At 40.9% G+C, this 106,338-nt stretch overlaps 1 protein-coding gene and 31 non-coding genes across 34 annotated transcripts; 20 read left to right on the top strand and 12 right to left on the bottom strand.

The window, feature by feature from the left end:
* Positions 1–241: 241 nt before the first annotated feature.
* On the top strand, positions 242–314 carry trnak-cuu. The gene has a single exon. It is a non-coding gene; the product is annotated as a tRNA-Lys (tRNA).
* A 326-nt stretch (positions 315–640) lies between these two features.
* Positions 641–713, top strand: trnav-cac. The gene has a single exon. It is a non-coding gene; the product is annotated as a tRNA-Val (tRNA).
* A 2,014-nt stretch (positions 714–2,727) lies between these two features.
* trnan-guu lies at positions 2,728–2,801 on the top strand. The gene has a single exon. It is a non-coding gene; the product is annotated as a tRNA-Asn (tRNA).
* Positions 2,802–4,316: 1,515 nt separating this feature from the next.
* On the top strand, positions 4,317–4,388 carry trnae-cuc. Its single transcript has one exon. It is a non-coding gene; the product is annotated as a tRNA-Glu (tRNA).
* Positions 4,389–6,094: 1,706 nt separating this feature from the next.
* On the bottom strand, positions 6,095–6,166 carry trnam-cau. The gene has a single exon. It is a non-coding gene; the product is annotated as a tRNA-Met (tRNA).
* Positions 6,167–8,798: 2,632 nt separating this feature from the next.
* On the top strand, positions 8,799–8,870 carry trnae-cuc. Its single transcript has one exon. It is a non-coding gene; the product is annotated as a tRNA-Glu (tRNA).
* A 572-nt stretch (positions 8,871–9,442) lies between these two features.
* Positions 9,443–9,514, top strand: trnae-cuc. Its single transcript has one exon. It is a non-coding gene; the product is annotated as a tRNA-Glu (tRNA).
* A 1,590-nt stretch (positions 9,515–11,104) lies between these two features.
* On the bottom strand, positions 11,105–11,177 carry trnav-cac. The gene has a single exon. It is a non-coding gene; the product is annotated as a tRNA-Val (tRNA).
* A 1,303-nt stretch (positions 11,178–12,480) lies between these two features.
* LOC108710640 (hepatic lectin) lies at positions 12,481–89,671 on the top strand. Of its 3 annotated transcripts, none has more exons than XM_041587217.1 (9): positions 12,481–12,773; positions 75,156–75,263; positions 76,170–76,211; positions 78,419–78,460; positions 80,682–80,723; positions 82,219–82,260; positions 84,325–84,467; positions 85,354–85,475; positions 89,186–89,669. In XM_041587217.1, coding segments are annotated over exons 1-9 (684 nt in total). In that variant the 5' UTR covers positions 12,481–12,772; the 3' UTR covers positions 89,328–89,669. The 3 variants fall into 3 exon arrangements, with proteins under 3 accessions (XP_041443151.1, XP_041443149.1, XP_041443150.1); XM_041587215.1 differs by lacking the exon at positions 12,481–12,773 and adding an exon at positions 74,151–74,213 and having other exon boundaries at positions 89,186–89,670; XM_041587216.1 differs by lacking the exons at positions 12,481–12,773; positions 82,219–82,260 and adding an exon at positions 74,151–74,213 and having other exon boundaries at positions 89,186–89,671.
* On the top strand, positions 17,347–17,420 carry trnan-guu. Its single transcript has one exon. It is a non-coding gene; the product is annotated as a tRNA-Asn (tRNA).
* trnam-cau lies at positions 20,059–20,130 on the bottom strand. Its single transcript has one exon. It is a non-coding gene; the product is annotated as a tRNA-Met (tRNA).
* On the top strand, positions 22,591–22,662 carry trnae-cuc. Its single transcript has one exon. It is a non-coding gene; the product is annotated as a tRNA-Glu (tRNA).
* Positions 28,555–28,628, top strand: trnan-guu. Its single transcript has one exon. It is a non-coding gene; the product is annotated as a tRNA-Asn (tRNA).
* Positions 30,747–30,818, bottom strand: trnam-cau. Its single transcript has one exon. It is a non-coding gene; the product is annotated as a tRNA-Met (tRNA).
* On the top strand, positions 35,963–36,035 carry trnav-cac. The gene has a single exon. It is a non-coding gene; the product is annotated as a tRNA-Val (tRNA).
* trnav-cac lies at positions 37,104–37,176 on the bottom strand. Its single transcript has one exon. It is a non-coding gene; the product is annotated as a tRNA-Val (tRNA).
* On the bottom strand, positions 46,559–46,632 carry trnan-guu. The gene has a single exon. It is a non-coding gene; the product is annotated as a tRNA-Asn (tRNA).
* On the top strand, positions 47,046–47,118 carry trnak-uuu. Its single transcript has one exon. It is a non-coding gene; the product is annotated as a tRNA-Lys (tRNA).
* On the bottom strand, positions 47,524–47,596 carry trnam-cau. The gene has a single exon. It is a non-coding gene; the product is annotated as a tRNA-Met (tRNA).
* Positions 49,298–49,370, bottom strand: trnav-cac. Its single transcript has one exon. It is a non-coding gene; the product is annotated as a tRNA-Val (tRNA).
* trnan-guu lies at positions 50,825–50,898 on the bottom strand. Its single transcript has one exon. It is a non-coding gene; the product is annotated as a tRNA-Asn (tRNA).
* trnan-guu lies at positions 58,617–58,690 on the top strand. The gene has a single exon. It is a non-coding gene; the product is annotated as a tRNA-Asn (tRNA).
* trnak-uuu lies at positions 59,679–59,751 on the top strand. The gene has a single exon. It is a non-coding gene; the product is annotated as a tRNA-Lys (tRNA).
* trnam-cau lies at positions 62,803–62,875 on the bottom strand. The gene has a single exon. It is a non-coding gene; the product is annotated as a tRNA-Met (tRNA).
* On the top strand, positions 64,967–65,040 carry trnan-guu. Its single transcript has one exon. It is a non-coding gene; the product is annotated as a tRNA-Asn (tRNA).
* trnav-cac lies at positions 66,379–66,451 on the top strand. Its single transcript has one exon. It is a non-coding gene; the product is annotated as a tRNA-Val (tRNA).
* On the top strand, positions 69,009–69,081 carry trnak-uuu. The gene has a single exon. It is a non-coding gene; the product is annotated as a tRNA-Lys (tRNA).
* trnam-cau lies at positions 70,261–70,333 on the top strand. Its single transcript has one exon. It is a non-coding gene; the product is annotated as a tRNA-Met (tRNA).
* trnak-uuu lies at positions 70,930–71,002 on the bottom strand. The gene has a single exon. It is a non-coding gene; the product is annotated as a tRNA-Lys (tRNA).
* Positions 89,672–96,664: 6,993 nt separating the features above from the next.
* On the bottom strand, positions 96,665–96,736 carry trnae-uuc. The gene has a single exon. It is a non-coding gene; the product is annotated as a tRNA-Glu (tRNA).
* A 3,129-nt stretch (positions 96,737–99,865) lies between these two features.
* trnav-cac lies at positions 99,866–99,938 on the top strand. Its single transcript has one exon. It is a non-coding gene; the product is annotated as a tRNA-Val (tRNA).
* Positions 99,939–100,138: 200 nt separating this feature from the next.
* trnak-cuu lies at positions 100,139–100,211 on the top strand. The gene has a single exon. It is a non-coding gene; the product is annotated as a tRNA-Lys (tRNA).
* The last annotated feature ends 6,127 nt before the right edge of the window (positions 100,212–106,338 follow it).

Here is a 106,338-nt window from a genome sequence, read left to right as displayed (position 1 = left end):
TGATTAATCAGTCACTTATATTCTATATATATACAGTTTATTGTAATTCAATGCAAATGTGAATCTGCAGAGATGTAGTTATTTATTAACTTTAAGGGATAATAAATCATACGTTTCTGCTTATCTCTTACCTCTAAGCACATGCAAAGAGTTGTGGGACTGTTCTAAAGGGACTGTAACAAAAAAATAAAAAAAAGTTGCTCTTTCACTTTAAGTGTAATAACAATAGATGTTATATGTGGCCCGGCTAGCTCAGTCGGTAGAGCATGAGACTCTTAATCTCAGGGTCGTGGGTTCGAGCCCCACGTTGGGCGCAATGTTTTTGCTACAGTTTATATTCAATAGCCACAACTCATTTATCTTATTATATATGGAACTCCTTAGTGATACTTTCATTTTTTTTAAAAAAACTTTTTCAAGATGAAAGTTTTGTATATTTGGCAGTGGCTTTGGCTAACTGTGTGCTGAGTCCTGTAATCCCATGTCACCATGTAGCAGCCCAGGGAACAGTGGCTTATTTTCAAGCAAACAACAAGAGGGTTATCCAGACTGTGTGTCTGGACATGTGATTACTACACCTATAAAATCAATGCAAGAGATAAGTCTCATTTCCAATGAAATGTACCATGTGACCGGCACAGTTTCTGTAGTGTAGTGGTTATCACGTTCGCCTCACACGCGAAAGGTCCCCGGTTCGAAACCGGGCAGAAACAGCTGAACATTTTTGTACTTACAATTTTTTTGTTAATTGATAAAAAACTTTAATTGCACTGAATCATGCAATTTTCCATTTTGAAAAAAATATTTCCAGATAAAGCGTGATAATTTCTGCAGAATACAGATCCTCCGACACAACAGGGTTAATCAGTGACTTGTGGGCTACACAGATTGGCTATAGAAAGCCCATGTGTCTTTAACATGCTGTGTAGCCCCCTCCTACAGTGACGGAGCCTTGGGTCATGTGACCATGATTGCCTGTCTCAATTTAAGGAGAAGTGTGAGCTGCATTGTAAGTGAAGCCCTTCCGGGCAGGGAGAGTTGCAGGCAGAAATTTTCGCCTATAGGCTGAGACACAGGCTTATACCTATTCCTATTCAATAGAGCATCACAATGCCGCTCTAAATAGGCTGGTAGTATATGAGCATCCATCTTTTAAGGTGGCCATACACGTGCAGATAAAGCTGCCGATATCGGTCGTTTGAACCAATTTGACAGCTAATCTGCCTGTGTATGGGGGCTTCCAACGGGTCTTCCCGATCAATATCTGGCCACGATATCGATCGGGAAGGTTTGATTTTTAACTGACTGACCCGTCGGAGCCCCTTGGCGTAACGTAATTTGATTGTTCGGCCATACGGCCGCCAAACGAGCGGATCTTTGAGTCTATGGTCAGCTTTACTCTCACCACTGCTACAAAGTAGTATATACATACCTTCCAACTGTCCTGTTTTCTGTGGGACAGTCCCGATTTTGACAGCTCAGTCTGCAGTCCTGGGTTTCTTACTGAAATGTCCCGACTTTCTCTTTGATCCCCTGCACTGACGCCAAAAGAAAATACAAAATTTCTAAAACGTAATTAAAATAAGAGGCTTTTTTTTTTGGCAGAGAGCCCAGAACAGTCAGCAGCTGCATTTGTAAGAATTTAATATAAGCAAAGAAACAATTGTAACTATTTAAGATACGCAAAGATACAATTGTAACAATTTATAACAAGCAAAGATACAATTGTAACTATTTAAGATCAGCAGCTCTCTTGGGAGAACTGAGACCTGCAGCTTAAAGGGCAATTGCAAAACTGTTATACCACATAAAACATTGCACTACACCTTCCAGAAATGTGTTCAAACTCCCATAACCTGCCAGATTTTGTAAAATGGATGTGGTTATTAGAGGGGGGTGTCCATAAAATGGGCGTGTCCTAAAATCACTGTGCTTCAAGTGGCACAAGTTTTTATCCCTCTGTTTGTTTTTCAAATGTCCAGAGGTATGGAATTGTGCCAGCAGTTCATTCATAGTGAGTGCTTCATATACCAGTATGGGACCTGTTATCCAGAATGCTCGGGACCTGGGGTTTTCCGGATAACGGATCTTTCTGTAATTTGGATCTTCATACCTTAAGTCTACTAGAAATTAATTTAAACACTAAATAAACACAATAGGCTGGTTTTGCTTCCAATAAGGATTAATTATATCTTAGTTGAGATCAAGTACAATCTACTGTTTTATTATTATAAAGAAAAATGAAATCAATTTTCAAAATTTGGATTATATGGATAAAATGGAATCTGTTTCATAATTGGTAGCTTTCTGGATATTGGGTTTCCAGATAAGGGATCCTATACCTGTACTATATTCATAGTATTATACAGCTCCAAGCATCTTCCTCTATTGTGTCTAACAGAACGGCTATTTTGTGTGTCTCTGGATATTTGGAAGCACCAGTTGCAGTCAGATACAGCTGCAATTTCTGTTCCCACCTCCTCCAGCTTTTCACTGTAGTTGCCAGAAAATATTAAAGGATTTGGAGCTTTAAACTGCTCCATTCTTAGGCAGGCACACAATCTTCTATCTCTATTAATGTCCCTAATAGCACACAGTGTATTCTTCTTGAACTACTCAGAGGAAGAAAGTAGATCAACACATAGCCTTATGCATTTCAGCGGGTACTCAATCATAGTCTGCATTCGGTGCTTTCAGAAGAGATAACATCAAAGCCAGAAAACAGCTGTCTCTGTGGCGCAATCGGTTAGCGTGTTCGGCTGTTAACCGAAAGGTTGGTGGTTCAAGCCCACCCAGGGACGTTTTGGTTTTATTATCATAAAGATGGAATGGTTTTACATTGTCTGTTTGGCTTGGTCTCCACTGAGCTACATCTGTGTTTGGGTTTAGTAAGGTTCCACAGGGGCTACAGCCATCACGGTTGACCAGGTATGTCTTAAGGCAGGGATCCCCAACCTATTGAACCCGTGATAAATATTCAGAAGAAAAAGGAGTTGGGGAGCAACACTAGCGTGAAAAATGTTCTTGGGGTGCCAAATAAGTGGTGTGATTGGCCATTTGGTAGCCCCTATGTGGATTGTCAGCCTACATTGAGACTCTGTTTGGCAGTGCACCTGGTTTTTATACAACTAAAACTTGCCTCCAAGTCTGGAATTCAAAAATAAGCACCTGCTTTGAGGCCACTGGGAGTAACATCCAAGGGGTTAGAGAGTAACATGTTGCTCACGAGCTACTGGTTGGGTCATGTGTTAGATGGTGGCTATAGGAAACAACAACATCTGTGATTGCAAATATCTTATCAGCATGTTCATGTACATCACCACATGTATGAAGAGCCACGGTGCACCTCCCTGGGCCTTCAACTTGAGAGTGGAAAACACTGTAAGGACGTAGAGCAGGCACTCAGTGATCAGTCCTCCGGTCAGACTTGTATAATTTCAAATGGATTTATTGAAGCACAAAAAAGATGATCAGCCTTAGGTGTTTCGTGTTCTCTGTGAGTATCATATTCTGTGATTAGAGTACACCTTTAATTAGTTAATTCAACAATTGTTGCTATCCTTATTTTTGGACCATTTTAACTCATTTCCGTGTAAATAAATATAGATGTTAATTATTGAACAGTGAGCAGTTGATTTAGAGGGCACAAAAGGATAACCCCTTTTAAGTGTATTAACCATTAATAATAAATTCAGTGACGAGTTAAATACATTTACAATTATTCTAACTGCCATTGTGATGTGCATCACGGTCAATGTGTGAGACCCTATTGAACCCCCACCCTAGAACATTTTTTTTTCAAAACCTACTTTTTCCGACTAGTGGATAACTAGTTTTAGCCACAAGGCTTCCACTTGGCATGAATAACAAGAATGATATATTATATTATTTCTAACTTTGGTTTGAATAGATACTATTAATGGGTATCTGGTTTTGTCCAATATCATTAGCTGTTTCTATAAATTACTGACCCAATTCTTGTTCTGTGATATTAACTGGATGTTATTTTTTTTTTAAAGTGTCAATAAAGTTTTGTTTGAATTGTATTGGCTTCAACACTGAGAGTACCCACATGGCTGACGTGGGTGTGGCCCTAGTGAGGAACTTTTCACATGAACGTTACCTGACTGTACCATTTGTGAATGTGATTAGTGAGAAGAGTAAATCTTTTGCCTATGATTGTGTTGTGAGAACACGAAATGCATAAGGCTGTTCATGTTTCTTGTACTTTAATAAATCCACATAAAATTGTGAGTGTTCCTGGAGGACTGCTTATTGAGTGCCAGCTCTACATGCACGTGGAAGCGCTTCAGCAATCCCTGGTGGTCTAGTGGTTAGGATTCGGCGCTCTCACCGCCGCGGCCCGGGTTCGATTCCCGGTCAGGGAACTTGCATTTTTTATTTGAAATCATTTTAAAAAAACAGAATATTAGGAAATTATGTGTCTGTTAACATATACATTGCCCTCTATTCAGATTTACTAATCAACAATATGATAAACTAGATCATTATCCATTATTTGTTCCCTAGTTACAAACTGCTATATGAATAAACCAACCCTAATCCCCCCAAAGGTTTACTCCCAGTTTTGAATTTTTATGCAGGTGGACACGACTTATTCTGCTGCCCCTGGTATCATTCAGGTTTGTGTGCTTATCATCTACTCTGGGTTTTGCTGGGGTCTGACTAATTTAATTGAACAGCTATGTCCTACAAATTAAGCAATTTTTAGGCATTTTGCATTCATTAAAGTTGCTTAGGTTTTTTTGAAAAAGAGACCTACATGAAATAATATTTTACGGGACAAACTGGGTTTGAACATAGAAGCAATTTTTTATACTGGAGTTATAACAAAATGATTTTCCCTTGTTTTCTTAAGATGTGCAAAGCTGCCCTTATACATAACTCATAAGTGCAGCCCCCAATGCACCTACTGTATTGCTCCAGTTTAAGGGTGTTTGGTGGCTGCATCTTTAAGGGCACCTATACAAGTGGTGTATCATTTAGTTTTACTGATAGGCGAATAAATTCGCCAGGCACGAATTTGCAGCGAGTTTCCACGTTTCTGAGTTGGCGAATAAATTTGTGAAACTGCGGAGAAAATTAGCCAGCGAAAAATTCGCTGCGTCAAAAACATTTGGGCACGTGTCAGAATAGGCGAGCGCATAAAAATTGTCAACATTATTCGGACGCACATTGCCTTTAATACATTTGGACAAAATAGGCACGCATATACGCATATAAAAATTGTCGTTGGTGCAGACCGCCTGTTGACTTAAATGCGTTTCACAAATTCGACCAATCAGTATTACGTTTGGTAAAAATGTCTGTTTTTTAAAGCTGTAATTGCGATTATAGGTAGACATCTAACTTTGGATCTTTTTTTCTTCATTTCCAGCCAAACCCCAAATTTTACAGAGAACTCTATTGACAGACAATTCTGCATGTAGGAAAGCAAGTTGCAGTTGAATAGCAGCACGTGTGTACTTTCCAGAAATATTTAGTTTGTGATAGGGATCCACCGAATCCAGGATTTGGTTCTGGATTCGGCCAGGATCCGGCCTTTTTCAGCAGGATTTGGATTCGGCCGAATCCTTCTGTCCAGCTGAACCGAATCCGAATTTGCATATGCAAATTAGGGGTGGGGAGGGAGATTGCGTGACTTTTTGTCACAAAACAAGGAAGTAAAAAATGTTTGAATATGCAAATTAGGATTCAGATTCGGTTCAGTATTCGGCTGAATCTTTCGCGAAGGATTCGGGGGATTCGGTGGATTCAGTGCATCCCTAGTTTGTGAGGGGTATTTTACAGGAAAGGAGGTGTTTAGACTGGAAAACCACAAGGTGTACACTTCGATGCATGTAGTGGGCTCCAACCAAGGACAAATCCCATCAGCCCCATTTCCACGAAAGGTCTGTAAGTCAACTATTATATCAGGCCAGTAAGACAGAGGAGGGAACTGTGAGCAGCAGTGGTGGCTAGCAGGTGTGTCCCCTAAGGCCCCCACTACAAAATAACACAAAAAGGCATCAACTTGTAATTGCATTATAAAGAGTATTAAATATTTATTAAAATATATTTTAAAAAAAAAATATAGCAGAGGATGGTTTCGATCCATCGACCTCTGGGTTATGGGCCCAGCACGCTTCCGCTGCGCCACTCTGCTGTGCACTACACCAGTGCTATTTTAGCATAGATGGTTAATACAGAAGCTACTAACTGTTTTAGTATCATTGACTGTTATCTGCCACTAACACTGAGCCACTAGTAATATCACTGTGCAGCATGTGCTCTAACTCTGAGACTCCAGCCCAGATAACTGCACATGTGCAAAAAAACATTTTTTAAGTTTTTGTCCCTCTTTTGTTTTTGAAATATTGGGAGGTATGGAATTGTGCCAGCAGTTCATTCATAGTGAGTGCTTCAGGAGTCTCATATACCATATTCATAGTATTATACAGCTAGAAGCATCTTCCCCTATTGTGTCTAACAGAACGGCTATTTTGTGTGTCTCCGGATATTTGGAGCACCAGTTGCACTCAGATACAGCTGCAATTTCTGTTCCCATCTCCTCCAGTTTGCCGGAAAATATTAAAGGATTTGGAGCTAGAAACCACTCTATTCTTAGCCAGGCCCACAATCTTCTATCTCTATTAATATCCCTAATAGAAACAATGTATTCTTCTTAGGGATGCACCGAATCCAATATTTTAGATTCCGGCCGAACCCCTGAATACTTCGTAAAAGATTCGGCTGAATACATAACCAAATCTGAATCCCAATTTGCATATGCAATTTAGGGATGAGAAGGGGAAAGATGTTTTACTTCATTGTTTTGTGACAAAAAGTCACGCGATTTCCCTCCCCAACACTAATTTGTATATGCACATTAGGATTCGGTTTGGCCGGGTGGAAGGATTCGGCCCAATCTGAATCCTGCTGAAAAAGGCCGAATCCTGGATTTGGTGCATCCCTAATACTTCTTGAACTACTCACAGTTATCTGAGGGTTTGGCTGCAGATTTCTGCAGAGTGAGAGGAAATTAAAGGGGTTGTTCACCTTTGAGATAACTTTTAGTGTGATGTAGAGAGTTGTAAGAAATGTCCATTTTGGGTATGCCATTTTGTTATGTTACATATGAATTTGTGAATTTATGCAGTGTCTGCAAAGTTAATCTTCCAGAAAGCTCACATTCCACGTCACACCCTTACACAAATTCCAATATCAAAGGGTTGTCTTGGAATTGTAGCTGGTTTCTACAGGAGCTAGAAAATGATTTTGCTTCAACCCGTTGGCATTTTTCATGTTTTGTTGCCTCACAACCTGGAATTAAAATGGATTGTTTGAGAGTTTGCACCATTTCATTTACAGAACATGCCTATAACTTTTTTTTATTATTGTGAAGCAAACAACAAATAGGACCAAATAACAGAATTCTCCAGCGTGCATAACTGTTCACCCCTCCTAAAGTCAGTACTTTGTAGACCAACCTTTTATAGCAATTACAGCGGCAAGTCACTTTGGATGAGTCTCTATGAGTTTGCTACATCTTTCCTCTGGGATTTTTGACCATTCCTCAAGGCAAAACTGCTCCAGCTCCTTCATGTTGGATGATTTTCGCTTGTGAACAGCAATCTTCAAGTCTGACCACAGATTCTCAATTGGATTGAGGTTGGACTTTGACTAGGCCATTTCAGCACATTTAAATATTTCCCCTTTAACCACTCGAGTGTTGCAGTTTAGCAGTATGCTTCGGGGGCATTGTCCTGCTGGAAGGTGAATGTCATGATCGGCACACTAAATCCAGAACCAATGCTTCCTGGTCTCGGCTCTTGCTTCTGTCTTTAATAGCCACCTTTCACCTCGGGAGAAGCCCTAAGCTAATTGGATGCCACCAGGTCTTACTAAGAGAGGAGAAAAGCTAAAGGTTCTGGATGAGCAATGGGGCACAATCATTTCACCAAGGATACTGGATGGAAGAGATACAGCTTGGAAGACCAACCACACAATGTAGCGTGGACGGGCAGGCCAGCACAAGCAGAGTTAAGAATAGTCAAACAGGCCGGAATCAGGATGGGGAGTGTAGAATAATCAGACAGGCAACGATCAGCTTGGAGAGGTCAGAATAAACAGGCAGGCCCAAATTTATATAGAGGGTGCCCCTAGACTCGTGGTCGTTCGTCACGCCTGTCCACTCCCTTTATTCACTCAAATTTTCATCATCGGGACTGGAACAATGGGGATTGGTCCACAGGAGGTTTAAAAAAACTATTGTATCTCCTGCTCATCCCCAGCCACAAGGCTTCCACTTGGCATGAATTACGTGTATGATATATCATGCTATTTCTAACCTTGGTTTGAATACATACTAATAATGGATCATTTATATTGTCCAATATCATTAGATGTTTATATGAATTACTGAATGACTAATTTTTCTTCTGTGATATTCATTGGTTGTTGTTTTTTTAAATGTGTCAATAAAGTTGTCTTTGAATTGTATTGGCTTCAACACTGAGAGTACCCACATGGCTGACGTGGGTGTGGCCCACCTGATGGGTGGAATATACATGAGATGAGATTGGCTGTATCATTTGTGAATGAGATTGATGGACAGTCATTTAAATATTCTGTGAAAATAGTAAATCTATAGCCTATGATTGTGCGAACACGAAATATATAAGGTTGTTTATTTTGCTTGCACGTCAATAAATCGTAAAAAAAAAAAATTGTAAAACTTCCTGGAGGAATGCTCATTGAGTTCCGGTTCTACATGCATGCAGGAGATTTTTCAGCAGTCCCTGGTGGTCTAGTGGTTAGGATTCGGCGCTCTCACCGCCGCGGCCCGGGTTCGATTCCCGGTCAGGGAACAAGTATTTTTTTTTCTTTTTAATCATTCAAAAAAAAAAAAAACCAAGAGTGGTGGACACTCCATATATTCGATATTATATTAAATATTCTGTGAGAAGACATCAACTTTAGCCTATGATTGTGAGAACATGAAACGAGTTAAGGCCCCCATACATTCGCCAATAAAAGCTGCCTACAGATCGAGTTGGCAGCTTATTGACTAGTGTGGTGATATCAGGCCGAAAGTTGGCCAGATCTTGATCGGACAGGTTAAAAAATCCTGTCAAATAGCGGCCGCATCTGTGCATGTATATGGTCCCGCGATCCAACTGCCCATATCAGATGCATTTTGAGCCGATCGTTGGGCCCTAGGACCCAAGATCGGATCAGCCCGATATCGCCCACTTCAATGTGGGCATATAGGGAAGAGATACGCTTTTTTGGCTACATCGCCAAATGCGTGCATCTCCGTGTCTATGGCCATCTTAAGGCTATTCATGTTTCTTGTCAATAAATCCACATAAAATTGTGTCTTCCTGGAGGAATGCTCATTGAGTGCAGGTTCGACATGCATGGCGACGTATTTCAGCTGTCCCTGGTGGTCTAGTGGTTAGGATTCGGCGCTCTCACCGCCGCGGCCCGGGTTCGATTCCCGGTCAGGGAACATGCTTTTTTTTTTTTCTTTTAAATCATTTTGAAAAAACATAATATTAGGAAATTATGTGTCTGCTTACATAAACATTGCCCTCTATTAAGATACCCTCTATTAATCAGCAATATGACAAACCAGATGATTTTTATCCATTATTTGTTCCCTAGTTACAAACTGCTGTATGAATACACCAACCTTAATCCCCCAATAAATGTTTACTCCCAGTTTTGAATTGTTATGCAGGTGGGCAGAACAGAGAAGCAAGGGTGATGCCGTTGAATAGCAGCAGTTGTTTACTTTCAAGAAAGATAACTGAAAATCCTATCATACTTACAGAGATTTTCATTTCCTGGACTGAAACATGGCAGTGGGCAACCAATGGGGCCCATCCCCCCATCACGTGACAGTAATTAGCAAGCAATCAGTAAATTTGGCTCCCTGCCCTACTAGCAAAGAATAAATGTTGGTGCAGGGCCCACTGATAACTCACGTATAGATCAGACCAAAGCTAGCCTATAATTAAGTGTCCTAGTGACACGAAACACGTCAGGCAAGAGATGATTGTATAAATAAAGTATCCACATGCCTTTGGTCTGATCTATACGTGAGTTACCAGTGTGCCCTGCACCAACATTTATTCTTTGTATATGGATTGTCCGCTCCCTTGATGAGCTGAGGGCCTGTGGTTGGAGCACCTGGACCACGTTTCCACTTTGGTGAGTGATACTACAAGATCAAATTAGCTTTAGGCTTAAAATGTTTTTGGTCCCTGCCCCACTAGCCCATTCTCATTGACTGAAAGCCGAGAGCTCTCCCCACTAGGGTCAGGAAGTAGGGTTGCCACCTGGCTGGTATTTTACCGACCTGGCGGGTAAAAGTTATGGTTGATGCCAATGTTATTAATAGGGAAAAAAGATAAATATATAGGAAGGCCGGTATTTTTTTCCATAAAAGGTGGCAAGCCTATCGGGAAGCCCGGTGCCGACTTCCATGTTTCAGTCCAGGAAACAAAAGTCTCGGTAAGTATGATAGGATTTTCAGTTTTCCTGTTCCTTCACATGGCAGTGGGCAACCAATGGGATTTAACAAGCTATAACATTAGGAAGGGATAATTATGAACACTACACCACTATGCAGTCCACTGCCCCCCCCATCAAGTCAATGAGAGTGACTGACCGAAACCTCCCTTATTTTAGCATCGGGGCCCATAGAAAATTGAGCAATGTGCATTTTTGAATGACATGGGTAGACTATTGTGAAAACCATCACAGTGTTGACATGGCAGCACTAATGTCCAAAATAGTGGAACCCCAAGAAACAATAGTTTGATAAGTTACTCAACCATCTGACAGTAATATAATCATCAATATGTAGTAAGGCTTAGAATTAATAAACTCAAATACTTATAGTTTGAGAGGTGAACCCATCAACTTTAATCTGTTGTAAAGTTTTCCAGGTATCCCAGTGGGCCAGTCCAACCCTGAAGGAAGGGGAAGTTAAAGAGGAGATGAGGAGGTAAAGGGGAGGGGAAGGAGACAAGGAAGTGAAAGGGACAGTGTAGGGGAGTATGGACAGTAAATCTGGGCCTGCTCAACAAAAAGATGTTTCTGCCCGGTTTCGAACCGGGGACCTTTCGCGTGTGAGGCGAACGTGATAACCACTACACTACAGAAACTACCATTGCTCCCCCTGTTGCAACAAAGCAATTTACCATCTGAAGTACTGAACAATCTATTCAAAACTCACCTTTCAATCAACTGGCTAGCAAACAGTGTTTCTGGAGTCCAGGATTATAGACAACGTAAATGGACAGATACTGTTTTCATGCAAATAAAATCATTTGATTATATTTCAAAAATATTGAAAATGTTTAATCAATGTATATTTCTTTCATTTTACAAAAAATGTTTTCAGGTGGGGATCCCTTTTATTATTACAGATATCCTTAAACTATTAATTACTTAAAGTGATACTGACACTAAATATTTTCTTTTGAAAATATTTCTCTACATTAAAAGTTACCTATAGGTCATGTTGATCATTTTTCACTGATAGTTCTGCTTTTAGTAATTGCTATTTGAAGTTCCTACACCTGACTGTTTTGCCAACCCGACTGTCCCTTCTTAACCCGTCGGTTAGAGTTTCTAATGCCAACGGACTCCTGCTGCACAAATATGGCAGCCCCCTCATACAGGAACAGGGTAGTAAGAAAGTTAATGTAAAAGCATCAGGCAAATACTTTTATGGCAAAATTATAAATAGCATTCAAAGATAATGTTATGATAGATAATAAAAAGGTTATTTTCTAATGTCAGTATCTCTTTAACTTCAGTCCAGCAGTAAAGCAGGTTATATTTAGGCCTAAAGGCTCAACTCGATGGATGTGTGTCTTTTTTTTTAACCCAAATTACTATCAGACCCAGATTTATGAGAAGGCCGCAAAAGTCCGGGCCTAGGGCAGCACAAATGAAGTGGCGGCATGCTGACTAGTCGTTTCTACATTTTTTCTGAAGCTTTTACACTTGGATGTGCAGGAGATTTCACTGCTTAAATCATCTGCACACTAAGACCCTTGTAGAGGAACACACATATAAACAATACATTGTCCATGGGGGACTTGGCCTTGGGGTGCTGGTTGACAAATCCAAACTATGTTATTATGTGAAAATGCTGTAACAGCCAGTTGTGATGAATCAGCCGAGCTCACACTAAAGTTGCCACTATTCCGGAAAAAAATATGGGCCTTCCTATATATTTATCTTTTTTCCCTATTAATAACATTGGGATCAACCATCATTTTTACTGGCCAGACTGGTAAAATACCGGCCAGGTGGCAACCCTACTCACACACATATACATACTGTAAAAGAAAAGAAGCAACTAATATGAACAGACTAAGGGATATTCAGTGCGCATTTTAAAGAACAATCATGGGCGGATTTTCATTAAGGCTTGGGGAGGCTAAGCCTCCCCAAACCTGCCTGACACCTCAAAGAAAAGAGAAATAAAAATCTCCCCTACTGAATGCCGCTGTTTAAACATGGGGAAAACTCCTGCCCTGCGTGTCTGCAAACTCTGATGCTGTAGAAAATCAGCTACACTCCGATTGGGGCTTTCCCCTTGAAGCTTTTCCAATCAGAGCACACCTCTCATAACAGACCAAGCTATAGACCAATCAGCACACAGAAGAGGGCGGGCCTGTGGACACTTTAGGAACTGAAGGAACGGCAGAAGAGAAGGCAGATGCAGTGATAAAGACAAAGATTCGCAAGTAAGGAAATGTTTTGGTTTGGTAGTTTGAGGTTAAGGAACTTACAGTCCAGGGGTAACTATAAACTAATCTGCATTTTCCCTGACTGTGACACCCATGCTTTGGTTTGATGCAAAGAAAGTAGATAAGCAGCCCTAAAATGAGTGTCATTATAAATCCACTTGTGTTGTTACTGATCTTTCTTAACCCTGAACTGGCTTCTATGGTGTTTAATGGAGGGAATAGAAATAATTTTAAACCATGATGACTTCTGTTAAAACAGCACATCTGCCAGGAGTTCTAGTTTGAGAACCAGGGCCTGAACTAGGGGTGGGCAGAGTAGGCACGTGCCTAGGGCGCAAAGGTGGAGGGGCGACAGGCACGTACTTACTCCTACCCCTAGTCCGGTCCCTTCTCTGCCGCAGAAGCGCGCAACTAGCCGGCGCAGCAGCCAGGCAGGCTGCCTAGGGCGCCTGCCCGGCTTGGCCCGGCTTTGTTGAGAACCTACAGTATGTTCCCACATCTCTGATAAAATGTTTCTCCTAATGTAATACCCAAAGATAAAGGCACTGATTACTATATCAAAGTGAAGGAAGGGATATACAGAGGCCTATATGTTAATTTTTGCGGTTCCTTGCACAGCTTTATCCCATTGTGTAATACAGTGCTACGTCTCAATGACAGGCTTCCTGTGTTTCATTAGCTGTTTTTATCTTTATCAACATTTGCAATTTTGACTAAATATATGACTGCTGTCCTGATCCTATGTCTGCTCTGGACTATTTTAGGACAGAGACACACGCTCAGATTTGGGGAGATTAGTTGCCCAGCAACAAATATCCTCTTCTTTGCGCAACTAATCTCCCCAAACTGCCTTCCCCTGCCTTCGTTTCCGAAGTTGCCTCACAAGGAAACTTTGGGCGACTTCGTAAGATAAAGCGCTCCGAATACCATCCCGCCGGTGATGTACATTCTAGCCGGCGGGAAGGCAGGGGAGGCAGTTTGGGGAGATTAGTTGCCCAAAGAAGAGGATATTTGTTGCTGGGCAACTTAAATCAAACTGCTTCATTAGCTGAAATACTTCTAGTAATCTCAGACACCCATGTCCCAATCCTAAATTAACCCTTTCACTGATTTTTGCTTGAGGGGCTGTATGCACATGTAGTTTTTATTTATTTTCTTTGTTCTTTTCATTTTGTGTTTGTTCAGGGGAAGCACTTATGACACTATGGCTGGGAAACATATATAGCTAAAATGGTTAAGATTGGGCTGAAGGGAAAAAACAGTGCATAACAGAAACAAGTGGAGTGAGAGGAAAAGGCAAGCTATAAGGAAACAACATGAAGAAAAATATATGAAAGAAGTGAATGTGATGAGAGTGGAGTGACAGAAATGGAGGAATAACAGAATTCTAAAGAGGCTTATAAGGAAAGGGAAGTGAAGGGAGTAGGGTCAAAAGACAACAAAAAGGAAAGAGGAATATATGTGAACATTTTTGTTGGAAAAAATACCTAAGTTGTAGATTAGTGACCATTTATGTGCATTGGGACTTGTACATGAAACTGGTGTGTGAGGCGACTGTATGTAAAATTAGCATTTAATTATTCTGCTATATTATGTGTTTTACTTTTACCCTGTCTTTTTGTTTTTACACCCTTAATATTTTGATGTCACTGACCCCGGCATCTAAAAATTATTGTTCTGTGAGGTTCAGATTCAGGGTCGGAATGGGCTGGCAGGACACCTGGAAAAACTCTGTAAGCCCCAGCTCTTTTGGGCCCCATCAGCCCAGACCCGCTCCCTACACAACCACTTACCTCCATGACCACACGGTGTGTAGAAAACGGTACACTCGCATGGCGGTAAACGGCAGTGCAGGGAGCGGGTCTGGGCCGATGGGGCCCAAAAGAGCAGGGGCTTACCCTGGTTTGCGGCTGGGATGGGGGTAAAGAGGGTGTATTGTGGCTGGGGGGGGCACAGGGGATGGTTTGGGGGGCACTGAAGCTGCAGACCGGTGGGCCCTGGTGCGATTGTTACTTTTTATTTCTATTTAGACCCTCTTTTACTCATATTTCCATCTCTTGTTTAAGCCATTGCCTGGTTGCTGCAAATAAGACTTTAGCAACCCGATTGCCGCTGAAATACCAAATTCAGGAGCTGTTGAGCAAAACTCTAAATAATTTTAAAAAAACACACAAAATAAAAAATGAAGACTAATTGCAAATGATCTTAGAATATTAATGTCTGCATGATACTAAATGTTAATTTAAAAGTGAACAACTATTTGAAGGCCTCCCATGTATGGGCAACTTTAGCCTTCCCAACAAGAAAAATCACCCTCCGCCTATGAGAACAATCTTTATAAAGAACACATTTTTGGGGTCTAAAACTTACGGTGGAGGAAAAACCAAAACAAGATAACCACTAAGAGCTCTTCCAAAAACACCCATTCTTCTTTGGCTTTTTTGCCATACTCTCCCCCCCACACTGGTTCCTTGCCCTTCGGAATGCAGCGTAATTGATCGTTTTGCACTGCTCCGGCTGTGAAGCTTTCAGTGATTTCATTGTGCAACTTTGAGAGGCAGCGGATAAGAACAGGCCCAGATTTGTGGCAAGACCACAAAGACCCGTTGGCCGGGCTTAGGGTGGCAGAAATTCAGGGATGGCATGCCACCTAGCCACATTCAAGTAAGCTGCACATGTGCATATTCACATATACGCATATTCAAGATGTGTGCATATACTTGCATGCACAAGCGGACGGGACAGAAAGGGGAGGGTGACGTGGACGAGGAAAGTAAGGGGAGGGGGTCATGGACAGAGAAGGAGAGGCATGCCGGGGGGCGATGAGCAGAGATGGCCTTGGGGCAACCTATTTTTAAATCCGGGCCTGGGTATAACCATATAGCTTATCTGCTTCAAGCTTGTTGTGCCTCATACAGCACGGTGGTTTAATTACACATACTGCAGGTGAATCATTAACGGCCAAAAACCCACCAGGCTACAGACAATTAGAACCTCTATCCTCCTTAGGAGATATTCTATTAAATGAATAGCCATATACAAAGCTTGTGCATTGATTACAGCACAGGATGCAAACTGCAAACAAACTCTCATAAGACCATAACAGGAATTAGTCAGGCTGTACATTTATTTTGTTATTCGAAGCCTTTCTTAAAGGAAAACATAGTTATTCGACTTATCTACTTACAGGCTGTATGTGAACTGAAGGCAGGCCTGGACTGGCAATCTGTGGGTTCTGGCAAATGCCAGAGGGGCTGCTATAAGGTGTAATAGAAAGTCATTATATATTGGGCTGGTTGGGGGATGATTGGGCCTCTGTGTACCTGAAATGCCAGGGCCGATTTTAATTCTCAGTCCGGACCTGACTGCAGGTGAAACATCCTTTTCTTGTTAAGAGATTTCCATTTAGGGAAATATCAAGTTCCTTTAGGTCACCGTTGCTTTTAAACACACAGCCTACCTGAAAGCTGTTAACTGCAGCCAAATTTGCATGGCTAATGAGCAGCCTGTTTTTGTAACACATTGTTACATCGAGCAGCTTGTCAAGGAAAAAAAGAACAGAACTTTATCCTGAGGATTCCGTGGGGTTTGTCCAAAACCCGGCCTCTGAGGCTCCTTTACTCACCCACTTCTCCTGCCCGTATTCATCATTTAACACCAGGAGGGGAGATAAATGATATAAAAACACTCTGGGGCATTTAGAATTGCCCAGCAAACCAATAGCTTGTAGTTTCAGCTTACCTGCTCTGAAGTTCTATCATGCAGAGTGCACAGTGAGGAGAGCCCTCATTCACATGGAGGAAAACATCGTCTTATTGCAAACTTGCCCAAAGGCTTTGCGGCTGACTGCAATGGATGGCCATGGTCGGATTAGGCCCTCGCAGAACTCACACAGGTAGAAATACCCATTGCTTGCTAATTACTGTCACCTGATGGGGATGGGCCCCATTGGTTGCCCACTGCCATGTGAAGGAACAGAAAATGTTTTGTGGGGGTATTTCATAGGAAAGGAGGTGTTTAGACTGCAAAACCACAAGGTGTACACTTCAATGCATTTAGTGGACTCCAACCAAGGACAAATCCCATCAGCCCCATTTCCACCAAAGATCTGTAAGTCAACTATTATATTAGGTTAGTAAGACACCCTGTAAGAAGAACTGTGAGCAACAGTGGTGGATGGCAGGTGTCCCCCCGCTACAAAATGACAAAAAAAAAAGGAATCAACTTGTAATTGCATTATTTTGTTTTCTGTATTTAGAAATTAAAAGTAGTAGAGGATGGTTTCGATCCATCGACCTCTGGGTTATGGGCCCAGCACGCTTCCGCTGCACCACTCTGCTGTGATCTGTAGTGTCATTATTTTAACATAGATGGTTAATACATAAGCTACTAACTGTTTTTGAGAATAGTATTGGTTGTTATCTGCCACTAACACTGAGCCACTAGTAATATCACTGTGCAGCATGTGCTCTGACTCTGAGACTCCAGCCCAGATAACTGCACATGCGCAAAAACTATCTGTATTTTATGCCCCAACTGCTGGAGCTAATGCTGATGTTTCATTAAGTCTGTCTCTGTGGCGCAATCGGTTAGCACGTTCGGCTGTTAACCGAAAGGTTGGTGCTTCAAGCCCACCCAGGGACGTTTTTCTCTTTGGTTTCAGCTGCCTCTGTGTACCTACCTGGGCCACAGCCATCATGGCCAAACTCTGTTATGTCTCAATCACCCTATAATTAAGGTTCACATATACAAGTGTTTAACCATTTCATAGTCTTCTTCAGAATTAACAGAGCTGATGCCAGTGCCAGTGCTGGGCTAAGATAACTGAGCACCCTAGGCCAGCTGGCATCTTCGCCCCCTCCTGCATTCACCTTCTATGGGTGTTAATTATGAGGGATGGCACTAAGAGTTGCTGGGATCAGTGTGTCATAGAGTGATAGGGTATAATAAAACGGTGGATATACAGTATATTGCTAGAGCCTGTGTGATGCATATTGCTGGGGTTACTATGCCATCAACTGATCAAAATACTGTGTCATATATTGCTGGGTCCAGTGGAAGGAATAGAAGTTTGTAGAGGTCCTTTATTTACTCTGTGGTACAAGTGCAACCATGCTCTTGTGTAAAGGTGGCCATAGATGTAGAGATCCGCTCATTTGGAGATATTGCAAAACGAGTGGATCTCTCCCCGATATGCCCACATTGAAGTGGGCGATATTGGGCTGATCCGATTTCGGGCCCTAGGGCCCAACGATTGGATCAGAATGGATGCGATATGGGTGGTCAGATCGCAGGACCACATAGATGCACAGATGCAGCTGCGATCCAACAGGATTTTTTAAACTGCCTAATCGAGATCTGGTTGACTTTTGGTCACACGGGCCAATAAGCTGCCGACTCGGTCTGTTGACAGCTTTTATCAGCCTGTGCATGGGGGCCTTTAGGGTAAGGAGACACTGGACGATTTGTCGCCAACGTTTTTAAAAAGCAAATCGTGGCGACATATCGCTCGTTTTGTCTCTGAACAAAACCAAATAAAAGACGCCAGCTCCTGTGCCCACAGTAGCTCCAAAACGCACTGAGACCCTTTTCCGAGCGATTTATCAGAAATACCATGTACTTAGAAAAGCACTGAAATCTCCTAGACACGCACACACATACAGATAAGTAGCAGCAATTGTATTCAAATTACAATGCGAACGCAATGACGCAAGAACGCAAGCACGTAAAGACGTCAGGTTACAGCGGGAAGCACAAACCGTTTCCGGTTTGGGTGGAGCACGTACTGCACAGAGTAATGGGATACAAATCGCTCTGTGCCAATAGTCGCTGTGAATCGTCTGTTCAAAAAAGACGATCGTCTTGTCGCCGCAATTTACTTTTTTAAAACGTTGGCCACAAATCGTCCAGTGTGTCCTTACCCTTAGAGGCAAGCCGTTATCTTGTGTTAGGGAGCTGATATCTGGTTACCTTCCCATTGTTCTGTTGTTAGGCTGCTGGGGGGGGGGGAAGGGAGGTAGGAATATCACTCACATTTGCAGTGCAGCAGTAAAGAGTGACTGAAGTTTATCAGAGCACAATTCACATGACTGGGGCTCCTGGGAAACTGTCAATATGTCTAGCCCCATGTCAGATTTCAAAATTAAATATTAAAAAAATCAGTTTGCTCTTTTGAAAAATGGATTTCAGTGCAGAATTCTGGAACAGCACTATTAACTGATGCATTATGATAAAAACATCCCATGACAGTATCAAGGATGCCTTTGACATAGTTGGCCATAGTTTTTAGTTGCTTAAGACACAAAATGTCTCAATGTTTTAAATATATTTATAATGGGTTGAGTGCAAAGGATTCTTGTATTTGTCTATATGTATTTTGTGGTCACAGCCTCATTGCACCCCCGCCTAATGGTTTTAAAAATTAGTGGTGAGCAAAACTTTCCCTTGTTTGTTATAGTTTATACAGGAGCAGTGACCAGCTCCATGTTGTAGCTCCCACCCTTCCCAGCTATAGTCAGGTGATCCCACTGGTGTCTAATAAAAGGGCAGCCATGTTTGGGAGTTTTAACTTTGAAAGCAGCAAGTAAGTTGCAGGTAAAACTTAGTCCCTGTGTAAAATGTATAATGAATGTCTCTGTAGTCATGCTATATTTATTGTAACATCTAAAATACAACATTACCCCACACGCAGCCTAACGCGTTTCATGCTTACCCAGCACTTAATCATATGGCCTATGACTACAGAGAAATAGTTTGGACTTTAAATGTGAAATGTTGCCCAGAAATACAGATAGCCTCAGTAAATGCATTAAAAGAGAAGTTTATGAGGCACTCACCTGATGGGATTCCCTTATCTGTTCAATAGATATCTGTCCAATATGTATCCAGACATAGGAGGGCATGCCCCATACATAGGCCAGTTGATTGCTGTCTCAGTATTGAGGAACCACATTGGTTAAATGGGCCTGGTGCAAGCTACCTAGTATTAGACCTCATATTGAAGGAGCCCCCTCTCTTACCCCAAAGGATCTCTTGGTGGAACTCAGCACTAGTTGGTTCCAGCCAGGGACAAATCTCATCAGCCCCATTTCTGTAAGACAACTATTACAGTAGGTAGGTAAGACCCTGTAAGAACAGGGAGCTATGAGTAGCCAAGGAGGCTAGCTGGTGTGCCCCCCAAGGCCCCCCACTACAAAATGGCAAAAATGAAATCATTTGTAATTGCATTATACAGAGTATAAAATAATTGTCATAAATATATTTTTTTTTAAATAAAAAAATGTAGCAGAGGATGGTTTCGATCCATCGACCTCTGGGTTATGGGCCCAGCACGCTTCCGCTGCGCCACTCTGCTGCTTGGAGAGTAAGCTCTTATTTAAATATATATGTTTAAACCAGAAACTGCTGACTGTTTACACATAGATATACACATATTTACAGTATGAAACAAACTCTATATTACCCCAACTCCTATCTGTATAGCCTCTTATCAAATAACATTGACTGTTATCTGCCACTAACACGGAGCCACAAGTAATATCATTGTGTAGCAATTGCTCTGACTCTGAGACTCCAGTCCCATATCGGAGGTGACTGCACATGTGCAAAAATCTGTGTTTTAGGAGCCAACTGCTGGCTCTGTGTATCTACCTGGGCCACATCCATCATGATGGTCATGCTCTGTTATCCCACAATCGCCCCATATGTCTAAAGGTTCAAGTATACACAGTGCATTGAACGTCTTCAGAATTAACAGAGCCAATTTCAGAGTCAGTGCTGGCCTAAAACAGCTGAGCAACCTTGGCAATTTCTCCTATGGGTAGTAGTTACAAGGACAGGCATGGAGAGAACTGAGAGTTGCTGTCACTGTGTCATAGCATGAGAGGGCCACTGTGGCTTAAGGTTATAGACGTGTATGGCGGGAGCAGGGCCGGACTGGGAGTAAAAAGCAGCCGGGGCAAAAAAATCAAAGCAGTCCTATTGTAAACATGCGCTGGTCTTGTACTCATCCACTCATATATTGGGGTAAAACTGCAAAAAATTCATGCAGGTCATTAGTTGGTCAGCAGGCAGGCAAATGCAGTGATTATGCATGGAAATGAATTAACTCACAGAGCTCTTCTGCATGCTCACCCTTGCAGGCTAAAGTAGGGGAGGAGAGGGACTTTTGTTTAGGGAGGCCAACAATATAAAAATTTCCACTGGAGAAATTAGAATGATATAAATGATATATGAATGTTATAGAATACTAAAAAAGATGCAGTTTACAGCACATAAACGAAAACGACAGGAGCAAGAAGTGAGGGATATGTACTTCAAACAACACAAATCACCTAAGTGTGACATTAGCCTTAGGGTCAAGTATGGGGGGGGGTGGCTCAGAAGTGACTTGTCTGCCCGGCTTCCAGTCTAGGCAGAGATGTGTTTGCCCAAGTACCCAGGACTAACGTCCCTCTTTGTAGTCCTGTGGGGGTGGAATTCAGGGCAGCCCCACAAGTATAACTCACAGCTTCCCCATGTATTTGCGCAGCAGACAAATGGTAGGGCCACCAAGAAGACTAGTTGCACCAATGGCACCAGTGTTGGAATGGGGCCCATCAGAAAACCTGAGCTTGAGGGCCTTCCTTTACTCACAAAAGCCCACAAGGCAAAGTGCCAAACCAAAATGTTAACAAAAAACTATTTTAAGAAAATAGAATAGGCACATTAAATACTTTTAAAATACTAATCAGGTCCATATTTTGCCATGGTTCTTCCTTTAAATAATCAATTCCAATTAGTCTGCCCCTTATACAGTCCTGCACCAATCACTTGTTGCTTTAGGTTGTGTATGTGACAGAGAGTCATGCCCCCCATAGTGTAACATTAACACTGCAAAGTTTAACCCTTGTTATTAACACACTAAATATTGTATCTCAATGTAAAACGGCTCCTGTGATTATATCCTTTCAGTACTTGAAGAAAAAATTACTTTAACACATTTCCCTGATTTTACATTTGTTTTTCTGGTCCCCTGAAAAACGTAAAATTGGTGTTCTACTTTATACACAGACACACACATTTTATAAACACCAGTACTCCATTTAATTTATTTAATCAATTCATTGATATTAATACATACTAATATTTCATTTGTTTTATGAATCAATTGATAATACAATAGTCTGCATTTGATTTATTTAATGTAATCACTATATGCACCCCAGCCTGAGTACAACAAAGAAATGAGTGTACAGACGGGATGAGAGCAGAGGAGGGGGGAGTACAGGCAGTAAGGTCACAAGAGCGAAAGTGAAAGGATCGTACACTGCCGGGAGGAGGGGAGGAGGGGGAGATGGCTAACCACATACAATGTCCAGCTAACTATTCCAACTGCTTGTCCCACTGTCTCAGGCTTCCAGAAACAGCCGGAGTCAGTAGGGGAGAGAGAGAGACGATGCGGCTGCAGCACAGTTTCTGATTAGGATCAGAAGCGGCCCATCGGGCAATTGCCCGAATGGACAGATTGCCAGTCCGGGCCTGGGCGGGAGACAAGCCGACTGATATCAGCAGAAGATTTGGTTATCGGTCGGCTCGTTGATCAGGGCAGCCGGAAAATTCTGATTCAAAGGAAGCCCAAACATCAAGTCCTATTCCGTTTGCCTTTGAGTAAGGACAGTGTATGTGCCCCTCTTGAAAGAGAGATGCTTAATGCAGTCAGTACCTGTGGCAAGGTGCATTCAGCAAGTCTCAGCCCTCCACAGAGGTAAATTGTATAGCAGTAAAACGATATGGTGTGACTTTTAAACATGAACTTAATGGTCTGGGGCATCTCTCCCTGGTGGTCTAGTGGTTAGGATTCGGCGCTCTCACCGCCGCGGCCCGGGTTCGATTCCCGGTCAGGGAAAGTCATTTTAACCTAATATCTCCTTATTTAAGTGTATTTAATGAATAATATGTAGAAGTTTGCAGTTTGGCTTCAAATAAAGAAAAATGATCCAAATTTAGATTTCTACCCATACTTGCCATGATAACTGAAAATAACCTGCTAATTATCACTCTGCCATTTTTACTGACTAAACAATACCCCAAATGTATTGGTGCACCTAAAGACTACCTATACAGCAGACCCTACTGCCATGGGGGGGGCAGACCATGGAGTCTGCTGTATCATAGTTCCCCTTTCCCGACCCGTCGTTTACCTTTAAAATACTGATGAAGTACCGACCTTGGAGGTGCGGAGTGAGTGGGTCGGGAGGGGGGCCAGGGGAAGAGGACTGTTTGCGTCTGCCCCCTCAGTAAATATTTTGGCTGGGTGGCTTGACGCTACCAAGTTACACCCCTGGGCTGCGCTCTAAGTGCATACCCTGCTGATTATCATTCTAAACATCCCCACTTTATCCACAAACGATATACTGTAAGTACTGAACATGCAGTTTGGAAGCGATGTTCTTGCTTTCTTATACACAAAATTCTGAAGGCAGTTCTTCCTAGAATTCCACAGGTTTTGAACATTTCTTACAAAAACAAGGGAACATTGGTTCAAAATTAGATTTTTGACCAAAATCCTGAAGGCAAGTAACAAACACCTACTGAATATCTGTAGCACAAATACCACAATTAAAGGGTAAGGCGCAACAGTTTGCTAAATGCTTCTCTATTATCCAAAATAGTGCAACAATCTACTTATCTTTATCTGTTTACCATCTTTGGACCCTTTATTTAAATATAAATATGTTTGGTACTCTCTGCCAGTGCTGTTTTTTTTTGTTTCTGTGTTTTACTTTTATGACACCAAACAAAGCTTTAGAATTCAATCAAGTGCCCTGTTTCTCTCCAACCATCCTGTTGGTGATTAATCTCCTAGTGTGCCATTTGCCATATTTCTTTTAAATATATATATATATATATATATATATATATATATATATATATATATATATATATATATAGATATATATATATATATATATATATATATAGATATATATAGATATATATAGATATATATATACACATATGCACCGGCATCTACTTACCTATATATATATATATATATATATATATATATATATATATATATATATATATAATAATGATCAAATTTAATGGTCATATATTATTATATTTTCTCACTACCCATGTGATTCTCCACCAGGGATATAAGATTCTCGCCAACAATGAGTAAGTGTCTTTTGGATTTTAATAAATACCTGCTTAAATGGAGCCTGACCCCAAAATTCCCTGTGGGCCTGACTTAAAGCATTCGAATTTGCTCTGATATTAACCAGACAGCTTTACCTGAGGTATACATTAATACAGAGTATTAAATGATAGTTCATACATTCTGAAAGCTTGTGAGGACATAGAAGGAACAATTAGCAATACAGCATGTTACAATTTAACCATTTCTTCTTCCATGGGGCTGATCCAGAGGCATCCAATCATCATTCTTGTTTTAGCATAACTGCCACTATTTCCATTTTAGGGACAGACTCACAGTCTCAGTACAATAGCCAAATAAGGTGCATTTACTGTGTCAGCACAGTGTCCATAATATCTGGTATCTGTGCAGTAAGTTTTTGAAACTGTTGTGACTTTCTTGGCCTTGCACTAGGAATACTTGTGACATGAGACAACAAATGTGTTCCTTGTTCTGTGTAAACATTCTACAACCCTAATAACAGAATCGCTTTAACCTTGAGCTTCTTCTATAATATAGTAGTATAGATGTGCGCTGGGTTTCATTTGGAGGGGTTGACCTTGATCGATTTTGGTCTCTTTTCAACCCAACTTAACTATGTAACTACTGTATGTAACTAATCACTTACACAGCACTTGCACCCCAAGGGTTTCTGGTCTCTGCACCGAACCCCAGATTAAAAATCCAGCCTTCAGTGCAGAGAGCAGTGGCAGGAGGTACAACTAGTCCTATTCTGTTTGCCTTTAAATAAGGACAGTGTATGTGCCCCTCTAGAAAGATTGATGCTTAATATAGTCGGCACCTGCATCAAGGTCCATTCAGCAAGTCTCTGACTCAACAAAGGGAAATGATACAACCGTAAAAACAATATGGTGTTTCTTTCAAATGTGAATTTATCATTCTGTGACATCGCCCCCTGGTGGTCTAGTTGTTAGGCTTCAGGCGCTCTCCAGCCAATTCAATTCCCAGTCAGGGAAAGAAAATTATCTACCCCCTCCTTATATAACTGTAATAAATTAAATCCCTGTAGAAGTTGTAATTTGGCGTGAAATGAAGGAAAAAAAGATCAAATGAAAGATGTATCCCCATAGTTGCCATGACAACTTAAAAAAAACCCTAAATATCACTCTGCAATATGTACTGACTAAACTATACCCCAAATGTATGGGCGCACCTAAAGACACTGCAACCAAACACCATAAAACCAGAGCAATAGGTACATTTTGGGCTGCGCTCTAAGAGCACACCTTGGTCACACTAGCAGCCGGAAAGCAGCAGACCATTCAGCATGGAGGGTCCTTATGACAGATTACCCTATCCACCTTTCTAATAATTGAATTCCCTATAATTAAAACCTGCCTTTCCTTCCTTGCACCCCCCACCACCCGTATTAGAGCCACTGCCTCCCAGGTGCCCTGAGTCTGCCTACTCCATACACATCAGCAGTGTCGGACTGGGACACCAGGGGCCCACCCAAAAACATTTCACCACGGGCCCACCAAGTAACCTTAGACCAGGGGCCCACTCTCAGTACTATTATTATTCCTCTCCTCACTCAATCTCTATTCTCCTAGTCTCTTTTCTTTACATACTATAATACTATAATCTATTATTCCATCTATTAAGCCACTTAGTTCTCATTGAAATAGGGAATAGCCATGAAATAGGCCAAATGTTAGCAGCACAAGGGCCCCCTGACACCTGGGCCCACCGGGACTTTTCTTGGTATAACTGTGGGCCAGTCCAACACTGCACATCAGTTCAGAGCTTTCCTCCCCAGCATCTTCAGCCAAAATGGAGAATCTGTTGTTTTGGATCAGTTGTAGACCACCCCCCTACCCTTTTGTCCCCTACTTCCCCTCCTGAATCTTGAAGACTAGTAACAAAATCCTACTGAATGCATATCTATCTGTAGCATCTCCTAGATGTTAATAAGATATATATATATGAGACACAGTCGCCAAAGACACCAATTAAAGGGTAAGACAAAACTGTTTCCTACATTTGCAAGAGGTTTCTCTTGTCTAAGGTACTATAGTATATCTCAGATTAGCACTAAAATGGACCCTTTATTTGCATGTATGTATGTATGTATATTTTTATTTGTATAGCTCTCCTTGAGGACAAAGCACTGTACAGCAAAACAATAAATTAGAAGTAACAAACAAGGGGTCATTGAAATAAAAAGTAACAATAAGTGCATCATTTAATACAATACAGATGAAATGCTCAGTGTCAAGGAGACAAAAGGCTGGAGGACCCTAACCCATAGGGTTTACAGTCTAAATGTTATTTTCATCTGTACAGTTTTGTATCTTCTGCCAGTGTTGTTTTTTATATTTTTTATTTACTTTTATAACACCAAACAGAGCTTTTGTATTGTCTATTCAATCAAGTGCCTTCTTTCTTTCCAACCATCTTAGTTAGCACAATATTAAGTACTATCTATAATAAAGTGAAAGATTATAATTAGTCTAAACGTTTCGAACACAAACCTCCAGCATTGTTTTTTTTTCTCGCAAAAACGCGCTCTAAAAAAGTTCTCTATACAAAATAGTAGCTCATACCAACCAACATTCCAGAGAGACCAGATATACTCGTCAAATGTGAAATGTTGCCCAGAAATACAGATGACCTTAGTAAATGCATTAAAAGAGGAGTTTATGAGGTACTCATCCGATGGGATTGCCTAATCTGTTCAATACATATCTGACCAATATTTGGCCAGATGTAGGAGGGCATGCCCCATACATAGGCCAGTTGATTGCTGTCTCAGTATGGACTACCCATATTGGTTAAAGGGGCCCCCTCCCTTCCCTCTGTTTACCAAAGGATCTCTTGGTAGTACTCAGCGCTAGTTGGCTCCAGCAAAGGACAAATCCTACCAGGCACATTTCCACCAAATAAAATACCCATTACAGCATGCTAAAAGAGCAGGGAGCAGGGAGCTAATGTGGCTCGTGAATATGCCCCCCAAGGCCTCCCATTACAAAAGGACAAAAATGAAACAACTTGTAATTGCATTTAGAAAGAAAAAAAAAAATATAGCAGAGGATGGTTTCGATCCATCGAGCTCTGGGTTATGGGCCCAGCACGCTTCCGCTGCGCCACTCTGCTGCTTGAAGAGTGAGCTCTTATTTCAATATATATGGTTATGCCAGAATCTACTGACTATTTTACATGTCTTTAATTCGACAAGTTTTTAACAGTTCTTAAGAAAACAAGGGAACGTTGGTTCAGAATTAGATTTCTCACAAAAATCCTGAAGACAAGTAACAAAAAACCTACTGAATATCTATCTGTAGCATCTCCTAGATGTTAGTATGATGTATATATAAGACACAGTCACCAAATACACCAATTAAAGGGTAAGGCAGATCTGTTCGCTAAATGCTTCTCTTTGCTAAGGCACTATTATCCCCAAATTAGTGCAAACATACATATATATATATACCCTTATATTTTAATCTGTACTGTTTTGTATTCCCTGCTAGTACTGTTTTTAGTTTTTGTGTTTTATAACACCAAACAAAGCATTTGAGTTGTCAATTCAATAAAGTGCCTGTTTCTCTCCGAACATCTTGCTGGTTATTAAACTCCTGGTATTCCATTTGTAATATTTCTTTTAATCATATATGTCATATATGTATCATATATATATATAATCCTATATAAAATAATGATCAAATATAATGATCATATATTCTCGCTCGTCTACCATATGATTCTCCACTAGGGATATATGATTCTCGCCCATGAAGTCTCTCTTGGATTTAAATAAATACTTACTCAAATAGAGCCTGGCCCCAAAGTTCCCCCTGGTTCTGACTAGTGATGGGCAAATAAATTCACCTGGCACGAATTTGCGGCGAATTCCCGCATTTAGCAGACGAATAAATTCACGAACCTCCAGCGAAAATTCGCCGGTGAAAATTCGCTGCTGTCAATGTACGATTTTGAAGATTTTTCCGTGAAAAGGTTCGATTGCTTGATTTTTTTGTGAAAAGGTTCGAATTGCTAGATTTTTCAGTGAAAATGTTCGAATTGCTCTATTTTTTCGTGAAAACGTTCGAATTTCACAAGTTTTTCTTGAAAACAGTAGAATCACTAGTCCTGACTTGAACCATTCACATTCACTCTGATATTAACCAGACAGCTTTTTTGAGGCATACATTAATACAGAGTATTACAATACAGAGTATTTAATAATAGCTTATATGTCATGAAAGCTTGTGAGGATGTGGAGGAACCATTAGCAATACAGCATGTAACAATTTAAGCATTTCTTCTTCCATAGGGCTGATCCAGTGGCATCCAATCATCATCAGGTCCGGACTGAGAATTAAAATAGGCCCTGGCATTTCAGGTACACAGAGGCCCAAACAGCCCCCAGCAGCCCACTAAATACTGACTTTCTATGGCATCTTATAGCAGCCCCTCTGGCATTTTCCAGAACCCACAGATTGCCAGTCCGGGCCTGATCATCATTCTTGTTTTATGATGTTGATTCCTTTTTTAGGAACCAACTGCTGGAGCTAAAATATCTGTATTTTATAACCAAACTGCTGTAGCTAATGCTGGTGTTTCATTATGTCTGTCTCTGTGGCGCAATCGGTTAGCGCGTTCGGCTGTTAACCGAAAGGTTGGTGGTTCAAGCCCACCCAGGGACGATTTCTCTTTGGTTTCAGCTGCCTCTGTGTATCTACCATGGCCACACTCTGTTATCTTACAATCACCCCATAATTAAGATTCATGTATACAAGTTTGTTTAACCACGTCATCGTCTTCTTCAGAATTAACAGATCCAGTGCTGAGCTAACACAGCTGGCCAACTAGCCATCCCAGCTGTATAATGAAATGGTGGCCATATGGTGCTGGAGCCTGTGAGATACATATTTCTATTGTTACTGTGTCATACCGTATATTGCTGGGGCCAATGGAAGATAAATGTTTAATACACCACTTGTGTATTATAATTAATAAAGTGCCTCCTGTTGCATAATATAAGTATCATCATCATCATTTATTTATATAGAGCCAACAAGAAACACAGTGCTAGTAAGGATGAAGAAGTCTCCTTGGAGTTCCATGACCTGTATAAAAACACTTGGACTTTGGCCTTGTGTGTGTGTCGGTATGTGAGTTGGGTTTCATTTGGAGGTGTTGAACATGATTGACTTTGGTCTTTTTTCAACCCAACTTAACTATGCAACTATGTAACTAATCACTTACACAGTGCTTGCACCCCAGGGGTTTCTGGTCTCTGCACTGAACCCCAGATTAAAAATCCAGCCTTCAGTGCAGAGAGCAGTGGCAGGAGGTACAACTAGTCCTATTCTGTTTGCCTCTGAGTAAGGACAGTGTATGTGCCCCTCTAGAAAGATTGATGCTTAATATAGTCAGTACCTGTGTCAAGGTCCATTTAGCAAGTCTCTGCCCTCCACAAAGGGAAATGATATAACAGTAAAAACAATATGGTGTGGCTTTCAAATGTGAATTTATCCCCCCCTGGTGGTCTATTGGTTAGGATTTGGCAATATCACCGATTCCAGATTCTCATGGAAAGAAATGATCTACCCCTCCTTATTTAATTGTAATAAATGCAGTTTGTCATTTGGCTTGAAATGAAGAAACACAAGATCCAACACCATAAAACCAGAGTAATAGGTACATTTGGAGCATTCCTTACTCACACTAGCAGCCCGCAAGCAGCAGACCATTTGACATGAAGGGTCCTTACGACAGATTACCCTATTAATATGATATATATGCAACACAGCCACCAAAGACACCAATTAAAGGGTAAGGCAGAACTATTTCCTACATTTGCAAAATGCTTCTCTTGGCTAAGGCAACACAGTATATCTCAGATTAGCACCATAATGTATTCTACTTACCATTATCTGTTTTGTGGAGCATCATTGGACCCTTTATTTTCATCTGTACTGTCTTGTATCTTCTGCCGGTGCTTTTTTTTTAAAATATTTTTTATTGTTTTACTTTTATTTCACCAAACAGAGCTTTTTTGTTGTCCATTCAATCAAGTGTCCAACCATCTTAGTCGGCTATGCCACCAGCACAATAATAACTACTATCTATTATAATAAAGAGAAAGATTATAATTAGTCTAAACTTTTCAAACCTCCAGCATTTCATTTTTTTTGCAAAGCTGAACAAAAACCCTGAATGTGCAAAATTCTCTATACAAAATAGAAGCTCATACCAACCAACATTCCAGAAAGACCAGATATACTAGTCAAATGTGAAATGTTGCCCAAAAATACCGATGGCCTCAGTAATCACATTACAAAAATTAGTTTATGAGGTACTCACCCAATGGGATTCACTAATCTGCTCAATACATATCTGACCAATATTTGGCCAGATATAGGAGGGCATGCCCCATACATAGGCCAGTTGATTGCTGTCTCAGTATGGAGGAGCCATATTGGTTAAATGGCCCTGGAGCAAGTTACCTAGTGTTGGACCTCATATTGGAGGAACCCCCTCCCTTCCCTCTGATTACCATAGGATATTTCAGCGGAATTTAGCACTAGTTGGTTCCAGCCATCAGGCCATCCAGCCATTAGGCCCATTTCCACCAAAGGTCTTGTAAGATACCTATGATAGTAGGTCAGTAAGATACCCTGAAAGAGCAGGGAGCTGTGACTAGCCAATGTGGCTAGCACAAGGCCCCCTATTACAAGATGACAAAAAGGAATCAATTTGTAATTGCATTATAAAGAGTATTAAATATTTACTATAAATATTTAAAAAAAAAAAAAAATTAGCAGAGGATGGTTTTGATCCATCGACCTCTGGGTTATGGGCCCAGCACGCTTCCGCTGCGCCACTCTGCTGCTTGATGGCAATGCTTCTATTTCAATACATATGGTTATGCTAAAATCTGCTGACCATTTTACAAATAGGTGTAAATGTATTAACAGTATGAAAAACTCACTATATTACCCCAACCCCCATCTGTATAGCCTCTTAAAAGAATAATATTGGCTGTTATCTGCCACTAACACTGAGCCACAAGTAATATCAATGTGCAGCATGTGCTCTGACTCTGAGACTCCCATATCGGAGGTGACTGCACATGCGCAAAAAACTATCTGTGCTTCAGGAACCAACTGCTGGAGCTAATGCTCAAACACCATCATGTTTGCCTGTGTTGTGCAATTGGTTAGCGTGTTTGGCTGTTAACTGAAAAGTTGATGGTTCAAGCCCACCCAGGGATGTTTACGATAGAAGCGATTTCTGGTTGGTTTCGGCTGCCTCTGTGTATCTACCTGGGCCACATCTATCATGATGTTCACACTCTGCTATCCCACAATCCCCATATGTCTAAAGGTTCAAGTATACACAGTGCGTTGATCCACGTCATGGTCTTCTTCAAAATTAACAGAGCTATTTTCATCCATAACCCCATTAGGCAAGAAACACATTAAGCTTGTTTGTTTTATGTACTACTAAATACATTTTTTTTACTTTTTCTACATTACTGGTGATGAGTATTTTACGAGGCTTTCAAATATAGTATAAATCAGGGGTGTCCAATAGTGATGTGTGGGTCAAGAATTTCTCGACCCGCACCTGACCCTAACCCGCCCGCTCCCTACCCGCATCCGACCCGGGCCCGATGCTCCCCTTTATTTATAGACCCACCCCGGGACACAGTGACGTCACAAAAGGGGCGGGGCGGGGCAGGCGGAAGTCTATAAATTCCGGCGCCAGAAGCCAGCAGAACTAGGTCGCGGGCAGGGAGAGCAGGAGGAGAGCTCGACCCGCACGCGCCCGCGACCAGTGCATTTTGTCCAGGGGTCAGCCCGAACCCCCCCGACCCATGGGTAAACCCGCGGGTCCCGCGGGCCTTGGGTCGGCCCGCACATCACTAGTGTCCAACCTTTTGGCTTCCCTGGGCCACATTGGAAGAAGAAAAATGTTCTGTGGCCACACTCGGAATACACACAAACACTAAAGCCAACTTTTTATTTATTTTATTGTAAACGTAAAAGAAAAGAGGGCATCATAAACCTAATGGGATTTTTGACATTGTGTTTGAGAAACTAATGTATCAATATCAGGTTGAATGGAAGTAGTTGCAATTCTCAGGGAATTCTCCAGGTGCTCATCAGATAATTTGGTTCTAATTTTACTCTTAGTGTGTTCATTTTTGAAAAAAGTTGCTCACAAATGTAGGCGCTGCATATATCCCTAGCATATCGGGCGATACCGCTGAAGAATGCTTACCTGCCTTAGTAAGTAACAGAGCGCTCTAGGAAGCCACACACCGCACACCCCATGTAAAATTTAAAGCACACATGCACACAATTAGTGCCCTGGAATTTCAGTTATACAGAGGCCCAATCAGCCCACACAGAGGCCCAAACAGTCCCCAGCAGCCCACTAAATACTGACTTTCTATGGCACCTTATAACAGCCCCGCTGGCATTTGCCAGAACCCACAGATTGCCAGTCCGGGCCTGGTGACCCGATACATACGCTGTCTGTGTGTGACATTGCAACATGACGTTTCCTGGATAGGCGGAAATTCACACATGGCCGCATTCAAATCCATCCTGGGCCGCATGCGGCCCTCGGGCCGCAGGTTGGACACCCCTGGTATAAATACAATATACAACAAATGTTAAAATGTGTTGAAGTAATATCTATTGTGATGGTCTATACATAGTGAATACCATATACAGTATGAACTCTGAGCCCCAGATGAATAATCCAGTACAGAATGTTGTCCTATTTTAACTGCTTGTTTTTGAGTAACATCAACGTCCTTTAAAACCAGTCACGTCTCTCCCTGGTGGTCTAGTGGTTAGGATTCGGCCACTCTAATTCTTTAAGTGGCTACTTCTGAATAACAAATATAGGACCGGTGTGTGTCACATAGTTTTAAAAGATCACATGACTGGGGGCACCTTGGAAACTGACAATATGTCTAGCCCCATGTCAGATTTCAAAATTAAATATAAAAAAAAATCTGTTTCCTCTTTTGAAAAATGAATTTCAGTGCCAGACCCTCTGGGCGTTTCTTCTACAAACATGTAGACTTCCTGCTGTGTTCTGCTCAGAGAGAAACAATCCTTACATTTTCATAACAATTAAATACCTTTCTACAGGATATCCTTCCTGCAGGAAGTGAGCTCTAATATGTGAGCTGGGTCATTGGAATGGATTGACTGCCTGTTCCTTCCAGAATACTATAGTATCCTGGGCCAGACAGTAATATTCTCTGAAGATTAAATTTAAAGGGAAAACTAACTCTCTCATAATTTCTCATATATCTCACTCTTAAAGGGGTTGTTCACCTTTGATATAACTTTTAGTATGATGTAGAGAGTGATATTCTGAGACAATTTGCAATTGGTTTTATTTTTTTATTATTAAAGGTTCTTAAGTTATTTAGCTTTTTTTTTCAGCGCTCTTCAATTTGCATTTTAAGCAATCTGGAAGCTAGGGTCCAAATTACCCTAGCAACCATGCATTGATTTGAATAAGAGATAGGCATATGAATAGGAGAGGCCTGAATAGAAAGAGTAATAAAAAATAGCAATAACAATACGGGGTAGATTTATCAAGGGTCGAAGTAAATTTGAGGGAATTTTCAAAGTAAAAAAATTCAAAATTCAAAGTTTTTTGGATACTTCGACCATCTAATAGGATACCACAACTTCGACTTCAAATTTGATTAGAAATAAAATCGTTCGAATATTGACCATTCATCTGTCTCTTTAAAAAAACGTCGATTTCAATACTTCGCCAAATTAAACCTGCCGAAATGCTATGTTAGCCTATGGGGACCTTCTAGAGCAATTTCTGGAAGTCGAAGTAAAATCATTCGATCGATCGCTGACATCCTTCGAACGATTTTACTTCGACGGCAGGATACCCAAAGTCGATGAAAAAAAAAATTCGACTTCGATATTCGAAGTGGAAGTATTTCAATTCGATGGTCGAATTCCGAATTATTTTTAACTTCGAAATTCGACCCTTGATAAATCTACCCCTACATGTGTATGTTTTTTAGAAGGGGTCATCGACGCCCATTTGAAAGCTGCAAAAAGTCTGAAGAAAAAGACAAATAACTATAAAACTATAAAAAACAAATAATGAAAACTAATTGAAAAGTTGCTTAGAATTGGACATTTTATAACATACTAAAAGTTACCTTAAAGGTGAACCACCCCTTTAAACAATATAAAAATAGTCAAGTAGAGCTGTAATGAAGCACATTGTCCTTAGCCCATGTTAGAGGACAAAGTTCTTTATACCATATTTACCCCTCATACCCCAATAGGCAAGAAACATATTAGGCTTGTTTTATGTACCACTAAATACATTTTTTTACTTTTTCTACATTGCTGGTGATGACTATTGTAAGAGGCTTTCAAATAGAATATTAATATAATATACAGGTATAGGATCCCTTAAACGGCGCAAATTCGCCCATCACTATATATAATCTAATATCTCTTTCTTAAAAGTTTAGGGGGCTTTAAAATGATAGCTGTTGGGCCACTTGAAACTTCTTGTTACCCAACTGATGTCCCACTGTCACTTGGGAATCTTGCCTCGGGTGACAGTTTGTGGCACATTACCAAGAGTAACAAAAGGCACCAACCAGTAATATTAAAGGGATGCTGTCATGGGAAAGCATGTTTTTTTTTTAACATTTATTAGTGCTCCTCCAGCAGAATCCTGCATTCAAATCCATTTTTTTGAACATCAAACAGACTTCTTATATTTAATTTTGAAATCTTACATGGAACTAGACCAGTGACTGAACTAGGTGGGGACGGGCCCTGGTGTGGGCAGTGCAGCCGGGCCCCGCCCCCACCCTTGTCCGTGCAGCTGCAGCCAACTCCAGTGGGCACATGACTGCCGTGGGGCCCTGCGGGGGTGCGGGCCCTGGCCTAATTGCATCCCCTGCTCCCCCCGGTAGTTACACCACTGAACTAGACATTTTCTTAGTTGCCCAGGTGCCCTCAGCCATGTGACTTGTGGTATAATCTCTAATTAGTCACTTTTATACTGCTGCACTGCAAGTTGTAGCAATATCTACCCCCTCCCTTTCCCCTCAGAAGCCTATCTACAGCTCCCTGACACCTGCATTGCTAAAAAAAAAGCTCCCATTGTAGATATGATAATAGCAGTCAATAGAAAAAATCCAAGTCAGGCTCACCCAAACCACATTGAGTAGTTACATTAGATTATCTTAAAACAGTTCCATTGCAACATGCTGGCTCTCGCTGCACAGAAACAGGCACAATGAGATAGCTGCTTACACACCAGTACTACAGCTAAAATTGTTGGTTCAAGAATGACACTTTAAATGGTAGAGTGAACGACTTGCTGGGTGGCCAGCTGAGGTGGATTTAAAAATCAGCACAATGCCTGAAAAATACAAAGAAATTAAAGGGGTTGTTCACCTTCAAGAAAACTTTTAGTATGTTATAAAATTGCCAAATCTAAGTAACTTTTCAATTGGTCTTCATCATTTTCCTTAAAGTGTTTTAATTAGTTTCCGTCTTATTCTGATTCTTTCCAGCATTCAAACGGGGGTCACTGACCCCATCTAAAAAACAAATGCTTTGTTAGACTACACACTTATTACTATTGCTACTTTTTCTTACTCATCTTTCTATTCAGGCCTCCATATCCATATTCCAGTCCCTAATTTAAATCAATGCATGGTTGCTAAGGTAATTTTTGCCCGAGCAACCAGATCACTGAAACTGTAAACCAGAGAGCTACTGAATAAAAAGCTAAATAACTTCAAAAACACAAATGATAAAGAATGAAAATGAATTTGTATTTGTCTCAGAATATCACTCTCTACATCATACTTAGGGTAACGGCACATGGGCAGATTCAGGGAGATTAGTCGCCCAGTGACAAATCTCCTCTTTTACGGGAAACTAATCTCTTAAAAATATGGGCAGTTTAACTTAAAACTATAATCAAAGAAGCAGCTAGGATGTAAGTTTCTGTAGTGTAGTGGTTATCACGTTCGCCTCACACGCGAAAGGTCCCCGGTTCGAAACCGGGCAGAAACAAGTCTACTTTTCATTATGAATTATTTCTAAATGTGCACTCCAAATATAAATGCTGTTGACACCCATAATACTCATTGGATCCTTTAAACCATGTCTGACCAGCATTTTAACTTTTGTGGCATTTAATTTGTTATTTTAAAAAAAGAATAATGATAACAAAGAAAGCATCTAAGAATATCTGGCATAACGTTTTCTATAGAAATAAGGAAGCATGCCAAAACAGTGCCCAGTGTGAGGATTGAACAGCCTTCAGATTATAATGCCTCTACTTTGGTAATGAAGCAGGTAAAGATATTAATTCAAGCCTAGTATGTACATGGTATGCTATGGCATGTACCATCAATGATAACCCTCTGCTTTAAGTGTAGAGAACTATATGTAAGCAGCCACCAGCAGAAGAACAGTGTGACATGGTTTGTATAATAAAACCCTCAGCTAGAGATGGCAGAGTTGGTATCACCATTATCACCTCCACCACCATAGAGACATGAGTATATGATTCCTCAGGGTGAGATTGACTAGGTCTACTCACTAAATCATTAAAAAAAATACATTTTATTTTATGATCTGGTGTTTGGTTGCTAGCCAGACCACATTAATAAAACTGGCACTGCCATTGCTATCTTGATCCTTCTTCAGAACAAACACTCAAAATATTATTACTTTCCATTATATGTAATGGTGTAAGTGGATTAATAGCTGCCATAACTTGTCTAACAGATCATTATTTCTACTGTGTTGTTATTTGTGGTGTAGTGAAACAAGTCCCAGATCATGTATGGCTTTTTTGTGTTTTAGAATTTGACTGGCAACTTGAATATATATATGATTTTAAGTGTCAAGTGACAGAATTATTTATAGATTATTATTATTTTTCCTAAATGAATTTATAATGTGCTAACTTATTAAGCCAATCATTTTATATTAATGAGCGTTAATGGGTGTTAACAGCATTTATATTTGGAATGCACATTTAAAAATAATACTTTAAGTAGAAATAAACTCCCCTCCCTGCACAGCACATTTTAGCTAAAGTGGGTTTAGTTGTCCTTTAATAAAAGGTAAGGATGTTTCTGCCCGGTTTCGAACCGAGGACCTTTCGCGTGTGAGGCGAACGTGATAACCACTACACTACAGAAACTTCCATGTGAAACACCTCTTTGACTATAATATACTTTCCACTTAAGCTTCCCATATTTATATTAACAGCTTTGTTAATTTCTTTGTATTTTCAGGTGTCTGATTTTAAAAATCCACCTCAGCTGTAGGGATGTAGCGAACGTCGGAAAAAAAGTTCGCGAACATATTCGCGAACTTGCGCAAAAACGCGAGCGGTTCGCGAACGGTTCGCGAACCCCATAGACTTCAATGGGAAGGCGAACTTTAACATCTAGAAAAGACATTTCTGGCCAGAAAAATGATTTTAAAGTTGTTTAAAGGGTGCAACGACCTGGACAGTGGCATGCCAGAGGGGGATCAAGGGCAAAAATGTATCTGAAAAATCTGCCTGTGTGTGCTTGGAAGAGATAGTGTAGGGGGAGAGCTGTTAGTGATTTCAGGGACAGATGATAGTAAGTTTGCTGGCTAGTAATCTGCTTGATACTGCTCTGTATTGGAGGGACAGAAGTCTGCAGGGATTTGAGGGACATTTTAGCTTAGGTAGCTTTGCTGGCTAGTAATCTACTGTTCTCTTTAAACAACTGCCATACGTTGACCTTGTAGGCATTGTTTGCCCAGTTTTTTTGGACGCAGCCACTGAAGCACAGTTGCCAGAAAAAATATGCCATATAAATGCTGAAAATAGTAATTTTTCGCCATACGTTGACCTTGTAGACATTGTTTGCCCAGTTTTTTTGGTTGCAGCCACTGAAGTACAGTTGCCAGAAAAAATATGCCATATAAATGCTGAAAATAGTCATTTTTTGCCATACGTTGACCTTGTAGGCATTGTTTGCCCAGTTTTTTTGGTCGCAGCCACTGAAGCACAGTTGCCAGAAAAAATATGCCATATAAATGCTGAAAATAGTCATTTTTTGCCATATACGTTGAGTCAACGTATGGCAAAAAATGACTATTTTCAGCATTTATATGGCATATTTTTTCTGGCCTCTGTGCTTCAGTGGCTGCGGCCAAAAAAACTGGGCAAACAATGCCTACAAGGTCAACGTCGTTGACCTTGTAGGCATTGTTTGCCCAGTTTTTTTGGCCGCAGCCACTGAAGCACAGAGGCCAGAAAAAATATGCCATATAAATGCTGAAAATAGTCATTTTTTGGTCGCAGCCACTGAAGCACAGTTGCCAGAAAAATTATGCCATATAAATGCTGAAAATATAAATTTTTTTGGTTGCAGCCACTGAAGCACAGAGGCCAGAAAAATTATGCCATATAAATGCTGAAAATATAAATTTTTTTGGTTGCAGCCACTGAAGCACAGAGGCCAGAAAAATTATGCCATATAAATGCTGAAAATATGCATTTTTTTGGTCGCAGCCACTGAAGCACAGTTGCCAGAAAAATTATGCCATATAAATGCTGAAAATATAAATTTTTTTGGTTGCAGCCACTGAAGCACAGAGGCCAGAAAAATTATGCCATATAAATGCTGAAAATATAAATTTTTTTGGTTGCAGCCACTGAAGCACAGAGGCCAGAAAAATTATGCCATATAAATGCTGAAAATATGCATTTTTTTGGTCGCAGCCACTGAAGCATAGTTGCCAGAAAAATTATGCCATATAAATGCTGAAAATATAAATTTTTTTGGTTGCAGCCACTGAAGCACAGAGGCCAGAAAAATTATGCCATATAAATGCTGAAAATATGCATTTTTTTGGTTGCAGCCACTGAAGCACAGAGGCCAGAAAAATTATGCCATATAAATGCTGAAAATATGCATTTTTTTGGACGCAGCCACTGAAGCACAGTTGCCAGAAAAAATATGCCATATAAATGCTGAAAATAGTCATTTTTTGCCATACGTTGACCTTGTAGACATTGTTTGCCCAGTTTTTTTGGTTGCAGCCACTGAAGCACAGAGGCCAGAAAAAATTAAACCAGTAGGGTTTGCACCCTAGTTTGTAACGGTGGCGGAGGGAGGAGGACGCTAAAGGACAGCTGTGTGTGGAGTCATGAGGCTTGAAGAGAAGGACAGCTGCATAGAAGTCAGAACAAGTCTTCCGGCGTGCAGTAACCCTCCGAGATCCACCCCTCATTCATTTTAATAAAGGTCAGGTAATCGACACTTTTGTGACCTAGGCGAGTTCTCTTCTCAGTTACAATCCCTCCTGCTGCACTGAAGGTCCTTTCTGAGAGCACACTTGAGGCTGGGCAAGACAAGAGGTTCATGGCAAATTGTGACAGCTCTGGCCACAGATCAAGCCTGCACACCCAGTAGTCCAGGGGTTCATCGCTCCTCAGAGTGTCGATATCTGCAGTTAATGCCAGGTAGTCCGCTACCTGCCGGTCGAGGCGTTCTTTGAGGGTGGATCCAGAAGGGTTGTGGCGCTGCCTTGGACAGAAAAACATTTGCATGTCTGACGTTACAGACTGGCCAAAGGGCTTTGTCCTTGCAGGTGTGCTCGTGGCAGGATTACTGGCACCTCTGCCCCTGGAATGTTGATGAGTTCCTGAAGTGACATCACCCTTAAAAGCATTGTACAACATGTTTTGCAGGCTGGTTTGTAAATGCCGCATCTTTTCGGACTTGTGGTATGTTGGTAACATTTCTGACACTTTATGCTTGTACCGAGGGTCTAGAAGCGTTGCGACCCAGTACAGGTCCTTCTCCTTAAGCCTCTTGATACGGGGGTCCTTCAACAGGCATGACAGCATGAAAGACCCCATTCTCACAAGGTTGGATGCAGAGCTATCCATCTCCGCTTCCTCATTATCAAGGACTGCATCATCCACGGTCTCCTCCCCCCAGCCACGTACAAGACCAGGGGTCCCCAAAAGGTCACCACTAGCCCCCTGGGAAGCCTGCTCCTGTTGGTCCTCCTCCTCCTCCTCCTCCACAAAGCCACCTTCCTCCTCTGACTCCACTTCTGGCACCTCTCCCTGCGTTGCAGCAGGTGCCTGGGTTCGTTCTGGTGATTCCGACCAGAAATCGTGCGCTTCCAGCTCCTCGTCACGCTGGTCTACAGCCTCATCTGTCACTCGTCGCACGGCACGCTCCAGGAAGAAAGCGAAGGGTATTAGGTCGCTGATGGTGCCTTCGGTGCGACTGACCATATTTGTCACCTCTTCAAAAGGTCGCATGAGCCTGCAGGCATCGCGCATAAGCACCCAGTAACGGGGGAAAAAAATCCCCAGCTGTGCAGATCCAGTCCTACCACCCAGTTCAAAAAGGTACTCGTTGACGGCCCTTTGTTGTTGCAGCAGACGTTCCAACATAAGGAGCGTTGAATTCCAGCGAGTCTGGCTGTCAGAAATCAAACGCCTGACTGGCATGTTGTAGCGCTGCTGAATGTCAGCAAGGCGTGCCATGGCTGTGTAGGAACGTCTGAAATGGGCCAACACCTTTCTGGACTGGGTGAGAACGTCCTGGAATCCTGGGTACTTGGAGACAAAACGTTGGACTATTAAATTTAACACATGTGCCATGCAGGGCACATGTGTTAAATTGCCTAGTCTCAACGCTGCCAACAGATTGCTTCCATTGTCACACACCACTTTTCCGATCTGCAGTTGGTGTGGGGTCAGCCACCGATCGGCCTGTGACTGCAGAGATGACAGGAGTACAGATCCGGTATGGTTTTTGCTTTCCAGGCACGTCATCCCCAAGACAGCGTGACAACGGCGTACCTGGCACGTCGAATAGCCTAGGGGGAGCTGGGGGTGCACAGGTGTGGAGGAGGAGAAGGAGGACCCAGCAGCAGAGTAAGAAGAAGAAGAAGACGAGGTAGAGAGCGATGGAGGAGTAGAGGTGGTGGCAGAACCGCGTGCAATCCGTGGCGGTGACACCAACTCCACTGTTGTTGTTGAGCTACCCATTCCCTGCTTCCCAGCCATTACCAAGTTCACCCAGTGGGCAGTGTAGGTGACATACCTGCCCTGACCATGCTTGGAGGACCATGCGTCAGTAGTCATATGGACCTTTGGCCCAACACTAAGTGACAGAGATGCGGTAACTTGGCTCTGCACATGTTGGTACAGGTGTGGTATTCCCTTTTTAGAAAAAAAATTGCAGCTGGGTACCTTCCACTGCGGTGTCCCAATTGCTACAAATTTGCGGAAGGCCTCAGAGTCCACCAGCTGGTATGGTAAAAGCTGGCGGGCTAAGAGTGCAGACAAGCCAGCTGTCAGACGCCGGGCAAGGGGTGACAGTCAGACATTGGCTTCTTACGCTCAAACATGGCCTTCACAGAAACTTGGCTGGTGGCAGATGACTGGGAATGGGAACAGGTGGTCAAGGTGGAAGGCGGAGTGGAGGGTGGTTCAGACGGGTCAAGGAGAGCAGAGGTAGAGCAGTAAGATGCTGGACCAGAAGGAGTGTGGCTTTTAGTTTGCCTGTTGCCTTTGAGGTGTTGCTCCCAAAGTGCTTTGTGCTTGCCGCTCATGTGCCTTCGCATAGAAGTTGTACCTATGTGGCTGTTGGGCTTACCAAGGCTCAGTTTCTGACTGCACTCATTGCAAATTACAATGCTTTTGTCAGAGGCACACACATTAAAAAAATCCCACACTGCTGACTTTTTGGAAGTGTGCGATCTGGCGGTAACAGTAGAAGTTGGCGGCATTGGCGGCAATGGCGGGTGCGTTGGCCGGCTGAACACAGGTGCCGATACATGTTGTTGCCCTACTGATCCCTGCGGGCTGTCCTCCCTGCTTCTTCTAAGTCTTATTCTCCTACTGCCTCTCTGACTCTCCGTCTCTCCATCTGAACTACCCTCCTCTTGCTCTCTTCTACTAGGCACCCACAAAACATCAATCTCCTCATCATCATTCTCCTCAGATGCATCAATTTCTTCTGACACATCACAGAAGGAAGCAGCAGCGGGGACCTCCTCCTCATCACTCATTATGTCCATCTCTATCGTGTTCTCTGCCAGAATTAAATCTGGTGTAAGGTCCTCATCTCCTTCATCTTCTTCTGGCAATAATGGTTGCGCATTACTCAGTTCAAGAAACTCATGGGAAAATAACTCCTCTGACCCCAGTGAAGAAGGGGCACCGGTGGTGGAGGAAGTGTTACGTGGGGTGGCCATAGCAGTGGAGGATGAGGAGGATGCTGTGGTAAAGTTAGAAACGGTAGAGGATGGGGTGTGCTGTGTAAGCCAGTCAACTACCTCTTCAGCATTTTGGGAGTTCAGGGTCATTGGCTTTTTAAAACTGGGCAATTTGCTAGGGCCACAGGATTGCATAGCAGCACGGCCCCTAGCACGGCCTCTGCGTGGCGGCCTGCCTTTGCCTGGCATTATTTTTAAAAAAACAACAACAACAACAAAAACTCAGTTGGTTTTTCTGGAAACGATAATACACACAGCTAGATGGCGGGTTGAAGAAAACAGTGTGCAAATAATGCCTACAAGGTCAACGTATACACTACTACAGCGGTGGATACGGATTACGTAAAATATATTATGGCTGCTTGAAAAAAGTCACTCCGGTGTTTTTTCTGGAGACGGTAATATTATGGATATTTAGACAGAATGTGAACAAGGTCACACAGCTAGATGGCGGGTTGAAGAAAACAGTGTGCAAATAATGCCTACAAGGTCAACGTATACACTACTACAGCGGTGGATACGGATTACGTAAAATATATGAATGCTGCTTGAAAAAAAGTAACTCAAGTGGTTTTTCTAGAGACGATAATATTATCAATATTTAGACAAAATGTGAACAAGCTCACACAGCTAGATGGCGGGTTGAAGAAAACAGTGTGCAAATAATGCCTACAAGGTCAACGTATACACTACTACAGCGGTGGATACGGATTACGTAAAATATATGAATGCTGCTTGAAAAAAAGTAACTCAAGTGGTTTTTCTAGAGACGATAATATTATCAATATTTAGACAAAATGTGAACAAGCTCACACAGCTAGATGGCGGGTTGAAGAAAACAGTGTGCAAATAATGCCTACAAGGTCAACGTATACACTACTACAGCGGTGGATACGGATTACGTAAAATATATGAATGCTGCTTGAAAAAAAGTAACTCAAGTGGTTTTTCTAGAGACGATAATATTATCAATATTTAGACAAAATGTGAACAAGCTCACACAGCTAGATGGCGGGTTGAAGAAAACAGTGTGCAAATAATGCCTACAAGGTCAACGTATACACTACTACAGCGGTGGATACGGATTACGTAAAATATATGAATGCTGCTTGAAAAAAGTAACTCAAGTGGTTTTTCTAGAGACGATAATATTATCAATATTTAGACAAAATGTGAACAAGGTCACACAGCTAGATGGCGGGTTGAAGAAAACAGTGTGCAAATAATGCCTACAAGGTCAACGTATACACTACTACAGCGGTGGATACGGATTACGTAAAATATATTATGGCTGCTTGAAAAAAGTCACTCCGGTGTTTTTCTGGAGACGGTAATATTATGGATATTTAGACAGAATGTGAACAAGGTCACACAGCTAGATGGCGGGTTGAAGAAAACAGTGTGCAAATAATGCCTACAAGGTCAACGTATACACTACTACAGCGGTGGATACGGATTACGTAAAATATATGAATGCTGCTTGAAAAAAAGTAACTCAAGTGGTTTTTCTAGAGACGATAATATTATCAATATTTAGACAAAATGTGAACAAGCTCACACAGCTAGATGGCGGGTTGAAGAAAACACTGTGCAAATAATGCCTACAAGGTCAACGTATACACTACTACAGCGGTGGATACGGATTACGTAAAATATATTATGGCTGCTTGAAAAAAGTCACTCCGGTGTTTTTTCTGGAGACGGTAATATTATGGATATTTAGACAGAATGTGAACAAGGTCACACAGCTAGATGGCGGGTTGAAGAAAACAGTGTGCAAATAATGCCTACAAGGTCAACGTATACACTACTACAGCGGTGGATACGGATTACGTAAAATATATGAATGCTGCTTGAAAAAAAGTAACTCAAGTGGTTTTTCTAGAGACGATAATATTATCAATATTTAGACAAAATGTGAACAAGCTCACACAGCTAGATGGCGGGTTGAAGAAAACACTGTGCAAATAATGCCTACAAGGTCAACGTATACACTACTACAGCAGTGGATACGGATTACGTAAAATATATTATGGCTGCTTGAAAAAAGTCACTCCGGTGTTTTTTCTGGAGACGGTAATATTATGGATATTTAGACAGAATGTGAACAAGGTCACACAGCTAGATGGCGGGTTGAAGAAAACAGTGTGCAAATAATGCCTACAAGGTCAACGTATACACTACTACAGCGGTGGATACGGATTACGTAAAATATATGAATGCTGCTTGAAAAAAAGTAACTCAAGTGGTTTTTCTAGAGACGATAATATTATCAATATTTAGACAAAATGTGAACAAGCTCACACAGCTAGATGGCGGGTTGAAGAAAACAGTGTGCAAATAATGCCTACAAGGTCAACGTATACACTACTACAGCGGTGGATACGGATTACGTAAAATATATTATGGCTGCTTGAAAAAAGTCACTCCGGTGTTTTTTCTGGAGACGGTAATATTATGGATATTTAGACAGAATGTGAACAAGGTCACACAGCTAGATGGCGGGTTGAAGAAAACAGTGTGCAAATAATGCCTACAGGGCAAATAATGCCTAAAAGGTCAACTTATACACTACTACAGCGGTAGTAAAATAAAAAAAAGTAAAATAAAAAAAAAATGAATATTAAAAAAAAAAAATTAAAGTTGGTGCTGCTGAACTACTAGGAGCAGCAGATTAGCACACCAGTCCCACTCCCCAACACTGCTAGACTAATAGCACTGGGCTCTTATAGTAGTAGTAGTAGTAGTAGTAAAACAACAAAAAAATAAATAAAAGCAGTCCTTACAAGGACTACTGTTATTGCAGCAGTCAGCAGATGAGATCAGAAGCAGGACAGCTGCCCACTGCAGCTACATACAGAGCACTGCAGTAGAAGGTAGATTACTAGCCAGCAAAGCTACCTAAGCTTAAATGTCCCTCAAACCCCTGCAGACTTCTGTCCCTCCAATAACAGAGCAGTATCAAAACGATTACTAGCCAGCAAACTTTCAACTGTCCCTGAAATCACTAACAGGCAGCAGCTCTCTCCCTACACTATCTCTTCAGCACACACAGGCAGAGTGAAAAAACGCTGCAGGGCTTCGGTTTTTATAGGGAAGGGGAGTGGTCCAGGGGAGAGCTTCCTGATTGGCTGCCATGTACCTGCTGGTCTGGGGTGAGAGGGCAAAAAAAAGCGCCAACAATGGCGAACCCAAAATGGCGAACGTCGCGCGACGTTCGCGAACTTCCGGCGAGCGCGAACACCCGATGTTCGCGCGAACAAGTTCGCCGGCGAACAGTTTGCGACATCTCTACTCAGCTGGTCACTCAGCAGGTCCTTCTCCCGCTGTCAATTTTTGACCAGAAATTATTACTTTATTGGAATCCTTAGATTCATCCTTTGATATTGTCTGAAGCATTGGAGAATGGCACAGAGGTTGGGGTTATGGCAGTTGAATTTTGGCTCTTAAAGGGATTCTCTCATGATTTTATGGTGTTGTTTTATTACTTAATTACACTGTGTACATTGCAAATAAGTCACTCTACCATTTAAAATGTTATTCTTGAACCAACAATTTTAGCTGTAATACTGTATGTTACAATGGAAAGGTTTTCAGATAATCCAATGTAAATACTTAATATAACTGGAGGAATAGTGGTTGGGGTGAGCCTGACTTGGATTTTTACTATTGAGTGCTATTCTCATATCTACTATGGGAGTATTATTAACAATGCAGGTGTCAGGGAACTGATATCTTGTTACCTTCCCATTGTTCTGTAGATGGGCTGCTGAGGTATAAGCGAGGGAGTAAATAATGCTACAACTTGCAGTCAGGGGTGCTGTGCCAATGAGAAACTCACCTTAGGTGAGGTGGCAGTGCCCCACTAGTTACCAGGGCCAGCAAAAACGCTGCTCCTGGTAATTTTAAGAGCTGACTTTCCGGTTTTTAAACTGGAAATGCGGCTCTTCTAACATAGAGAGCTGAATTGCGCCCCTTGGATCCCTCCACCGACTTTGTGGACCCCCCATCAACCCCCTCTAGCACAAAAAAGATGAGTGCATGGGGGGGCTGCAGCAACAGCAAGCTGCCTCAGGCGGCGGAGGGGCCAGGACTGCCCCTGCCTATAGTGTGACTAATCAGAGGTTATTGTTTCCTATAGCCACCATCTAACACATGACCATACCCCTTGAGAAATACCGGTGATGGCTGTAGCCCCTGTGGAACCTTACTAAGCAAATACACAGATGTAGCTCAGTGGAGGCCAAACCAAACAGAAAATGTAAAAACTTTCTATCATTATGAAAATTAAATGAAAACGTCCCTGGGTGGGCTTGAACCACCAACCTTTCGGTTAACAGCCGAACGCGCTAACCGATTGCGCCACAGAGACAGCTGGTCGCAGCCATTGATATTATCTCTTCTGAAAGCACTGGGGCATTTGTTGTGCTGCAATTTCCTCTCATTCTCACTCTGGTCGTATCGCTCTTAGTTATTATCTGACTGATATGTTCACCCATTCAATTTTTGAATAAGCGAGTCTTACATCCTATGTACTGTATGCCGCGGGACATACATGTTAACAGGTATTTGTGAATGATCGATCTGTTTGGTAGGGAAACTCCACGATACGTCAAAATCAAGTGATCAAGCAGCACTGATAAAAAATGGGAGCGGATTCACTAGTCCACTTATAATTTGTAATGTAAGGCAAGTTCAGTGCGCTAGTAATGAAAAGCCATATTCTTGACTCTTAGTGGACATAAAACACCTGTAAATAATGTCATAGATATGCACCTGGACAGAGCCCGGATAGCTCAGTCGGTAGAGCATCAGACTTTTAATCTGAGGGTCCAGGGTTCAAGTCCCTGTTCGGGCGGTAGTCCTTTAGTTCTCCTTTAAGCCATTTGTTACCAATTCAGATGTGCTGTAATATCTACACAACAAGGAACTGCCACTGGATCAGATCACCATGGATGTTTTCTTTACCTAAGCAAGTAAAAGCTAAAAGTTTCTGAGAATAATCATCAGGTTTCTGATTATAATAAACGTAACCCTACTTAGCATTGCTTTGCTACAGACATTACAGGCATTTGAGTACTGCTTCCACTTGTGATATAAATATTATTATATTATAATAATAACGCTTCCTTGTGGGCTCCTTGCCAAACCCCTCAGTTTGCAGCCTAAAATTTGTACAGAAAATGTTAATTTATACATGTTGACAAGGTAAGAGCTGTTACTAATATATTAACTTGAAAAAAGTGTTAGCATGTGAAAAGAATGCCCCGTGTGAGGATCGAACTCACGACCTTCAGATTATGAGACTGACGCGGTACCTACTGCGCTAACGAGGCAGTTAAAGGCCACTGTTTTTGTCTTAATTAGAACACGCTATACTACTATATGTCATGTACAAAAGGGGGGTTGTGGGAGCACTCCTAAGGCTAAGTAAAAAAATATAATAGAAGTGCTACTGACTTGGCCAATTAATCAATGCAGATTCCCTGGTCCCGTGTCTCAGTAATTCAGAATATTGCAAGTGCGTGTGTTCACAAAGACAGGGGTTTTTAGTTACAACGTTATGGTCATAAAGATGATAAGCCACCGTAACTCACACAACCCCCCTTTTATACTACTATATGTACCATCAACAACTCTCTTCTTTTATATTAGAAGACAATATTTTGGAATTCCATTAAGAGTCATGTTATTGTGCCTTTTGTGTGTCTTCTCTTTTTAACTTGCTTGGTTTTGACCTTACTTTCATTGGATCCTTTAAACCATGTCTGACCAGCATTTTAACTTTTGTGGCATTTAATTTGTTATTTTAAAAAAAGAATAATGATAACAAAGAAAGCATCTAAGAACATCTGGCATAATGTTTTCTATAGAAATAAGGAAGCATGCCAAAACAGCGCCCAGTGTGAGGATTGAACAGCCTTCAGATTATAATGCCTCTACTTTGGTAATGAAGCAGGTAAAAATATTAATTCAAGCCTAGTATGAACATGGTATGCTATGGCATGTACCATCAATGAAAACCCTCAGCTTTAAGTGTAGAGAACTATATGTACAACTACAATTAAACCGCACCTGCTGTTTTGGCCAATAAGTCCTTGGGTGCACGTCCAGAGACCTGTTCACAAGGGTTCTCCACCATACAAATATTTTCTTCCAATAGACAGCACTCCAATAGTATTAAAACCGTCTTTATTGTTTGTAGGACAGCAGCACAAATGCAACGTTTCGAGCGGCACTCCACTCTTTGTCAAGCATGAAACAATCCACCACCACCTGACCTTAAATACCATGGAGCACAGTGCCCCCTGGTGTCACCACATATTTTAACAAGATATAAAACATTTTTTAAAAAAGTTACAAATTGTCACATGTATCACTTTATATCACATGGGTTAGTTATCTTCAAATGTATCCATATTATCATATCAGAAAAGGACTTATCTTGAATATGTCCATTGCTGGTTACAATCCCAGAAAAAAGATACAAAGTATCCATATAACAACCTATAAAAGATAAAATCACTTTAAAATCAGCAGCTATTTCAATAAAAATGGATTCAAATCGTATTCATGATTAAGTCCATTTAGGGACAGTGACCCTAGTCTCCATATCCATTGCGCCTCTTTGTAACTTTTTAAAAAAATGTTTTATATTAATTGCTGCCATAACTTGTCTAACAGATCATCATTTCTGCTGTGTTGTTATTTATGGTGTAATGAAACAAGTCCCAGATCATGTATGGCTTTTTTGTGTTTTAGAATTTGACTGGCAACTTGAATAAATATATGTTTGGAAGTGTCAAGTGACAGAATTATTTATAGATTATTATTATTTTTCCTAAATGAGTTTATGATGTGCTAACTTATTAAGCCAATCATATTATATTAATGAGCGTTAATGGGTGTTAACAGCATTTATATTTGGAATGCACATTTAAAAATAATACTTTAAGTAGAACTAAACTCCACTCCTGGCACAGCACAGTTTATTTTAGCTAAAGGGGGTTTAGTTGTCCTTTAATAAAATGTAAAGATGTTTCTGCCCGGTTTCGAACCGGGGACCTTTCGCGTGTGAGGCGAACGTGATAACCACTACACTACAGAAACTTGAGCTTGAAGCACATCTTTGACTATAATATACTTTCTAGTTAAGCTTCCCATATTTATATTAACTAGGGATGCACCGAATCCACTATTTTGCATTCGGCTGAACCCCAAATCCTTCGTGAAAGATTTGGCCGAATACCGAACGGAATCCGAACCCTAATTTGCATATGCAAATCAGGGGTGGGAAGGGGAAAACATTTTTTACTTCCTTGTTTTCTGACAAAAAGTCACGAGATTTACCTCCCGCCCCTAATTTGCATATGCAAATTAGGGTTCGGATTCGGTTCGGCCGGGCAGAAGGATTCGGCCGAATCCGAATCCTGCTGAAAAAGGCCGAATCCTGGCCGAATCCCGAACCGAATCGTGGATTCGGTGCATCCCTAATATTAACAGCTTTGTTAATTTCTTTGTATTTTCAGGTGTCTGATTTTCAAAATCCACCTCAGCTGGTCACTCAGCAGGTCCTTCACCCGCTGTCGATTTTTGACCAGAAATTATTACTTTATTGGAATCCTTAGATTCATCCTTTGATTTTCTCTGAAGCATTGGAGAATGGCACAGAGGGTGGGCTTATGGCAGTTGAATTTTGGCTCTTAAAAGGATTCTTTAATGATTTTTATGGTGTTGTTTTATTACTAAATTATACTGTGTACATTGCAAATAAGTCACTCTACCATTTAAAATGTTATTCTTAAACCAACAATTTTAGCTGTAATACTGTATGTTACAATGGAAATGTTATCAGATAATCTAATGTAAATACTTAATATAACTGGAGGAATAGTGGTTGGGGTGAGCCTGACTTGGATTTTTACTATTGACTGCTATTCTCATATCTACTATGGGAGTATTATTAACAATGCAGGTGTCAGGGAACTGATATCTTGTTACCTTCCCATTGTTCTGTAGATGGGCTGCTGAGGGATAAGGGAGGGAGTAAATAATGCTACAACTTGCAGTCAGGGGTGCTGTGCCAATGAGAAACTCACCTTAGGTGAGGTGGCAGTGCCCCACTAGTTACCAGGGCCAGCAAAAACGCTGCTCCTGGTAATTTTAAGAGCTGACTTTCCGGTTTTTAAACTGGAAATGCGGCTCTTCTAACATAGAGAGCTGAATTGCGCCCCTTGGATCCCTCCACCGACTTTGTGGTCCCCCCATCAACCCCCTCTGGCACAAAAAAGATGAGTGCATGGGGGGGCTGCAGCAACAGCAAACTGCCTCAGGCGGTGGAGGGGCCAGGACTGCCCCTGCCTATAGTGTGACTGATCAGAGGTTATTGTTTCCTATAGCCACCATCTAACACATGACCATACCCCTTGAGACATACCTGGTCAACTGTGATGGTTTTGGCCCCTGTGGAACCTTACTAAGCACATACAAGGATGTAGCTCAGTGGAGGCCAAACCAAACCTACAATTTAAAATTGCTCCATCTTTATAATGATAAAACCAAAACGTCCCTGGGTGGGCTTGAACCACCAACCTTTCGGTTAACAGCCGAACGCGCTAACCGATTGCGCCACAGAGACAGCTGGTTGTGCATGCTGATATTATCTCTTTTGAAAGCACTGGGGCATTTGTTGTGCTGCAGTTTCCTCTCATTCTCACTCTGGTCGTATCGTTCTTAGTTATTATCTGACTGATATGTTCACCCATTCAATTTTTGAATAAGCGAGTCTTACATCCTATGTACTGTATGCCGCGGGACATACATGTAGGTAGGGAAGGGTAGGGAAACTCCACGCTAAGTCAAAATCAAGTGATCAAGCAGCACTGATAAAAAAAGGAGCGGATTCACTAGTCCACGTATAATTTGTAATGTAAGGCAAGTTCAGTGCGCTATTAATGAAAAGCCTTATTCCTCCGTTCCTAATGAAAAAGAATACACTAAATAGTGTATTAACTTCTATAGATGCAAAGTTGGAACTACTCTCAAGAGAGGTAGAGTTCAAGTATGTAGTATAGAAGTGTTCTTTCTGCAATCTGACCTATTCTTGCCGTGTTCCCTGCAGAATAAATCACATATGGTGAAGTACCATCAGGATTTTATTCTAAGAGCTCCGCGCTCGTCTGTACTTACCGGAACACTTACTATTAAGCCACAAAACGTATAATCAGGTGGTCTTGCTGGTGCTGTTTCGATGGATTCTCTACTGTCAATTCCTCCTACGTTGCTGGTGGGCCTGTGTAGGGCTTCCAGTATGGTTTCCAATCCCCGTGGCAGAAGCTTCGATCAGTTTTACACACATATAACAGCAGTGTCGGACTGGGGCACCTGGGGCCCACCAGAGAACCTGATCTGAAGGGCCCCTCCATATACTGACGAAACCCCACAAGGGATAAAAAGGGAAATGCATACCAAAGTGAACATTTTTAATTGTATACTATTAAATAAGATTTGTGGGAATGTGATTCTGGACCTTAGATTGTAAGCTCCAATGGGACAAGGAGTGATGGGCATGTGATAGGGCCTTCTGATGGTAAGCTTCACTGGGGAAGGGACCAGTAGGAATGTGATAGGATAGGGGCCTTACATTGTAAGTTCACTGAGGCAATAACTGATGTGATGTGAATAAGATAGGGAGTAAGCACAATGGGCAGGGACTGATCAAAATGTGATAACACCTGGTATGCAAAGTCCACACAACTGAAGATTGAAAGACAGCCCATGTGCAAATAAAGTAGTAAAATTATATTATAAACAAATCTTGTAAACGCCATTTGCTTTATGAATTGCATTACATTTAATCAGCTGGTAATTCATTAATTGATTAAAAATGTGTTATCTACATTAATCAAGTAAAAAAATCATTGAGCATTTCATTTATTTTATAATTTTTATAATTTTTTTATAATTTTTATTTCATGTTCAGATTAAAAAAAAAGGTCATTGTCGGTTATGGGTATAATTAAGGCCAACAAAGTTCATACTCCTTGCCCTGCCCCCGCAACCCCCAAGGGTTATTAAGGCCGACATACATAGTCCAAGTCCCCCCAACACCCTGCCTTAAATCATTTGCTCACCAGGCAGCACTGTAGTATAAATTGATATGCTCCAATAAAACTGGACTGGCAGAGGGGAGAAGAGGGACTGAATAGGCACTCGTCACATTCGGACATCATCAGCCCAACCACTTGCCCAGACGTGAAAGTGAATGCAGCCACAGCCAGTATCCACTGCATCAGCAGTACCGATCGCTCTCTGACGTATGGCGCCTCTCTCTTCCCCCCCACGTGAACGCTGTGACGGTGATGTAATCAACAGGTGCGCACTGTCGCACAGGGGAAAGGGAAACATGCGCGCGGCCACATCGAACAGGCAGGCCCAGCAGACCGAGTCAGAGAGCGGAGCAGCCTTGCCACCAGTTTGGTACTAGCCAGGCAACCCCCATATAGTAGCGGCAGCGTTGCGGGACCCATTACGATTAGTTTGGAAGCGCAAATACAGTGCGCAAACCGGAGCCCTGACAATAAATAGATCAGAGAGTGGACTCAGATGGGGCCCACAAGGACTGGGGCCCACCGGGATATTTCCCGGTTTCCCGGCGGGCCAGTCCGACCCTGTATAACAGATATTCATTTGGCTTAATATTTTTTGTGTTAAATAATAATTTTATCCTGTAATTAATAGCCCAACGTGTTTTGTATGCTTGATACTTCATCAGGGGCATTACCCATATTGCACTGCCATGCTCCTTATCCAGTCAATCCTGTTTACAATTAATTTACATAATTGATTCATTTACAATGGCAGGTTAAGGAAAACCATTAAAAAACAATTAAAAACTATACAAAATTTCTTTATACTGATAATAAATGAGTAATGTTAAAACATCAAGGTTTAATAACATCTAATCATTTCAAAAATATTTTAAATCTATTTCGATATTTAGGCCATATTTTAGGGCTTTTTTTTGGATTATTCCTATAAAAGGAATGGAGGTGGGCTCTGAAAGTACTGATTCTATTTTTGCAGATGATACTAAATTGTGCAGAATAGTGATGGGCGAATTTATTCGGCAGGCGAGAATTGCCGCCAGCGAATACATTCGTGAAGCCGCCGCAAATTTGCGCCGGCATCCAAAAAATGGACGCCGGCATCAAAAATGAGCGGATCTCTCCGTGTATGGCCACCTTAATTCTGGGCAGTGTCATTCTGTGGCTACTAAAGCAAATAAAGTTCTGTCTTGCATAAAAAAGGGCATTAACTCAAGGGATGAAAACATAATTATGCCTCTTTATAGGTCCCTGGTGAGGCCTCATCTGGAGTATGGGGGGCAGTTTTGGACTCCAGTCCTTAAGAGGGATATAAATGAGCTGGAGAGAGTGCAGAGACTAAGTGCAACACTCAATGCAATTGGATGAAACCCATCTTCTATGGGTGTTTTGTTTGTGTCACCCTTTTTCTTCTTTGGGGCTACCAATAAAACATTTTCCATTACTTTCAAGCTTTGTAGACTGTGATGATAAATGAATATGGAATCTTTTACTTTGTGTCTGAATGTGCTGAATTGCATCGGAGTCACTTAGTATACTGCCACACACATGCCCTGCATAGTTAGAGGACTCCTATCTTTTCAAAAGAAAAAAGGGGCTCTCATTTGGCCAGTTTCTTAAAAACATCTGTGATTATTTAAAATATCAGTGAAAAAACACTATTTTTCACTGCACAGATTGGACTATTTCAAACTTTTAAAGTTCCCCTTGGCTAGTTTTGGGTTGGTGATGTAGCTGACTTTGGCTGTTTTTAAAAATTACAATGGCAACCCTGTTGTCACCTTTTTTCAGCTTTGGGCAGGCCCGGACTGGCAATCTGTAGGTTCTGGCAAGTGCCAGAGGGGCTGCTATCAGGTGCCATAGAAAGTTACTATTTAGAGGGCTGATGGGGTCTGTTTGGGCCTCTGTGTACTTTTAATGCCTGGGCCTATTTTGACTGCCAGACCAGACATGGCTTTGGGGCTACGATTAAAACAATTTCCCTTACTTTTAAGCTTTCTACAGTGTGATAAATGAATATATGGCATGGCATATAGAAAGAGCAATTTCACTCAGTAACTGTCACACACACATGCCCTCCCTGTATACATTGTTAGAGCACTCCCTATCATTCCAAAGGAAAAAAAGTGTTCACATTTTGCCAGTTTCTGTACTTTTTTACATTAGCTCTGGTTGACTGGTAATGGTATGTACTACTACTCTCAGTCTATATTGCTGTTGAACCAAAAAGTACCATCTGTAGTTTATTAATAATAGCTTACTAACACAGGCTCAACTATTAATAATTAATCTGAACACATAATATCTGGGTGCTTTGTAGGCAGGATGACCCCAAACTGCCGGCGCAGCCTGCGCCTCAGCCGCTCCATAATACTCTGACGGAGTGCCTGGATACCTAGGAGGGATATTGTCATATCCCACCTGGAGCAGGTACCTGATGAAGTACCTCACCTCCTCCTCTTGCATCATCCCAGGTCCTACCAAAGCCATGTCTTGCAAGTTTTGGAATGCTACAAGTGGAAGGGCAGGGCATTTATATTGGTGTCGCCCATTTTTGATGCGCGTACGATGCACTCACCACGTGATGCACACCCACGTGCGCGCATTGAGTTTACCGTGCGGCGCCACATTTCGACGTGAAGGCGCCAAAATTGACAAATTGACTACTGTAACACTCAAATACATTGATTTTTTTTTTTTTATAAATTTTAATATTAATGTTACACTATATTTGCTAACCAGGCACTATTAGAAGTAACATTATTAGAATTAAAATTAGAATTAGAAGAAGAGGTAGACCCAAACCATAAAAAATGAACCAGAAAATGCAGCATTATTAGAAGCCACATCATTTTAGGAGCCTTGGCAGACCCAATCCAGAAGAAATTAGACAATGTTATGGCAGCAGTAGCATCAACGTAGAATTAAAATTACAATTAGAAGAGGTAGGCCTCAACCATAAAAAATTAACCAGAAAATGCAGCAATATTGGAAGTCACATAATTTTTAGGAGCCTCGGCAGACCCAATCCAGAAGAAATTATGCATGCGGCAAATAATTTGATGACTCTGCTATTGAATTGAGTGTCCCTAAAATCCATTATATTTTTTTAGTTGCACGTTTCACATAATGCAAGCTTTCAATACAAGTATAATATTACACAACATTAGCATTAGTTGTAGAGTTTGAAGAGATTGTTAAAAGAACAGTAACATCAAAAAATATAAGTGTTTTAAAGTAATGAAAATATCATGCAGTGTTGCCTTGCACTGGTAAAACTGATGTGTTTGCTTCAGAAACACTACTATAGTTCATATAAACAAGCTGCTGTGTAGCAATGGGGGGCAGCCATTCAAAGGAGAAAATGTTCAGGTTACACAGCAGATAGCTAATAAGCTCTGTCTGTCTAATGGTCTTATCCATTAGTTAACCTGTGCCATATAGCTGTTTTTCAATTTCCGCCATTGCTCCACAGCAGCTTGTTCATATGAACTATAGTAGTGTTTCTGAAGCAAACACATCAGTTTTACCAGTGCAGGGCAAAAGTACATTATATTTTCATTACTATAAAACACTTACATTTTTTGGTGTTACTGTTCCTTTAATCTGTTATTTGTATGATGACTGAGGCAGCAGGACTTTTGGCCGCAGTCGTTTCAGGGGTAGTAATAATAATGTGACTACATTTGCCAACCAAGCAGCAGCATTGGAATCAACTGTATTAGAGCCAGAAGAATTAAGGGGTCAGTTTACTAAAGCGCTGTAAAAATATGCGCACAAAATAAAGACTAATTTGTTTACTTTGTTTACTAACCTGCGGTAAATATAAATTTGCGAATGTTCTTAAGCAAAAATAAGTTTTCGCTACGCTACGTACACATTAATGGCTGGTTTACTAAACAGCGAGATGTGCAAAAGACAAAATTTACGCAAGAATATTTGCAAAATTTACCGCCACCTATGTAGTGGTATTATTTGGGGGAAGGAAAGGAGAAAAAAATAAAAACCCTCAACTAAATCCCCTCAGCAGAAGTGTGTACCCACAAAGAATACACACACCAGCACAGACAAAGACAAAGACAGTTAACCCTTACAAGGGCTATTGGGTGGTGAGCAGGCAATCAGAAGAGGGAAAACAGTAAACTGAAATCCACAACCTCCACTTGCAAAAGCTCACTATACAAACTCCTCTAGCTAAATCACACACAAATCTCTCACTATCCTGCTCTCTCTAACCTCTACCAAAAACGCACTGAGTAATGGCCGCCTCTGCAGCTCCTTATATAGACTGTGGGAGGGCTCACATCTATTGGCTGCTGTGGCTGACGTTCCGTTTGTCGCGTGTCCTTTTTTTTTTGCAAAAAACATTTGCCCACGGCAAAACTCGGAAATTTGAAGTGAATTTAACTATGGCAAATTTATTCACCCTTCACTAGTGGTGAATAAAGGCACTTTAGCAGCAGTTAAACTGGCCATGGATGTTGAGATTTTTAAAAGATCCGATCATCATCGTGAGACCATGATTATCTCAAAACGATCGTACGAATTGACCATCAATTAAAAAGACCATTTGCCAGGAAAACAAAGGGGAGCTGCCTGCTTGGCCCTGCAGACATAGATAGATTGCACTGGGACCGACAAAGATTTTTTGACCTGGCCGATCAATTTCCTGACAGATGTCGGCCGAAAAATCGTAAGATGTGCGATCGTTCGAATACCACTAACCGCACGATAATTTCGAAGGATTGGTCTTCTCTAAAATCGGTCGTTCGCCAAGAAGAATCGTCGCGTCTATGGGGAGCTTCAGTGGCGTAACTAGATATTACTGGGCCCCACAGCAAATTATTTTTCAGGCCCCCAAAATGTATATAGGTTGACTTGTTTCTCCAATATTTATTGAAATTGTATATGAATTAGGGCCTCGTGGGGCCCCTATACCTCCTGGGCCCCCCTGCAGCCGCAGGGTCTGCTTCCTCTATAGTTATGCCCCTGGGGAGCTTAATTCTTCATCTTGTTGTGTCAGTTCCCTTCCTTTAAACTGATTGTTTTGCAGATCAAGGGATTACAATAGCAGATTGTCTACGTTACTAAAGGGTTAATATACCAGCGGAAACTTCTTGTAGTACTAGTGGAGGAGGAGGCTGGGAAATGTACTGAGCTTTCCGATTTCCCAAATTGTCCCACTTACTAAGAGGACAATTCAATAACAGTTATATATAGTAGGTTATCAGCAGAGTTCATCAAAAAGTTCCTGTTTTTGCACAGGAGAGAAATGACTGGAATGAGCTTAGAAAGACTTATTATTGTTGTTAAAAGTTATACTTTATATTTATATAATTATATTGATTCTATATATGTATATGGCCAGCAGATCACCACGCATTTTTTAAAGGGGTTGTTCACCTTTGTGATAACTTTTAGTGATATTTAGTAGGGATGCACCGAATCCACTATTTGGGATTTGGCTGAATCCCCGAATCCTTGGTGAAAGATTTGGCCGAATACCGAACCAAATCCGAATCCTAATTTGCATATGCAAATTAGGGACAGGAAAGGAAAAAGTGGAAAAAAATCTTCTTTTCTGACGAAAAGTCACGTTTTTTCCCTACCCGCCCCTAATTTACATATGCAAATTAGGATTCGGATTCGGTTCGGCCAGGAACAAGAATTCGGCAGAATCCGAATCCTGCTGAAAAAGGCCGAATCCTGAACCGAATCCTGGATTCGGTGCATCCCTAATTCTGAGACAATTTGCAATTGCTTTTCATTTGATATTAGTTGTGTTTTTTTAGTTATTTAGCTTTTTATTCAGCAGCACCGATTTGAATAAGAAACTGGAATATAAATATGAAAGGGCCTGAATAGAACAGTTTTGCAGGGAGCATTTTAACTTTTGTGGTTTACCTGTTAACATGTATGTCCTGCAGCATACAGTACATACAGTACATACAGTACATACAGTACATACAGTACACATATATACATACAGTACATACAGTACATACAGTACATATAGTACATACAGTACATACAGTACACATATATACATACAGTACATACAGTACATACAGTACATACAGTACATACAGTACATACAGTACACATATATACATACAGTACATACAGTACATACAGTACATACAGTACATACAGTACACATGTATACATACAGTACATCAGTCAATAGTAACTAAGAGCGATACTACCAGAGTTAAAGGAAATTGAGGCAAAGCAAAGTATAAATTCTGATGTCTCTGTGGCGCAATCGGTTAGCGCGTTCAGCTGTTGATCGAACGGTTGGTGGTTCAAGCCCACCCAGGGAAGTTTTAGTTTTATTATTATAATGATGGAGCAATTTTAAATTGTCTGTTTGGTTTGGCCTCCACTGAGATCTATCTGTGTATTTGCTTAGTAAGGTTCCACAGGGGCCATAGCCATCACAGTCGACCAGGTATGTCTCAAGGTGTATTGTCATGCCTTAGATCAGTGATCCCCAACCAGTGGCTCATGAGAAACATGTTCCTCACCAACCCCTTGGATGTTGCTCCCAGTGGCCTCAAAGCAGGAGCTTATTATTGAATTCCAGGCCTGAAGGCAAGTTTTGGTTATATAAAAAACAGGTGCCAAACAGAGCCTCAATGTAGGTTGACAATCCACATAGGTGCTACCAAATGGCCACTTACAGCACTTATTTGGCAACCCAAGAACAAGAGGGTGCACATAAGTAACAAGTAAGAAAGTGCACATAGTAAAAAGAGCAGAGACAGTAAAGGAATTGTTCAGTGTGGAAATAAAAACTGTGCAAATAGATAGGCTGTGCAAAATAAAAAATGTTTTATGTAATGTATAAAAGCTGGAGTGACATAATAGCCAGATCACTACTTGCTGCTTTTCAGCTCTCTAACTCTGAGTTAGTCAGCGACTTGAAGGGGGGCCACATGGGACATATCTGTTCAGTGAGTTTGTAATTGATCCTCAGCATTCAGCTCAGATTCAAAAGCAACAGTTATGACCCATGCGCCCCCCTCAAGTCTCTGATTGGTTACTGCCTGGTAACCAATCAGTGGAAACCAAGAGAGCTGAAAAGCAGTAAGTAGTGTTCTGGCTATTATGTTACACATCCAGTCACTCCAGCCTTTATACATTACATTTTTTGCTTACTAACTATATAAGATACATTTTTTATTTTGCACAACCTATCTATTCACCAGTTTTTATTTTTAAACTGTGAAATAACAGGACTCGTAGTGGAAAAAGCATAATCTGACATAACAAACCTGTAAATCATGTCATGGGTTGAAGCATGATCAGAGCCCGGATAGCTCAGTCGGTAGAGCATCAGACTTTTAATCTGAGGGTCCAGGGTTCAAGTCCCTGTTCGGGCGCTAGTTCTTTAGTTCCCCTTTAAGCCATTTGTGACCAATTCAGATGTGCTGTAATAGTTCTTACCTCGTTGGCATGTAGAAATTAACATTTTCCGTACAGATTATGAATTGCAAACTGACAGGTTTGGCAAGGAGCCCTCAGAGAATCAAAACGTGGGTTTTGACAAAATTCTATGAAAATATTGCACTGCAATGAATAATCTAGAAATCTAGTTTTTAAAAATATGTTTTACACTTTATAACCCGTGAAAGATCTTTTGTTTGTTTATTTTCTAATTTCATTGTCAGAGATACTGTGAAGAATATTTTTCTGCTACGAGTAATGTAATAAACATGTAACGTTATTTTGGGCTATATGGGCCATCGGGGTTAATTACTAGCGAGTGCACTAGAGCGCGGGTTACACGTGACTTTAACACTTCAGGCTAGGGCCTTCGCTAAATGGAAGCTTCAAGGTGTGGTGTAGTATAACTACAACTCCCACAGGCTACTGTGCAATAAAACAGGAAAATAATGGGCGCCAGGAGGTTCTTGCAGTAAAACAGAATGATCCACAAGGTACGTACATTGGTACAGAGGCATTTGCAGAATATATGTAGGCACAAACATAGCTCACACAGAGTTTCAGAGGTAGGTTTAGGTGCATTCCCTATGGCTGTAGTCAAGACAATACAGCACCTCCAGGCAGAAATACCTCACACTTTGTCTGGATCTCATCCAGTGGAGGGGTCAGGGAGGAGAACTTAAAGAATGAAACCCTATCCACTGTGGTCCCTTCACTGAAGGCAAATCTTCCAGCCTGGGAAGCTACTCCCTGTTACATCTCCTTGTTGGAGCACAAAGCTGCTCTTTCCCTTTTACCTCTCTGCCTTATTTTCTGAGAGAGTTTATAACAATTATATTACTACCACTTACTAGCCTCATTCACAGGGTCCCTGCTCCCCATCTTATCCCTCTAGAGGTACTGGTCCCTCTAGAGCACATGGCTTTTCTGGGCCTTGCTGTACCCAGGCTTCCCTGGATATGCCCAGCTGGATCAGCATCCAGCAGCCAAAGAGGAAGATCCAACCTTTCTCCCTCACTAAACCAGAGTGTGACAGGATGTGGTCACAGCTCCTCCTGGCCAATAGCACAACTATGCAAATAACATCTAGCTACATGGCCTCTGCCCAGCAACTAGGGAGATCAGGAAGTATAGGGAATTAAATCCACGGGGACACATTACCCCTATGGGTCCCTAAAACATATAAAAGAACTGTCACTTAATAAGGGGGCAATTTACTAACACCATAGTGGTGGTGAATAAAGGCACTTTTGCAGCAGTAATTCTGCACCTTGTGCTATCAGTTCCCTTTTTTTAACTGATTGTTTTGGATGGGAGCAAGAAATTTCAATATGGGAGATAGCTCGAAAGTATAGTATCCCAAAACGCTCCGCCCGCTTGGCTCAGGAAAAAGGGTGCAACTTTCCTCGATCAGGTCACCAGTATCCTGATATCTGTAACTTGATTTGTAAAGAAATGTGGAGAGCACTCTGCAAGCAAATATGCTGTGGTTATCTTTTTATTGCTTGACTACTTGTACACGACATGTTTCGGGCCTATATGCCCTTTATCAAGTTATCACTTGATAAAGGGCATATAGGCCCGAAACATGTCGTGTACAAGTAGTCAAGCAATAAAAAGATAACCACAGCATATTTGCTTGCAGAGTGCTCTCCTCATTTCTTTACAAATCAAATGGGAGATAGCTCATAGTACAAGTTGATCCAGGGACTGGTCCGATTGCCATTTTGGAGTCAGGAAGGAATTTTTTCCCCCCTTTGAGGCAAATTGGAGAGGCTTCGGAGGAAGTGCCGGGGGATCCGGCAAGAAACGCGTAAGTCAGACAGCCTTGTATATCCACCGCTATAATCCACAACCGTATGTGTGTTTAAATAAAGCCTACTTTTTGCATTGATACCGTGGTCTGTGTGCCGTGTCCTGGATCAATGTGTCTTTTTTCAACCTTACTTACTATGTACTTACTATATATGTTTCTAAATGGTTAATATACCAGTGAAGTACCAGTGGAGGTGGGGCTGGGAAATGTTCTGAGCCTTCCCATTTCCCAAATAGTCCCACTAAGGGCCCACAGGTGTTTGTTGGTGCGGTCCCCTGCATTGCGCTTTCTTCTGTTCAGCCGCATGGGAGCACAGGAGTAGACGCACTGAATTATTTTCAATGGGGCTGTACACACAGACAGACGTATGCGCTGAACTCAGGTAAAGTGCAACATGCTGCATCCCAACCTGGATTTGACACTTACATGCGTCTGTGTGAGTACAGCCCATTGACAAAAATTCAGTGCGTCTACTCCTGCGCTCCCATGCGGCTGAATGGAAGAAAGCGCAATGCAGGGGAGTGCACAAACGCCCATGTGTAAGAGCACTTACTAAGAGGACAATTTACTAAGATTTATATACAGTAGGGGCTCAGCATAGATACTATCAAAAAGTACCAATTCACAGGAGAGAAATGACTAGGAATGAGCTTGGAAAGACTATATTCATACAAGTTATACTAACATATATTTATAACGTGTATAAATATTTACATATAATTATATCAACTCCAATTTGACCAACTTGTTTACCTGCTTTAAGTGGTGGGACAGTTATTTTACATATTTAACTGAAATGTTATAAAATTTAAAACATATTTTTAAAAACTGGATTTCTAGATTTTTCATAGAATTTTGTCAAAATCCACATTTTGCTTCCTTGTGGGCTCCTTGCCAAACCCCTCAGTTTGCAGCCTATAATCTGTACAGAAAATGTTCATTTATACATGTTGACGAGGTAAGAGCTGATAGACAACATTCCGGAAAACGTCTGGGCAACAAATGAAGATTATGGAACCATAATAAAAATAATAATAATAATAATATATAATATAATAATAAAACAGGTGTAAGCAGTACTCAAATGTCTATAATGTCTGTATCACAGAAAGGATAACTATTAATGTTACTAATATATTATCTTGAAAAAAGTGGAAGCATGTCAAAAGAATGCCCCGTGTGAGGATCGAACTCACGACCTTCAGATTATGAGACTGACGCGCTACCTACTGCGCTAACGAGGCAGTTATGAGCTAAAACCTCATTTTAGTGTGAACATGGTAAATTACTGCATGCACAATTAAAGACAACCCTCTGCTTTTAGTTTATAGAACTATATGTAAGCAGCCAGTAGCAGATAAACATTGTGACATGGTTTGTATGATAAAACCCTCAGCTAGAGATGGCAGATTTGGTTTCACCATTATCACCTCCACCCCCATAGAGACATAATTATATGATTCCTCAGGGTGAGAAATACTAGGTCTATCCAATACATCTATTTAACAAATGTGCATTTGATTTAATGATCTGGTGTTTGGTTGCTGGCCAGACCTCATTAATAAAACTGATGCCACCATTGCTATCGTGATTCTTCTTTAAGAACAAATACACTAAAAAATGTGTTCCATTATATGTAATGGTGCAAGTAGGGTTCCCACCTGGCCAGTGTTTTACCGGAATGGCTGGTAAAAATGATGGTTGATCTGAATTTTATTAAAGGGCATGTAAAGTCAAAAAAATAAAATCCCATTTTTATTTTTTTTAATGAAAAAGAAACCTATATCCAATATACTTTAATTAAAAAATGTGTACCGTTTTTATAAGAAACCTGACTGTATTCAGTGAAATTCTTCCTTCATTTATTGCTGTGGATAGCAATTGTCAGACGGTCCCTAACTGCTCTGCAGTGAAAAAATCATACTTATGAACAGCAGGGGGAGCCCCCGCCTTACTTCCCAGCCATGCAGAACTCAAGCAGCTTTGTTTATGACGATCCCTAAGCAGCCCAGACCTCACTGAGCATGTGCACAGTCTTAGTCTTGCAAAGATGTATAACAAAGTTACAAGATGACAGCCCCCTGTGGCCAACTTTGAAAGCATAAATCATTTGTTTGATTAGGCTCGTGGTGCAGTAAGTTCATGTTTATATTTAGTATACAAAATACAGCATTTCTAGCCTTATTCTTTTTTAGACTTTACATGCCCTTTAATAGGGAAAAAAGATAAATATATAGGAAGGCCGGTATTTTTTTCCAGAAAAGGTGGCAACCCTAGGTGCAAGTAATTTGGATGAGTTGCTGCTATAACTTGATCACCATTTGTGCTGTGCCATTATGAGTTGTGTAGTGAAAGTTTTAATGATTACCAATAAGAACCATACTAGCTGGGCAACACTTGGCAAATTGGAAACAGTTCTAGGTATATTCCTTAACTTCAGGGGGCAGATAAAAAGACTAGGGGTGGTTAAATCAAACAGCTACAGTTAGGGTAGACTTAACTGTAAGGGTCTAAAACTAACCTTCTCTATGAGCTCTCTTTTTGGTGTCTTCTATCAGGTAAGTTATTACACAGTGTATTTGGAAATTCCATTAACCGTCATGTTATTGCACATTTTGCGTGTCTTCTCTTTTTAACTTGCTTGGTTTTGACCTAACTTTCATTGGATCCTTTGACCAATTCAGATGTGCTGTAATAAGTACACAACAAGGAATTGTTACAATTGTCTGGATCATGGTCATCAGATCATGTTTTAAAGGGGTTGTTCACCTTTGTGATAACTTTTAGTGATATCCTGAGACAATTTGCAATTTTTCATTATTTGTGTTTTTGTGTTTTAATTACTTAGCTTTTTATTTGGCAATTTCAGCAATCTGGTTGCCAGGGTCCTTATTACCCTAGTAACTATGTATTGACTTGAATAAGAGACTGGAATATGGATAGGAGAGGCCTGAATAGAAAGACGATAGTAATAGAAAGTAGCAATAGTCAGAAGAGGAAGGCAAATAATTAAAAACACTATAAAAAAATGAATGAAAAAAAATAATTACTAAAAGTTAAATTAAATGTGAACCACACCTTTAAATGGTGAATTGATATAGCCGCAGTAGGCTGTGTTGGTTTATGAACAGGGAGCATTTTAACTGTTGTGATATACCTGTTAACATGTATCTCCTGCTTCATACAGTACATAGGATGTAAGACTCGTTTATTCAATAACTTAATGCATAAACATATCAGTCAGATAGTAACTAAGAGCGATACGACCAGAGTGAGAATGAGAGGAATGAGAGGAGTGCTTTCAGAAGAGATAATAACAAAACTTGAGAACAGCTGTCTCTGTGGCGCAATCGGTTAGCGCGTTCGGCTGTTAACCGAAAGGTTGGTGGTTCAAGCCCACCCAGGGACGCTCTCTTTTTATTTTCATAATGATGGAACAGTTTTACATTGTCTGTTTGCTTTAGTCTCCACTGAGCTACATCCGTGTATGTACTTAGTAGGGTTCCACAGGGGCCACAGCCATCACAGTTGACTAGGTATGTCTCAAGGTCATGTATAGGAAACATTAACCTCTGTGTTTAACTATGCATTGAGACAGCAGATTGCAAACATCTTATCAGCAGTGAAAGGAAAATATTTTGTTCCAAGGACTCATGCATGAAGAGGCCCAGGTGCACCTCTCTGAGCCTTCAACTTAAGGTAGTGGAACACACTGCAGGAGCAGGCACTCAGTGATCAGTCCTCCAGCCAGACTTGTATCATTTCAAGTGGATTTATTGAAGCACAAGAAAGACGAACAGCCTTAGGTGTTTCATGTTCTCTGTGAGTATCATATTCTGTGATTAGAGTACACCTTTCACCTTTAAATGTTCTTATGGATGAGATAATAGTGCTCCTCCAGCAGAATCCTGTATTGAAATCTATTTTTATGAAGATCGAACAGACTTTTTATGTTTAAATGTGAAATCTAACATGGGGCTAGACATTTTCTTAGTTGCCCTCTGCCATGTGACTTGTGCTCTAATCTCTGATCAGTCACACTATACTGCTGCACTGCAAGCAGGGGCAGTCCTGACCCCTCCACCACCTGAGCATTTTTGCTGCCCCTGGTGGGGCGATGCCATCTGAATCCAAGTTGTAGCAAAATCTACTCCCTTCCTTATCCCTTAGCATCTTATTACAGAACAATGGGAAGGTAACAAGATATCAGTTCCCTGACACCTGCATTGTTAATAATACTCCCATAGTAGATATGATAATAGCAGTCAATAGTAAAAATCCAAGTCAGCCTCACCCCAACCATTATTCCTCCAGTTACATTAAGTATTTACATTGGATTATCTGAAAACATGTCCATTGTAACATACAGTATTACATCTTAAATTATTGGTTCAATAATAACATTTTCAATGGTAGAGTCAATTGTTTGCAATGTACACAGTGTAATTTAGTAATAAAACAACACCATAAAAATCATTAAAGAATCCTTTTAAGAGCCAAAATTCAACTGCCATAACCCCACCCTCTGTGCCATTCTCCAATGCTTCAGACAATATCAAAGGATGAATCTAAGGATTCCAATAAAGTAATCATTTCTGGTCAAAAATTGACAGCGGACGAAGGACCTGCTGAGTGACCAGCTGAGGTGGATTTAAAAATCAAAGATACAAAGAAACTAACAAAGCTGTTAATATAAATAATTTGAACTGAAAAGTATGTTATAGTCAAAGCAGCATTTAACATGCAGGTTTCTGTAGTGTAGTGGTTATCACGTTCGCCTCACACGCGAAAGGTCCCCGGTTCGAAACCGGGCAGAAACAGCTTTTTTTTTTATTAAAGGACGACGAAACCCCGTTTAAAATCTTTGGCGCTTCGGTATTCTTTGTAATGTGAGCGCCATATTGGCGATTGCGCTGTTGGAGCAATCTTCAGGTTCGTGACAACTGCGCATTCGCCAAAAGTAATGGAAATTGCCGCAGGGACCCGAAGAATATTGAATCTCCAAAAGATGGCGCCCGTGAGCTCCACTGTGCTGATTCTGTATGTGTGGTCAGTATTTCTAGAGGTGACAATTCAGGGGTAAGACTGTACAGGGGGAGGCAGCGGGGGACTTTTGGCTAAAGGGGGGTTTAGTTCTCCTTAATGTATTATTTTTAAATGTGCATTCCAAATATAATTGCTGCTAACACCTAAAATGCTCATTAAAGGGCATGTAAAGTCTAAAAAAGAATAAGGCTAGAAATGCTGTATTTTGTATACTAAATATAAACATGAACTTACTGCACCACGAGCCTAATCAAACAAATGATTTATGCTTTCAAAGTTGGCCACAGGGGGCTGTCATCTTGTAACTTTGTTATACATCTTTGCAAGACTAAGACTGTGCACATGCTCAGTGAGGTCTGGGCTGCTTAGGGATCGTCATAAACAAAGCTGCTTGAGTTCTGCATGGCTGGGAAGTAAGGCGGGGGCTCCCCCTGCTGTTCATAAGTATGATTTTTTCACTGCAGAGCAGTTAGGGACCGTCTGACAATTCCTATCCACAGCAATAAATGAAGGAAGAATTTCACTGAATACAGTCAGGTTTCTTATAAAAACGGTACACATTTTTTAATTAAAGTATATTGGATATAGGTTTCTTTTTCATTAAAAAAAATAAAAATGGGATTTTATTTTTTTGACTTTACATGCCCTTTAATGTAATATGATTGGTTTAATAAGTTCGCACATCTTAAGATCATGTAAGAAAATTAATGATCTAGAAATAATTCTGTGACTTGACACTTCCAATCCCACGTATGTTCAAGTTGCCAGTCAAATTCTAAAACACAAAAAAGCCATACATGATTTGGGACTTGTTTCACTACACCACAAATAACAACACAGCAGAAATGATGATCTGTTAGACAAGTTATGGCAGCAATTAATCCACTTACATCATTACATATAATGGAAAGCAATAATATTTTTAATACTATGATGTAGTGGCTAGACCTAGTCAATCTCACCCTGAGGAATCATATAATCTTGTCTCTTTGGTGGTGGCAGTGATGATGGTGAAACCAAATCTGCCATCTTTGGGATGGTAATGTTACTCAAGACTAGGTCATGGTTTTGCTTGTGTAGCTGAGGGTTTTATTATACAAACCATGTCACAATGTTCATCTGCTGGTGGCTGCTTCGATTCCTGTGTGGAACCAATTTCTAAGACCAGAACCCGCAGCCGCGACCTGAACCGCAACCCTCATATTTACCCACTTAGATCCGCTACCCGATCCAGAAAAGGTGTCAACCCTACCCGCAACATGCCGACCACCATCAAACAGGAAGTGGTGTTGCTGCAAACCGGAAGTGACATTATCAAAAGTCCCCCGTGACACAAACAGGTTTTGTAACATTTTAAAAGGAGTAAAATAGACAATATAACATAAAATAAGATATTTAGATGAGACCCGCAACCCAACCAGTGACCCAGACCCTCATCTAAACCCACATCTCAAAATCCTACCCTCATTCCACAGGGTACATGCTTTATTTGCGGGTACTCGACCCGCCACAAGACTCTAGCTTAGATATAGTTCTCTCCACTAAAAGCAGAGGGTTATCATTGATGGTACATGCCATAGCATACCATGTTCATACTAGTCGTGAATAAACATCTTTACCTGCTTCATTACCAAAGTAGATGCATTATAATCTGAAAGCTGGGCACTGTTTTGGCATGCTTCCTTATTTCTAAAGAAAACATTATGCCAGATATTCTTAGATTCTTTCTTTGTTATCATTATTATATTTATTAAATAACAATTGTCATCATCATCATAATATGCCTTCCGAGCCATCAAAGGGTACTAGTGGCTATTACACCAGGTATATGGGCTTTAAAGGCCCAGTAAAACCTTTTTTAAACTCCCTGACATACCCCATGTATGGTATTCTATGGTATATCCATCAGTGGTGTGGATAGAGTCTTTGCAGAATTTTTGGAGAAGCCCATATATCTCCACCATGTTTACCTCCAACACCAGAGCGCATGTTCAAGCAAGACATTTCTGGTCACCACCATCTCTAACAGGCAAGTCCAGGACAACAAGAGGGTGCACGTAGGTAGAAAGTAAGAGTAAGAGTAAAGGTGGCCATACACGGGCCGATAAAAGCTGCCGACAGACCGAGTCGGCAGCTTATTGGCCCGTGTGTGGGGGCCCCCGACAGGCTTCCCCGATCGAGATCTGGCCGAAAGTATATCGGGGGGAGATCCGCTTGTTTGGCGACATCGCCAAACGAGCGGATCTATCCGTGTATGGCCACCTTAAGTGGAAAATCATAATCTGATATAAAACAACTGTAAATCATGTCATGAATTGTAGTATTAGAAGCGCCCGGATAGCTCAGTCGGTAGAGCATCAGACTTTTAATCTGAGGGTCCAGGGTTCAAGTCCCTGTTCAGGCGGTAGTTTTTTAGTTCTCCTTTAAGACATTTGTAACCAATTCAGATTTGTTGTAATATCTACACAACAAGGAATGGATGTTTTCATTACCTAAGCAAGCAAAAGCTAGAAGTTTCTCAGAATAATCATCAGGTTTGTGGTTATAATATCAGTAACCCTAATTATTATCCTTTCTTTAATACAGACATTATAGGCATCTGTGTACTGCTTCCACTTGTGATATTATTATTAGTGTCATAATCTTCATTTATTGCCCAGACATTTTCAGCTCTTACCTCGTCGGCATGTATAAATTAATGTTTTCTGTACAGATTATAGGCTGCAAACTGAGAGGTTTAGCAAGGAGCCCTCAAATAATCAAAATGTGGGTTTTGACAAAATTCTACAAAAATATTGAAGATATTAGAACTAGAAATCTAGTTTTAAAAAATATGTTTTACACTTTATAACACTTCAATTAACCCATGAAGGATCTTTTATTTGTTTATTTTCTCATTTCATTGTCATAGATACTGTGAAAATATTTTTCTGCTACGAGTAATGTAAGTTTGAAATAGAAATAAAATATATAGTACAAATAAACATATAAAAGAAATGTTACTTAATAAGGGGGTCATTTACTAACACCATAGTGGTGGTGAATAAGGGTCAGGCCACACAGGGCGTTTTGGAGAGATTTGGTCGCCTGACTAAAATGAAAAAACGCCGGCACTAATCACACGCAGCGGTTCCATTTCAGAAGTCGCCCGAAGTTGCCTCACGAGGAAACCAGCGTTTTTTCATTTTAGCCAGCGCAGAGTCAGGGAAGGTGTTTTGGGAGATTGGTCGCTGCAAAAACTAGGCGATTAGTCGACAGGCAACAAAATCTCCCCAAAATGCCCTGTGTGGACTTACCCTAAAAGGCACACCTTGTGGTATCAGTTACCTTTTTTGAACTGATTGTTTTCGATGGGAGCGAGGGATTTCAATATGTAATTGTATAATTTACTAAAGGGTTAATATACCAGTAAAGTACCAGTGAAGGTGGGGGCTGGGAAATGTTCTGAGCCTTTCCATTTCCCAAATTGTCCCACTTACTAAGAGGACAATGTACTAATAGCTATATAAAGTAGGGGCTCAACAAAGAAGTAATTAAAAGTATTATACCATGTTCACAGTAAGCTGAAAACAGGCTCATATCTGCCTCGTTAGCGCAGTAGGTAGCGCGTCAGTCTCATAATCTGAAGGTCGTGAGTTCGATCCTCACACGGGGCATTCTTTTGACATGCTTCCACTTTTTTCAAGATGATATATTAGTAACACTAATAGTTATCCTTTCTGTGATACAGACATTATAGACATTTGAGTACTGCTTACACCTGTCCTATTATTATTATTATTTTTATTATAGTTGCCATAATTATTTGTTGCCCAGACATTTTCCAGAATGTTGTCTATCAGCTCTTAACTCGTCAACATGTATAAATAAACATTTTCTTTACAGATTATAGGATGCAAACTGACAGACTGACGCGCTACCTACTGCGCTAACAAGGCAGGTCATTTATAACATCTAGGCTTAGTGTGAACATGGTATATTACTGCATGCCCACTTAAAGATAACTCTCTGTTTCTAGTGTAAAGAACTATATGTAAGCATATACAGCTAGGGTAGACTTAACGGAAAAGGAGGGATTTTCTGTCATAGCCAGGATCCCCTTCTAGGCATCATATTTCCACTGCTGCCATTAGCCTAAATAGTGTATTCCTGGTGGTATGCTCATTCGTTACAATACAGAACTTGCTATGACAATACTTATTTGTGCAAATATTATGACATGTTGGAATCAAAGGAGAGTTGAAAAAGCAAGCGCCCGAACAGGGACTTGAACCCTGGACCCTCAGATTAAAAGTCTGATGCTCTACCGACTGAGCTATCCGGGCTCTACCTTCTGTGTTTTCTATGAGCGCTTTTACTGGTGTCTTCTATCAGGTAAGTTATTAAACAGTGTATTTGGGTATTCCATTAACATCATGTTATTGTACATTTTGTGTGTTTTTAGCTTGCTTGGTTTTGACCCTACTTTCATTGGATGCATGGTATTATGGATCCAAAAAATAAAACATATAATTATACCTAACATTTAACATCCCATGCAAAAGAATAGGTTATACACTTTGCCTAGAGACTGGCCTAGCTGACTGGGTGTTCTCTGCAATGTGTGTGTGTATGTGTTACCTCGCCCCCTCCATTGTTGCACCCTAGTCAAGTGTCTTTTCTGCGGACCCTTACAAGGATATAGGGGCTTCTCCTGAAACCGCCAGGACCTCTGTCATATAGGACATATATATATAGCACATTTCCTGGTCCCGTTTCACATATGAATTTAGTATCTAATCTAATGCATGTATTTTGCAAAACAGGTGTTTTTAGTTACAAAAATATGATTATAAAATTAGTAAGCCACTATACCACATCAAGGTAAACCCCATATGGTGGCCCTAACTGTTTACCTCTGGTCAAGTTTCTTCTGGGTTGGCATCTCCCAGCATAACTGCATGTCTCTGCGTCAGTGTCTCCAGACCAAGGCATTGGCTTAAATGGACTTGATTCTCCCCCATGCAATAAATCAATGCTTTGGTATTGCCAAACCTCTCACCTTCTAAAAACGCTACTGGCATGTGGAGGATCAAGCCCATTTAAGCCAATGCCTTGGTCTGGAGACACTTACCCAGAGACATGCAGCTCTTCTATGATCATAATTTTGTAAAATACATGCATTAGCTTAGATACTAAATTCATATGTGAAACAGGGAAGCAGGGAATGTTTATAACCATCCTGGCCAGATCAGCTGCATTTTCTTTGTATTTTTATTTGGCTTTGGAGTGCTCCAACATATCCCCCTTTTTTTGTATACCTCTGTCATGTAGCGGATGCACAAGGGTATGTCCTAATACGAGTGCTTTGGGATATCCTTGCAGTTGAGACCCAAACACTGCTCTATAGCATTCAAATTCTCCTCCTGGGGGAGAGGGTGTTGTGGACAGAAGTAACTTTGCCTGCCCGGTCTATTTAAAAAAAACTTTGGCAGGGGGGCCTGGCACTTGCTTGTTATGCTCCTGTTTGTGAACAATGCATGAACCAGTTAATTTCAGTTCTGATCATTTTTTAATCTTACACAAAGTTAAGCAATCGCAGCAGTCAGATTTTAATCTGAGCATAAAAATGTGCATGATCAGCAGTTTAGTTTCCTTCTATCCAGACACAGTGGAGCCATGTGCTTAAAGGGATTCTGTCAAATTTACACTGCAGATAATTCACTCTAAAATATAAAATTTCATTCCTGAACCAGCAAGTGTATTTTTTTTAGTTGTAATATAGGTGTGTAGGTGCATCTCAGGTCATTTTGCCTTGTCATGTGCTTTCAGAAAGAGCCAGCACTTTAGGATGGAACTGCTTTCTGGCAGGCTGTTGTTTCTTCTACTCAATGTAACTGAATGTGTCTCAGTGGGACTTGGATTTTACAACTGAGTGCTGTTCTTAGATCTACCAGGCAGATTTTATATTGTGTTAGGGAACTGTTGTCTGGTTACCTTCCCATTGTTCTGTTGTTAGGCAGTTTTGGGGAGGGAGGGAGTGATATCACTCCAATGACTGAAGTTTATCAGAGCACAAGTCACATGACTGGGGGCAGCTGGAAAACTGACAATATGTCTAGTACCATGCCAGATTTAAAAATCAAATATAAAAAAACCCTAACCCTAACCCTAAAAAATCTGTTTGCTCTTTTGAGAAATGGATTTCAGTGCAGAATATTAGCTAACAGGGTTAGGGATAGTCCGATACCATTTGCCAGATGAAGCAATCTATTTTAGGGAATACTATATGTACCCTAAACTGATGTTTACAAGGATGTGACACAAGGGCATTGTAGCTCTCTTACCAGGGGCATAACTACAGGAGGAAGCAGACGCTGAGACTGCAGGGAGACCTAGGAGATATAGGGGCCCCATGGGGCCCTAGCTGCTGTACAAATTTAATAAGTATTTGTAAAGCAGGTCAATCTCTAGATATTTTGGGGGCCTAAAAAAGAATTTGATGTGGGGACCAGTAATATCTAGTTCCGCTACTATCTCTTGCTATTATATAACCATCCTAGGATGGTTACAATCTATTCTACAATGTAATTCTCCTACCGCACACCTGTAGTTCACCAATCCTGCAAGCTGGTGGTGCGTTCCTTCCGTTGACCCGACCGGGTCCCTTAGCAACCAATGTGTAAAAGAAACGGATCCGCACACACACCGATTAGTGCAGTCGGGGATTATCCCCTTTTATTCAGCCACCAAACATCAACGTTTCGGGGGGGAAACACCCACCCTTCATCAGATGAAGGGTGGGTGTTTCCCCGCCGAAACGTTGATGTTTGGTGGCTGAATAAAAGGGGATAATCCCCGACTGCACTAATCGGTGTGTGTGCGGACCCGTTTCTTTTACACATTGGTTACAATCTATTCTATGCATGTGTCTATTCTACGCTGTGATCTCCATTTGAAAGATGGAAAGTGTCAGAAGAAGTAAAAACGAATTCAAAAACGATATTAAAAAAATGAAAATAAAGCCCAATTGAAAAATTGCTTAGAATTAGCCACTCTATAACATACTAAACTTTAACTTACAGGTGAAGCACCCCTTTAAAATGTATATATAAGAAGATAAACGGAAGCTAGACGATGATAATGCAACATGCATATGCAAAATAGGATTCAAATTTGGTACGGTATTCGACCGAATCTTTCGCAAAGTATTCGGGGGTTTGGCTGAATCCAAAATAGTGGATTCAGTGTATCCCTATAGTAAACTAATTCAGACATGTGGGACAATAATACTGTACCATGTGAGGCCAATGAATTTGAACATAAGACAGTGTCTCTTTAAATTCAGAAGAATAACATCCAAAAATTGGCGGGGTTGTAGGAAACACAAGTCTGAAAATACGAGAAGCCTAATATGTTTTTGGCTTGGTCGTTTCCTCTCTAATTCGGCCAGAGTATAAAGCCCATGACTGCACTGTACATACAATTATTCCTTAGCTATGGAGTCCGAATTCCACACCAGTTTTGACAGGCTGCATAGTGACCCTGTGTCCTCAGGTAATGCCCATCTCTTTCCTTTTATTCTGAATAATACAATAAAATAGATACATCTGGTCCCATTTAAACAAGAGCTGAGAGTCATAACGTGTTGTATGTACTGTATTGACTTGTCCTGACAGTCATTAGACTCATTGAGGAGAATAAAATGGACCAGTCTGTGGTTTGTTGGAATAACAAAGCGACGCATCTTAAACTTTTCCATTTAAAATCCATATTTGGACAGTTGTCTATATATGAAAATGATGGCAGAGTGTGTAACTGGTTATCCCTAAAGTTATGAGATATATAGAATAGTCTCCTATGATGAGAAAGAGGGGATCAAATATATTTCCTGAACTGGATGGTTTACCTGTATGCACCACTATGGAGATTATTATTGTATTCATTTTGGAAACCGCCAACATTTTCTGCAGCATTGTGAATATTAACTGAAATACAGACAATCCACTATAGTAGGTAATCAGGGCAGGTGATAAGTGAGACAAAAGGTATAAAAATATGGAGCTGTATAGGGAAGTCTATGTTGGAGAAATGTTAGTGTTTATTGTAATTGTTGGTGAGAAGATAATGGATCAACAGGGAGTGATATCTGAAGACTGATGTTATTGTGTCTGACAACAGCCTGTGTTCGCATAGGCCAGTAATCCCCAACCCGTAACTTGTGAGTAACATGTTGATCTCCAACCTCTTGGATGTTGCCCTCAGTGTCCTCAAAGCAGGTGCTTATTTTTGAATTCCTGGCTTGGAGGCAAGTTTTAATTGCATAAAAGCTAACTATCCTATAGTGCTCCTATGTGCACTTTTACAATATAATGTATATTGTAAAAGTGCACATAGGAGCACTATGTACAATTATGTTGTAATTTAGACTATGTGTCCCCTTTTGAAATGTGTATCCTATCCTGTATCCTAAAATGTTTTATCTCATTTACCTTTCAGTGAAAAAGACATTTTCTTCCAGGCAAAAACCATTAGTGGGTATCTACTGCCTGCTGGCAGTTGCATACATACTTATCCTGGCTCTCTTTATTACAGTGATGACCAAAAGTAAGTAATATCCCATATTAGGGATAAAAGAAAATGGGATACATTTCCAAACATACCTACTAAATTGTTAATACCAAGCAATCACATGTTAGAAACGGAGAGTTTGGCCAATGATCTACTTATGACACAAGCAAGCAGAGATAAATGGCCTCCGCTCAAAAAACATTGAAGTTTCTCCTAATAGGTACAGTGGGTGCTTTTAATCACTAACATCAAGCTTGTATTCAGGGCCGCCGTTGGCCCTTGGCTGAGGGTCCAGGACTTGCAAGAGAGTAGGTGGGGTCTAGTGGATCATTATTGGGGTTTTTGTATAATGGGCCTTACTGGAGTGGATCATGGGTGTAGTTATGTGCCCATGGTTTTTTTAATTTCCTATTCTTATTGTTGCCTGGACCCAGTGACAACTTTAGCTCCAGATTAATTTAATACAATATTGGGCAATGGTTCCTGGCAGTACAGACAGGGATACCCTTCCAAAAACAGGTTACTCAAAGCTTGGAGAATGTTTCAACATCAGATTAAATCAACATAAAGTCAAACGTGCCTTGTGAATGATCAGGCACATTGGCATTGGGCATATCCTACCCATTGCATAATGTTCTCAACACGCCGTTCACTGTCTAACAAAAATTTTTGTACTTTGCCCAGTATTTATAAATAAACCCCATGGAATGCCATCACTCACATTTGCTGATTTTTTTTGTGTGTGATTTAGCTAATTAGCACCTGCAAATTTGGTTGTGGATTTGGTTTGCGATTTGGCAGAATTTAATTGTGGAAGATTGGGTATTTAAGTGATTTTAAAAATAAAATCAGATTTGGTACATCCCTATCATTTTGTATTTGATTGATGTTCTGCCATTAATTACATTTTGAAACTAAACTTCTTTTTTCAAATCCAAACAGGCACACCTGGGTCAACAGACAACAATGACCTAAAAAATTATGGTAGGACTGAATTTATCATGAACCTATTGATCAATTGAACTCGGTCTCTCCTATCTGTATTCTCTTGCCTAAAGGTGGCCATATACAGGCAGATTTGAGCTGTTTATTTGGATCCTTTAGACCGATTTGACATCTTATCTGCCTGTGTATGGGGGGTTCTGACGGACCTCCCCAACCAATATCTGGCCAAAAATCAGCCAGATATATCGATCAGACAGGTTTGATCTTCCCCATGATTGACGACCACTTTGGCTAGTTGATGCAGTCCTCATACTGTCGGCACCTATTCCCATTGTAGGAATCTGATCAATTGGCCCTAGGGCCAAATTATTGGATTAGCTCCAATGGTGGGCATATCAGGAAAAGATCTGCTCGTTTGGCAAAATTGCAAAAAGAGCAGATCTTATAGTATATGGCCAGCTTTAGACATCAGGTCACTCCCCACTAGTGCTAGCATTTGCATGTGACAACGGAGAATGATCTTAGGTATTTGGCTCCTCATGCTTAACTACTACAAATACGACCAAAATCAAGTGAAAAAACGTTGGCAGTGGCCAACTGGGAGATTTGGTCCCCACGATTATTAATGCATGACTGTATGCAACAAATCTTCTGAAAAGGAGTCTTCATTGGAAAGAACGGAAATCAATGGCGGTTAAACCAACGTATCGCAAGGTCGCCTGAAATTCCCTTCCGAGGCAACTTTGAGAGACTTCGGAAGAACAAAGCGATGGGTTAGTTTTAAAGCCGATGATTTAAATAATTTCCAAAGGAGATGCATTTTAGGATACTTGTCGAACGCAGTCGTGCATTGTTATCATAGGCGACAAATCTCCCCATCAGCCACTGCTCTAAGGGCAATGCCACACTATGAGATTAAGCACCAGCACTAAATCTCTGCTTCTGCAGGCGACTAATTTACTGTAAAAGCTTTCCCACTGGCAATAATGTGAATCGCTGGTGGTAAAACCCATTTTCATTACTTTAAAAAACTTTATGTTTTTTGGTGTTATTGTTATAATAAGGTATCTGGTGAAAGCTTTGTACAATCAAAACTTTCTCTTTTGTTCACAATCTGTGACCAAAATAATGAGTATTATAGAAACCTTTTCTGTATCTGTTTCAGTTAGATGTCATTATTTCTATGTGTAAACTATTACAGGTATGGGATTTGTTATCCTGAATAATTGGGAGCTGGGGTTTTCCAGATAATGGATCTTTCCGTATTTTGGATCTTTATACCTTAAAGGGCATATAAAGGCAAAAAAATAAAATCCTATTTTTACTTTCTTTAATGAAAAAGAAACCTATCTCCAATATACTATAATTAAAAAATGTGTACCGTTTTTATAATAAACCTGACTGTATGCAGTGAAATTCTCCCTTCATTTACTGCTGTGGATAGGAATTGTCAGACGGTCCCTAACTGCTGAGCAGGGAAACAATCATACTTATGAACAGCAGGGGGAGCCCCCGCCTTACTTCCCAGCCATGCAGAACTCAAGCAGCTTTGTTTATGACGATCCCTAAGCAGCCCAGACCACACTGAGCATGTGCACAGTCTTAGTCTTGCAAAGATGTTTAACAAAATTACAAGATGGTGACCCCCTGTAGCCAACTTTGAAAGTATAAATCATTTGTTTGATTAGGCTTGTGGTGCAGTAAGTTCATGTTTATATTTAGTATACAAAATACAGCATTTCTAGCCTTATTCTATTTTAGACTTTACATGCCCTTTAAGTCTACTAGAAAATCATGTAATCATTAAATAAACCCAATAAGCTGGTTTTTACTCCAATAAGGATTAATTATATTGTATTTGGGATCAAGTCTAAGGTTCTGTTTTATTATTACAGAGAAAAGGGAAATCGTTTTTAAAAATGTGGTTTATTTGATTATAATGGATAAATAGTCTTTTGAAAATAAACGGAGAGTGGTAGAATTTCACACTAGTGGACTGTGGTGATCTTTAACTTCACTCTTTGATAAATATACCCCAATAGGAGACAGTTTTCCGTAATTCTAAATTTACTGGATAACGGGTTTCTGGGTAAAGGGTCCTATACCTGTATGTCCTGTGTTTGTATCTCTCTACTCTGTAAAGTGCTGTGGGAGATGACGACACATTAGAATTAATAGTTGTTGATAATGCAGAGTAAGATGCATTTGAGAATCGAAATATAAGATATTCATTTAATTTATTGCAGTTGCTCAACTTGCTTCCAAAGTGAATGAAATTGAGGAAAAAAGTAAGTATGATGCCAAATCTGCAGTACAGAAAGATGCGAGGGAAAACATCAGAGAATAGAAAAGAATGTGTATAGCCCATCATATATATATAACAGTATTGTGTAAGAAAGACATTGCAGTACAATAAATATAATGGAAGGGTATCATCTAGTATTTTATGAGACAGTGTGTGTCATACAGAATAATACTATATAATTTAATGGATAAGTAAACCTTAGAAATAAGTGAATGTAAAATTGATCAAGATGTGATTTTAAGCACTTTTGCAATGTACATTCATAGTTTATTTTTCAATTCCAAGATATTAAGGGATACATGTACAGTTAATATGAATGAATTTAGTTACAACAGCGCCACCTGCTGGTCATTTTCCCACCAGTCTGACCACCAAGTAGTCAAGGAAGTTGTCAAGAAAGAGGCTGCGCTGATGTTCTTCTGCTTAGAAAAGATTTGAGAGAGATTTCTAATTTGTTTCCAAAGCAGAAGAACATCAGAGCAGCCTCTTTCTTTCTCCTGACAACTTCCTTGACTACTTGGTGGTCAGACTGGTGGGAAAATGACCAGCAGGTGGCGCTGTTGTAACAAAATTCATTCATATTAACAGTTCATGTATCCTCTAATATCTTGGAATAAAAAAAACATAATGAATGAATGTACATTGCAAAACTGCTTAGAATAGCCCCCACATCAAGGTTTACTTATCCTATATGGCAGGGGGTACAGTACAGTGCAATACTATGTGAGACAAATGGTGCAAGCAAGTATAATACTGTCCCCTGGGTTTCCATAAAAAAACTGGCAGCTAGGATCTCATAAACTTGCGCTCACCCTGCCCCCAGTTACATCAGACACGAGTGATTCGCAGCAAGACAATTTATCTGGGTCTGAATTGGGTGACAGTGAGTATGGGTTGGGGCAGCCATTGTCCTAATGGGCCCCAGGTACCCATCCGAGCAGTAGCGTTCGTTGAAGGGGGCGGGCCCTGGTGCATAATGAGCAGCCGGGCCCCGCCCCCCCTCCGTACAGCCGGATTTGGCCGAGTTTTCAATGGCGAACGGACTGCCGGGGGGCCCTGAGGGGGTGCGGGCCCTGGCCCGCTCGCACCCCCTGCTCCCCCGGTAGTTCCGCCACTGCATCCGAGTCAGTATAGCTTACTTCTTTCTCATTGAAGTGGGTTCAGATGGGGCGGCATCGCTATTGCAGAGAGCACAATTGTGCTGTCTGTTCTAGAACAACCACATTTCCATTTTTTAAAACAGAAATTTGGCTCAAAAAATTACCAGATGTGGCTAGCATCCCACTGGCAATAATGTGAATCGCTGGTGGTAAAACCCATTTTCATTACTTTAAAAGACTTTAAGTTTTTTTGGTGTTACTGTTCCTTTAACTATTTCAGTGTGGTTGTCCCACACGCCTTGATACAAAGTGGGAGGAGCTGTACCATTAAAAATATATTCACTGTTATAATAAAGTATCTGGTGAAAGCTTTGTACAATCAAAACTTTCTCTTTTGTTCACAATCTGTGACCAAAATAATGAGTATTATAGAAACCTTTTCTGTATCTGTTTCAGTTAGATGTCATTATTGCTATGTGTAAACTATTACAGCTATGGGATTTGTTATCCAGAATAATTGGGAGCTGGGGTTTTCCAGATAATGGATCTTTCTGTATTTTGGATCTTTATACCTAAAGTCTACTAGAAAATCATGTAATCATTAAATAAACCCAATAAGCTGGTTTTTATTCTAATAAGGATTAATTATATCTTAGTTGGGATCAAGTCTAAGGTTCTGCTTTATTATCACAGAGAAAAGGGAAATTGTTTTTAAAAATGTGGATTATTTGACTATAATGAAGTCTAGGGGCATATTTATCAAAGAGTGAAGTTTCACTTTCACAAACTGATAAATAGTCTTTTGAAAATCCCATAGAAATAAATGGTGAGTGGTAGAATTTCTCACTAGTGGACTGTGGTGATCCTTAACTTCACTCTTTGATAAATATACCCCAATAGGAGTTTTCCGTAATTCTAGGCTTACTGGATAACGGGTTTCCGGGTAAAGGGTCCTATACCTGTGTGTCCTGTGTTTGTATCTCTCTACTCTGTAAAGTGCTGTGGGAGATGACGACACATTAGAATTAATCCAGAGTTGTTGATAATGCGGAGGAAGATGCATTTGAGAATCGAAATCAAAGATATTCATTTAATTTATTGCAGTTGCTCAACTTGCTTCCAAAGTGAATGAAACTGAGGAAAAAAGTAAGTATGATGCCAAATCTGCAGTACAGAAAGATGCGAGGGAAAACATCAGAGAATAGAAAAGAATGTGTATAGCCCATCATATATATATATAACAGTATTGTGTAAGAAAGACATTGCAGTACAATAAATATAATGGAAGGGTATAATCTAGTATTTTATGAGACAGTGTGTGCCATACAGAATAATACTATATAATTTAATGGATAAGTAAACCTTAGAAATAAGTGAATGTAAAATTGATCAAGATGTTATTTTAAGCACTTTTGCAATGTACATTCATAATTTATTTTTCAATTCCAAGATATTAAGGGATACATGAACAGTTAATATGAATGAATTTAGTTACAACAGCGCCACCTGCTGGTCAGTTTCCCACCAGTCTGACCACCAAGTAGTCAAGGAAGTTGTCAAGAAAGAGGCTGCTCTGATGTTCTTCTGCTTAGAAAAGATTTGAGAGAGATTTCTAATTTGTTTCCTAAGCAGAAGAACATCAGAGCAGCCTCTTTCTTTCTCCTGACAACTTCCTTGACTACTTGGTGGTCAGAGTGGTGGCAAAATGACCAGTAGGTGGCGCTGTTTTGCAATGTACATGTGGCTAGTGTCCCACTGGCAATAATGTGAATCGCTGGTGGAAAAACCCATTTTCATTACTTTAAAAGACTTTAATTCTTTTTGGTGTTACTGTTCCTTTAACTATTTCAGTGTGGTTGTCCCACACGCCTTGATACAAAGTGGGAGGAGCTGCACCATTAAAAATATATTCACTGTTATAATAAGGTATCTGGTGAAAGCTTTGTACAATCAAAACTTTCTCTTTTGTTCACTATCTGTGACCAAAATAATGAGTATTATAGAAACCTTTTCTGTATCTGTTTCAGTTAGATGTCATTATTCCTATGTGTAAACTATTACAGCTATGGGATCTGTTATCCAGAATAATTGGGAGCTGGGGTTTTCCAGATAATGGATCTTTCTGTATTTTGGATCTTTATACCTAAAGTCTACTAGAAAATCATGTCATCATTAAATAAACCCAATAAGATGGTTTTTATTCCAATAAGGATTAATTATATCTTAGTTGGGATCAAGTCTAAGGTTCTGCTTTATTATCACAGAGAAAATGGAAATCGTTTTTAAAAACTGTGGATTATTTGACTATAATGAAGTCTAGGGGCATATTTATCAAATAGTCATTTGAAAATCCCATAGAAATAAATGGTGAGTGGTAGAATTTCACACTAGTGGACTGTGGTGATCTTTAACTTCATTCTTTGATAAATATACCCCAATAGGAGTTTTCCGTAATTCTAAGCTTACTGGATAACGGGTTTCCGAGTAAAGGGTCCTATACCTGTATGTCCTGTGTTTGTATCTCTCTACTCTGTAAAGTGCTGTGGGAGATGACCACGCATTAGAATTTATAGTTGTTGATAATGCAGAGGAAGATGCATTTGAGAATAGAAATATAAGATATTCATTTAATTTATTGCAGTTGCTCAACCTGCTTCCAAAGTGAATGAAACTGAGGAAAAAAGTAAGTATGATGCCAAATCTGCAGTACAGAAAGATGCGAGGGAAAACATCAGAGAATAGAAAAGAATGTGTATCATATATATAATAGTATTGTGTAAGAAAGACATTGCAGTACAATAAATATAATGGAAGGGTATAATCTAGTATTTTATGAGACAGCGTGTGCCATACAGAATAATACTATATAATTTAATGGATAAGTAAACCTTAGAAATAAGTGAATGTAAAATTGATCAAGATGTTATTTTAAGCATTTTTGCAATGTACATTCATAATTTATTTTTCAATTCCAAGATATTAAGGGATACATGTACAGTTAATATGAATGAATTTAGTTACAACAGCGCCACCTGCTGGTCATTTTCCCACCAGTCTGACCACCAAGTAGTCAAGGAAGTTGTCAAGAAAGAGGCTGCTCTGATGTTCTTCTGCTTAGAAAAGATTTGAGAGAGATTTCTAATTTGTTTCCTAAACAGAAGAACATCAGAGCAGCCTCTTTCTTTCTCCTGACAACTTCCTTGACTACTTGGTGGTCAGACTGGTGGGAAACTGACCAGCAGGTGGCGCTGTTGTAACAAAATTCATTCATATATACAGTTCATATATCCCTTAATATCTTGGAATAAAAAAAAATAATGAATGAATGTACATTGCAAAACTGCTTAGAATAGCCCCCACATCAAGGTTTACTTATCCTATATGGCAGGGGGTACAGTACAGTACAGTACTATGTGAGCAAGTATAATACTGTCCCCTGGGTTGCCATAAAAAACTGGCAGCTAGGATCTCATATACTTGCACTCACCCTGCCCCCAGTGACATCAGACACGAGTGATTGGCAGCAAGACAATTTATCTGGGTCTGAATTGGGTGACAGTGAGTATGGGTTGGGGCAGCCATTGTCCCAATGGGCCCCAGGTACCCATCCGAGTTAATATAGCTTACTTCTTTCTCATTGAAGTGGGTTTAGATGGGGCGGCATCGCTATTGCAGAGAGCACAATTGTGCTGTCTGTTCTAGAACAACCACATTTCCATTTTTTAAAACAGAAATTTGGCTCAAAAAATTACCAGATGTGGCTAGCGTCAGACGGGGGGAGGGGGGAATGGGGTGGCACCACCCACAGCCTCTGCCACCGCATGAGCCCTTGTCCCAGTCACAACCTCCTTTCGCCCCCTTCCCCCCACCAGCGCATACTTTTGTATCTATCATTCAGCTACAATTAGAGTGTGGGAGGTCAGGTTTAGCACATGTGGGAGGAAGTTCTAGACCAGCGAGGTCCACGAGGGCCCACCAGGTATTTTCCTGGTTTCCAAGGGGCCCAGTCTAAACCTCGTTGTGGCAGAGAGCAAGGTTCCTGCCAAGATGTGCGCTCCTGCATGCATGAAATTTTAAGGCCAGAACACACAACAAGTTGGGGTGTGCACAGAAATTTTTGTGTGAAAGCATTTACTCCGACCCAGTGCCGGAACTAGGGGTAGGCAGAAGAGGCAGCTGGCTAGGGTGCAATGATAGGGGAGCTCTGGGCAGCTACCTCTAAAATTCTTCTGATTACTCCTAGCTGGATTAACTCCCCTTACTCCCCTTCATTCCCTATCACCACCCCACCGTTACTCTCCCCTCCCGTCACCCTCCCCTACATTGTGTTCTCCTCCTTCCCTCCCCTTCCCTCAGTCGCGTTCACCTCTCTTCCCTCCGACATGCAGTCCGATGCGCACCCACGTGGAGGTGGGGTCGGTGACCGGACAGGTTGTCTACGGCACCCAGTCGGCCTGGCTCGGCCCTACTCCGACCTAAGCACACAGTTTTTAAAAATCTGCAGACAAGAGAATATTTTTGTACACATAGCTGGGAAGGAATTAGAGGGAACATTGGCAGAGAGAGAGCAGTACTATACAATATTATGTCAGAGAGTACATTCATATATAAATATTGTATAAAGTAATCTAGAAGGTAAAGGAATGTAATGTATGCGACTAAGATATATTTTTTAATTATATGGAAGATTAGATAGTATATATTTATATATGAACAATCTGAACACTGTACCTGTTTCCTCACTTAGAAGAGGCCTGTGATTCTGCCTGGATAAACTTTGAAGACAGTTGTTATTACATTACCACAAAGAAAACAAACTGGGAGAAGGCCCGCTCTTTTTGTGTACAGGAGGGAGGAGACCTTGCTGTTATAAATAGTGAAAAAGAACAGGTGAGGGTTTTAACTTTGTTTCTTTTTTTTACCTCCCACTGCTCTGCTCATCAATTCCCTCACTTCTATGTCCTCTGTGTATTCTACAGTAAGAGGCTGATTTACTAAAACTCAAAATAATCTCAGTTTTTTATGGAAACAAAGTCAACCAAATTCCCTTCCATGAATTAAACTAACGTAATTATTTATAATTTTTCCTGAAAAAAACGACAAAAGGTCGCAAACAAAAACTAGTGTCAATTTGTATTGTACGATTGATGCTCCAAAAACTCGATTTTACCTCATTTTCTCTGTGACAACTCAACTAGTTTGAATTATTGATCGGGAAAACCCTGACTTTATTGGATTATCCAGCCTAGATCACGATGTCAAGAAACAACTTCAGGGACATCGGCCATTGACTTCTTCATGACCTCTACAGGTTTGAGATGGATTTTTAGCAGCTTTATAATAAATCTCTAAAAATTTGAGTTTTTATTCTTCCACGAAAAATTCAAGTTTTCCCCCTAAAAACCTTGACCAGAAAAAATTAACCTTGTCAAGAAACAACTTCAGGGACATCTGCCATTGACTTCTTCATGACCTCTACAGGTTTGAGATGGATTTTTAGCAGCTTTATAATAAATCTCTAAAAATTTGAGTTTTTATTCTTCCACGAAAAATTCAAGTTTTCCCCCTAAAAACCTTGACCAGAAAAAATTAAGGTTTAATAAATTGGCCACTAAGTTTACCTGCACAGATCCTTTGTATATTGTCATTCATTACAGCAGCTCATCTATGATGAACACAGCATGGTCCCAAATGAAATACTACCCTAGCTTAGCCATTCACTTTTTTGGAGGATTTTTGGCAATAGCCTAATGTCCATCACTTTTTTTTGTTATAGACGTTTCTAAAGGAAAAATCTGGTGTAAGCAGAATTAATCGTTTCTGGATTGGTCTAAATGACTTAGAAGAAGAAGGTACTTGGACGTGGGTAGATGGCACAGACTACAGCACATCATATCAGTAAGTTTTTTCCAAATTGTCCAAAGTCCTACAGTTCTATTTCTTTCATTTCAGTTTTGTATTGCCATAAGCATGACTACATGTATAAAATGTGTTGGAGAGCCAGAATGCTCGGAAACCTGGGTTTTTCTGGATAACGGATCTTTCTGTAAATTGGATTGTCATGCCTTAAGTCTACTAGGAAATCATTAAATAAACCCAATAGGCTGGTTTTGCCTCCAATAAGGCTTAATTATATCTTAGTTGGTATCCAGTACAAGCTACTGTTTTTCAATTACAGAGAGAATTTATATTAAAAAATTTGGATTATTTGGATATAATGGAGTTTATGGGAGAAGGCCTTTCCATAATTCGGAGCTTTCTGGATTATGGGTTTCCGGATAACAGATCCTATACATTTATATATCCTTTACATGTATATATATTCCCTTTACTATAGCTATTTCTTCTCTTTGCTTTTATTATTTACAATGTCACCCTCTTCTAATACCTTTATGACACTGCCCAAACTACTACTCCAGGAGCGCCACACCACCGTCATCTTAATTGTCTATGTTCTGGTCCAGGAGTGCAGGCGCAGTAGATAAAAAGCAAAAATTGGCATATGGGCTAGAGTATTCTGGAACAGTGCAGTTTTAAGTGCACAATAGCAATATGTAAAATAGTAGCCTAACATTTGGCAGTCCCCAGTGTTTATATCAGGGGTGCCCAAAAGGTAGATCAGGATCTACCAGTAGACCTTTAGCTGGTGATCAGTAGATCTCAAGACACTGTCTTAATCACCCTCCTATTTCATTCAGATATTTATTATGTTAAGGCAGGGATCCTCAACTTTTAGAACCCGTGAGCAACATTCAGAAGAAAAAGGAGTTGGGGAGCAACACAAGCATGAAAAATGTTCTTGGGGTGCCAAATAAGTGCTGTGATTGGCCATTTGGTAGCCCCTATGTGGATGCTCAACCTACAGGAGACTCTGTTTGGCAGTGCACCTGGTTTTTATACAACCAAAACTTGCCTCCAAGCCTGGAATTCAGAAATAAGCTCCTGCTTTGAGACCATTGGGAGCAACATCCAAGGGGTTGGAGAGCAACGGGGCAGATTCATCAAGGGTCGAATTTCGAGGGGTTAAATCCCTCGAAATTCGACTGGGGAATAGAATCAAATAGGCAATTCGGGCGAATTTAAGCGCTGGCGAATAGTCGAATTGGCGAATATTCGCTAGGCGAATAGGCGCTCGATCGAATATTCGCTCAAAGGATTTTCATTCGATCGAATGCCTTTTTATTTGATCAAAAACTTGGAAAACAAGCCTATGCTTGCTTTTAAAGCAATTCGGTAGGTTTTAGGTGGCGAAGTAGGCAGTTGAAGTATTTTTGAAAGAGACAGTACTTCGATTATCGAATGGGCGAATAGTCGCAGCATTTTTGCGCTCAATCCAGTACTTCGACTATCGAATGGCGAATAGTCGCAGCGTTTTTGCGCTCGATCTATTCGAATCATTCTACTCAGGAGAATTTACGCCAATTCGATTGTCGAGGAGCACAAAAAACACTCGAAATTCTATGTTTTTTTACTTCGAATCCTTCACTCGAGCTTGGTGAATTGGCCCCAACATGTTGCTCACAAGCTACTGGTTGGGGATCACTGTGTTAAGGTCACACAAGAAATAGCAATTGAATATAGCAATATACATTTTCTCATAAATCAATATTTAAGTAATATTTTCCATGGAACAGAATGCTAACAATGATTTTATGGATGTAGATCATAATGGGACATCATCCCTAAAAGTAGACCTCAGGTTAGTGAAGTATGGGCACTGGTTTATAGGTTTCTTTCTCCTCTTAGGCTCCTTTTCCTTTTTTCAACCTTTTCTTTTCTCTTCTGCTTCTCCCTGTTTCCCTTGCACTTTGCTGCCTTTGCTTTAACATAAGACATAGCTACTGATCATTCCTTGTCTTTGTTTTATTCTACTTATTTTGCCATTATAGTTCTTCTTCTGTAACAATTTTATTTTTCATATTTTATCTTGACTGTTATGTCTTCTGATCTCTAATTCTCCCCTCTTTGGTCAGCCCCCTCCCCTTACATTGATGGAGTCTGCATTTCCATATTCTTCTGTGCTTTGACTTTTCCTTTTAAATACCCCTTGTCGGCATGTAATTTGCATAATTCTTGGGTGCTTCATTAAATACTCACATAAACCACAAATGAACAGCACTGGGGTTGCAAGCACTGAATTGTACACCTTTCCAATCATTGCAATATTTCCCTATTGTTTATATGAATGCTCAGTGAGATGGTCAATAATTACTGTGACTTGCATGGTGAAAATTCTTAAAAAGAATGGTGCACAGAGAGCAGATCATAGAAGATGAACAATGGGCTGCCAATTGGACAGCTGTACGGGAGTCTGTCATTATTTTTATAGTGTAGTTTGTATTTCTAAATTAAAATGTTTACACTGCAAATAATTCACTCTACCATATAAAATTTCATCCCTGAACCAACAAGTGTAGTTTTTTAGTTGTAATATTGGTATGTAGGAGCATCTCAGGTCATTTTGCCTGGTCATGTGCTTTCAGAAAGAGCCAGTGCTGTACTATGGAACTGCAGGCTGGTGTTTCTCCTACTTAATGTAACTGAATGTGTTGCAGTGGGACATGGATTTTTACTATTGGGTGCTGTTCTTACAGTATATCTACCAGGAAACTGTTATCTGGTTACCGTCCCATTGTTCTGTTGTTAGGCTTCTGGGACGTAGAAGGTGATATCACTCCAACTTGCAGTACAGCAGAGTGACTGAAGTTTATCAGAGCACAAGTCACATGACTGGGGGCACCCGGGAAACTGACAATATGTCTAACCTCGTGTTAGATTTTAAAATTAAATGTGAAAAAATCAGTTTGCTTTAATGGATTAAAGTGAAGAAGTCTGCTGGAGCAGCACTATTAACTAATGACTTTTAAAAAAACTCAATTCCCATGACAGTATCCCTTTAAAGTGTGCAAATTGCAATTCCAAGTGTTTTTTCTCACAATGCACCATTTCCCCACCATAATCCTATCAAAATTGTTGGCAAAATAAATACAGGTGATGAATCAGATGCACCTAAGCTGTGTCATGCACACTGCATCTGGTGCAACTGCATCTGATTGGAATGCACCTATGTGTGAGCTCCACTCTAAATTAGCACGGGGTGCCCAGGGAACTACAGGGGTGTAACTACAGAGGAAGCAGACCCTGCAGCTGCAAGGGGCCCAGGAGGTATAGGGCCCCATGAGGTCCAAATACTGAGCAATTTAAACATATATTGGTAGAACAGGACAATATCTGGATATGTTGGGACCCTAAAATGTATTTGCTGTGGGGCCCAGTAACATCTAGTTACTCCACTGCCTGGGGCTACTGCTTGGTCTACTCCAACATTAAATGCATTAATAGCCACAGTGGTGCTCAATCCAAAATGAAAGGCAGGAAGGACTTGTCGGCACTGAGCACAACTATGTGGAAGTGCATAGAGTGTGTATTGACTAAGCGCCTTTTAATGAAAATGGTTTTAGATGCAACTCACTGAGGGGAAGAGTGAAAATTGCCCACTGCATCTGCGGATGTAAGTGATCCCTAAGGACTGCAAGAATTCATGGCAATAGGAACTCTTCAGAGGTCTAATGCTGGCAATTGATATAATGTGGACCTCCCTTTTACAGGTTCTGGACAAAAGGAGAGCCAAACGATCATCTTAAAAATGAAGACTGTGCTCATCTGTGGAATTTCACTGGAGAATGGAATGATGTGCACTGCACCTTTGAAGTGCCTTATGCCATTTGTGAGAAAAAAATAAAAACTTAGAATTCTCTGCCGAATTGCTTTTATTTTATTTGTTTTACTGGTGCCCCCCCCAAAAAATGCTTCATTTATATATCAAGGTCAAATGAAATCCTCTTGCCTCTGCAAGAAAAATTTTTGTAACCGCTATGTTTCTAATTAAAATAAAAATGACAGTAAGCCTGATAAATGTGAGTCTTTCCAATTCATGACGAGGAGCAAATGGGCCTGGGTGCCGAGAGTATTGTAAGAGTAATAACGAGTAAAACAGGAATCCACGTTACGGGTCTTATAGTGGAAAACAACAATGGTTTTATTTCGAGACTACTTTATTTAGGAGCCTTTTTATTAACATTTGGATTCTCTTTTTTTCTCCAATCGTATTTTTTCATGTTTTTAAAAATGTCATGTTTTCTAAAATTTCTCTAAAACTAAAAATCAAGATTTATGAAGTGTACAAACCAACGAAAACTGTAATAAAATATGTTCCAAAGTAAAAGCAGACTCAATGGCGTAACTATAGTGGAAGCAGACTTGCACTATAGCCAACAAGAACCACCCTCCCTTTTTTCCAGCCGCAGCAAAGTGCGTCAGCATGGGCTGATAGTGGGTGGAGTCTGGTGGGGAGGGGACAGAGTCCACGGGGGAAGTGGGTGGAGGCGGGAAGTGGGTGGGAGGATGGGGATCGGAGTGTGCTGGGCCCCTCTGAAGATTTCTTTGCAGGGAAGATGGCGCACTTCATTAACGCCACTGATTGGACCTTTTTTTAGCCATTCAGACTTTGGATTTTTTCCACTTGTAATTCTTCTAAAAACTTGAATTTTTAGAGGTTTTAGAGATCCTTCAGTACATTTCATATTCAAATATTTTAATAACTTTTAAGGCCTTCATGGTTTAGGTTAAGGCCTCTTAGTCTCCAAATACAAAATTTGTTGTTTTCCATTATAAACATCACATAACTATGAACAACAGCTCAACATCAGAAAAATAATCAATCACTCACAGGGTTTGTGAAACAATAAAAAATACTTTATTGGGAAGAAAAAGTCTACATCTCAGACATTTATCACGATAAGAGTTATATATACAGTATACATATATAATACACAAAAGCCATGAATATCTTGTAAATTATATCCTTATAAACGGTGAGTTCTGATGTCATCAGTTATAAACGGTGAGTTCTGATGTCATTTCTGTCACATGACTCACTAAAATTTGTGTATTATAATAAATAAAGTACCCCCAGTTGCAAAATATGAGGATATTAGAAGTTACCTCGGAGTTTCATGACCTGTATAAAAACACTCGGCCTTCGTGTTTTTGGTTTTTATATGGTCATGAAACTCCTCACAGGATTTGGCTCCATTTTCACTCCCCCTCCCGTCAAGTGTCTGAAGTCTCGCTCCGCCTCCCTTACACTGCCTAAACCTCGCTCTGCCTCCCTTACACTATCAAAGTCTCGCTCTGCCTCCCGTCCACTCGCTCCCCCTCCTTCCCTGCATGACCGGTAAAAGAAAATTATGTGACACAGAGGGGGAGCGATTCTTTAGATAGTGGACGGGAGGGGAAGTGAAAATGTAGAGGAATCCTGTGAGGAAAAGAGCGAGACCAGGGAGGCAGCTGCAGGAGACGTGTGCCATTTAGAAAGCAAGAATAAAATACAGGTAAATACAGCTAAAAGAGCTGCAGTTAAAGATAAAAATCAACTTGTAGAGACACTTCAAAAAAAGTAAAACTGAACCCAGAAACTGTAGATTATAATAGATAATGTACCCCCCACTTAAAATTTATAAAGATATTAATAGTCACCTCGGAGTTATGTGACCTGTATAAAAGCACTCGGCCTGCGGCCTCGTGCTTTTATATGGTCACATAACTCCTCGGTAACATAATATCTTTATAAATTACAGTAGGGGGTACATTATCCACTATATATCTAATTCCACATTATTTATAGTAATTCTGTCCAATTAATTTAACTTGATTATTTAAATCTATTTATTTCAAATCAGATTTATAACATTAATAGTAATAATAGCATACTCATTAATATTTCAATCTTTTAATGGATATTTATGTTTCATATATACTCATTCTACTGCTTTGGCGTTATTGTGACTATGAAGTTTTTAAATGTGTTGTTGAAATCACCTGGTGTTTTTAATGTATGTATAAATATGTTGTCAGCAGGGGGCGCTTTTGGCTTCTGATTAAGTGACCATTGTAGTCACGAAACGCGTAAAGCCATGCACTCCCCTGCTCTGGTCAATAATTTTTGAATTTTTGCCATGATTTTAAATGATATAATACACGTGTTTTTTTACCTTTACTTTGGAGTTACCCTTCCATTGAGCCAGCGGATGCGCCCTTCATTTCCTTGCTAAGTTTCAGCCCACGTGACCAGAGTGGATCGGTTCAGCTGGACGGAAGGTAGCTCTCACCCTACCTCGCGGCTGCTTTTCAATATAAAGCGCTGTAGCATACAATGGGATTCTTTAGAACTTATTTGTTTTCTATTGTTTATCATGTGCTTGAATTTCTGCCCCCATGGCTACACAGCAGCTTGTTTATATAAACTATAGTAGTACCCCGCTGGTTGTGAGTAGTATTAGCCATTTTTGGCTATTAATAATTATAATTGCTGTGCTGAAGGGATTACATACATGCATTTCTGTATATATGATTGAACTTTTGAATCTACACAAGGACAATGAGTGTCAAGCCTCACTTTGAAATACACTGAACCCTGGTGGACTATGGGTAAAGGGGTGGGATCACATGTACCCCAAATGCCTTAAATATGTTTGTAGCACTTAAGTTTGTATCCTGACGAAGGGAGGGTTAATCCCCCCCGAAACGTTGATGCACAGGTGGTCACAATAAAAAATAGGGGACGCTCCCCACCTGCAACATATTTGGTGTCTGTGCGATTCTCTTTCTACTTTCCACTGAATGTTCTGACGTGTGCTGACCGTCTTGAGAAATCTGCACCACCTAAGCAGGAACATCAAAGGAAAGGTGAGAGGTGCGGCTCTTTGTACATACATGCCCCCATGGCTACACAGCAGCTTGTTTATATAAACTATAGTAGTACTTATCTGTTATCTACTGTGTATCCTGCGCTTGAATGGCTGCCCCCATGGCTACACATCAGCTTGTTTATATAAACTATAGTAGTACTTATCTGTTATCTACTGTATATCCTGCGCTTGAATGGCTGCCCCCATGGCTACACAGCAGCTTGTTTATATAAACTATAGTAGTACTTATCTGTTATCTACTGTGTATCCTGTGCTTGAATGGCTGCCCCCATGGCTACACAGCAGCTTGTTTATATAAACTATAGTAGTACTTATCTGTTATCTACTGTGTATCCTGCGCTTGAATGGCTGCCCCCATGGCTACACATCAGCTTGTTTATATAAACTATAGTAGTACTTATCTGTTATCTACTGTATATCCTGCGCTTGAATGGCTGCCCCCATGGCTACACATCAGCTTGTTTATATAAACTATAGTAGTACTTATCTGTTATCTACTGTATATCCTGCGCTTGAATGGCTGCCCCCATGGCTACACAGCAGCTTGTTTATATAAACTATAGTAGTACTTATCTGTTATCTACTGTGTATCCTGTGCTTGAATGGCTGCCCCCATGGCTACACAGCAGCTTGTTTATATAAACTATAGTAGTACTTATCTGTTATCTACTGTGTATCCTGTGCTTGAATGGCTGCCCCCATGGCTACACAGCAGCTTGTTTATATAAACTATAGTAGTACTTATCTGTTATATATTGTGTATCCGGTGCTTGAATTGCTGCCCCCATGGCTACACAGCAGCTTGTTGATATAAACTATAGTAGTACTTATCTGTTATCCAGTGGCGGAACTACCGGGGGAGCAGGGGGTGCGAGCGGGCCAGGGCCCATACCCCCTCAGGGCCCCCGGCAGCGCCACGCTCCAATGGAATCCCCCAGCAGCACAGTGCGCCTCTGAAAATCTGGCCGTACGGAGGGGGGCGGGGGCCCGGCTGCGCGTCACGCACCAGGGCCCACCCCCCTCTAGTTACGGTACTGCTGTTATCTACTGTGTATCCAGGCCAACCTGGTCAGTAACTGTTATGTTTTGGGTGAGGATGAGTAGAGTATAACAGTGCTTTATTAGCAGAGTCATGCAGGCATTACACAACCGTAAGCTTTCACTTTTAAGCTACCAGGAAGTATACACAGTATAAGTATGAGCTCACAGTGACATCTACAGGCCATTTGCATGAACACCACAGTAACCTTGCTCCCCGTGTGTGTGTGTGCACACTGTGATGTCAAGGGGAGGCCAATGACAGAGGCGAGGGCTGGAGTGGGGAGAGTTTTTGATGGGGAGAACTGGGGAGGGAAAAGTGACAGAAGGGAGGGCAGAGGAGCAGAGGGAAGTGACTGTGAACTAGGGGTAGGCAGAACAGGCACCTGTACAGAATCCCTCTATTGTTCCTGGTGCCTCTTGTTCCAATCCCTAGTTCTTGCCCTGATGAACCCACTGCAATATTACAGAAAGAAAATCTTTGTAAGTATGAATTCAGTAGATGATGACTTTCGTTAACAGAAAGATGAATGTCATTGTGCATGAAGGGCATTTTGCCCCCTGCAAGCTGAAAAGAGCTGATACCTGGAGGATGTAGGCATCAATCCAACTACCTCTCGCATGCTAAGTGAGCACTCTACCATTTGCGCTAATCCTCCTTTGCCATAAAAGAGATGTTCACAGTGCCTCTGGAACATATCAGGTGGTAGTGATGTGCCGACCCGCAGCCACCCAACTAAGACCAAGCATCAGACTGGGCTGGTGGGACACAGGGACAAAACCCGGTGGGCCCCAGCTATTTTGGGCCCAGTGGATCAGACTTGCTTCCTGCACTTCCTCTCCCTACCTCCCTTCCTGACCCCATTTGCACTGACGTGCCAGAAAAGAGTACACGTGTGCTCGGCAAGGAGGTTGGTGGGCAGCAGAGAGGACTTTGTGGCTGGGGGTCCTGGGCCCCCCAGTCCAGTGCTGACCACACCCACCTTTTATAGACCCGCCCACTGATGATGTCACAAAAGGGGCCGGGTACGAACAAGTTTATAAAACAGGAAGTCGGAAGCCGGCAGTCTAAGGTCATGGGCGGGAGAGCAGGCAGAAGAGTTCAACTTGACTGTAACATGGCAGTGGGTAAATTTCCCTGGTCCTAGGGGGGAAAGCTTTCTGCTTACAGTAAAAATTAAGGATGCATTAGTGGGGAAGGGATTCAAATATATTGACTGCTATGTAATTCGTGCCTACATTAACTCTCTGTAAGTATGAATTGATGCTTCAGTAGATAATGACACAATTTGGGATAATGCAACTCATTTTTCCTCCAATTTCCTGCTTGATTTATTAGATCAACAGCCGAGCCCTGTTTTAATTTTAAAAGTGCTAAAAGGGTGAATGGCACTTTAGTGAAAAATAGAAGTTTTCACTAAGTGAGCGAGAAACTTTAGATTCCTTATTAGCGCAGTTGGTAGCGCGTCAGTCTCATAATCTGAATGTCATGAGTTTAATCCTTCCACAGGGCAGCCTATTGCAAGGCTTCTGTTGGGTTTGTCAAGAAAACTGTCACACAACTGTGACAAAGATTTTTATGCACTGAACAAACCAGGGAAAGATTATTTAATTTTACAATTGACTGTGTCTGTTGACTGCTGACTGCTCTTGCAGCTGCTGCAACAGACAACCATTTTCTTATAGTATGAAACTAACAGTGGCCATTGGTCACAGGTTTTTAATACAGACATTTAGAGCTGAATTGTCAGAAATATATGTGGAAACAATAGAATTATAAAGTATCTGAAGATTCAGCAGGAAACAGTGGCAGATCAAAATTTTCTGACCTGGCCGATCAACGAGCCGACCGTCATTCAAGTCTTTTGCCAATATCAGTTGGCTCATCTTCCGCCATAAACACATTGTTTGGTATGATAATGTCTATGTGTCAATGGCTATCGCTATAGGCAGGCCCGGACTGGCAATCTGTGGGTTCTGGCAAATGCCAGAAGGGCTGCTGTATGGTTCCATAGAAAGTTACCATAGAGTGGGCTGGTTGGGGGCTGTTTGGGCCTCTGCGTACTTGGAATGACAGGGCCTATTTTGACTCCCAGTCCAGGCCTGCCTATAGGTACAGTGTGCCCTTTGTGGTAGTATAATCTGCCCCAGTCATTCCCAAAAGAAACTGAGGAGGTACTTTCTCTACTTAGAAAAAACATGGTCCAATCTTTGATCTAGCCCCTTAATAGACCTGTGGTTAAATGATATCTTTGCTTGCAGCTGACTTACTTTTCTCGCACCTAGTTGTCTTAAAAGCTAGCCCACAATTTATGGCTCTAGTTCTGAAACCTGGGAATGAAGTAGAGACCTTTATACCAAGGGCGTAACTACAGAGGAAGCCCAGGAGGTATAGGGGCCCCATTGATGTTTTATCAATGAATATTGATAAAACATGTCAACCTCTAGATATTTTTTGGGCCTGAAAAATAATTTGCTGTGTGGCCCAGTAATAACAAGTTAAGCCACTGCTTTATACCTTAGTAGAAAGCTGTCCCAACTGAGCTCTTTCTGCATCAGACATAACATCTATCAGGGGTCCTGCCAAGGCTTTGTTTGGTTATGTAATTCTGTCTCAAAGGATGTTTTTCTCTAAGTTTTCACTTGCTACTCTGGTGCTTTTTTTTTTTTTCATGCAAACTATATTCACATACACCTTATAACAATTAAGAATTCCAGCAAGATGTGCACAATGGGAAGACTACAAAGGTTGTAATACAGACTAGTTCTGCATATCTCTTCTCTGAAGGATTAGAAGGCCAGACTGGAAGCTCTTTTGCCCTGTAACCTGCATTGACAGACATGGCGGCAAAGTGGCAAAATGGTTTTACTACAGCAAAGACCAAAGTGGCACAGGCACCCATAGAAGAACTTCTTTCTGGATCACTTAAAGGGCTAACAAACTAGTTTGTATTGCAGGGATCCCCAACCTTTTTAAACCGTGAGCCACATTCAAATATAAAAAGAGTTGGGGAGCAACACAAGCATGAAAAAGTCCCTTGGGGTGCCAAATAATGGATGTGATGGGCTATTTGGTAGCCCCTATGTGGAGTGGCAGCCTACAAGAGGCTCTACTTGGCACTATACTTAGTTTTTATGCAATTAAAACTTGCTTTCAAGCTTGGAATTCAAAAATAATCACGTGCTTTGAGGACCCTGAGAGCAACATCCAAGGGGCTGGAGAGCAACATGTTGCTCACGAGCTACTGGTTGGGGATCACTGTATTGCAAAAGCTACAGTTCCCATATCGGGAGTCGAACCCGGGCCGCCTGGGTGAAAACCAGGAATCCTAACCGCTAGACCATATGGGACCACAATGGTTTTATCTCTGTCTGTTGAATTGCTTAAAAAACAACTCTTCCTAAAGGGACTTTGTCATGGTTTTTATGATTTTCTTTTTATTTCTAAATTACACTGTTTCCATAATAATTCTGTCTCCCATTTAAGATGTTTTTCTTGAACCAACAAATGTAGTGAAGTAGACTACATTTCAGTTGTGCTGAAAAGAGCTTACACTTGGAGGATGCTGTCATCAACCCCGCTACCTCTCACATGCTAAGCGAGCGCTCTACCATTTGAGCTAATTAGGGATGCGCCAAATTCAGGATTTGGTTCGGGATTTGGCCAGGATTCGGGCTTTTTCAGCAGGATTCAGCCGAATCCTTCTGCCTGGCCGAACCGAATCCTAATAGGGAAATCACGTGACTTTCTGTCACAAAACAAGGAAGTAAAAAAATGTTTTCCCCTTCCCATCCCTAATTTGCATATGCAAAATAGGATTCGGATTCGGTTCGGTATTCGGCCGAATTTTTCACAAAGGATTCAGCCGAATCCAAAATAGTGGATTCGGTGCATCCCTAGAGCTAATCCCCTTACCAAAGTTAAAAAAGGCAGCCACGGTGGCTCTGGAAAACATTAGATTGCACTGGGTTTTTTTCTGCTGTTGATGTAGTTAACATGCCGTTAAATTTGCTTTGCTTGTAGCTGATTTGCTTTCCTAGCTCATAGTTAAAATTGACTCAAAAACAGCAGCTCCACCTGCCAAAACTCAGGGTAAAACCAGAAACCTTTAGAGTTTCAATCTAACGTTCATCCAACTGAGCTACTTTAGTAGCACCCGCTGTGCCTGTCAAGGGTCTGACAATGAAATGCAGTCCAATATTTGGTTAGCGCCCCTTTAGCAAACCACATCACTGCTGGTAGAGTGGAGCAATGTGGGTTTAACAGATTGAAGCTTAGGTTTTTGGTGTCACATTCTGCAGAAGCTTGTGTCCAAGAGACAAATAAGAGACAACGCCATGCTAAGCACCATCAAATATCAGCCATCATTAGATGCTTCTTTTTCCGACCCATAATCCAACTGTGACACTTCCTGTTCCTGCCAACAACTGGATATAGTTATATGGGCCCCCTTTTCTTATCTCCTAACAAGAATGAAAACAAACCCGTGCTCCCCCGCCACAAGACTGCACATCACTTATAAGAAGACATGGGAACAAATGTCACAGGTAACTTTGGTAGCAGAGTCTGGACAGCTCGGTAAGTACAGTATCAGGCTATTAATCTAAGGGTCTGGAATTCAAGTTCCTGTTTGTGAAAAGTAACAACTTTTCCTAATGGGGGATGTGGGAACTTCACAATAGGACACTTAGGGGCTGATTCACTAAGGGTCGAATATCGAGGGTTAATTAACCCTCGATATTCGACTGGGAATTGAAATCCTTTGACTTCGAATATTGAAGTCGAAGGATGTAGCACAAATAGTGCGATCGTACGATTGAAGGATTATGCCTTCGATCGAACGATTAAATCCTTTGAATCTAAAAAAGTTAGCCAAGCCTATGGGGACCTTCCCCATAGGCTAACATTGACTTCGGTAGCTTTAAGATGGCGAACTAGGGGGTCGAAGTTTTTTTTAAAGAGACAGTACTTCGACTATCGATTGGTCAAATAGTCGAACGATTTTTAGTTTGAATCCTTCGATTCGAAGTCATAGTCGAAGGTCGAAGTAGCCCATTCCATGGTCGAAGTAGAGCAAAAAAAAGTTTTTTTACTTTGAATCCTTCACTCGAAGTTAGTGAATCGGCCCCATATTAACAAGCAAACAAGCCAATTGCTATATATAACACACCTTGATTGATATTTGGCACAACAATCATAGAGTCTCGCAAGCCAAGACAATTAGGGGATGTAAAGTAAAAAATAACACTGCATATATATCTTCTCTGCCATATAAGAAGCATCTTTGTTTTTTTTCTTTTACAGTTTGTATGTGTGTGTGTGTGTGTGTGAGCTCACCTGATTCATCACAACTGGCTGTCACAGCATGTTCACATAGTAACATAGTAATCAAGCCTGGATTTGTCAGCCGGCACCCCAAGTAGGGTTGCCACCTAGCCGGTATTTTACCGGCCGGCCCGGTAAAAATGTTGCTTGGGGACAATGTTATTAAAAATATAGGATGGACTGTATTTTTTTACAGAAAAGGTGGCAACCATAACCCCAAGGCCAACTGGCCAAGTCTCCCATGGACAATGTATTGTTTATATGTGTGTTTTCCTCTGTACAGGGTCTTAGTGTGCAGATGATTTAAGCAGTGAAATCTCCTACACATCCAAATGTAAAAGCTTCAGAAAAAATGTAGAAACGACTAGTCAGCATGCCGCCACTTCATTTGTGCTGCCCTAGGTCCAGACTTTTGTGGCCTTCTCATAAATCTGGGTCTGATAGTAATTTGAGTTAAATAAAGACACACATCCATCGAGTTGAACCTTTAGGCCTAAATATAACCTGCTTTACTGCTGGACTGAACTCAAAGAGATACTGATTAGAAAATAACCGTTTTATTATCTATCATAACAGTGTCTTTGAATGCTATTTATAATTTTGCTATAAAAGTATTTGCCTGCTGCTTTTATATTAACTTTCTTACTACCCTGTTCCTGTATGAGGGGGCTGCCATATTTGTGCAGCAGGAGTCCGTTGGCATTAGAAACTCTAACCGACGGGTTAAGAAGGGACAGTCAGGTTGGCAAAACAGTCAGGTTCAAATAACAATTACTAAAAGCAGAACTATCAGCAAAAAATTATCTAGATGACTGATAGGTAACTTTTACTGTAGATTAATAGATTTTTAGTGTCAGTATCACTTTAATTAACTAATAGTTTAAGGATATCTGTAATAATAAAAGGGATCCCCACCTGAAATTTTTTTTTTGCAAAGTGAAAGAAATATACATTGATTAAACATTTTTCAATATTTTTGAAATATAATCAAATGATTTTATTTGCATGAAAACGGTATCTGTCCATTTACGTTGTCTATAATCCTGGAGTCCAGAAACAGGGTTTGCTAGCCAGTTGATTGAAAGGTGAGTTTTGAATAGATTGTTTAGTACTTCAGATGTAAATTGCTTTGTTGAAAGATGGCTGAAACAGAAGTTTCTGTAGTGTAGTGGTTATCACGTTTGCCTCACACGTGAAAGGTCCCCGGTTCGAAACCGGGCAGAAACAACTTTTTGTTTACTTGTTGAGCAGGCCAAGATTTACTGTCCAGACGCCTCTAGGCTGTCCCCTCCATCCTTTCTCCTTCTCCTCCCTGCCCCTTCCCTTCACCCCTCCTCCCCTTCACATAACTTAATTTGACCTTTGATAAATCTGTCCCTAAATCCTTGTCAGGGTGAACTTACCCTTTAAGTGTATGGTCAGCAGTTGCCCGGCTAGCTCAGTCGGTAGAGCATGAGACTCTTAATCTCAGGGTCGTGGGTTCGAGCCCCACGTTGGGCGAGTAGCTTTTAAATATTATTTGGTGAGCATTAGTGATGTGTGGCCTGTCTATAGACTCACACCTTCTATCTCCCCGCCCCTTTTATAACATCACCACGGGACGGGGCAGGTGCGGCTCTATAAATGGAGGCGATGGAAATGGCCAGGTTAGGGTTGGGAGGGTTGAGGAAAACTTGACCACACATCACTAGTGGGCATGTAAAATTAAAACGTATTTTATACTCTATGTCTATGACAACAAATCTAGCCACATTCTCAAGAAATATATATGAGAAATATTTACAATAAAGAAAACAAAATGCTTGTAAATGCACTTTGTGCAGAAATCCCTATCTTATGACTTGAATGTAGCAGTTTCAGGGCATGGTGTGGGGGCCCTCTAACGCGTTTCGTGCTTTTTTAACTTTATACACTTTTGCTACTACTTTACTTTATAATGGCCTCTCTCCATATCAGGAATCCCCACAATTCATGGCTCTAGTTCTGAAATAGAGAATTTTACTTACCTACTTGACGTAAATTCCTTTTCTTCTAGTCCCGACATGTCAGTACACATGGGCATTGCCCCTGCCAGACCTGGAGGTAGGACCTATAACATAGCCAATCAAAATGAATCATGACCTATAAGACCACATGACTTCCTCCTCACCACGGTTATACTTTTGCCATAGCAGTACAGTAACCAAAATAAATAATTGGGATGGGAAACCCTGTACTGACATGTCGGGACTAGAAGAAAAGGAATTTACGTCAAGTAGGTAAGTAAAATTCTCTATTTCTTCTATGTCCCTCCATGTCCGTACACATGGGATCTACCAAGCCATGCACCGAAAACAAGGGGTGGGAATAACCAACATAATGCAAAAACCAAACTGATGCTAAGGAGGCCCTGAGAAAAGGCCAGCATCACATCCATCCAACAGGGGAGCTGATAAAATGTATATCTCCTGAAAAGGGTAGATAAAAGGCACAAGAACAACATGTCCTAGGACATGGTAAACGATTAACAAGAGCTACAAAATCAACCACAAAATTACAGAGACCGGTACTTGAGGATCAAGCATTGCAGATTAAGAATAAACATATTCTGTTTAAAAAGGTTCCCTCAGTGACTAGAGGGATACCTGCAATATGGTTATCTGACAAAACCCCACCTGGGGAAGAACAAAAATCCTGCAACTGTTAAAACAAAAAAGTGCCCTAGGACAAAACCAGAATGATGGCAATAGCCATCTCAGAACTAAAACACCCTAGAAACCACCAGGAAATCAATCAGATCAGAAACTAAACACAACTTGGATGCATCTATCACCAGTGCTGGAGAAATACACAATCCTCAGCAATAGCAAGTGGCCCTAAAAAGACTTGGCCCACATTAGCCTGGTCCTGCATCTTAATGGAAGCAGCTCAAACCAGTGCTGACCGGAGTCACCTCTACACCAGAGATCAGTCCAAGATCCACTAACTCCATGCTAATAATACCTAATGAAGACTTAACTAAATGAACACCAACTCTGGGTTATCCTAAATCAGCATATCATTGTAACCATTGTAGAGACATGCTGGTACAGCCCAGTAGCTCCACAAACCACCAAATCTAAACTGGGTATACAACAGCACAAGGATAAGCTGCTGAACCAACCAATGTGACTTAAAGCCATCTACCAGTAAGCTATGCTGTTGCCCCAGCCAACTGCTACATAAGCAAGCAATGGGACCCAAGCCAATTACAGTTCTAGAAAACACCCACAAAAGCCGAGGCCACTACAGCTCAAGCTGCACAATGATACAGTTTATGCAAAAACTGAACCAAACCTGTGACCATACATAGAAGCTACAGAACCAGCCAACAGCTGGGATCACAATCCAAAATCAGGCATGCCAGAAGCTTATAGCCTACAAAAACTGGTACCAACCAGCAATGATGCACAATCCACTGGCAGAGAGCCAACCAGCATACATGCAACCAGTGGTGGACCAGCCAGCTATTATGTATTCCAACATAGCTGTGCAAGGCCATTGTCACACTAGCAGGCCAAGATGCCCGTCAGCTGAAGTGTTTGCAAAAAACCAGAGTGGAATTCGAATACACAAGCAATAGTAAATAAGCCAGCTATTGTGAATGCCACCCTTAGGGACAAGGTAACCAACTGCACTAGCACCTGACACAAAAGTCAATTTCCATACATGCAACAACGGAGCACGTCAGTTGTTGAACTTGCAAAACCCTGGTCCACAAGCCAGCCTTATTGATTATAAGCAGTGGCATACAAGACCAAAAACAATGCATGTAAGGCAGAAGAAAAGGTTAGCTGTAAGCCGACAACATATGACCAACAACAGCTGCTTAATACCAATCAGCAACAAAATTAGCTATGGGCTATGAAACTCAGAGCAAACACCAGCTGATGGTACAACCCATGCTAGATCCAACCAAATAGTCAATCATGCCTATTGCTGGTGTAACCAGAACCATACCTGCAAGGATTGCAGACAAGACAAAACCGATGGCTGTTGTCCTGCCAAGGATTGCCGCAAGGCAAACAGACATGCCCACTAAGGGCCACAGCAAGAATAGTAACCATGCCTATCAGCCGCCACAGCCTGGCGACCTATGCACCATAGGTCACAGCCAAGACTGGCAGCCACAAGCCCACAAGGACTATAATAAAAACTAGCGGCCACCTTAGCCAGGGGCCACAGAAAAGGCCAACAGCCCAAGAGCCCTGGTAAAAGGCAAGCAAGCACCTAAGTTAAGGGCCATGAAAACAGGCCCGCAGCCATAATAACCCAGGTAAAAGGACAACCAAACAAATGTGCCAAGGGTAAAAGACCACATGAGCGAAAGGCTCATGCAACAGGCCAGCAGAACAAGAGCCCTTGTAAAAGGCCAGCAGACCCAGGAGCCGAGGACCATGGTAAAAAGCCATGGACCAAAACAAGGGCTCTAACCCAAGCCAAGGGCCATAATGAAAGCCAGAGGCCACACAAACCCAGCTCCCTGGCGAGATGCCCGAGGCCACACAAAGGGCCATAGACTACAAGCTGGCTTCAAGCATGTTAAGGTGCCAATAGACATAACAGTATGTGCCCATTAATCTACCAACAATTAAAGAAGAGAAACCTACAGTCACAAAAACTCAGTAGATGTAGTATAACTACAACTGAGCTCCCAACAAAAGCCACCAGATGGGAATAGAATGTCTAAGAGAAGGCCTACATCACACAAAAAGACACCATATAACTCGGAACACTGCCTGTTAAGTGTGGAAACATCATAGGAAAAAATGGGGCACAATGCTGCTACAGCAGAACAAACCCCTAGCCGGTCCTGGAAATACCATGTGTAATAAGAGCACACTTGCCTACTGTGTCTGCGAAGAGAACTCGGGCTCACAAACCTAAGACCTCAGATGACAACTATACAAGAAGTCAGAGGAATACAGGCACCAAACCAGATAATATGTGCTAGACAGTAGGAATAATCCAGACAGATCCTTGGTGGCAGACTGCTTCTAAGGAGCAGACTCAGGGGCGTAACTAAAGAGGAAGCAGACCCTGCGGCTGCAGGGGGGCCCAAAAGGTATAGGGACCCATGAGGCCCAAATAAAGAGCAATTTCAATAAGTATTGGTAAAAAAGCACAACCTCTGGATATGTTAGGGGCCCTAAAATGAATTTGCTGTGGGGCCCAATGACATCAGGTTACAGCACTGAGCAGACTAAATGTAAGGAAGGAAGGGGCTACCATACTGCTTCAGCAGTGCAAGCCTCCAGCCAACCCTGCAAGCACCCAGTGTAATAAAAGGCAAATATAACCTCTGTGTCTGCACAGAGGACAATAGAAACAACAGAAGCAAACTGAGGAGTATCTGCACATTACCTGATAGCAATGAAAAGTCCGCAGGTTGGAAACTTCAGCTAGAACTCGAATAGGTTTCAGCGGAGGGACATAATTAGCTTATTAACATGCAGACTTAGTACCTTGTGTAACTGCATTTTGCACAGAGGACTCCAGCTCACAACATACGACTTCATATAATATAAGAAGGAACACAGGCAGCTTACCAGATAGCTCAGACTTGTCAGCAGGAATATCCAGTCCAGTGGAACACTGCTTGTTAAGAGCAGACTCATAAGAAAGGAAGGAGGTGCCATACTGCTTGAGCACATGAGCCAATATAACCACTGTGTCAGCCAAGAGGATGCAGGTTCACCCATACAAAACTTAAAATATTAAACAGGAATAGCAACAGGGCAAAGGCACACCTGCACCTTATCAGAGTGGCTAATTAGCTGGATGGAAACTCCAGCCAAAGCCCCAATAGCTCTCAGCTGAGGGACATAATTAGCATGCAGACTTCCCAGTGCACTACACACAGTAGATAATGAAGCATCATACTCACCAGCTTCAGGCAGTTATAACTAGCCCATATGCATACCCACGGCCCTTTTGCAGAAGTTCTGTAGAGTTCTGTAAAGTCTCACATAACTCAAAAGAAAAGGGGAGTCCAAAAAGCTCACAGGTAACAATGTGGAAGCCCACACCTGTGTCTGTTCCCAAAAAGCACTAGATTGAATCTTGTGCCTCACTGGGCATATAGCAGGGGGGCTGTTTTAGCACAGGGCTAGGACCATGGATATGCCCACACCTGCACTTCTTCCCAATAAGCGATAATTTACAGATTATGCGTCTTGAGGCATCAGGTAAATTCTTCTCCATTACCTGGGAATCATCCCTCTGTGTCCACACAGAGGTAAAAAATAAGCAAAAATAAATAAATAAATAAAAATACAGAAGAAAAAACAAAAAGCTCACAGGTAATAATGTGGGAAGCCCACAGCTGTGTCTCTTCCCAAAAAGCACTAGATTTAATCTTGTGCCTCGCTGGGCATATAGCAGGGGGGCTATTTTAGCACAGGGCTAGGACCATGGATATGTCCACACCTGCACTTCTTCCCAATAAGCGATAATTTACAGATTATGCATCTTGAGGCATCAGGTAAAATCTTCTCCATTACCTGGGAATCATCCCTCTGTGTCTACACAGAGGTAAAAAATAAATAAATAAACAAAAAGAAAAACAAAAAACAAAAACTGTGTTTGATTTCTCTCAAAATTCAACAAAAAATAAAAAGTGAGGAGGGAGATCCTACCTCCCTGTCCAGTAGGACAAAAAATAACTGTGGTGAGGAGGAAGTCATGTGGTCTTATAGGTCATGATTCATTTTGATTGGCTATGTTATAGGTCCTACCTCCAGGTCTGGGAGGGGCAATGCCCCATATGTACTGACATGGAGGGACGTAGAAGAAACCTGGGATTGAAGCAGGGACCTTTTAAGAAGTCCCAGCTGAGCTCTTTCTGCATCAGACATGACATCTATTAGGGGTCCTGACAAGGCTTTGTTTTCTGTCTCAAAGGATGTTTTTCTCCAGCGTTTTTACCTTCTAGTGCTGTTTTTTTTTGGTATTTTATTACAGCAAAGACCAAAGTGGCACAGGTAACCATTCTTTCAGAAATCTGCCCATATTGGATCACTTAAATGGCTGACAGACGGGTTTCTATTGCAGAAGTTGGGAGTCAAACCCGGGCCGCCTGGGTGAAAACCAGGAATCCTAACCGCTAGACCATATGGGACCATGAAGGATTTACTTCCATTTGTCTGTTGAATTGCTCATAAACAACTCTTCCTAAAGGGATTCTGTCATGATTTTTATGATTTTCTTTTTATTTCTAAATTACACTGTTTCCATAATAATTCTGTCTCCCATGTAAAATGTTTTTCTTGAACCAACAAATGCAGTGAAGTAGACTACATTTCAGTTGTGCTGAAAAGAGCTTACACTTGGAAGATGTGGGCATTGAAGCCATACACTGCTTTTCCATACAAACCAAACCCCCTTAGAAGGAGATAATTGCCATTTGTGGAAAGCTCATTTTGCAAAAGCTTGTGTCCAAGAGACAAATAAAAGACAACGCCATTCTAAGCACCATCAAATACCAGCCATGATTAGATGTTTATTTTGCCGACCCATAATCCAACTGTGACACTTCCTGTTCCTGCCAACAACTGGATATAGTTGTATGGGCCCCCTTTTCTTATCTCCTAACAAGAATGAAAACAAA

This window comes from Xenopus laevis, chromosome 3L (genome assembly GCF_017654675.1).
Source record: "Xenopus laevis strain J_2021 chromosome 3L, Xenopus_laevis_v10.1, whole genome shotgun sequence".
NCBI lineage: Eukaryota > Metazoa > Chordata > Amphibia > Anura > Pipidae > Xenopus > Xenopus laevis.
This window is presented reverse-complemented; position numbering and strand designations above follow the sequence as displayed.

Bases quoted from the DNA above. Each gene is read 5' to 3' on its own strand.
- LOC108710640 (XM_041587215.1), top strand. From the start codon at position 74,156: ATGGAGTCCGAATTCCACACCAGTTTTGACAGGCTGCATAGTGACCCT. The intron at 82,261-84,324 runs GTAAGTATGATG...TTCCTCACTTAG, and splicing joins GAATGAAACTGAGGAAAAAA to AAGAGGCCTGTGATTCTGCC. The intron at 84,468-85,353 runs GTGAGGGTTTTA...TTTTTGTTATAG, and splicing joins TAAATAGTGAAAAAGAACAG to ACGTTTCTAAAGGAAAAATC.